At 34.8% G+C, this 144179-nt stretch overlaps 9 protein-coding genes across 16 annotated transcripts; 4 read left to right on the top strand and 5 right to left on the bottom strand.

Annotated features, from left to right (window-relative positions):
- Nucleotides 1–23727: 23727 nt before the first annotated feature.
- Nucleotides 23728–26004, top strand: LOC121255940 (ribosomal RNA-processing protein 14-like). The gene is made up of 2 exons (XM_041156512.1): nt 23728–23862; nt 24630–26004. Exon 2 carries the CDS (start codon nt 24630–24632, stop codon nt 25683–25685), a length of 1056 nt encoding a protein of 351 aa, XP_041012446.1. The 5' UTR covers nt 23728–23862; the 3' UTR covers nt 25686–26004.
- A 1580-nt stretch (nt 26005–27584) lies between these two features.
- LOC121255948 (membrane protein PM19L) lies at nt 27585–28897 on the bottom strand. The gene is made up of 4 exons (XM_041156520.1): nt 28628–28897; nt 28421–28581; nt 28165–28342; nt 27585–28064 (listed from the first exon to the last, which is right to left on the bottom strand). The coding sequence occupies exons 2-4, from the start codon at nt 28548–28550 to the stop codon at nt 27827–27829; spliced, it is 546 nt and encodes a 181-aa protein (XP_041012454.1). The 5' UTR covers nt 28551–28581; nt 28628–28897; the 3' UTR covers nt 27585–27826.
- A 25083-nt stretch (nt 28898–53980) lies between these two features.
- Nucleotides 53981–61836, top strand: LOC121255797 (histone-lysine N-methyltransferase family member SUVH9-like). Its single transcript, XM_041156324.1, is given in 3 exon segments — nt 53981–55941; nt 55944–56297; nt 61183–61836. Coding segments are annotated over 2 exon segments (2031 nt in total). The 5' UTR covers nt 53981–54194; the 3' UTR covers nt 56228–56297; nt 61183–61836.
- An 812-nt stretch (nt 61837–62648) lies between these two features.
- LOC121236594 lies at nt 62649–66489 on the bottom strand. Its single transcript, XM_041133040.1, has 4 exons — nt 66080–66489; nt 65161–65231; nt 64548–64683; nt 62649–62897 (listed from the first exon to the last, which is right to left on the bottom strand). Exons 1-4 carry the CDS (start codon nt 66426–66428, stop codon nt 62812–62814), a joined length of 642 nt encoding a protein of 213 aa, XP_040988974.1. The 5' UTR covers nt 66429–66489; the 3' UTR covers nt 62649–62811.
- Nucleotides 66490–68133: 1644 nt separating this feature from the next.
- On the top strand, nt 68134–74434 carry LOC121256138 (glutamyl-tRNA(Gln) amidotransferase subunit B, chloroplastic/mitochondrial). 3 transcript variants are annotated; one of them, XM_041156806.1, is made up of 10 exons: nt 68134–68274; nt 68647–69315; nt 69705–69918; nt 70907–71047; nt 71167–71370; nt 71997–72194; nt 72756–72824; nt 73690–73806; nt 73891–73982; nt 74053–74434. In XM_041156806.1, exons 2-9 carry the CDS (start codon nt 68681–68683, stop codon nt 73969–73971), a joined length of 1659 nt encoding a protein of 552 aa, XP_041012740.1. In that variant the 5' UTR covers nt 68134–68274; nt 68647–68680; the 3' UTR covers nt 73972–73982; nt 74053–74434. The 3 variants fall into 3 exon arrangements, with proteins under 3 accessions (XP_041012740.1, XP_041012746.1, XP_041012732.1); XM_041156812.1 differs by having other exon boundaries at nt 74243–74434; XM_041156798.1 differs by lacking the exon at nt 74053–74434 and having other exon boundaries at nt 73891–74017.
- Nucleotides 74435–74541: 107 nt separating this feature from the next.
- On the top strand, nt 74542–76739 carry LOC121256163. The gene is made up of 2 exons (XM_041156836.1): nt 74542–75569; nt 76318–76739. The coding sequence occupies exons 1-2, from the start codon at nt 75145–75147 to the stop codon at nt 76481–76483; spliced, it is 591 nt and encodes a 196-aa protein (XP_041012770.1). The 5' UTR covers nt 74542–75144; the 3' UTR covers nt 76484–76739.
- On the bottom strand, nt 76702–79265 carry LOC121256155. The gene is made up of 7 exons (XM_041156825.1): nt 78829–79265; nt 78340–78409; nt 78063–78118; nt 77845–77920; nt 77716–77752; nt 77187–77301; nt 76702–77096 (listed from the first exon to the last, which is right to left on the bottom strand). The coding sequence occupies exons 1-7, from the start codon at nt 79113–79115 to the stop codon at nt 76856–76858; spliced, it is 882 nt and encodes a 293-aa protein (XP_041012759.1). The 5' UTR covers nt 79116–79265; the 3' UTR covers nt 76702–76855.
- A 7121-nt stretch (nt 79266–86386) lies between these two features.
- On the bottom strand, nt 86387–118253 carry LOC121252208 (DNA mismatch repair protein MSH1, mitochondrial). Of its 5 annotated transcripts, XM_041151856.1 has the most exons (23): nt 117884–118253; nt 117117–117261; nt 116896–116993; nt 115383–115458; nt 115106–115225; nt 114053–114100; nt 113516–113580; nt 111882–111967; nt 110369–110533; nt 109719–109828; nt 109521–109626; nt 109348–109423; nt 107191–107249; nt 95291–95358; nt 93560–93733; nt 92362–92568; nt 91116–91372; nt 90854–90997; nt 90246–90303; nt 89045–89087; nt 88788–88960; nt 87175–87900; nt 86387–86893 (listed from the first exon to the last, which is right to left on the bottom strand). In XM_041151856.1, exons 1-23 carry the CDS (start codon nt 118000–118002, stop codon nt 86666–86668), a joined length of 3351 nt encoding a protein of 1116 aa, XP_041007790.1. In that variant the 5' UTR covers nt 118003–118253; the 3' UTR covers nt 86387–86665. The 5 variants fall into 5 exon arrangements, with proteins under 5 accessions (XP_041007790.1, XP_041007712.1, XP_041007877.1 ...); XM_041151778.1 differs by having other exon boundaries at nt 88788–89087; XM_041151943.1 differs by adding an exon at nt 116253–116325 and having other exon boundaries at nt 88788–89087; nt 116896–118253.
- A 3204-nt stretch (nt 118254–121457) lies between these two features.
- On the bottom strand, nt 121458–123275 carry LOC121257010. Of its 2 annotated transcripts, none has more exons than XM_041158230.1 (3): nt 122738–123275; nt 122506–122559; nt 121458–121771 (listed from the first exon to the last, which is right to left on the bottom strand). In XM_041158230.1, exons 1-3 carry the CDS (start codon nt 123221–123223, stop codon nt 121667–121669), a joined length of 645 nt encoding a protein of 214 aa, XP_041014164.1. In that variant the 5' UTR covers nt 123224–123275; the 3' UTR covers nt 121458–121666. The 2 variants fall into 2 exon arrangements, with proteins under 2 accessions (XP_041014164.1, XP_041014945.1); XM_041159011.1 differs by having other exon boundaries at nt 122515–122559; nt 122738–123274.
- Nucleotides 123276–144179: the final 20904 nt, after the last annotated feature.

Consider the following 144179-nt stretch of genomic DNA (forward strand, 5'->3'; position numbering starts at 1 on the left):
ACACACACACAGACACATATATACACTTTATAAACTTTATTGATCTGCTTATTCATTAACTGTCTAAAAACATCAAAATAATTTGAAACATAACAATAATATTATTGTAAACTACGAGATTAATGCATGCATGCAGTAAGAGCAGGTAGCGTCAAAATCATTTGGGAAATTCTCACACTACATTAATGTACGTAGAATCATTAGTACGCTCATGAGCATGCACGCATGCACAAAACTAGCTTACCTTACCTAATATGAGATTCTGATGGTATATAAAGGCCGTACGCACTACAAAAGATCTGAATTTTTGTCTCAAAAAATTCCAATTTTGTCCCAAAATAGTTTTAAAGATGAAAAATTTATTTTGTCTCTAAAAGTCCGTCTCAAAAGGTCTTTAGAGACAAAATTCAATTTTTGTCTCAAAAAATCACTTTTAGAGACGAAATTTGATGGAACCAGTCAAAACTGTTTGAACGAGAGTATTTTTTAGACGAACCAATTTCGTCTTAAAAAATTGTTCGAATAGAATATTTTTCAGTTCGAACCGACCCATCCAGTCGAACAACTAACCAAATTTGATCATATTCGAACGAATGGAGTGTTCGAACCAATAAATTTTGTTCGAATGACTTTTGTTCGAATATAAATTATGTCCTTTCAAACAGACATTTTATTTTGTGAAATTCTGACGGTGTTTTCAAAATTAATGTTGTTCGAAAAAATATTTTATTGTTCGAACGTCCATACTGTATTTCTTGTTTGGCATTCGAATTGGCTATTTTTTGTTCGAATGTGTCTGTTTTTTATTCGAATGGATTTATAAATGGTAATTTACTGCTTGAATGGTATTAATCAAACAGAACAAAATTTAATTAATTAAAAATATCATACTAGTATTACACAAATTGTAATTCAAACATTAATTGTTCAAATATTTTGAAATATAATAATAGAAAAGATAATGAAAGAAAAAATAAATTTTAAGATTGTGGTGGTGGTATAGAGTTTTGGGACATAATTGACTACAAATATTCAAGCACAATTTTTTGTACCTCTGTCCCCAGTCTCCTTTGCATGTTCTCTTCTAATCTCGCCTCAAGATCCGTTGCTTGATTTAATTGGGTCAGCAACTATTTTTCCTTAGACCTCAATTATTTTATCTCAAGTGTTGCAACTTCCTCCAATTCCTTAGTCTTGTCGTTATTTGATTTGGCTCGAGAATAGGATGGTGATGTTGAGGATGGCTTCACGTAACGTTCTAAACCCCTCAAATATCCAGAACGTGATCTAAGAACTTGAGAAAGGATCTGAGCATTATTGACAGATGATGCATCAAATAGATCCGCAGTAGTTCCCTTAAGAGATATCATCTTCTCATACAAAAATAAAAAATTAAAGCTAGTATAAATAACAAAAATATTATGTAACAATGGAATTAAAAAAACTTAAACTTACATAATTTGTCTCTGCTTCAGGACTGACCCAAACATCATCACGATTTTTATGTGATTTAGCATACAATTGGGTTAGATCATAGTCAGTAGAACTTTCTTCTTTCTGCAAAAGGAAAATCTATATTAAAACTTAAATAAAAAAGGTGTATTATATGTTAATATTTAACGAGGACTAAAATAAATTACAATTTTATTAGACAAACGATGAAAAGGTTGAGAATCTGCATGATGGTGTATTGTTAAATTTGATCTATTTGATTTGTTCACAGTACTCTGTTGCTAAAAAAAATTAGTCTATATGTTTAATACATCTGTCATATATTATTAAGAAAAGACAGCAGCGAAATTACCTAATAAGTAGGATCTTCGAACATATCACAAACCTTATCCTATTCGTTTGGTGGCATTGATTGGAATGGGTTTTGGCGCGCCTCTGTTGTAGTACTGAACTTCTTATAGTGTGCATGACATTGACCTTTGTACCTTTAGAATGCATTCGACATCAGTTCCTCAACCGTTAATCGATCCTCTCATCGGCTAAAATTAAGCACAAACTCATCATTTCAAAAATTATAAACAATTAATATAAATACAAAATAACTTGAAAGTAACATGTTATATATTTAGTTGCTTGAGATGTAGCTTATTACCGAGCAACGCTTTTTGATGTGGTCTTTCACATCTTAGAAAATTTTAAACCAATAGGATGGAGCAATTGGTGCATACGTGTGAGCAAACGTACCAGCATAAGAAGCAAGCCACGCTGCCGAATCGCCAGAGCAACCGGTGTGATCATCAGGAGTATCAACTTTAATTTTATTCACTTTCCTTATTTTTTCTATGCAAATACCTCTCGTAGTGCCTTTAATACGGATCATTCATACACTTCCAATATGATAAGTTATATGGCATTAATATGATAGACCAAGTACTATGAGAAGTGCTCATGTTGCCAAATGGATTAAAACCATCCGTTGCTAAACCAAGACGTACATTGCGAGGTTCTTCGGCAAACCATAGATACTCGACGTCAAATTTCTTCCATTGAAAGGAATCTGCAAGATGCAAGAGGAAGTTTTCATTTTAGACTCTTTTTGTGTGGTGCCAAGACATATATTTCACAGTCAACCGGGACGTAAATAATCTTTGAAGTCTAGGAATCAACAAAAAATATCGTAACACTTTTTGGGGTACATTACGTTTATCGGATGTCCATCTTAACTCATGACACACTGGGCATGAGTCAAATTCTGCATATTGCTGTCAGTAGAGAACACAATCATTTTTATAAACGTGGATGATATTATAATCAAATCCTAGCCATCGCTTTAATTGCTTCGCTTCATTTAAGTATTAATAATTGCTATGTTATATTATATTTTAAGTTTCCATTTTAATTTAAGTGCAAAATATTTTGTAATAATTCTTAAGTATTTTATATTTTAAGTATAATTTTTATATATCTTATTAGTTTTTTAAGTAAAATCTTGTAACTAAAATCTTATTGGTTTGTTCAAACCTGATTCTGTTTGAATAAGATTCTGTTCAGATGTTATAGGTAATAAAATAAATATATTTACAAATAATATACTAAGCATATGAAATAAAAGTATTATAATACTATTATTAGTTTTATTTTTTTATACTTTTGTACTTTGTAATATTAGTATTATTATATATTACTATTAGTAATATAATTAGAAATATATTAGTATAATAACCGTTTGAACAAATATTTATCCTGTTCGAATGAGACACCACAGTCATTATATACTCAGTTCGAATACAATTAAACAAATCGCTCCAGTTCAAATCAGCAGCCGTCGAGAGCAACGATTTCACCCTTTAACTCCGCCGCGAAAACTGCCACTCAATCGCCGTAGCAACCCTACATTTGAACTTCTAAGAGGTATGGATCAAGTCTCCACATCTATTGTTTGGTTTTATGTTCGACTGGGTTGTGTTTGGGAGGGGGTATGGATTTCAAATATGAAATCTCTCATTTTGGTATATTCCGTAGAAATAACATCAAAATAATCTGTAAAAATGATTGAGCTTCACTCCTTAATCATTTCTATTGATTAAAACAAAGGATAACATCTAGATTGAGTTTTTTCGTTCAGGGCTGAGTCAACTCAGCTATGGCTATTTGGCATGTTCCCGTTCGAACGAACTCTAGCCTGTTCGAACTCTTAGTTGCCAAATAGATTTATTTTGGTTCGAACAAAATAAATTCATTCGAATGAACAAAAATTTCCGGTTTGAATGAATAGAACAGTCCATTTGAATATATTTTACTAGTTCGAACAGAATATGTTTTGTTCGAACTAATTATTTCAATTCAGTTCAATAAAGTATAATTTAAATATTATGGTTAATTATATTCTTACTTTTCTTGTGGTTAAACAATATACTAATGGCATCTAGCGGAAGAAAATATGTGAGAGATCAACCCGACCAAAGCAGTGGAGCAGCTCATGCTCAGGAGACGAGGCCTATACTTGTCGAGCATGAGATCATTTTGTCTGACTTTTCCTATTTTTTCATGGGAGGGACGGAGCATACAGTCCATCTTCACCGAGTGGGGATGGACAACAATATGTCAGCAGTGGGGGACTGTATATTCAGAGATGGCCGGTGAGTTTTACCGTGCCATGGGAGAGGAGAGTGCTGATGCTTTGTTCTACACCTTATCGGTCCGAGGAGTGAGTATTGCTTTCTCTCCCTGCATTATTGCTGAGTTCCTTGACATCCAGAGCATAGGCAGTGCATATCCTACAGGGACTACACAGAGACCAGCGGCTGCACCATCTAATTCCGACACACCGGTCGCATCCTCCACGCTAGCCTCAAATATAGAGTTGGATGCTAGTGAGGATGGTAGTGAGGATGATGATCTACCTCATGATATTCTCACAGATGATCAGGTGTGTCAGCTAGTGCGAGACCCATTCGGCTCCTCTATATGATGAGGGCAAGGTGATCCGACAGGCTGATTGTATAGCATTTTGCAAAATGCTTAATTTGATTGTTAGCTATAACATCGATCCGAAAAAACATAAGACTAATTTCGGGATTGATTGAGCCAGATTTTTGCTGTGGATAGCGCAGGGGACCCCTATGATCTGGCATTGTATTTTTGCCTCCGCATTTGATCGGAGTCACACAATTCTAGTGGAGGTAGTTTACTATTTGCATTGCTGATATTTAACCTCCTACTCCGATAGGGGGTTACAGTGTCTGTGACTGAGTGGAGGTAGTCATAGATGGGGCCCCTTAACAAGATCACATTCAACAAGAATAAGGGGCTCTTGCAGAAGACTGCACCAGAACAGCCTAGTGCCACGCTGACAGATCCAGTTTCTAGTACTATGCCATTATTGAGAGAGAGCCTCCTAGGGCTACTTTGGATCAGGAACGAGCTCTGTTTTTAGAGTTCGTTGAGTCCATCATGGAGAAGTTTATGGATCTGGAATGACGTATTAAAATGTTATAAGAGGAATGTTAAAAGAGGACGTTGATCTACTTAACAAACATATCGCTTTAGTTATTATTTTACATTTTCATGTTGTATTGAACATTATATATTTGAGATGTAATTAATGTATGATTTTTATTTTTCGCGTTTGCTATCTTATTTATTTTTTTCATTTTACTTGTCGTTCATGATAATATAAAAAATGATACTATCTTTAAAGTTATATTCATATAAATTTAACATAAAAGAAATCATTATAAAGTTTTGAAATTAATTACATAAAATTAATTTATGAATTTATAAATATTTTAACTCACCGCAAATCATAATATATAATATATACACATTTTTATATTTTGAAAATGATAACAAATTAATGGAAAAAATATTTATTGCTTTAATAGAAAAAATATATTCACAAATTAATGATGATAAGCAAACTAAAGGAAAAAATGTCCGTTCAAACAAATAAATTTAAGTTCGAACAGTTATTAACTTTCTGTAGGAAAAATAAATTAATTTTCCTCCAATATTATTATTCGAACAGATTAACGAACATATATTAATTCCATATTTAAATCTATTTTATTCTCTTCGAACGGTTTTCTTTTTTTGAGACGATTTTTTTCGTCAGAAAATATATTGTTCGAATTGATATTTATTTGTTCGAACAAATTCAGTAGTTTAGACATTTTTGGAGACGAAATATAAATTTTGTCTTTAAAAATGACTTTTAGGGACGATGTAGTGACGTGTTTCACACATGTACACAAAAGGCCGTCACATTAATAATTCCCGGCCCTCAGAAATATCATGTGGTACACATATAATGAAATGCTTATTTAATATATATAATAAAGCTATATGATCATCTCGATGATATATATAATTGCTTATGAAATTAGTTTGTTTTACCATATGATACACTAACTCTAAGTGTTGCATTAATTGCATTAATTGATGGAAGGGTGAGTCCTCTTTATGCATGAGTACTCCTTCTAAAATTCAAAAAATTATATTTGGGATCCCGCCCACGCATGCACCTTGTTTAGATTTTTTACACTAGAAAATGAATATAAATTAGTTTCAGCGTTAGCATTGGTTTATGTATATACATATGCAAAATCATCTCTTTTGTATAACCACTTTTTCATTCAAGTAAAATTTTCACATTGATTTATGTATATTTGAGATAAAATAATATTTTATTATTATTAATTTTTTGCTAAATTCAAATTTTTTTATATATATTTTGTAATTAGCATCCACTACATACATTTGACATTAATAATATAAATGCAATAATAAAAAATATAATTTTTTAATATATTATATTAAAAATATAATAAAATGAAAAAAATATATATAATATATTATAATAATAAAATAAATGTACAAGTGAAAGTTTGTTGTGTTGTTGAAGGAGGGAGAAAATGAAATGATTGTGAGAGAGAGAGTGGGAGGATAGAGAAATAATTATTAAAATATGTTTTGTGGAGTGAATAGTAGTTATCCAAATTTAGATAAGCACTGTTCATAACTAGCTAAATATTTGGATATACATAAGCCAATGTAGAAAATTTTAGGGCCATATTATGCAAATATGACTTTACATATACATATGCGTAGACCAATATGGATGCTCTTACTTAATGAGTTTCAACTCTTCGATCAACCTGATTTTATATATATGGTGGTGGGATAAATATATGGATAATTTTATATACAGTCTTGGAGTACTACTGTACAGTTCTTACGTATTCCATTTGAAAAAATTGGGATCTACTATTAAAAAAATAATAATATATTTTTTTTTCATATGAGTCTCAGATTTACTCATTTTTTTTTAAAGATAACATGAGGAGAGTACTGCACAAATACTCCAAGACTACAAATATCATTTATCTAAAAGTTTATCATGTTATAAATTTGATTTTTATCTGCATATATATTAACGTGGTACGTACAACACTCAATTGATTGATCATGTATACATGATGATTTAAAAAAAAAAAAAAAAGCAAAAAACAAAAAACAAAGTTACAAAAGGCATATATATTTCCATATAAGATGATCATGGCACTATGTTGCCAGAGCCGACGGACCTTTCGATCCTTTCAACATGAAGATTTAGGATATGTTTGGATGTTGAAGTGAGTTGAGTTGAGTTGAGTTGTGATGATAAAATATTGTTAGAATATTATTTTTAAATATTATTATTATTTTAGAATTTGAAAAAGTTGAATTGTTTATTATATTTTATGTTGGGATTTGAAAAAGTTGTAATGATAAGTCGAGATGAGTTGATGTGAGTTTGGTAACCAAACGCACTTACGTTTGGTTACCTAACTCCTCTCAACTCATCTCAACTCATCATTACAACTTTTTCAAATTCCAATACAAAATATAATAAACAATTTAACTTTTTCAAATTCTAAAATAATAATAATATTAAAAAATAATATTCTAATAATATTTTATCATCTCAACTCAACTCAACTCAACTCACTTCAACATCCAAACACAACCTTAAGTTAAGTGCTCCCGTTTTTTGGTTTCTAAAATCAAATACCTTTTAAGTTGGTAAAGACCCAACTTTAAAATGTCATGTGTATAGTTTGGCTCACCTAAAAAATGGACGAAATACATCCATCCCCACGTTAAAGTTAATCATATATATACTATATATATATATATATATATATATATATATTTACAATAAATCAAAAGGTAGGATTATTACTGAATTAGTACTACTACACGATAATGAGTGTAAAATTGTCACTTATTTTAAAAATTTTAACTAATAAAAATAAATAAATTTAATTATTTTATATCTTAACAATGAGAAACTGCTTAGAACATTTATTTATTTTTATAAAGTACACATGAACACGATCAGCATGCAGCAAAGTGATGAGATAATAAGATATTAATGCTGAAAGGTAGGTAAAGCCGGATTTGGATCAGTGATCTCGTTGTTGTATTGTAGAAAAAATTATACACCTTTTTGAACTGCAACTTTGACTTAAAAGTAGTCTGTTGACGTTGACCGTAGCTATCAAGGTCGGCTAAAAGTAAATTACTGCAAAATGTTCTCGATAATTAAAATAAATCAGAATTTGAATATAATTTTACTTTAGCCAATCACACGAACGATGGGTCAGCTTAATTTTCTTTGACCGTACCTGTCATTTATATCTAAATAAAATGGTCAATGGTGCTTACTATTGGGGACCTAATTTTGTTACAAATATCAATCGTTTTGCTTTCTGGCATATAACACGGATCGAAGAAATAGATCAAAGACCCAGCTGGCCGGAGTCATGCGCCATGTCATGACCTTTGCCAGCCATTCACGATGGTACTATATATGAAAAGAAAAATAATAATTACAGTTAAATACGTAAATATAATATAATCATTTTAAAAAAAATAAATAAATATAAGATTCATATAAAAAAAAAATTTAATAATAAATTATATTATTTTTCAAAATAACTACATAATATTTAATATTCTATAATTATATGTAATATTTTTCGTATGAAAAATATCCAATTAATATAAATTTAAATATTTAATTCAAATATTCAAATATGCATCAGCACTAACCACGAACTCCCCAGCTAGCTGCATGTATGGGTCAGCTTTGCCCCTTTGCACAGCCTACCCTATAATTAAGGTTTTAGGCACCTCCACCTATATATATTATATGAAAAAATTTAATTGTAAACGATTCTGCACATTAATATGCGTATTTATTCAATATAATTGGTTAAAAAGTAGATTTTATTGAAAATAATACTAATTTAAATTTAGAATATGAAGATAACAATATTAGTACGCAGATTGATACGCAAACTTGCTTGTATCTAGTAAAACTCATATTATATACACACCACGTACGTACTCTCCTTTTATTGTCTGGTTTTTCCTTCGTTCTATGTTATAATCATGCAATATTTTCGTTTATTTTTGAACATAGTCAAAATATATATTATTGATTGTATAATATAAAAAAAATGTAAATTTATTTTTTATAATTATAGTGAATATAATTACGATAAATAATAAATTATTTTATTTAAATAGTCCTAGCTCAAAATAATTATATGATCATCGAAGTCATGATCATTCATCAGTCTGCAGATATATAGAGTAGTAGCAGTACCGTACGTCTACATCAAAAACTTGAGAAACAAAGTGGTAGCCGAACATGTTGTCTGTCTTTTGAAATGATCTTTCAAATTTTCAATACTTTTGGCTGTAGTGCACTACCGACCAATTATCCACCGAATCGTTTAACTTCAGCAACGTATGATATCGATACGTAAAAGTATGTACTAAAGATAGCATATTTAAATGTTTTTTTTTTTAATTTATGATCCTAATCTCTCTCTCTTGCTTGCTTGGCACTGCGCGCAATATGGATGATCACTGTCAATACCCTTCTGATCATGATCTTTTCATTGACCGCGCGCTATCTATCTGTCGATTTGAGGGTGAATATCATGCCGTCCAGAGCAAACTTTTTGACTTAGAATCATGATTAAGGATTGTGCCCCAATTCTGGTCAAGGATTCGACTCTTGTTAATTAGTTTATCCCGATCTCATCTCTTTAACACGCTTGCAAAACGACTGGGTAGGCACACATTTCCATCATCCTCTTTAATTTTTTTTCTGGCAGATCTCACATTTGCCAATTTCATGATTGATTCATGCAATCGCCGTATACAGAAAAATAATAGTTGAAATGTATAAATATTGTACAATCGTTTTGAAAAAGAATAGAGTCTATTATTAATTTTCTAATTAGAAAGCTTAGTGTTACTTTCTGATTTTCATCACTCATTTGAATGGCATGCACCCTGATCTTTTTCAGGTTCTGTAATGGTCCTTATAATAAGGGCTTACGACTTACCTAGCATTTACATTTTTGTATATATTTCAGACATGTCATGTCTTCCGCAAACTAGGGTGTCAAATTGTTCAGTTGGTCACATCTCATAACTTTCAAAGACAATCATTTAAACATTAATTATTCATTTAGCTTTGTCATTTCGTCGAAATTCATTGAGTGGGGGCGGCCTGGAAATGTTTTTGTTTCCAAGAACCTAAGAACCCACTTTAATTAGTGTCCTAAGTCCAACCCCAAAGGATCAGATAGTCATAAATTAATCTCAACTCAAGTACTCCAAACTCAATGCATGTCTAAAGGACTACTTTCTTATGTTGGCCGGCCAAGGCTTATTTGCTTATACCTTATCCATATAAGGTGAGACAGATTGATGGTGATTTCCTATATATATATATATATATATATATATATGCCAGAGAATAGACTAAAACCATCCATACCTAGTACTTCATGTTAATGCGCAGGCGTGGGTTCACACATCATGACCGGAATTGTATATTTCTTCTTATTAGGAACTTCTTTTTCAAAACCATGCATCAACTCGTTCATCAACTTCAGGCTAAAACCTTATAAATTATATATACACATGAAGTATTGAGCAATAAGTTGCAAGTATTATGATAGATGATCCAAAAGCCCATGCTTGGAATTCCTATCTGATCAGGGTCATGATGAACTTAAAAAGGGCAGGCTGGGCAGCTATCGCACAATATATATATATATATATATATATATATATATATATATATATATATATATATGCCAGAGAATAGACTAAAACCATCCATACCTAGTACTTCATGTTAATGCGCAGGCGTGGGTTCACACATCATGACCGGAATTGTATATTTCTTCTTATTAGGAACTTCTTTTTCAAAACCATGCATCAACTCGTTCATCAACTTCAAGCTAAAACCTTATAAATTATATATACACATGAAGTATTGAGCAATAAGTTGCAAGTATTATGATAGATGATCCAAAAGCCCATGCTTGGAATTCCTATCTGATCAGGGTCATGATGAACTTAAAAAGGGCAGGCTGGGCAGCTATCGCACAGGGGAGAATGAAAATTAAGAAACAAAGGTCAAATGATCAAAGCATGCATGCGGAGCAAAGTAGAAATTACAAGCAGATCGATCATCTAGCTAGCATGAATGCGAATGGTTATTTGTCTAAAAGTGCACGTGGGCACATAGGAATCATGACAGTAGCGCGCACGACACGCATGCAATATGTGCTAGCTGTGGCGCAGGAGTACCGGGCCGAGTCAATCTTCGGTGATCTGCATGTGCATGTTTTACTTTCAGTACTCGTTTATTTTTACAGTTCATTTTAATTGATTTTATTTAATTATTATAATTTTATCAAAATTTTACACAAAATAAAATAAATAATTCAACTTTTTCAAATCTGAAAATAAAAATAATATTAAAAAAATATATTTTAACAATTTTTTATTTAATTTTTTAACTTTAATCTTAATTTATCTCATTTCATCTTATTTCATATGGAAAAATAAACGAGATCTCAGTGTGTGTGTATGTGTGTGTGTGTGTGTGTGTGTATATATATATATATATATATATATATATATAGCAGTGGTTTAACGTGCAAAGTATGTTTGCCACATTTGCCTAGTTGGAAGAAAAAACAAAATTCTTAAAAATAATGTGTCCAAATAGCAAATAAAATGTGAATCAATAAGATTGAAAGAGTATATAAGATTGATTAGTAAATAGTCTAATGCATAGGAACATAAAATCTAATATAAGCAAAGCATCTATGAATTCCATCTCTCTATTTTAACAAGAAGAGTTTGTTCCAACTGTAGTATCTCCAAACATTTCCTTTGGGCGGATCATCTTTACGTGAAAGATCAATCACGATCATGTGTTAAAGCTTTGCATGGAAGTTTCAGCTCTACAAATTAACCATATTTGACGATAGAGATCAATGCATGCATGTCATGTTACCTCCAACCATGCAGAAGATGTAGTGAGCTCGTACGAAGCAAATCTACCATTCTTGTGTCTGCATTTTCAAGAATAAGAAAATATACTCAAATTAATTAAATTCTTTAATATTTTAGATTAAAAAAATAATGGATTTTGAACTGTATCAGATGGCATGCTTGAAAACAAGAGTGCTGCCTGCAAATTAATGATTTTTAATGTCTCATGATAACTGTAATATTTATATTTACAGTGAAGTACATAATCATATAATTTAGACAATTAATAAGGAAATATTTGAATTTTACTGCTAAGTTATAATTTTTTAAGCTAATGTTATTTTTGGAAGATGAATGTTTGTTTCAAGATAATTACCTATCTTCTCATGTACATTCTTATACAATCCAGCCATTGTCTGGAGTTGAGAAAGGCCATCCACCCTTTGAATGCCACAGTAATTAAGATCTTCAGAGCTCTCTATCTTAACCTTCATATATATATGGGAACCCAGATGAAGTTTGAAATTAATTAACCTTCATATATATCCACCCTTTCTCAACATCGTTGTCATAAAGATGGCAAGAGAAGATACTTTTCAAAATTTGATCGCATGAACAAAAAAATTATCTCACGATTAATAAAAACTCAACTACACTACTTGATGACCTAGGGAGCACTGAAAAAATATAGTCTTTTATTCTTATGTTGCTCTCACATTCTTAATCTAGCACATACTACAAATCAAGTTTGTCACCATAAAATAAACCATCATCATCTTTTTCTAATTGATGTACAGAAGACTTAGAAGGTATAGGGGATTTTAGATGATCACAAAAAGCAAGCCACTCTTGAATTAATGAGCCTCCAAAAAAATTCATTTGTAGAGTAACTTGTCTCATTTTATCTCTTTTTCCCCATTTTCAATCATAAGTTGTATATCAATTGATCCAGGAATGAAGTAAGAATTTTGCAACAAAAACCTCTAAAATAGAAATATTTTATTTATTTAAAATTTGAGGCCATTCATCAAAGGTAGAGGAATCAAAATGAAAAATTTCCCTGCAGAAAAAGAAAGTTCATTCATTCTCAAAATCTTGATTCTCTCTTCTTAAGTTCTATGAAGAAATTATAAGCCAAACAATCTTGAAATATATATTAAACAGGTTCGTGAAAGTTGGGTCACAGTAAAAACAAGAACTCAATTGTATCAGGTAGTGTCAATTTTTACAACCTCTTCTACTATGTCCTACCTTTCTCCAATACCCCTTGAATTCCATGATGGGCTTTATACACTTTATAACACTTTTTTATATATAAGGTTTGTTCCTAACATATGAACCATACACTTGTACCTATAAAAAAAACAAATATATGAACCATAAAACCAATAGTTTTGTGACCTTCTAATAAGAGAAGTATATCAGAGACAAAATATATTGATCTCCCCTACCCCTCCTATAGACTATATTTCTACTCTTACAAAAAAAAAAAAAAAAAAAATTATCTTTCTTCCAATGTGCTTAAACCATTCTCACAAAACTCAAGCACAAGATTTAAACTAAATTTGCACTTCAGAATTGTTTGGCCAACAATCAACTATTCAGGGCAGGGCATTCGCTTAAGTAATAGGCAGACATTGCAATGTGATTATGAGACTTGAGTAGTTCTAATTGGTATTAAAAAAACTCTAGAAGAATGTACAAGTGAGGAAGGAAAAAAAATAGAAATAGTTGCACTCTAGCAGGATTTCAGTGCTTCTCTATCCTACAATTCATGAAAATCAAGATTGCTATGAATGATGTTTGCCACCCAATAGTCGACTAGAGTTGCATAAAACTAAAATAGCATCATTGCCACCACAATAAATACTACCACCACACTTGAAGAACTTATAACCAAGACTTTAACAGCTAATCATTGCACAATGTACAAGTACCATTGTTGGTGGCATGGGCAACGGCGAAGCTGGACTTAATGCTGGTGGCGTGGGTAGCGGCTGAGAGATTGGAGAAAAGGAGAAACAGAGAGATAGATAGATAGAGAGAGAGAGAGAGAGAGAGAGAGAGAGAGATAAGTGTTGGGGTGTATGTGGAGACTGGTTTTGGAGCTGAAAAAGTGTTTGCTGAAAGTTGGCTCGAGCCAAGTTCGCTCGACGTCGCTCGACAGACCGCTCGAGCAAAGGCAAGTCAGAGAAGTTCGCTCGAGTCACGCTCGACACTCCGCTCGAGCCAATGTTCATTTGGCTGTTCGCTCGAGTCGCGCGGACACTCCGCTCAAGCGAAGTACGCAGATTTTGCCAGATTAGATTTCCAGCGCCACTCACTATATATTCATCATATTAGACTTATGTTGGATGGTCTCAAGCATATTCAGAGAGAAAACAATTGTCTAGTGAGTGCATATTGTGTGAGAGAGCAAAAAGCCCTAGAGAGTGTGAGTTGAGATTGAGTGATTGTAATCTCTTCTGGTTAATAAGATTTCTGCAGCTCCTGTGGACGTAGGCAATTTGTCGAACCACGTATATTGTGTGTTGCGTTCTTGATTGTATTGCTTTTACTTTATTTGTCATCGTTGGTGTGTGTGCTTGTATAGTATTTCACAACAAGAAGGGTGTTGAGGGCTAGAGCTCACGGTGGAGCTCGCTGTGTGGGTGACGTCGGCACTGTCTGTGGTGGTTCGAGGAGGAACTGGAGGTTGGATCTACCTTAGACGACAGTAGGCAACTCGATGGACCTTCCTTACTATGACTGCATGGTGGCTACGAGAGGGCAACAAGAAACGTAGGAGAGATCAAGAGAATGCTTTTGTTGCTTGAAGGATGGCTGTTGTCCAGCCTGCTACGCGACTGTTGATGGCGGCAGTAGATATGAGGCAGAGAGAGAAAAAAGACAAGAGGGTCTTAATCGAGAGAGAGAGAGAGGATTTATGTGTGGTCTAAAATTCTTGAAAATCAGAGGTACAAAAACGTAATAAATAACTAATAAGGCCAAGCAAGATAGGGGCGTAAAAAAAAATGGGAAAAAAATGTCAAACACGAATTACTATTCATTCTTGTTCATCTCAATGGCCACTTTTAACATATAAGGATACATATATACATATATATACATATATACATATATATATATATAGAAGTATTATTTGACTGACTAGCTAGCTAAGAGTGCTAAATTCTAATTTCACCGATTAATTCAATTGCTCTTAAGAGCATCTTTATTGGAATAACAATCTAAAGAATTACATATATCGTACTTGTTAGAATGCACAGCGAAAAAAAAAAAATTCCTCAAGCTCAGCTTAAAGAATTGCTCCACAAGTTTTTCCAGATTGATAAACTCCAAGCGTTTCCTCTTAGTGGCGAAAGTGTACTTCGTAGTATGGAACTAGAGTAACACTTACAAATCTACAGCCTAAGTATTTTATCAAAAGAGAACAAAAAGAGAGAGTCTTTTTTCTATTTTTTTTTAGATAGGTGTTTCAAAACACAATTGAGGAGGACTATATATAGTCCTCCTATGCACGGCTGGCCTTAAAGGCCAGCCTTCAATAGTCTTGTGTAACGCATGGCTTTAAGCCATGCGTTACACAAGATACGTTACAAGTAACGTTACAAGTAACGCATGGAGGGGTCAGCCCCACGTGGGCGCCCCTCCAACTAATATCTCCCACTCGCACACAGTGGGCATGACCCCAGGTCAGCATCTCTCTAATGTTCTCAATCTTGTTCATACAAATAAATAGGCCGTGCGACCACCAAGCACATTTGTAGAAAGGAGGGAGTACATACACCAAATCTCTCCCAGAGAAGACCAGCATAGTAACATCCCTAAAGTGTCTGGTCATGTCCTAGACTTATTCGATCGCATCAAGATCAAGCATTTTCGAACCCTCTTGAGTTTAAAAAAAAACTCAGAACAATGCTTGACTACCTCCAACTATTTCAATGTGTTCACAACCTTTAGCCGCTACCAAGATGTAGCGTCATTTGTATGACGTCAGCAAACACTATCGAAGATACGATATCGAATAGTCTTCCCTTTACACTCATATCACTCAATTTTGGTCGAACTGCTTTCCCAACAATGCCTCTTTAGACCGTATCAATCATGGCCATAGACAGCATGTCAAAGTAGCAAACATCACAACCTCCATCTCGTGACATAGTCAAAAGTAAAGGACATTTTTTAAGAAATGAGACTCACACAGTGAGAAAGAGGGAAATATTTTACTCACTTACTCATATGGTCGTATAAGCACATATAGTATGAAACACATGCTACGGTGGATTTCTCTTTCTCAAAGAGCATATGTCTATATCAACACCGTACAGATCTTAGTCTAGCCGCTCCTTAAGCGTCTAACCCGAATTCCTCTTGAGTTGCACGTCTCCAAGGCGTCAAAGAGGAACTCGCATCTGGCTTACTACAGGTTACATGGATGGTGGGGTAACCCATGCATAGTCCTATCAATGGACCTCATCTTAGCTCCCACTAAGGCGACATAACTTTGTGTCAACCAACTTATCCCTTTGGACAAGTACCTAGGGACACAATGTCTCATCTCTACTCGCTACTTAAGCGCTAGAGGCGATCGCTCGTGTGAGTGAGCCGATCTAAGCCTGTTGACATATCTTGTGTATGCGTATTAAAAACAATACGATAAAGACAAGAACTGAATCATATTGTATTAATATCCCAAAGGAAATGTTACATCTTTATGTCATTTGGAACACAAATTACATTTATAGTCTACGCAGTCCTAGATTCCTAACATGAGCCTCGAAGACATCTCTTGCTATAGGCTTCGTTAAGGGATCAGCAATCATGCGACTCGTAGAAAGATGTTTCAGAACCACTTCCTTTTGCGCTATCATGTCTCTGATGTAGTGATATCTGATATCTATGTGTTTGGTTCTTCCATGATACTTTGAGTCCTTAGCATATGCGAGAGCTGCCATGCTGTCGCAGAATATTGTCACCGGATCTGAAGTATCCGTGCCAATGTCTAAATGCTTGAGGAACCTCCGTAACCAAACAGCTTCTTGAACTGCTGCAGAACAAGCTATGTATTCTGCCTCCATGGTGGATAAAGCTATACAGGGTTGTTTCTTGCTGCTCCACGTAATGGCGCCTTGGTTGAGCAGAAAGACATACCCAGTGGTTGATTTGCGCTCATCAAGGTCGCTGCCCCAATCGGCATCACTGTAACCTCTTAGCTGCAAATCTGAACCCTGATAGCACAGCACATAGTCCGCAGTTCCCTTGAGATATCGCATAATCCTTTTGACCGCTTTCCAGTGAGCTAGTCCGGGGTTTGATTGGAATCGACTCACTAAGCCAACTGCATAGCATATGTCAGGTCGAGTACACATCATTGCGTACATCAGACTACCCACAGCATTAGCATAAGGGACACGAGCCATCTTTTCCTTTTCTTTTTGAGTCTTAGGACACATCACTTTAGACAAGTTATCGCTCCTTGCAACAGGGGTGTCAATGGGTTTACATCCATTCATTAGGAAGCGCTCGAGGACTTTCTTTATGTAAGTCTGTTGAGACAAACACAAAAGTCTCTTTGAGCGATCTCTGTAGATCTTAACTCCCAAAATGTATTCTGCTTCACCCATATCCTTCATCTCAAAATTGAAGGATAACCACTCTTTTGTGGCGACTATCAACCCTTTATTATTTCCAGCTAGTAGTATGTCGTCAACATATAATGACAACATAATGAAACTCTTCTTAGACCTTTTGACATAAACACAATGATCCTCTGTGATCATCGTAAACCCATTCGAGAGAATGGCTCGATGGAATCTGAGGTACCATTGTCTAGATGATTGCTTTAGGCCATATATAGATCGTTTGAGCTTGCACACTTTGCGCTCTTGACCTTTGACCACAAAACCAGTTGGTTGATCCATATAGATCTCATCATCTAGTTCTCCATTGAGAAATGCTGTCTTAACGTCCATCTGGTAGAGTTCCAAATCCATGTTTGCTACTATAGCTAGAATCAGGCGAATTGAGGCAAACCTCACTACTGGTGAAAAAGTCTCCTCATAGTCTATACCTTCCTGTTGGGTATATCCTTTCGCCACTAAGCGAGCTTTGTACTTATCTATTGATCCATCCGACTTGCGTTTGACCTTAAGAACCCATTTGTTCCCAATAGTCTTACGTCCTATTGGTAGATCAACCAGATCCCAGACCTGGTTAATCTTCATAGACTCAATCTCATCATTAAGAGCTTTCATCCACTCATCTTTTGTAGAAGATGAGAGAGCCTCATAAATTGTCCTAGGCTCGTCATCATCATGCAGAGCTACCATAAAAGCTTCCCCTTCAATCTCAAAACGACGACGGGGAATACTTTCGCGTGTGCTTCTACGCGGCTGAGGTTGTTGTGATTGATTGACAAGTGATGTGCTCCCACTCGGATTCAAATAATTTGTAGGAGCTTGAAGAATTTCTTCCTCATTCTCAACTAAATTCCTTGGAGCACTTTCTTCTTGTTCTACAATCTCATGAAGTTCTAAACTCCTATCAACCTCACCTCTACTTGGAAACTCATCTTCAATGAAATCCACATCTCGTGACTCAATCTCAGTCACACTTCCATCAGATTGTTCACCTATTAATACATACCCTTTAGAGTGTTCTGAGTACCTTATAAAGATACACTTCTTCCCTCTAGGGCCTAACTTCCCATACTTATGAGAAAGATTGTGAACAAAACCCGTTGAACCCCATGGCCGCAAGTTACTCAAATTGGGTTTCTCGCCGGTCCATAGTTCATATGGGGTGGAAGTTACTGATTTGGAGGGCACTCGGTTAAGAATGTAGGCAGCAGTCAAAAGTGCATCCCCCCAAAAAGAAATTGGTAGGTTTGCTTGCGCCATCATTGACCTAACCATCTCAAGCAGTGTTCGATTTCTCCTTTCCGCCACGCCATTTTGCTAGGGCATATTCGGCATCGTCAACTGTCTTTTGATTCCTTTTTCATCACAGAGCCTTTTGAATTGCTCAGAAAGATATTCTCGTCCTCGGTCAGTTCTTAGAGCTTTTAAACTCTTGTCTAACTGATTCTCAACCATTCTTAGATATCGCCTAAAGCATTCTAATGCTTCAGACTTATGGGAGATTAAGTAGACATGACCGTAACGTGAAAAATCATCTATGAATGTGATGAAGTAGACACCTCCGTGTCTTGCCCTCACACTCATTGGACCACAGATGTCTGAGTGGACTAATTGCAGTGGAAAAGATGCCCTTGTGGCTTTTCCAAACGGTTTTCTTTTAGCTTTTCCCATTAGACAATGTTCACATGTGGGTAAGATGACCTTAGCGAGATTGTCTATAAGGCCTTCTCTAGCTAACCTAGTCATTCTATCTTGCCCTATATGGCCAAGCCTAGCATGCCATTTATATGAATCCAAATTATCAGATGTAGAAAGAAAAGCAATTGACTCATTTATATTTGAATAATCTAAATTCAATATCATAAAACCGTCTTGTAGAAAAGCATTGCCATAAAACACATGGCCCAAATAAAAGGAAACATAATTGTTTTCAAATACAATACGAAAACCAAGTCTTAATAGAGTGACTATAGAAAGTAAGTTTCGTCGGATCTCGGGAGCGTATAGCACATTGTGAAGGAAAAGAGTGCGGCCACCCCGCAAGTCTAGCTTGTAGGTACCAAGTCCCAGTACCTCAACGCTAGCTCCATTCCCCACCTTGATATCACGACTCCTAGCTGGAATCCGGCGATACTCAACAAATCCAACTCTATCTCGCGCTATGTGTTCGGTCGCTCCTGAATCAACAGTCCACACAGGATAGGAGTGAGCAACCATCACATGGCTAGTTACAAAAACAATGCGAGAAAAGTCAGAGTGTACCTTCTTCAGCTCAGTGCAGTCACGAGCGAAGTGGCCATTCTTTCCACAGTTGAAGCACTCTAATTTCGACTTGTTCTTCCCGCGCTTGCCCCTCTTGCTGCGCTGAGAAGTTCCTGACACCTTCTTAATTTGTCCAGCAGCTACTCCATTCTTAGACTTCTTGCGCTTAGGCCTTGATGCCTTACGCGAACCAGAATCAGCCACATAGGCCGTGTGATTGGGCTTGGCAGCCTCTAGGCGCTCAGCCTCCAATTCCAAGTGACGCGAGACATCATCAAAGTCTTTGATATTCTCGTTATGCGTCAGGTTCTGGCTCATATTCTCCCAAGAATTCGGCAGTGATCTTATCACTGCCTGGACTTGCTGTTCATCAGTCAGGTTGTTTCCTGCCGACTTAAGTTCGCGGATCATGGTTGACATAGCCCTAAGATGCTGCTTCATCGTGTGGTCAGAGCGCATCTTATAGGAGTCAAACCTCATGGTTAACCCACGCAACCTAGTGGCTGAAGTTCCACCAAACTTCAACTTCAAAGCCTCCCACATGCTTTGGGCAGTGTCATAGACCTCGAACTCACACATTAGATCATTGTGCATGCTGCTTAACATTATTATGCGCGCGCACCGACTTTTCTTAGCCCATTGAGTATAGGCTAGTTGATCTATTTTGTGTTGTTCCGAGGTCCCTTCCCCGGGCTCAGTAAGGGAGTGAGATAAGGCCTCCAATACCTCTTGCTCATCTAAAACATATTGGATTTTGCGATGCCAAATGTCGTAGTTCTCCCCATCCAATTTCTCCCCTTTGTTTAAATCGGCAACTATACTCTTGGATGCCATTTCACTACAATACGCAAAGAAAGGATATTACACACACACCTAAGAAATCTGCCGCGTCCATCCAAGTTAAAAAAAAAATAATTTAGACATGTCGCAAGATCGAAAAATCGCTAGGCTTCAGAATCATCTCTTGCGCCACAATATCCAATTATTAAATTTTCAACTTAATTTCCGCGCAAATTCAAAAAAAATATGGGAGAATTAATCATAATTCTCAACCATACTCCCACTATCTTAAGTAGTCATCTAGTCCTAGTCACATGTAAAGACATAACCTACTAAAATCGCAGTAACCTTTTGGGCCAGTCTACAAGGACAGCTACTTCAACCACAGTAACCTGTTGGGCCAGTCTACAAAGATGGTTCATATAAGACCATTACAGTCCATTTTTCTTGTTCCATCAGTGCATTTACAGTTCTTACTGGGGTCACTGTGGTCTTTTGGCTATACAGTGCATTTACAGTTCTTACTGGGGTCACTGTAATTTTTTTCAGTCTATCATCTACACTGACATTTCTAACTAAGACTACTTAGTGGGAATTTTTCTATTTTTTATCAATAAAGACTAATGTATAAACATTCAAGCCTAACATTCATAGATGATAAAAAATAATCACATATCCACATGTTCAATTCACATATACATGTTATCACATTTAATATAACAAATTAAATAAAAGATCACATGTAATATAACATAATGGAAAAAAAAAATAGCATGAATATAACTATATATTCACATGTGATCACATTTAATCTAAAAACAATTAAATAAAAAATCACATTTAATATAACAATATATCTTAGAGCAAATTTCATCCCCTCATTTTTATTTTCTGTTTTTTAAAAAAAATGGGCTTGAACAAAGGTGGGTTTTAAAAAAAAAATGCCCAGTAAAAAATGTTGGGCCAAGCCCAGCCCATATTTAAAAAGAAGGAAAAAAAAAAGAGAGTGGGCCGGGCCATGAGGCCCAAGCCCATGGAAATCAGATGACCTAATGGTCATCTTCTTCCCCCCTTCGGCTACTGTTCACGTGAACAGTAGCCGTTCGAAGCAGCACCCTGGAGCCTCCCACGCAGCACCGCAGGCGGCGGAAGTGATCGGTCCAAGCAGCAGGGTGCTGCCGACCACCTCGCTGGTGCGCGCTGCGCCTCCGTGGTGCGGGCAGCACCTCTCTGGTGCGCGCAGCACCGCGGGGTGCGCGCAGCACCTCGCTGGTTTGCGCTGCACCGCGCTGGTGCTCGCAGCACCGCGCTGGTGCTCGCTGCACCGCGCTGGTGCTCGGAGCACCGCGCAGGTGCGCGCAGCACCGCGCTGGTGCTCGCAGCATCGTGCTGGTGCGCGCAGCACCGCAATGGTGCGCGCTGCACCACTGTGGTGCGAGCAGCGCCTGGCGGTGGTGCGCGCAGCACCACTGCGCGCAGCACCGCAATGGTGCGCGCTGCACCACTGTGGTGCGAGCAGCGCCTGGCGGGGGTGCGCGCAGCACCACTGCGTTGGTGCTCGCAGCACCACCTGCTGCGCGTTTTTTTTTTTTTTTTTTTTTAACAGAAAAAAAAGAGGATAAAAAAAACACCATACAAATCTCAAGCATATGCGAGAAAAAAAAAACTGGAAGCAATTCATAAAATGGCTCTGATACCAATGTTAGAATGCACAGCAAAAAAAAAAAAATACCTCAAGCTCAGCTTAAAGAATTGCTCCACAAGTTTTTCCAGATTGATAAACTCCAAGCGTTTCCTCTTAGTGGCGAAAGTGTACTTCGTAGTATGGAACTAGAGTAACACTTACAAATCCACAGCCTAAGTATTTTATCAAAAGAGAACAAAAAGAGAGAGAGTCTTTTTTCTATTTTTTTTTTTATAGGTGTTTCAAAACACAATTGAGGAGGACTATATATAGTCCTATATAGTCCTCCTATGCACGGCTGGCCTTAAAGGCCAGCCTTCAATAGTCTTGTGTAACGCATGGCTTTAAGCCATGCGTTACACAAGATACGTTACAAGTAACGTTACAAGTAACGCATGGAGGGGTCAGCCCCACGTGGGCGCCCCTCCAACTAATAGTACTTTTCACCACCTTTAAGCTGCATGCATGATTTTAAGTACTACTAATTAATTTGCTTCACTTGATCATTTTAATATATAATATCAGAACTAAGACCTAATAACCACGACTGGCTGCTTTGTCATGGACTTCTAATCAAGAACCCCACTTTCCATGATCTTCAAGAATATATGTCATGCAGCTAATTTGTGATTCAAATGTACAAGCTGGGTGTAAGTTATAGTAGTACTACTTCAACACGGAAATCGCAAATGATCCATAGTACGACGTTAATCCACCACACATATAAATGGTAGTACTGTATGTAGTGTAATATTCAAGGGACAAAGGCCTGGCCGCCTGATCTCATAATTAAAGTATATTTTTTTCTTTGTTGTATATATATTTTTTAAGCAATATTATTAATTCATGATCAACGATTTTCATGTAGCCTTCTTATCTCCTATTCTATTTTAAGTTTATTTTCTGCGCCTTAATTCCTTATAATTTGTCTCATTTGTCAATTAACATGCCTAGATCAGGTCACATATATAATTTCTTTATCCAGCAACAATTGCTTATTTCTTTATATTATATATATACACACTACTACTACTACTTACATGTAATCACCACAAGAAAAATATTTATTTACAACCAATTATTTCTAGCAAAATGACTATTTTCAACTAAAATGAGCGTGTAATAAATTCTACATCCTCAGATATTGGTAACCCTTCCATGGCATATAATCTACTATTACGTTTTATCCTAAACCAAGTTCGCCACCAACTATAACAGTATCGTTTGCTAAAATTTTTTTAAAAGATATATCTGAAAGGGATTTTATATATAAATTTTGGTTCTTAAAAAGGGGATTATATATAACATAATTTTAAGTAATTAATGCGTTCATATGACTGAATATTTACGTGCGTACCTATATTTAAAATGAATTTTGTACTTATTAAAAAAGAAAAGGAAAATGTGAAAAAGGTTTAGGAGATGGTTGGGCTTTAATTCTTGTGGCCCAAAGAGAAAAGATCAAAGGCCATTAGATACTACATTGAAGAGGGCCCAACGGGCTTTAGTGTGCAACCCAATTTAACGACCCGCCAGTACCAACACCATCGTACTTCCAAAGGTTTTTCATTTTTATTCCAAACCTCCAACGACATCTATCGGCCGCGCCTCTCTTCCCTGAGCCCCCAACCCAGAGGTCAACGTATTCGGCTCTTTTCCCTTCTGTTGAACCGATAGGTACCGAAGGTATGTTTTCTTTCTTTCTTTTTCCTGAAGATAATTGCTTTCCCAGAAATTTTTTTGGTTTTTGGGGTTTATGATTTGCGATTTTCTCTCTTGGGAAAACTTCGAAACAAACATCAACTTATACTTTCAGATTCTACCCCCGAACCAAAATGGTTGCTTTCAAATTGTAAGCGAGAAAATTTAACGATATTGTTTCGATTTGTTTGGTAGTTGAGAAACATAAATCCTTATGCTGCCTCTTTTTCTATTTTCCTTTTTCTTTAAATATGTTTTTTGTTAGAAAATATAACAGGATATGTGGTACGTTTCAATTTGACATTCTACTTCATTTTCCTCCAGTTTCTTAAAACCCAAACTCAGTGTTTTCTTTTTATGGGTAACTAACCAAAGGGAGTGTTAGGGTTTATGTTGTTTGTTTAATTTGTAGCCATTTCTAAACATCATGCTCGTTTAGGGGAAAAATGCAAAATTTCACTGATGTCTTTCTTTCAAAGAAAACTAAATGGAAATGTACGCTGGTACCTGAAAAAACTCAAGTATTTTCTAGGGGATAAACTTTGCTGCGCAAAGAGCATCTTGTCTGCAATTTAGCATTCTTAACTGAATGAGGTCATTAAGCTTACGATCTTCTGTGGTTTTCCTTCTCGATAACATAAATAAAGGAAATGTATGTAATGGAAAATTCGAACAAATACATAGATTGACAATATGCAATAGTTGATTCTCTCTCTCTCATTGGTTCTTGCTTCATTTTCATCACCTTGCAGATGAAGAAAAAAAGGCAAAAGCCTATAACTGATTTTAAACCTGATACCGATTTGAAGTCTATCATTCATCATCATTCTCTGTTCTTTGACAAGTTAGTTGAGTTAATCCCCGCAAAATTCTATCTGCCCAATGATGATAAGGATAAGCCATGGTTTCAGGGCCTCAGCAAGGCCGAAAAAGCTTTGGCAAAGAAGGAATCAAGGGAGAACATTAAAAAAGCTCGAAGAGATCGTTTGGATCCAGAAAAGTCTTCTGCAACAACCCTTGATTTGCTAAAGCAAAGTTTGGAGAAAGAACAATTGAATGATAGTGATGATGAGGAAATAGAAATCAAGCCTATTCTTTCTGGCATTGAAGGTGAAGATAATAATCGGCAGGTGACATTAGAGGAACTTCGGCAACGGCTGCATCTAAAAATTGAACAGACTAGAGCAAATAGGAATTCCGAAGATTCCAACAGAGCAAAGAAAAGGAATGAGAGAGAATACAGAAATGGAATTCAGCAGAAGAAACGCAAGAGGGACTCTGTTTATGACGAAAAGAAACCAACAACTAGTAGTTCTGCAGATCAAATTGGTAAGGATATAGCAGAGGCTTCAAAGGAACTTGCATTTACTCATGTCAAACTTGGGGATGAGGAAGAGCTTGGCAAGAAGAAGAAGAGGAAACTTTCAAAGATGAAGGAGCTTGAAAGGGCAAAGAAATTTAAAGAAGCGAGGGAAGATCCTGAAAAAGGTCTGGTTATCTCGAAGAAGCATTCGTGGAAAGCGGCAACGAGTAGAGCAGCTGGGATTAAAGTTCATGATGATCCAAGTCTGTTGAAAAGGAGTATACAAAAGGAGAAGAAGAGGCATCAGAAGAATGCTGAGAAATGGTCGGAGAGGCTGCAGACCACACGGAAGATGAAAGCAGAGAAACAGCAAAAGAGGTCAGAAAATATAGCACAGAAGATTCACGAGAAGAAAATGCGTCGAATTGCAAAGAGAGAGAAAAAGCTAATGCGTCCTGGATTTGAAGGTCGAAAGGAAGGTTTTATAAATGAAGGTTCACGTTAAGGTTCTTCCTCCTGAAGTTTATAAATTTCTGCCTCTTTTAGTGCCTTTTTTGCTTTACTCTTAAATCAATTGCCCTAAACAGGTTATCAAAATTCAGGGAAAATCTTATTTCGGGGATTCTACTACATAGAACCCCCTGCCTCCCTCCTCTCTTCCTATTCCCCTGTTTAACTACTACTACTACTACTACTTCTACTAGATCAGTACTGTTGAAGAGTCCATTTTTACATGTTTGTGGCTGATGTTAAATGGTGTTTTTTAGCACGAAGGAAGTGTTATTGTTTGAATATCATCTTCTGTATGTTATTTGAGGTTTCAATGCTTCTAACTAATGAAATTAATCTTTGATGCTTCACCATACCAAGCTCAATATCTTAGAGCAATCAAACAGAATGTTAGTACAATTTTAAACTATTGGAATTGTTGGATTGGCATTGCCGTATCAGCTGAAGTTATGTTGAATCTTCGTATGTTCCGCTAGCCTTGTGTTTTCCTCGTTAATTCACAATGCCAGAGTGAGAAATACTTGTGGCCGGAAGTTTGCTTTTACTCAGCTTCAATAGGCTAATTATATTTACAAGGATAGAATCAATGCCATATTTGGTACTGCTACACATACCATTCTCAAATTTTTGTTGTCGATGGACCTCTAAAAAGTTGGGTTGTTAGTTGTGGATGTATAAAGAATGCTTCCTTTTCTAGTTCTTCTGTAATGCAGTACCCAAGCCAAGTTGGTGGCAAAATTGCTCTTGCATGCAGAGCAAGTGCCCATTGCTGATGGTTAAGATAGAACTACGCAGGTAACACAAAAACATATACTTAAGTGCCACCAATCTCACCTACTATTGTGTCAATTGGAGGTTTGCTGGATAAAACAGCAAGTAACAATAAACATATAACAAAATCCTATGTTAAACTGAGCTATTATCGGATAGTGGGTATGGGTCTGGGATGATGACAACAATGTCGAAAGTGAGTAGGAATCTCCACAATATCAAATTTGGAAGTGCTTCATATATTTAGTTATGTTTATAGAGTTTAATTTGCTTGCCGGTGGTTGATAAAGCTTTTGATGGTTGTGAAGAGCTTGACGTGTCTATTCGATACTTCTTTCCCTTGTGCACTTCTATCACGTGTCTACCCAATTACAGTGCTAAAAGACCCATTAAACTTGTAAAGACGTAACAATTGAACTCAAATACGAGTACGATTCTCTTGATCTTTGTAACTTCTATATGTCGTAGTACACGTACTATTCATTTTCCGAAGTATTAAATATTGTCGGCCATTATCGGTGGGCATTTGAAGCATCAAAATGGATTTCCTTCCTTCTTGTCGGGCAACCCCGAGGCTAAACCTCGCGTACACTCGGCCAAACTGCATGCTATATCTATGGTTCGAGCGAAAATGATAAAAATATAATCATTTTCTAACTTTTAAAAAAATAAATTTTTTATAAATTTTTCTCAAGTAAATTGTAAAACTGCTTTTAACCACTTTAAAGTATTAACATATGATCCTATCAAATCAAATCATAAAGTGTAAAAGACTAAAATCTCTTCTAAAATTCGATTGGAGCCCAGGAGTCGAAAAGAAAATGACGAAGTTACTAGCTGTATTCAATGGCCAAGAGAAAATTATCAAGATCATAAGCGTAGTTAAGAGCCAAAAGCGTTTCGGGTTTATTTATTAATGCATTGATCTCGTGTATGCCGTAAGCAAATCGAGCGGAATCTTTTTTTCCCCATTTTCCTAAATCCGTGCGCGATTGTCGATCGACGTTTCATCTAGGCTTGCTCCCTCCCCCACAAAAAATGATGGGTTTATAGAGCAACCAGTAAATATTGCTGTTGTAGCAATAAACATAATACATTATATATACCAAAACGAACCAGTAAATAGGCCAAAGTCATCAACACTACATGTACACATGATGCAGGAAACTCGTACATATATGAGATCATGACATTTAAATAGAAGTAGACATCGATCGGATCCTCCCAGCCACAACCAAATAAGAAACTTATGTGCGTACGCAGCCACAAACTGGACTAAATTGCAGGAAAAAAAGATGAAATCAACAGAAGAAACCATATGCATGCATGAGTACTACTAGTAGTACTGTCATGTATATACGTGATTTAAACCCTAGAACCAGCAACCCCGACACCCTTAGGCGTCGGGTCAGCGGTACCGGCTGCCGGCCCCATGCCATAATCTCTGTCGCGGTAACCGGGACCGTACTTGCTGCTGAACACCCCAGCATGAAGTAACAAAACGTACAACAACTGGGTGAACGTTAGAATAATTATGAATGCCTCTACTACCTTCAGTCTCCACCCTCTGTACCCTCCTATGTCTATCTCCTTGCACGCAAGCCTACAAGGTCATGTAGAAGCATTTGTCGGGTGTGAGTTTATTTCACCAACGCACACGTATACATAAATACGAGAATCCGAGGAGGATGTTGAGAACTTACCCAAAAGCTAGTGCAGTAATTGCCCATGCCACTATTGATGTTGATGCTGCAGAGGCTAGACTGTCATTCCTCCAAGCTCTGATGTGGTTGCCACCAAGAAACTTTGAAACCACGCCAAGGACACCAGCCAATAAGGCGAAGGTCAAGAAGTAACTTGTCGCAGGATTGCCCCCTAAACCTGTAAATATTTTGTCAAAAAATTTGTTTTAACTCAATTGAAGATAGTCAAAAGCAGAGAGAGAGAGAGAGAGCTTACTGGGATGGTTCATTTGGCCATTGATATACTTGTTAATACACCAACTAGCAAAACCCACCACAAGAAGGTACATGATCAAGTTTATAAACAGCAAAGGAGCTGCTATGTTCCTCCCCACCGTCTGAGCCATTCTTCTTCAATTCCTCTCCCCCAAAATAACAGACCCACAATTTCAAACAACAGGCTCTCTAACTAAAAGAAAGCGCACACACTTCTTTTAAGTTCCCTTCAATTTTCCTGCTCTGTGGTAAGCGCTAGAATGCCTGCGAGTACTGAAGAGTTATATAGAAGAGCAAAGGTAAGCAGTCCACTAGGATACGTGTAAACTAGACAGGTTTTGCATGTGTGCTTTTGGTTACAGGTGGTGGGACACTTGTCAAGCTTGTTCTTATCTATATCGTAAAGTATTTAATTTTATTCATCTCTGTACGTACGTCCTGGATTCTCCAATCTTCAATGATCTAACGGTGCCTTATCCAGAGAATCATGTCTAGCACACTATCCATCTACACGCTCCACATGCACTCTCCACAACCCCTCGGGGCCCACTGCTCTATAAAGACAAGAGTACAGCTAGAGCCACCGCTGGTGACTCCGTTGGCTGTAGCATGTATTTTTTTATGTATTTTTTTTAATTATTTTTTATAGAAATTTTTTTTAATATTTTTAAATATTTAAAAAAATAAAAATAAATTTAAAATATTATTAAAAAATATTTTCTAAATTATAAAGTAAAAAAAATTAAAAAATATTTCCTTAATATTTTACTTAGTGATTAAGGAAGTATTTTTTAATAATATTATGAGTTTTTTATTTTTTTAAAATATTTAAAATTGTTAAAATAATCTATATAAAAAAAAAACTAAAAAAACACATAAAAAAATACACACTATTGCAAGCGGTAGCCCTAGCGAGAGTTGGGAGTGGGACGCTAAGCATTTTCATAAAGACAATGCAAAATTTTTGTATCTGCTTGTGTTGGAGATCTTAATTATCTTTAATGAGCTGCATTTTGGCACTCTTCGCTTTTGTTCATCATGTAAAATTGTGGTAATATCACTACAAAAAAATAGCATTTGTGATATTTTTTTGCGATGAAAAGTACTATTTACAATAAAAATAGACTCATTTTAACTAGAAATAATCATTTCACTAAAAATAATTTTTCGTAAATAAACAATTTTCTTATAGTGTGTGAATGTATGATCATCTAGTTATCAGATTTCATGACATTTTGATCATATATATATATACTAGTAAGGGCAAACACGTGCATTGCATGTGTGCTCAATTGAAAAAATATGAAAAATCTTTTCAATTCACAATAAACAATAGAATGATAATTTAAATTCATGCAATTTCTTAATTTTAAATATCAATGGATAAAGTTTCAACTATATTTTAATATTTTATTTTTGATCATAAAAAACATCACATATGTTATGTGCAAAATATTGATAACCATAACATAGAAATTTTATTATAAATGGACAAATTTATGTCTATATTTCCAGAATTTTTTTCTTGTTTACAATACATATTATACACATGATTTACATAATATTTATAACTATAATACAACGACTTACAAAGATCACACGTTATCTGGAAAATATTCATAACTATAACATAAAAATTTTTACAAACATATTTATAACTACACATAAGTACTTTGTATCTATATATTACAATGATTTAAACTTTTGGAAAGAAGTTTTAAAACAGTCAATCTCTTCTTTCAGGCACATTAGAGTGCAGATTTGTCTTGTTATTTTCCTATAAAAAAAAAAGAAATAATAAAATAATTGAGGATGACATATCAAATAGATGTAGGAAGAAATGCAAGAAGTTGATAATTTGTAATTTACCTGAAGTTCCGAACGAAATTCCGACGTCTTCTTAGAACTGAATCCCTCTTCATATAGATAATTAACCTGTAGAAGAATTTTTTTTAGTATTTATTGGTAAAAAGGGAAAAAATGAAGGAAATGTTTTTTAATAAAAGATAGTTATGAATAAACCTGATCGCTCAATATTGGGATAGATGCAATTATGTTGTCAGAACATAAATCTCTTTGACGAAGCATTGAAGTTTCAGAAGAATTAACATTTGAAGACGAATCAATCTCTCTTATACAAATGACTTCATTGTCTTTTGAACAAAAAGAGAGAGTATGCTGAGATTGTATTTGCGTTTGAATTTTATTATTTCGAATTTTTTTCAACTCGGCATATCTCTTTCTTCTTTTTTGGCGGACCACTTCTTTTTTCTCCTCTGACTGGGCAGCATACCAACTTTTTCTTACTTGATTTTTTGCATGTTCTTCAAAGTTTATTTATAGAAGTAGTTCAATAAAAATGAAAATAAATGGTGTTAATATTGTTTAAATGTATTTTTGCATTTAACAATATCGTCTTATCAATCGACATAAAGTTGTAGAAGGTTCTAAATCCTACGCCAATCTCAAAATGTAATCTAGAAAACATTTGACAACATATCAAAGATATGAGTACATATTTATATATAAAGCAGAGAAATAAAAATTTCTATTTTTTAAAACATTAATCTATATTTAAAATATAAAAAAATACCATCCAATCACAAGATATGTCTAATATTCAAATCAAATAAACTAATATAATAATAAACTATTTACAATTAAAAATCTAAAGAGACATACAACAAATATTGAGTAATTTTAATTAATAATCACAATTTCATATATTTGTAAAATGTCTAACACAAATCATTAAACGAAAATGATTAATAAAATAAAGATACAATATATATTTAAAAAAAAAATAAAATGTTGTACATCATTATTTTGCTCTTTTTTATAAAAAAAAGTTAAACATAATTTTTATAAAAATGTCATAGTGTATGGAGGAAAAATACAAAAAAAACCACAAGAATGCAACCACTATCCCTTCCTAAGCTAAATTGCATATGATGTTGTTTTCTAAGAACAAACCCTAGGTTTTTCCCCCTCCCCTATAAATTCATCTCCACGGACTCACAACCCCTTTCCAGACCGTTCTTTGTTCTACCTCTCGTTTTGCCTGCACGGGACTGCACTATCGTTGCTCCTCTCTTTTGTTCTTGCCTGTCGCTACCTTTCTCTCTTATTTCGATGTATTTCTTCTTTTTTCTCCTCCGATTGAGCATCATACCAATATTATTTTGTAACGTTTTTTTTATATTCTTCAGAATTTAATTTTAAAGAATGTTAGATAGAAATTAATGAGGAAAGTTTTAATAAAAATTGAATTCTTTTTAAATAAAATCAGCCTACCAGTTGGCATTTTTACAACGAGATAGGAATGTTGTAGCAATTTCAGAAACTAACAAGAAATGAATAACAATCTGTTAAACGTGCAGACATACAAGTACACATGAAAGATTCTAAAAAATAAATAATAGTACAATTATTTATATTTAAAACATAAATAAATATCATCCAATCAATAAAATATGCTTAATATCAAAATCAAATTAATTATTATAATATTGAACTATTTACAATTAAAAATCTTAACAGATACAACAAATAATGAGCAATTCTAATTAATAATCACAATTCCATATATTTGCAAAATGCCTCATACAAATAAATGCATTAAATATTATAAAATATAGACAATAACATCTATTTGTATGAACAATAATAAAAAGTACTTCGAGATCGGGGTAAATAAAAGATTAGTGAAAATAGAGCCAATCAACAAACAAGAAGACAAGCATAAAGTCACAAAACCAAAATGTCTGTTGTAAAGAAATATATTATATAAGATGATGTAATCATTTTAATAATATAATGTTGTTTGTTAAATAAAGCTACACTAACATATTAGAATATAATCTGTTAATATTTTTTTATTCGAATTCTATGAAGAACTATATAAACAAAAATAACTATATAATACGAATAAAATTTGTGAGATTGCAAATAAAAGTTGTGTAATATTCTAAATTTTTTTGTTTATTTATATTTTTTTTTCTATACTTTTCAACTTGACCCTTGTTCATATGTGAGAAGAACACTGAGGAGTAAAAAGGGCACCGTTTGAAGGGACAGGAAACCCTAAATCCACCCGGCACTATAAATAGCACGCTACAACCGCAGTGCCCCATTTCCCTTGCTTCCAGAGCTTTCTTCGCTCTATTCCTCTCCCTCTCCGTCTCTCTCTCTTCGACTCTTCTCATTTCTTCCTTCCCATCTACACCGTCTCTCTTCTTCCACATTGTTCTCAACAACAAAGCACAAATTTCTCTACGTATTCTATTTCTGCGCACATTTCTTTCAAAGTTCGCGAATATGAGATTTTTCAGATTTGTAGAAAAATTTCTACTTGCATCTGACATGTAATAGTTTGGTATTTCTTGTTTCTTTAATCTGTTTCTGTTACCTTTTATTTAGATTTTTACTTTCTTCGGTTGATGTACATTTCTCTTTCTATTGTTCTTATTTTCGTAAAGATCCGAACAAACCTTCATACACTTGAAGAGACCATGTTCAGATTTGCAGGTTTTTTTTTTTGGCTTCTGGATTGATATTTATTTCTTGTTTCTGAAATTGTCTGAAAATATCTCTCTGATGAACTTGTGTATTTATTTTTTAGATCTATTGTTTGAATTTATTTTTATTTATCTTTAAAAACTTTAGAGATCTGGACTTTCTAGTCTAGATCTGCGAAGTTTTGGCTTAGATTTGTTAGTCTACACACTTAGTTTCACTTATTTTTCACATTTCTTATTGTTATTGTTTTTATTTCGTCTGTGTTTTGTTTTTACCCATCTAAAGAATTGCAGACAGTTTAGTATAAATCTTCAAATTTTTTTTATTCAAATGTGATGTACTACTATATATATTTTTTAATGTTTTCTTTATTTTTTAGGTCTATTTTTTTTTCCATTACATCAATGAAATTTTAGTTTAGATTTTTTTTTTTTTACTTATCTTTATAAACTCTGTTATATCTGGACATTTTATTCTGGGTTTGAAGAATTTTGTTTGGCATCTGTATATAAATTTTGATTCTTTTCTATTTTATTTGTTCTGCAAAGTCATAATTTTTATAATCTGTTTTGAACCTGGACATGTCTTGACATAATTTTGTCTCATATCCCTTGATTTATTTCTTACTGCATGTGTATGTACTATTTCATGGAAGCGTAGGAAAATTCATACTTTTTCTGTAGATGTACTTTTTTCTTTGTAATTGGTTTTATTTTGTCTGAAGAGGATGTGTTCTAATCTGCAATATTCATTTTTCTATAAATCTGAACAGATCTTCACATGTTTGACTTCGTTTTGGTTGGATTCTCTTATTTTGTGAATCTATACATTAATAAATGGATTTTGGTTTCCGTTGGTTCTTTTTCATTAGAACAGATACTCATATATTTATTTTTTGTTTCTGTTTGATCTTTGTTTTGTTTGTTTTTCCTCTATTGTGAATCTGTACATAAATGAATATATGTTCGATTCAGTTTTTGATTTTTTCCCTACACATCTTTGCACATCTTCACATGTCAGATGTATTCTTAGGTAAGAGCATCTTTCTTGGTCATACTTTTTTCTTTTTATTTGTCTGCACAACTTCAAATACTATGCGCATCTATTTATTTAGATTTATTTCTATTATGTTACCAATTTACTTTGTGTAATATTGATTGTTTGTCAAATGGACACATTTATTTCTATTTAGTTCTCTACACAACTGCAAATACTATGCGCATCTATTTATTTTTTTAATTTTATTTTTTGACACTCTAAATTTTCCCTGGCATGTATGTGAATGTATTATTTGATACATGCATAGAAATTATTGGAGGCAAGAAATTTGGAAATATCAAATCCATAATGTTTAACATTTCTATTAACAGAAGCATATTTAACTGAGCATAAAAACAAACACAAGCATACCTAATTTATCCCGAGAAACTCACAAATGAAAGAGTGGAGTCGATAGAATTTAGGACTCGGAAGGCAGCAGTTAGATTTGTGATTTTATCAGATTGCAAACAGTAAAAAATATAAAACATAGCAATTGCTTTTATACTGAAGTACAGGTGGTGGAAGCGGTGTAAAAAAAGTAAGTATATTATCTAAGTACATTATCTGATAACAGTTGTCTAAGCGGAGGAAAATTTTAAGATTAAAAAATTGAAAAGTTTAATCGGTAAACAACAACAAAAAAGAAGGGAAAAAAAATTTCAGAAACGGTAAAGAAATGTAAAGAAACCGACAATATGATAAATATGAAGGAAAGAGGAGCGGTCGAAGCGGTGTTCCTAAAAGAGTAATCTTGAATCTAATAAAGTTGCAGACAAAAGAAAGGTAATAGAAAACGGTCGAACAAAAATTGTTGAAAAAATATCGGTTGAAGTGGTAGATAAGAGGAAAAAAAAAAGATAAAATCGTAATGGAATCAGAGACATAATCGAGAAATAGCTACCGAACGTACACATCGATGGGAATTTAATAACGACAACAGGGATAAAAATGGAAATGAAATATACAGACGACAACAAGATAAAACTGTGAAAATGACAAAAGAAGATAGCAAAAGTCGGAAAACAAATACAAAACTAAGGTCAAAAATGGAAAAAAAAAATTGATGAAAATCGTCGACATTGGTGCTTGTTATATATAAGTAATAAGATATAAAAATTCAAATCATTTAGTTCTTATATTGTTATTTTCTCCTCCATTTAACTTGTTTATATATGTTATTAATTTCTTCCCTATTAATTTCTCTATGATTTTCATTTCGCGTACGTATAAATTGCTTTGAAAAAATATATATTATGTTGATCATAGGGATTCTGAGTTTTGCGTTAGTTTTTTCTGTAGTTAGTATTTGATATTGCTTGGGAGTTATTGCCTGCAGCTCTCGTTCTAGAATATTGGTCTGTGCCGTTCAATGGACCATAACATGAGACAAAGCTAGCTAGCTAGTACTGCAAGTTTTTATCCTTGGAATGATTTGTCCGCACAAAGGAGCTAGCATTCTGTAGCCAACTAACGTTTTCCTTCTTTAACAGGAACTTACGAATTGATCAAAACATGAGTTGTGATCTATCTCTTGTCCAAAAAGGGAAAAAAAAAACAAAGAAAGAAAGAAAGAAAACAATTATGGGCAATGGTTTTGGGTTGAGTCTGTTATATATATTGAATCTTCTGATACACAAACAAATCTCTTTTTATTTTTAGCCCCGGTTTAGGTTAAAAATTTATCTCAATTCATTTCATCATTATAATTTTTTTAAATTTCTATACAAAATATAATAAACATTCAATTTTTTTAAATTCTAAAATAATAATAATATTAAAAAATAATATTTTAACGATATTTTATTCAACTCATCTCTAAATCTAAACGGAACATGGGCTCGTTTGTTTTCAGAAATGAAATGAGATTAAAGTTAAAAAGTTGAATAAAATATTATTAGAATATATTTTTTAATATTATTTTTGTTTTGAGATTTGAAAAAGTTAAATTATTTATTTTATTTTGTATTGTAAGTTGGAAAATTTGTAATGATGAGATGAGATGAGATAAAATATTTACTATAATTTTCTTTCTTTTTTTCCTCCGCAGCTACTATATTATACATATATTAGTTTTCAATACATTAATTATTCAAAAGATTGGTAAGTACTGTTGTGGCCATCATGCATGTTAAAACAATTAATGCATTCATGCATAGTAACTCCATCTATTGTATATGTGAATATGGACGTGCCGAGTGCGTACGAAACCGATGGAGGGGAAGCCCCGCGCCGCCGGCGAAGCAAGGGATGATCGAGGAATATATAATTGGCAGCGGCTGGCCACAGCTAGCTAGAGAGGTAAAAATGATCGCGAGCAAAGTTTTGGGCTGTCCAGACAAGCGTTTAACGTTCGTACGTGTTGAATACTTTGCCAGTTGGATTAATTAGAGCCGCTTCTATCATGAATGACATTAACTTTGGTTTTGTTTCTAATTTTAAAGTCGTCGATCCTAAGGCCAATTAGCAGTGCAGCCCCCATCATGTGGTGCGTTGGGCACCCATGCATGCATGGGATAGGAGGCTGCCTTCCAGTTCCATGGTCTGGCAAATTGCATAGAATTCAGACAAAGCAGCAGATCGTGGGGCTGGTATGTGGTGTTGCTACAGTGATCATGCCACCACTGACTGCAATCTAGTACGGTTGTGGCCTCTCTTGTGACAGGCAGGTGGCGTTTAGCAAGCTCATGTACACCTCATGGCTCATGTATTGCTGCATTTTTATGAGTTTTACCGGTTGAAGCACAAATGCTTGTTAAAAATAAATAAATTTATAATATGATAAATCACGTCAAAGCACATTAATTTGTGAGATTAATTTTGTATAATCTTTTTATAATTAAAGTATTTCTTGTTTAGAAAATGTTTTGTCCACTGACAAAGAATACCAATTGTGTTATTTTTTTTAGTTTTTTTTTTAAATACGCACACATATACATTAAAAAATAAAATAAAATAAAATATACACATCTCGGTACCCTTTGTCCATGGGGGAGTAGCAATCCCCTTCTCCTATATATATATAAAAGTAATACTATACAACATACTCTCATTTCACTATAACAGATGTCTTTTTTTGCGTCTAAACTTTTTGCAGCGATCATGTTTATCATCGCTAACAATGTTTTTTCAACATTTGCGAGGCGTTCTCCGCATCGAAGGAATATCCATCTCAAAAAGAATATTTTTTGCGGCGATTGAATTGTCACCGCAAAAGACATCTTCGGGAAAAGCCATTTCGAACATCTATTACATTGTTACAGCAACACTCTTGTGTCGCTAATACCAATAGAGATTTTATTAAAGGTTGCTGCTACAGTGGGTTAACACAAAAAGTGATATCTCCCTTTTAGTATAATCTCTGCCATTTCGATACTTGATCTCTGCTCACCCACGCATATTTGGTCACCACTACTTGTTGCCAACATATTTGGCCACTATCGTGCCGGAATTTATTGTTCGATTAGCCATTGATCAGTCCCTTTGCTCTTCGTGTCTTTCTTGCGACCTCTCTCTCTCTCTCTCTGTATGTCTATCTCTCTGTCCCGTACATTCTCTAATATGTCCGTTTAGCTTAGACACCGCCGTCCTCGATAAGTTTCTTTCCCCCCATCTTGATTGTTTTCTTCTTCTCCATGTGTTTCCTCGGTCGTGAAATTTTATAGTAATTATCTTTATTGCAAAGGGTCCTTTTGGAATAAAATTCCCAGGGCTATATGAAATACGACTAGAGTTTGGGAATTGGGCACAATTATCTCTACAATTGAATCAATTTTGCTTCATAACATCTTTATTGTATTGCATCAATCAACGTATCATTGTCTTATATTGTGCACAAACTTTGAAGTAGCTGGCTGCATTCACTGGTGATAATATGAAATATATGTTCACATGTAGTTGAAGCTACAACAATCACTAATGTGTGTTGTGTGAACTATATTTTCAATGTTTTATTTGAATTGTAATTCAAATAGCGTGTAAAGCTGGTGTATGTGTGAACTTCATTGTTGATTGAAGATGCATTCAACCAAAATGAAGTCACACATCAACTAAACATCCAGATTTTGGTTGAATTACACACATCTGGTTCAAGTTTCACTTTTGGTTGAATGTGTGAAATTCACTCTTCAATGTAAAGTTTCAACCAATTATTTTCAGTTCACACAACCACCAGATCTTCATAATCCGAACCTCGTGTGTGGACTGCACTTTTTAAGCTGTGTCAAGCTCTCTTTAATTTTAAGTGAAGTTCATAACTGGTTGTGAACTTCATTTTAAATGTTGGGGCTTATCTAGCTAAGGGGCACAAATTGTCGACTGATTGGGTGTGAAGCCCCAATTGTAGGTGCTATTCTTGCTGATATTAAGTGTTTATTTACAGGATTTGAAGTTGTTAAATTCCGTTTGGAGAAACAACTTTAATATTGATGTTTATCAATAAATGTATTCGAAGAATTCAAATTTTAGGTGATATTAGATGTTTATCAATAAATGAGAAATTCATAGAACTCTCTGATCCTTGTGTATTCTTTAATATTCATGGATCCAACCCAAAGAACAAGTTCGTGGGCCCATAAATTACTTTTGCGGTGCGTGATATTTTAATGGGCCTCCAATTAAGGTTTGCCAACTTATGCACTTATGTCTTCTATGATTGTGGTCTATTCAAATGGGTGGAGGCTCCCATTTGAGTAGACCACAATCAATCTAATTAACTTGAAATTTCGTTATGTTCTACAGTGCTAAAGTCAACCGCAAGGAATCATATCATTTTCAATTTTCCATCTAACTTACATGATCTGGACAGAGAAGATTCTACAACATATAATTCTAATTCTTATTTTTAAATTTAAGGACACATTCCTTCCTCCTTAACCCAACAAAAGTAAAGACAAGTTTTTCATTTTTAATTACTTCTTTGCCTTCCTTCAACCGGCAAGGGGATTGCTAAAATATCGAAGAGAGTTGAACTTACACCTCACAAGTTGATAAATCATCACCTACTCTTTCAAACCCTAAAACCGTCCATCCAAAAATAGTATTTATATGAATATTGGAATATGGGCAGGTGGCTTATTATTAGGTGTTTATCTACAGGATTTCAACCAATACTATTTCGTTTGATGGACAATGTTTGCATTTAGTTTCAGCTTTTAAGGCTCCAATATAGGGTATAACATTATTTTACTTATCCCATATTCCCATATTCAACCGAAACATTCGTATTTCTCCTGATAATGTTGCATTCATTTTAATTAGATGGACAAAAGTTTGATGCATTTAACCGATAGGTTTAGGTCTGAGGAATATGGCCAAAGGGTTAGGTAATTCCTCAGAATGGCGAGAGCTCATGCAGGTGGCAACAACAGGGTGAGGTGTCAATGTCGTACATGTTCTAATAATTTATTCCAACCTATAAGTGAGGTTGAACGTCATTTATATATTATTGGTATCGATCCAACTTACACTGAGTGGATATTTCATGGGGAGCAAGAATCTATGAACTTCCGAGATTATGAGAAAGATCCTGATGACAGTGATGATCATGGTTACATTGATGACATAGATGCCAAACTATGATGTTGGGGCTACAGACAGGGAGGGCCTGCTATATTTATGCAATATGAACTAACTCCCATGCGTTAATGAAAAAGACAAAGGGGATTGTGCTATATGCATAATGTCGATGTTAAACTGTTTATTTTTGTTTGCTATATTGCTTTCACCAGTTATTTGTATGGACGATATTAAGTTCTGGTCCAATACTTGATTAAATGGCAGGAATTAATCCAGTGCTATTTATTAGTAATTGAGATTTTAAACGTGAGTTGTGTACACATCCCCATATTCCCATATTCTAGATTTACCAAATTGGTTTGGTGGGATCCGTGTACCTATAAAATAAATTGTGCTAGTTTTACCAAGACTAGTATAAGAACAGATACCCCAAAAATATTCTCTATAATTTTGCGCTTCATGCAAAATATGGTAAAAAAAATATTAACAACGTTGTTAATATAATAAACGATGTTGCTAATTATTGTTTTGTGTCTAAATTTATTTGCTATGAGCCTAATATCATCGGAAAGGGCCACCAAAATGTTGGCTCTCAAATTAAGTCTTTTGTGGCAGTTGTTAAATGCGGCGATTATTATTTTGCTTTTTGTGGCGACATACAATGACACTTCTGCAATGACACTAGGTAGCCGCTAATAATTCCTTGATGATCAGCAAATAATAGATGACATACTTTTGTGGCCCCAATTTGCAATTTGCGACGATAAAAATTTCCTCGCTTAATGATATATTTGTACCTAAACAAAACACAATTACGGCAACGAAAATTGCGCTGCTAATAATTAATTTTTTGTGGCAAAATAATGACACAATTGCAATGTAAAAATAGTGTTGTAATTAGTTTTATTAAACCATTTGGTTTTGTATATGCGGCATACACTTCCATTATTTGCGGCATACACTTTCCTATGTCCATTTCACCGTAAAATAATTTATGAGACCTGTATTTTGTAGCCATGATGCGGCGATAGACTTTGGACATAAATATGAAAATACGGCGATGGATGGTAGTTTTTGTGGCAACAATATAAGCTGTAAAAGGGGATAATGTGTCACATCTTACATAGTGGGATGAAAGTATGATGGTAATGTCACTACAACAAATTTGCCTATTTTCCATAAGTTCTTTTCCAAGACATAAGCTGGTGGAAAATACTTACCTGATATTACATGCAACGTCCGTGGGAAAAAAAAAAAAATCAACCTTTTGCCACAAAATAATATTCAACGACCAAAAAGTCGTCAATAAAACTAACTTTTTGTGGCGACTACGTGTTGCCGTAAATAAGTCTGTCCTATAAGACACTTAAATCATATTATTAGCAAGAATATACTAACTTTTTGCAGCTTGTCACTGCAAATAAGTATTCCGTATAAAACACAGAAAAAAAATTATTTTTAATCTCCACCCTTGGATTAGAGTTAGAATGTAGGGCTAGGATCACTTGGATAAAATCCTAATTCCTTCCCTTATTTCCTCTCTCCCCCCTCCCTCCAGGCGCCATCAACTCCCCAAGCTGAAAACTCCTCAATGCCCCTCCCTGCAAAACTAGCTAGCGCTACTGTCACTGGCAGCCTCTCTGGCCACCTCGAGCACACCGTCGCTGGCCAACCATCCCCATCATCTCCCTCAGCCCCTCACTACCTCAACGTTGCCATCTCTCTCTCACACACACAACCGCCACCACCACGTGACGCCACGACCACCCCCTCTCATCCCTCTTGATTTCACTCTCCCTCTCTCGGATCTCTCTGCCTTCCATTCTCTTCTTCGTCTCTCTCTCTAAACTTGGGCTCTACTGCTATCATTCTCCACTGCAGCATAACATCATGGTCGCGAACAATTTCTACGCATTCGTCTCTCACTTTCCTCTACGCCGATCAACCCCAACGCCTCCCTCAACCCTTTGTTTGTCTTCCTCTCTCGGTAGCTATCTGTGTGCCGTTACAAGTTGACAGTTCCACCACAATCTCCTCTCCCTCACTGTGAACCTTCTGAGACCTAATCGAGGCTCCCAACGCCAACAATCCAACTCCTTTTTGCCTAAACTGAAACCCCAATTTTTGGTATATTTTCTATCCCTTACATTTAAAACTGTCGTGTTTGTGAAGATGTAGTTGTGATGTAGATTGAAATATGGTTGTGATTTGTGTATCTAAGAAATTATTGTGAATGTGTTGTGTTGTGAACCTTGGATTTGAATGGTGTGTTTGTGATGTGACTATGTGTAGTATGAAGTGATGGGGATACTACGTTTAGGTAGTGAGAATACCTTAGAAGTGTCGAGATGTTTGTTAATAGTTATGAATAGAGATTGGAGTGAGTTTGTGGGTCCCATTGAGAGTATTTTGAGTTGTTTGGATGTATGAAGTATATTGAGTTGTTGACTTTTAGATAGGTAGTTGAAAAAGGTGTGGGTCCCATAAATATTATAGTGATTTTATTTTTAGTAATAAATATTATAGTGATTTTATAATAGTGATAAATATTATAGTGATTTTATTTTATTTTTATATATAATAGTGATAAATATTTTAATAATTTTATTTTTAATTTATATATAATAGTGATAAATATTATAATACTTTTATTTATATATATATATATAATAGTGATAACAACTCGCAACTGCGCTATTTCATATTTTTATTCACTTCGAAACTTATTTAATTAAAGCATTTCAAAATTGTAATAAAAATTAGAATTAGTTCATACAGGCAAAAATCGAAAACATACAAAATATAAGAAATTCCAAAACTTGTTCCACACGTACAAAAAAAAACAAAAAATACAATACAATAAAATGTAAGCAAGTATCAATGGGCCTCCCTATGTGCCCACATATTTATTGCGATAAAGTCCTTGGTTCCAGCCATGGCTTATGCTGAGGCAGATGACATGTCAGGCATATGCAACAGATGTTCCGGATTATCCTTAACAGTCTGTCCTTCATAAAGATTTGGATTGTTAAATTTACGACATATCTTATCATTTGGTGTAATAGATCGAATAATGTTATGCATGACACAACATGCAATGATAATATACCGTTGTCGTGTCACCCTGTATGGGTTCATTGATTTCAAAATTCGAAACCCTTTTTTTAGCACACTGAATGTACGCTCAATCACCGTGTTCTCGGCCCCGTGATGAAGGAGCTGCTGGAAAACCCTTTGGGTTGTTTTGATCGAAGGGTAATGCAGGAAGAGCAAGTGCGGGAAGTGCCTTTGACCATGGCTGCCATATAAAGAAATTTGGGGAAAATGTAACTCACAGGTTCACACTCAAGTTGTGCTCATCCTTTGTTTGGGAATCTCCTGTAGCTTGGAAATCCTGTCTGAGATTGGACGTGGCCCTCAGGAGGGAATATCAACTCACTTCAGTGCCGAAATCGAGAGAGAGGGAGAGACGGTTTCACAGTGGAGATGCTTGAAGATAGAGAGAGGGGTTCAACAGAGGGAGTACGATCGCTAGACAGAGGGGTTCAACAGAGGGAGGTACAATCGCTAGACAGAGGGGTTCAGCTTTCACTGTCGATGGACTCCTCGATTGCACACTGGACTCTTCACTGGTTTGACTATGATGGGGGAAAGTAACGGAGAGAAAAAGGGGAAGGGACTGGGGGAAGTTGTTGATTGGCACAAGTATGATTGCTGGAGCTTCAACTTTCATAGGAGTGATTTGAATTGCTTGGAGTGTGATGGGTGAAAGAAAGAAAGAAAGAGAAAAGGAAGAAGAGAGGTATCGGGGAGGGTAGCCGAGAGGAAGGAGAGAGAGAAAAGGTTGGTGGGAGAAATAATTCTTGTCCGTGCATAAATAGTATGAGATACCCTCAGTCTGACAGAAGTCTGGAATGAAGATGGCTTCATTGCGTTTGGCATGTCAAGTCTTCTCATCCGTACGAAAATATTTGAAAAGTGTTGGGAAAGTGTTCGTTACCCAAACACAGCCTAAGTGTGAAGTTTGTGGTGTGATTGTGATTGTGATTGTGAAGTGGTGGGATTACTATGAACGATACCCTATGGAGTAGTTATGATATGGTTTTGCAGTTTGAAGCTATGGGCATTGTTGCGCAGTTTGTGAAGTAATCGGATGCCATGTACGAAGTGATGGATTAAATGTATAGTTGTGTTGTGGTTGTATGTCCTTTGAAGTATGAGGATGTGTTGGATATTCTATGTGGAGTTTAATTGGACTTTGTATTGAATATGTATGTGTAGTTGAATGATATGGTGTTTGATTTCAAGGATTAAAAAAGTTTGTAATTGGACAAATTTTGTATTTTTAATGTGTTTGTTTCATGTGACAAATGTACATATTAATTTTTTCGCCACAAATAAATTTCCATAATATGGATGCTAAAGGACCAATGGGACCAGTTTTCAGCACTTTTGTTTATGAGGAAGAATCTAGAAATTATGAGTCGTAAGGTTCTTGGAACTTCTTGATGTTTTAGGTTTAGCAATTTATCTTAAGCCCTTATAGAAAAGAAAGTTCTGTCGTGGAGGTGGTTTGATGTCTGGTTTAAGTGATTGTGTGTTTATGTAAACAGCAATCCTAGAGCATCAGTATTTATGTCCTGTCTTGGATTTGATCTAGCTCAGTTGGAGGCTACTTATATTTTTAATTTAAGAATCCCTTATGTGGCTGCATGTATACCCAACCACGATCTTTGGCTGCCAATTAGGTTCAGAGGGTCTTATTGAAGTCTTTTCACAAATAGGTCATGGAGTTTGGAGTCTCTTCAATGATCTAATATAGTGGGGATGATAACTGATGTCTCTTTTTTTTTTTTTACACTGATAAGTAAAAGGAATTGTATTATAAGTGGTTTTTATTTTCTTGTTTCTTGCTCTTTGGGAAAAAAGGTTGGGCTATCCATATTTAGCATCTGATCTTATTCTTTGACAGTCGTGTTCTATTGACTTGTATGCGCGCGCGCACAGAGAGAGAGAGAGGGCCTTTAATAATTCGTTTTTGTTGGTCTTGTAATGAGATATGTTGTCTTTACAATACTAACTTCTTGTTTTGAATTTAAAATGAATGATTCGTCAATTATTCTTTTTTGTTTTTATATATTTTCTTACCTTATATTAGACAATTTTTTATGATTATTTTTACAGTACCTCTAATGGTAATTGGTCCTATTCTTACAGGCAATGATGAATGTAAACGTGCTTTTGCGGCAAGCTTAGTAGTTTATTGCCGAAGAATTTGTCGTGGGAATAGCCTGGTATTTTCCATGACTTGAAACTTTCGTGGAATAAAATATTTTTTGTGGTGACTTATATTCCACGAGCCTTCCACGAATAAAATTGGTGGGAATAAAGTTTTTTCCACAAAATAATATTTTTTTGCCACCAAAATCATTTATGGAAAGATACGATGTTTCTTGTAATGTTATATGATGTATAAAATTTTCATATATATATATATATATATATATATATATACACTAGTAAGGGCATGCCCAGTTGAAAAAATATAAAATAAAATAAAACTAATAGTAAATAATAAATGAGAAAGTAAGGAAAAAAATTCAAACAAATTTAAAGTAAAAAGTTAAAGTGAACCTAATAAAAAGTTAACAGAAGTAATAGATTCAACTTATTTAGCTAGATTACGTTTGTATGTTAAGATAAGTTGAATTGAATTGTGAATAATAATATTTTATGAGTCCGATTGAGATATGTTTACTTTTTTTGGGTTGAGATGAGCTTAACTTTTTAAATTAAAATATATAAAGTAGGTTGAAATAAATTTAACTTTTTTTATAAGAAACTAAAAAAGTAGTAGATCTATCAATAATTAATTTGAAATGAGCTAAGAAATATCTATCTTCCAAACACAGTGAGATAACAACAAAATGAATGTATAAAATAGAAATATTTTATGCAAAACAAAATAACAGTAAGAGAAATATATGATCCAAAACATCTTGATTAAATATACGTAGATTTCTATCAATGTGAAAGAAATGGATTTGCTTCAGACTTTTTTTTTAACCGAAACAAATACAAAATTGATCTTAATTTTTTTGAAAAGAATTTTATGAATAGTTAGTATGAATTTGAGCTTATATGTGAGATTTTTTTTTTTTTTTTTTACATGGGTTTCTTCCTAAAGTCATGTGAAGACCAAAAGCCCAGTGTCCCCATGATTAAAACCACCAAATCTTAAGTTTCTTCCTCTTTTTTTCTCTCTCTCTTCCTTAATTACTCTTCAGCGCTAACACCCTCCATACAATTCCTTGCTTCTCTCTCTCTCTCTTCCTTCCTTCTCTTTGTTCCGTTCGGCTGCCACAAACAACAACTATCACCCTCCACAATTTCATGTTTATGTGTATATTTGCCCTTTCTGTTTTTTAACTCCTATGAATGAATTTTTTTAGATCTGTAGATATTTTTTTGAAGATTGTTTTTTAGTTTGGTTTAGTTTAATGTTTATCTGTATATTCTGAGATCTACTCTTTTTCTCTCCAATCCTCTAGAATATCACATTGAGAACAAGTCTCATCATTCATTATCATTTCATTTGTATCATAACATATCATGTCATAACATATCATGTCATATCTTATCATAACATATCATGGCAAAACATATCATATTTTGTGGAGGTCTAATTTGATGATCCGATTCAACAAAAATTCGTTGCGATTTTCTTGTTTTTAGATCCAAACATATTTTACAGAGTGGAATATTATAGATTTAAGAAAATATTATAGATTTGCTTTTGTTTGATTCATTTCATACATGTGTATTCATCCCATTTTTTCAATCAAAGATAAGCCAAAGTATTAAGGTGTGTTTGGTAAGTGAGGTACTCTCACTACTATTATTTATTTTATTATTACTTTTTATTTATTTTTTTATTATTTATTACTTTTCACTTATTTTTTAATATTTTATTATTATTTTTTTATTACTATTTACAAATATTTTTAATACTTTTCAAATTTTTTTACTATCTAAATGTAGCCTTAGTCAACTCGTAAAAATGAAAACATGTTGAATTGAGAGGTGAAACCAAGAGAAATACTACCCTTGCTGATGTCGAGATTCACAAGGGAAAAGTTGAATGCAATCGTCACCTAAGAGGTTTCGTGAGAAAGTGGGGAGGGAAATTTTTCTGGGGAAGCGAGCAAAGTAATTACAAAATTGACAAATTTAATAAAAGTACTGTAAATAAACAGTAATGACAATCGGAAACGGATGTAAATACCAAAAAAATTACAATTCCGTGATGTGTTGGGGAAAAAGTGGAAATGAATTACTGAACGAATAAATACTGTTCAGAGCATTCAGCTTCCCACCATCTGAACCCTATCTACAATCCTAATCGTTCTCTCTGTCAATGAGCCCGTTTCAACTCCATGGTCAATTTCCATCCAAAGCAGAGTATACATGGTAAGGTAAAAGAATGTCCACTATGTGTTGATGGTAATACCTCGTTTGGTTACACAATTTCGATCAAATGAGATTATATATTTTATTAAAAGTTGAATAAAAAATTCTTATAATATTATTTTTTAATATTATCTTTATTTTAAAATTTAAAAATATCAAATTTTTTATTATATTTTATATAGAAGTTTAAAAAAATTATAATAATTATATAAAATGAGATGAAATAATTTAATATTGCATAACCAAACCAACCCTAAATGATCGATTCTCATCCAATGAGAGTTCATTAAAGCTATTATATGTGTCCATTTTTCTCAAATTTCCAATAACATTTCCAATAAAGTCTGTTGTTCCAACTCTATGGAGTAATGAGATCTCAAATTATATTTGGTTAGTAAAATTATTTCAGATGACCTTACTATTTATAATTTATTTATTTATTTATTATTATTATTTTTCATTGCTATTTATAAAACAGCTCAATCAACATCACAGTGGGTACGAGATGAATCCGTCTTTTGAGGTCATGAAATCATTGATTTGCACAAATTCTACATGTGAATCCGTACTATTTTAGAAACACGTGAATGCACTATTTGATACAAAATAGGCTGCAAGCACTAGATTATGTTTAAACATAATTACAAAATCGAAGTTTGGCTTCTTATATAATATATATATATATATATATTATATATATAGTGTGACGAAGAATATATATATATATATATATATGTCGTATAAGATATGCATTTTCTTAGAAAATAAATGAGAGTCTTATAATATTTATAAATTATATTATTGTAAGATCTAAATATTGGGCAGAGAGAGTCTCTTCCACATCGGCACCAAAAACATCGATTTCAACCCTTTTAATTCAAAATTCTGGTTTTTTTTTTGAACACGTGAAACCAAGAGAAAGATGGACCCCTCATATTGGACATGCCAACTTGGTTTGCACCTAAAGTTAAGAACTAGTGGACAACGATAGAATAGAAGAGTTAATATTAGTTTTTCTTTTTATGGAGATATGGAGATTCGATCCCCAATTATCTCTTTACGAGAAGAGACAAGTATCGTCTAGCCAAAAATAAATCTATTTATCGATTTCTTAATTACTCTTTTTTTATCTCAATAATTAAAGAAAAATTATATTCAACATTCCTGCATCACACACTATACATAATTTTTTTTTTTTTTTTTTTGTCTCGTGAATGATGAGTATAAGAATTTTTTTAATTTAACAATAATAAAATAATATATATAATCATATGTGGTGTGTAGTGTAAAGATTATGAGTATAAGAGTTCATAACAAAAATGAATATAGAATTATGGTTTACTTTCTATGTTGCGACAAACAATTAACGCTTTATTTGTTTTCACAGATGAGATGAAATGAGTTGAAATTAAAGTTAAAAGTTGAATAAAATATTGTTATAATATATTTTTTTAATATTATTTTTATTTTGAGACTTGAAAAAGTTAAATCGTTTTATTTTATTTGTATTGAAATTTAAAAAAATTGTAATGATTAAATGAAATGAGATGAGATAAATTGATAGAAGTTGTGAAAACAAATGAGTTAAGAGATTTGGTAGCATAATCGAATGGAAGTAGACTTTTAGAATTGGAGTATGATGTTAGATTTTAATAAGTGTAGTGCTACATATACTTATAGCTTTACTTACATTTTTACTTACAAAACTCATTTTATTAGTTTTCTTTCGAATTTCAAATTTCATAATTTTCAGCATATCAATAACTGACATGTGAAGAAGTAAGTTTTTTTTTATAAGTTTTTGTATATTTAGCATTTTCCTTTTTGTAATATTATCATTTGAAATTCAAGTTGGTTTGAATTAATTTAATCCAAACACGAAACAATCATAGTCCTTATTAAAGTTGAATTTCAAGCCCTAATGATGATTTTTAGATCCTCTAGAACTTGTTAGAAAACTCAATGGAATCAGGTAATTCCCTGAAGATTTTAGGAAAGTCGAAAAGGTAGAATCTCAAAATTTCATACACAATCTTCTAGAGTTGATTAAAATCTTTGTTTTTGTTCTAATATCTTTTGAACCCCTTTGAAGGCATGGATGATCTATATTCTATTCTATTATTCTATTTATTTAACGACCATCTTACAACTTTTAGATTGATATAATTAAGAAATATTAAATTCTGCCACGTAGTTAATATATAATACAGTAACGACATCGTTTAACTCTAGATTGAAGAAGCAGATAAGGGGAAAAATCCATCGTTCCTATTTTTTATCCTTATAAAATGCGGTGCCGTTCGCCATTGGCAAAGATGGAGCATTGAAGATAGCTCAAGGGGATTGGCTCATTGACCAAAAATAGAATATATTAAGAAAAGAATAACAGTTCCTCTTCCGAACAGCCCATCTGTATTGAGTAGAATAACACCCTCCAATGATAATTAGACATGTAGGAATGTGGTAAAAATACATACTATAAAAGCAAACACTAGATCAAAATCCATAACAAATGAATTTGAGCCTCCTGCGAATGTACCCCTTCCCCTCCCTTGCGAACGTACCCCTCCCCCTCTGAAACCCCTTCCCTAGATCACAGTTTCATGAACGAAGGCAACCGTGAGAAACCGGGATACTAAAGATAGAAGCTTTCAACCTCAAATCCGTGATATTTGCTAGCCATTACAACACATGCCTTTATTTTTTGTATGTGGACGTTCAACATTATTTTTTTGACATTAAAGGACTGATTCAACAACCTTTTCATTTTATTCTCTACCATCCATAAGTAATTATTAGAAAATTGGATTAATTATATTTTATCCTCTCGAACTTTTACTCAATTTATAATGTACTTTCGAAACTAATAATTACATCAAAATAGATCCACTTACTTTCAAAACTTACTAATCCCTTATTCTGTCTACTGGCAGCGTCAAATTTAATGAAAAGTCACTGCAAAATAAGCGGATTGAGTAAGTTTTGAAAGTAAGTGGGTTCACTTTGATGCAATTATTAATTTCGGATACACATTATGAATTGAGTGAAACTTCGAATGGACAAAGTGTAATTAATCCTAGAATCGGAAATATTTCTTCGAAATTCACGTAGAATCTCGTTCACAAATCGAAATCCAAATGCGAGTTCGACATTCCTAGGTGGAGTGGACGTGAACCAGTTGCCATCTATGGCGGACTGTGAGGATGAAAATGGGATTTCTTCATCGAACAACATGATATCGAGCATCAGCGGAAAGAGGAGCAAGAGATCGGAGCCAAACATAGAAGAAAACGAGGCTGAGAGGGCTCTTGCTCTTGTGAGAGCGACGAGGAAGATGGAGGCGGCAGCTTCACGTCAAGAAAGAAACTCAAGATGTCAAAGGAGTAGTCTTTGGTGCTAGAGGAGACCTTCAAAGAGTACAATACTCTGAATCCAGTAAATGTCCAGTACGCTTTGAGTGCTGCCTCAAAAAATCCTATAACCTTTTTTTTTTTTTTAATGAATAGTGTAAACTTTTTTTTTTCAAATATTTTTCTCTAGGGGTCGAGCTTCGTCTGTGGTTGTTGGGGGGTTGAAATCCGTCCTACACTTAGCTCGGGGGGTCGAGTTGCCATCAGGGATAAGAATGGGGTTGATATCTCAGCTTGGATTGGGATGGAGTAGAGGACGAAGTTTGTGATGGAAGGCACAAGAAGACTCTGATGAGTTGTTGATCAGGTGTAGGCAAATGCACAATATGTAAAATAGAAGACTTAGTGGATGGCTGTTAATTAACTAAGAACTGCTAGACCAGCTTGAAGGTTTTCTCAAAGAATAAGAGTGTGATTATTTTGGAATGAAATAAGATCCAATCTTGTTCCGTATAAATTATATAATGTTTTAATTATTCTAAAATATAATTAATAAAAATACTTTTATTAAAAGTGGTACATACACTATGCAGGTGTCGCGCAATTTTTTTTTTAAAAATGAGATTTATTATTAAATTTTTTTTCATGAGCATTGTTTTTATTTATTTTTTAAAAATAATTGTATTTATCCAATATTTTTATTTAATTAATTGATTAAAAAAGCTAATAGTGTTTAACATTAAAAAAGTGTGTACTCGTTTTTTATGTTCATCCACACTTTCCTCCCACGATTTCGAAATTCACACTGCGTTGCATCTCTCGCCGTGTCAAGTTATTAATATTCTCAGTGTTGTGCCGTCGTCAAATAAAATACTTGATTAGATTCAGACCTAATTATAGATTATTTACTTGATAGTCGGAAGATTTATCTTAAAATAATTATAAAACACTATAGATAGACCATGACTTTACAAAATACTAATCATCTTCAAACTCTTGTAATTGTATTATAAATACGAAGTGCTATAATTACAAACAAATTACATAAAAATTAATTTATAAATTGATATTATTTTATATGATACGTTATATTTATTTTATAAAAATTTATAATTTAACACATCATATCAAATCACGTTAATTTATAAATTTATTTTTATATGATTTATTTATGACTAAAATATTTTTCATTATACAAACACGATCAAGATATTATGAAAGTATATTTTAATAACATATTTGGATTCGAAAAATGTTTCATCTCATCATTATAATTTTTCTAAACTTCTATATAAAATATAATAAACAATTCAATTTTTTTAAAATTTTAAAATAATAATAATATTAAAAAATAATATTTTAATAATATTTTTTTTAACTTTTATATTTTATCTAAAATTATCTCTTCCCAAATCCAAATCCGTCTTAAATGCTACGATATTCTAGTTTTTTGTAACGGTGGAGAGTTTGAAATTTCAACGGATGTTTTATACCGTCAATTCATTTGATTATTGGTATTTCATGCTGTTTTTTTTTTGGCAGCCATCACAGCGATCACATTACTTTATGAAAAATGACAGTCATGGTTTTAACTTCTCATATATTTTATTTTAATTTTTTAATTTAATTATTAAAAAAAAGCTATTAATATATTGATATATTTTTTAAAAATATTTTAAAAAATACAATTTGTATAGCAATAAATGCTAGGCGTAGTGGGAGGTATAATATTAAGAAAATAGAAAAAAATAAAGAAAGAAAAAGTGGGAATCGAAGAAAAGTGTGGAGGTCGACATGAATCACGGAAAAATAGAAATTATGGTAAGTGACAAAATGGGGATGCGTTTATGAATGAGAGATAAAAGGGAAATACCATCAAGCATGGATGGTGTTATTTATATTTTACTATTAAAAGTTATATTATTAAAATTGTGAATAATATTATATATAATCGTAGATTATGTAAGCGTTATACAATTATTTTAAAAAATAATATAATCTATTATTAAAAAATTATTTTTTTTCAAATAAACTTTATATTTATTTATTTATTCTAAAAAAATTATACGACACTTACGCACTCAATAATTACAAATATTACCATAAACACTTTTACAACATTTTTTTTATCCTAATTTCCGATGTAGCCTACATGCCATCCACCAATATTTTTCCCAAGAGCTTCGAAACCTAATATCTATAGCATATTTTCGTGTGGTACATAGGTCATCCACATTAGTGTTAGTGCGCGTGGCTGTCACACACTATTATCTCGCATCTGCGAAATATTCAATATTCTTCTTAAAGTAACGATAGTGTTACCGCCTTTACAATATTTTAATAAAATGATATTGTTTTAAATTTTAAACACATCAATTCATAATCAAAGTTAAAACAAATATTTAAAAAATATTATTTTATTAAAAAATATAGAAAAATTGGAAAGAAATAATAAGGCTTTTCTCCTTAGCCTCTTCCACACGAATCCAAGTAGTACATTAAAAAATATGAGGAGTTTTGTTTTTCTATTCATAGGTGTTTGGAAGTCGATTTATATCACCTTCTCTTGGATCTCTCCGCTTTATGGGAACGAATCAATACTTTCTTTTGTTGGGAGTGACTTTTGTCGACTTACCTTTATACGAAAATGAAAAGGAGGCAATATTTTGTACACTGAGTTTAATGAGATGCGTTAAAATAAAATTAAATAAAATATTATTTTTTAATATTATTATTTTAAAATTTAAAAAAATTAAATTATTTTTTATATAAGAATTTAAAAAAATTATAATGATAAAATTAATTGAGATCGGCCTCTTTTGTATAGTGAATTGATATGAAATTTAAATAAAATATTATTTTTTAATATTATTATTATTTTAAAAATTAAATTATTTATTATATTTTATATAAAAATTAAAAAAAATTATACTGATAAAATGATATTATGTCCAAACCGTACCTAATGCAATTGCTTATTCCGACAGCTACTTTTATGATTGTCATCGGACCATAAACGAAAATAAAAATTATAATTTTGTTTTAAAAAAAACATTTTAGTAAAACATATTATTTTGCTCATTCGGACAGCTACTTTTATGATTGTCATCGGACCATAATCGAAAATAAAAATTATAATTTTGTTTTAAAAAAAACACTTTAGTAAAACATATTATTTTGCTTATATAAAAATTATAATTTTGTTTTAAAAAAACATTTTAGTAAAAAATATTATTAAATAAATATTATAATTATAAAAAAATTTTATAAAAATAAATTCATAAAATAACATAATTTTATATATTAAATTATATTGATTTATATATTTAATTTTATAAAACTTTGAATAAAACATTTTTACAACTTACGTAAAAGTAGTCCTAAAATATTAAAAAGGTTTTGTTAAACTGTTTTGAGATATTATTTAGATTCTGTTTAAATTTTAAATTGAATTGAGTTGAGATGATAAAATATTATTAAAATATTATTTTTTAATATTATTATTATTTTAAGATTTAAAAATATTGAATTATTTATTATATTTTATATTATAATTTAAAAAAATTATAATAATGAATTGAAATAATTTGGAATGAATTTATACGTTAATATTTTTTTTTTTTTATATTTCCTGTAGTAATTACTTTCTTTTGTCCCTGTGGATTTATTTCAATGTGAAAAGGAGATGAATCTTGTCTAAATCGGAAAATCCACTCGCCGTTTCCCACTTTCAAAAATTTCAATGTCTTTCACCTCTCCCTCTATCTCTCCGTCTCCGAAATCCGCCATGAAAGCACCTCTAGAGCCAACCCCAAAACCCTAGCGAAATAGCCCCACCTAACACTGCATGTACTAACCTTCAACTCTCTCTATCTATCCGAAATGGGCTCTCTTGTTCCCTTCCTAGACCTCAACCTGCTCCCAGACCCACCCACCGCGAGCGCCACCAAGACTGCTCTGGTAACCCCCAAAATCGAGCCCAAGCTCGAACCCTCAGATGAGCCGCTCGAGACTCACCAACCGACGCAACAACAATCACTACTACAACAACAGACTCCTCAAGAACCGTTCTCTTCCAGCACTACCCCCAACATCCTTTCCAAGTCCCAGCATACCCCTGTCACCTCCCAGCCCTCGTGCATTTCTTCCGAGGAAGGCAACGTCTACTCTGAGTTCTGCCGAATTTCCGAGCTCTTCCACTCCGCCTTCGCCAAGAGGTTGCAGCGTCACGGCGACGTCGACGTTTTGGATCCCGATTCTCGTGCAATCGTCCCGGTCCCTCAGGAAGACAACAACAACCAGGTCTCAACCCTCGTCGTTTCTCGGAGGCGGCCCCCCCACCAGCGCTCCGCGGAGCTCGTCCGCGTCACCGATCTTGGCATCGAGGACCAGCGCTACTTCCGGGACGTCGTCCGGCGGACCCGAATGATATTCGACTCTCTCCGCGTCTTATCTATGACGGAGTACGAGAAGCGCCGACTGGGCGAGCCCGGCCTCAGCCGCCGGGTACGTGGAGATCTACGCGCCGCGTCCGTCTTGCGCGACCGCGGTATGTGGCTCAACCGCGACAAGCGTATCGTCGGCTCGATACCGGGGATATACATCGGCGACTTGTTTTTCTTCCGAATGGAATTGTGCGTAGTCGGCTTGCATGGTCAAGCCCAAGCCGGAATCGATTACGTCCCCGCCAGCCAGAGCTCGAACGGCGAGCCAATAGCAACCAGCATAATCGTATCCGGTGGGTACGAGGACGATGAGGACGCGGGGGATGTGATAATCTATACGGGTCAAGGCGGGCAGGATAAGTTCTCGAGGCAATGCGTGCATCAAAAGCTAGAAGGTGGGAATTTAGCATTGGAGAGAAGCATGCATTACGGGATCGAAGTGAGGGTTATCAGAGGAATTAAGTACGAGGGCGGCCTTACGAGTAAGGTTTATGTTTACGATGGCTTGTATAGGATTCTTGATTGTTGGTTTGATGTGGGAAAGTCCGGTTTTGGGGTTTACAAATATAAGCTGTTGAGAATAGACGGGCAGGCTGAGATGGGTAGCTCCATTTTGAGGTTTGCTGAGAGTCTCAGGACTAGGCCGTTGGTGGCGAGGCCCGCTGGTTATCTTAGCCTTGATGTCTCGGCGAAGAAGGAGAAAGTGCCGGTTTTGCTCTTCAATGACATTGATTCTGATCAGGAACCTATTTATTATGAATATCTTGTGAGGACGGTGTTCCCACCTTATGCATTCAATCGGACGGGGAATGGTACCGGATGTGAATGCGTTTCGAGTTGTACCGACGATTGCTTTTGTGCTACCAAGAATGGAGGAGAGTTTGCTTACGATCATAATGGGATTCTTTTGAGAGGGAAGCCCGTTATTTTTGAATGTGGTCCCTTTTGTAGGTGCCCTCCTACTTGCCGCAACCGTGTTACTCAAAATGGATTGAGATATAGGTTCGAAGTGTTTAGGTCGAGGGAGACGGGTTGGGGAGTTAGGTCCTTGGATTTGATACAAGCTGGCGCTTTTATATGTGAATATGCCGGGGTTGTCCTGACAAGGGATCAAGCTCAGATTTTGTCGATGAATGGTGATACATTGATTTACCCAAATCGTTTTTCGAGTAGATGGGCAGAATGGGGGATTTATCTCAGATATTTACTGATTATGTGCGTCCGTCATTTCCCTCAATTCCTCCATTGGATTTTGCAATGGATGTATCTAGAATGAGAAATGTTGCTTGTTATATGAGCCATAGTGAAACTCCGAATGTGTTGGTGCAGTTTGTGCTATATGATCACAATAGCTTGATGTTCCCTCACCTAATGCTGTTCGCAATGGAGAACATCCCTCCTTTGAGGGAGCTCAGCCTTGATTATGGTGTGGCTGATGAATGGACAGGGAAACTATCCATCTGTAACTGAATAATTTTGAAGAATTGATGCATTTTTTAATGTGATGCAGTGCTGGGTCTGGGGGACACGATGCACTGAGGTATTCACCAACTTCCTGTTAGAAGTTGCATTTTCTATCTAGCGTGAATTCATATTAGCATGTGCTGTTTTCCTCCTTATAGTTTATAATTATATGTGGCCAATGTCTTTACTCTGCTTTTTTCTAGCTCTAGTTGTAGTTGCTTTGGTGTTATTTATTGTGCAGCAGCTCACCATAGTCATCATATGGTCAGGCATATTTCAGTGGGTGGAATCTTTAGATTTTTGTGAGATGGAGTTAACTTGTCTTATTAGCATACTGTTTCTGGTCATTCAAATTTATATCATGGCATGGTTTATCCGCTGTGTACTTCTATTTTGTTATTTCTGTTGGACTTGTGGTCAGAACCTGTTAAAGATATGTGTCATACCATTTTCTCCTGCAGTATATTAACTTTTAATTGGGTTTAACTGAATATAATAATTTCCATCAAGCATTCCTGCTTGCTATTTTAGAGTTTTCTCTTCCGAAGTGTGTTATGTTGATATTAGTTCTCCCCTTATTCGTTTGTGCTTTGCAGTGTAGATCAATATTTTGATTTATACAGAAAATTGCTCCCCAGTCAGGTACTGTAGTTGTGCTGCTTGTAATCATTGCTGACTTTTTTATATATATCTGATGAGCTGTAGCTTAAATGATACTTCTTTTGTAGGAGCTTCTGGTTGTTGAGGTTGTGAGTGGGTGTGTGTTTGGATGTATGTGTGACTTACCTAACAAACACACACACCCAACCACCCCCACACCCATATGGTGGGTGCATGTCAAATCGTCAATGCAAATATAATGCTTTAGGATTTACGCATACTGGATTTGTTATCTGGATTAGTGCTTGAATTTTATTTATATCCAGTTCTCTTCTATAGTCTCCTTTTGGAGTTGTAGATTTGTGCTTGGTGTAGTGGGTTGGTAACTAGCTAAGGTAGGATTCCTATGTTCAAGACTGAGAAAATTGCGATGCTTAAGATTATGCTCTCAATGGTTGATAATAAGCATCATTATCTTCATAGGAGCACTTATGTATACTTCCTGTGTACAAGGGCTATACCTTTTTCATTCATATATATAATATCTATCTTTTTACTGATAAAAAAAAAAAAAAAAATCTTCATAGTGCACTATAGTTCTTGAGATAGTGATGTGAAGACGAAGAAAAATAATAAGCAAGACACGAGCCTCACAATTTAGGCATAGAATGGAACTAAAAGTTGAAGAATGGAGCTTTCTGGAATAGCACATATATTTTTTTGATCAGTAGAATAGCACATATATTCCATTTCTGCTTATGTGTGTTTTTACCCAAAGTCCATGACTTCACAATTTTTTCCCGTTAGGTTAAAGGCAAAACCACTTGTGAGTTTGGCTCATAAAAGTCTAGCTTCTTGTAGCTGCTACTTAAAGCACTGAAGCACAAGGTCTGAATTATTTAGTGCTTCAGACCTTGTTTCATTGTGTATTTTTTTTCCTGATAAGTAACTTTATTTCATTGTTTTAATGCTACTTTTGGCTCAAAACACATGCTAGCTTGGGATAAGGTTCTCTTTTTTTAATCAGTAAATACGAGCTTTATTAAAAATAGGCATAGCCAAGTACACGGAATAGGATAAGGTATATTCATATCTCGGTTTTGCATTCTTCTGAGTCAGGTGCTTTTTCTGCTCTTTCTGATCTTAATGTGGTTACTGCTTGAATTCCTCGGAATGGTATTTGTCTTTACTTGCTTATTTTTCTATGTAAGGATACAGGGAAAGCGCTAACTGGGCCTACCTATTCCTTCTATCCACTTCTATTTCTTAACTAGGCATTCTCTCTTGTATACCTCCCATGTACTTAGGCTGTCAATTTTTTCTTATCAATAAAGTTTTCGATTACCTATCTTAAAAAAGGAAAGCCCTAACCACGTATGCGCTACACCCCCAAAAAGATTAGTCAAATATGAAAGCTTCACTAGAACCACTTATAAAGCCTGTTTCACCTAGTAGTATGCCAATGTGGGACTTAGCATCCATGATTACCTATATAACTTACCATATATTGGCTGTCCATATTCCCAATGTTGGATTAGGGTGTTACAAACTCTCCCTTAAATTCCTAATGTCCTCGTCAGGGTCATGTTATGCAGTGCTCCAGTATTGCATGTTTGGCCTTACAACTTGGCTCGAATGCCATATGAAACGATACGGGAAAAGCATACCATGTCTTTATTGTAACCCAAAAAAGACTAGTCAAAATTATAATCGTAGCATCTTTAAATCTTTATAAAGGGCAAGAACTCTCCCAAGCAATGTAAGATCCCATTCACCATCAATTGTACTTTATCTGAAGTATTATATAGCCATTGGATGGGTGAGAAGGTCAAAATTGTACCTATTTACCTCTGATTATATTACACATTAAAAGCAAACTCAATTTTGCTCAGTCAACTGAAAATGTACCTGTAAAATTGATGCTATGGTAGTTCTTTTCTCATGTTCAAACCCACTCTGGCTTATCTGAAGATTACTTGTGGTCTTAAGCACAGAAATCTGACTCCAAGGCATTAACCATGTGGTTGGGTTACAAATTTGTGGGATTTATGGCTCTCCTTTGATAAAGTTCCAATTGCAAAACCAATAAAAAAAATTCCAACTGCAAATGTGATGATTGTGGAGTTTGATTTTCCATTTACACCAGAAATAAACCCAAGATTCTTGTCAACTTTAAAATATACCATGCCAAATCCTATAATTTTCTATTTAGGAGGATAGGTGATTTTTTTTGTTTTGGTGTTTTTTTTTGGGGGGGGGGGGGGGGGGTACATTATTTATGTTGTTAACATCTAGAAAGATTACTCGAGATTTGTATTTAAAGGTTATAAATACATTTTGTATAGGAAGTTCATCAACCTTCATTCACAAGACGATTGAACTCCTAGGATTACTTGCTTCCCTGCTTAATTCCAATTTAGTGATTTCTAGATTCTGGGGATGATTTCATCTAGCCCGTATATCCAAAATGTAAAATGCTATTTCTTTAGCGGAATGGTTATGGATTTTTAATCATCGTATGCTAAAGATGTGCCTTATTTGTGCATGCCTGACATACTTTATAGCGGCTGTTCAAACATTTCAATTATCCAGTTGGCTCGATTGTTTTTTCCACTTTCATGTACTTTCTGAGTAGTAAATTTATACACTCCCTTCATTCCCCATGAGCATTATACTTGCCAATTTTACTCAACTCACAATGTTGTCCTATATAAAAAGAATTAAAAAATACAATTTTTTACTGTCCCTTTTTCTTTTTCTCCTTCCCTCACCTCAAAATGCAAGTTCAATAAGTTTTCTTGATACCAATAATAAAAAGTTTACTTTTGGAGATAAGGAAACTTGAGCTGTCGAGGCCTTAAATGCTTCATCAAATGGGTGTTCTTTAAAAAGACACTTTCTTTAATCGGTAAAACAATGCAATTTAAATAGATACTTGTTATGGGACTGAGGAACGGATTCTCTGATTTTGTTTGTTGGTTTGCAATACACACACAATACCCAGAAGCACATCTGTATCAAAGCTACCAGGATATTAGCAAACCTCATCCTCTTCTCTTCTGCCGTTGGTATGGATCTCTGTGAATAAACACATCCTGATTTAGGGCACTTTTGTTGCCTGCAATTTTCTTATAATCTTGTTCAGTACATAGCAGCTCCGTCCGTGTTGAAATAAGTACATATTTCAATATTTATAAGCAAATGATATTCTTAAGTGAGATAGGTTAAGCTGTTTGTTTACTTAAGGAATCGGTGCTTTAGTTTGTTTGATAACCTCATTTTTGGAGTTCAGAGGTCATATTACTTCATGGAAATATGTCCCTACTCATGCAACATTATGTAAATTTTATCAGCGTCTTTGGTGGCATAATTTGTGGATTCAATTTGATGCTTGAGTTGCAACTTCAATGCCATTGTGTAATGCTGGGAAATTGTCATGGGTTTTTCCTTTTTCCCAGCAATTTTACCTGTCTTCATTGATATTTTTTTGGCTCTTATCACCTTTCAGTGGAAAGTGCCCGAGGGCTTTTAGCTTGGCTGGAGAAACACATTTATTTTCTGTAACGTTACATTTTTTTTTGTAGCGTCATTTACAGCCCATTTGGTCGGTGCAGTTTTGGGAGGAGTGGAATGAAAAGCAAGGGAGAAACCCACTATTCTCTTGTTTGGGAGTTCTTTTAAAGGAAAAGAAAGTTCCATTCCACTCCCTTGCATTGCTTTTGTCCCAAATTGGGAGGAAGAAAGATTCTCTGTATTAAATGAGTGAAATTGTTGTCCTCTAACTAATGAAAGGTCATAAACATTTAAATAAAGGAAAGAGAAATATCCCTATTTGTTCCATTCTATGCTGTTCTTTTTTAATTCATCGTTCTATTACATTATCGACTCCCAAGTACTCTAAAGTGGCTAAGCTGGTTAATTGCATTAAAATGTGAGTAGTAGCCTGAAATTTCTGCAATTGAAAGGGTCAATATTTTGTCTCTTGGAAAGAGAAACAAGGACTGGACTGGCAGTGTGTTGTAGTCATTGATTATTGCATGTTTTATATCATCTGGTTGCCAGTCACATTATTGTTAGTGATGACAATTTCCGTATTGTAAATGATCACTGGAACTTCGGACATGTTCCAGTGGAGCTGTGATGCACACCACAATAATTATTGAAACTTGGACGATTTGTCTTTCACTCTTGAAAAGAGTTATTTTGGAGTATGTTCCATTTATTTCATTCTGACTTGTTATATGCATGGTCCCTTAATTTCACTTGATGCTTATTTATCTAAGAAATTGTTGCAAGCTTGAGGCACTTCTAGTGAATTAGCTATTGAAGATGTGCCAACTTATTGTGTTAATCCTATGCAGATGAGGGTGGACCTTCCGTTACAAATTGTCACCTGGCTTTCTAAATTTCTGGTCATCTTTTTCCCTCAAAATAGATGCTGCTAGTGTGATTTCTTGATCAGAGTATCATAAAAGCTTTGACGGGATATCTCATATGTGACTGTTTTCTTGGACTGACTACGCAATACTGGCTGTCCCCAGCCGGTGAGGAACTTTGACAGCTGGAGATTTTGTAAGCCACAGAAACCTGCTGCCAGGCCGACATTGACATTTTAAGAAATTGCTGTAATCCCTTTTCTGGACTTTGGGGGAAAAGTCTTTCTGCAAGCTATTTCCACGAGGCTGGTTGCAATGTAAGTTTTATGCTTGACTGTATGAACCTTTTTGTACTTTTAGCTTGTACATATGACTCTGCAAAATTGGCTTGTATAGAAATTGTATCGTGCATGTGCAGATGGAGGCGGCTTTTCCTTCTCTTATTATTACTATTATTTCATTTGTACATCTTAGTGGATGAATCAGGTAGGTTTTATAGTTATCCGGAGGGAAGAGTTCAATAGAGTATGTAATAGCCATCCATGATTCAATTGCCTTTCTTTCTTCCGGAGAAAACTGCTGCCTTTGATGTATATCTGTGGTTGGGATGCAATTGATTGATTTCCCATGTTTCCTTTATCAAGGCATTTTCTTTAAGTGATACAGAACTGAGCATTTGATGGCCCATTTATAGTTCCCATTTTTGTTGGATTCTCGTACTTCAGATTTAGTTGAACGATGTTTCTGTTCATCACAAATCACAAATTCGTTTAGATCTTGTAATGTGGCTGGTGAAATAAAGGACCAGTTTGCCAGACAAGAACCTTGCAATGGCCATTAGCTTCTTTAGTAAAACATGTTGCTACTATGTCACTCAACTTGACTCATCTCATCTCAACATCAACATAGCCTCAGAATGGTAGCTTGTGCTAACTGCAAGACCCTCTTTCCTTCGTTTCTACCTCCCTGTCTCGGTATAAAAGCCATGAACTTCAGTAGGAAAGCGATGAGATCAAAAGGGGGACATATAATGTACGTACATCATCTTTCTAATGTGCTTTTCTTTTTCATTTTAAAAAAGGCAAGAATTCCCAAAGCACGCCAAATTCTCTGTGCCTACCCCCGATTAATTGGATTTTACTATGTCTCCGTGCTTCAGAAGTATTTAATACTTAGACTAAGCAAATACGATTAAAAATAGGATGAACTCAAGAAGGGGGAGAAAGCAGAGATTGAACAAAAACATTAAAGCCTCGTTAGATGTTGAGATGAGATAAAAAATTTATAACTAATAGCAAAATAGTTTATAAATAATAGTGAAATGATTTGTTTGGAAGTTTAGAAAAGTTATAGTGATTATTAGGTAATGATTAGATAAAAAAATTGAATATTTAAAATTAAAAAATATTTGCGTTTGTAGTGTTAAGATATTGAGATAAGATGAAATCATCTTGCAATCCAAACTGGAAGTTCATATCCATCATCTATCCGTCAGCAATTAAAACAACAATAGTACATCTATCAGCGATATATACAAGTAAAAGAGAAGTTCGTATAACTTGGTATGAAGTTTCACAAGTGTTTCAATACTTTCCAAGAGTAAAAACAATTGCATCAGGCTTGAGAGGTGGCAGATCCATTTTTTCCTAGTTCCCGCTGTCTTGCACGTTCCATCTTCCGTTTACGCCATTCCTCCAAAGCTAAGGAACATCATAAATATTCTTAAACTCATGTTCATCACATTACCAATGTTGTAATTACAACCCAAGACGAAAATATGGAAGACCAGAGAGAATTGATAAAACATAAATATGGTGATAAAAGCTTTGACTTCATGTTTAATTGGATTCCTGGATTTTGTGCGAGACTTGCGAATCTTAGATTATGTGAGAAACAGAAATGGCCAATGATTTAATAGAAAATGGCACACATCTTGACCAATACCAAACCACAAAGAGAACAGCTTTCTTTTAGGGAAAATGATAGGGTTACTACTCTCCTACTACCTATTTACTACTCTTTTTGTATTTAATTGTTTTTTAAATTTTTTATTTTACGTAATGATTAAGGAAGTAACTATTAGTAAAATTATATATTTTTTTAATTTTTTTCTTAATGATTAAAGATATTAAAAAAATACTTAAAAGAAAATGATAAAAAAAAAAAAAAAAATTCAAATAGATATAAGTAGTAATAGGGTAGTAATCTTATCACTACCCTTCTCTTAGTTACATCCCACGGCAAAGACCACATTTGGTCAAACATAATATCAGAACACCCAAACTATTTTTTTTATAAGTAAAATATTATATTAATAAGAATAGGCATAGGCCCAAGTACATAGAGAGTATACAAGAGGTAACACCTAGTTAGGAGGAGAATACCTAAACTAATTGAGAATCTCATAGAACTTTCTTTCTAGAGATGTATGTACAAGCAACTTAACTATAAAAATGCCGCACTTATTAAAATAAGACCTGAAAATGTTTTACATTGATAACTTGAGGAAATGTGGTATTATCATTTTGGATTGATGCTATTTGTGTAAGAAAAATGGGAAAACTGTAGACCATCTTTCATTACATTGTGAGGTGGCCAGGTTTTTGTGGGATCATATCTTCAACTGGACTGGTGTGACCTGGGTAATGCCTATAAGGGTAAGGGATAGTTTCAGGTGTTGGAGTGATCTTTGGGGTACGTTCATATAGCTGTGGTGTAGAAAATGATTCTCATTGTATTATGCCTTTAGATGGAGCGACATGGTAGGCATTTCAAAGATCGGGAGCGTTCCTTGTATCTTTATGTAGTTCTAACTTTCTAGTAGTTGTTAGGTGTTTTCCATGTATACTTCCTGTGTACTTGGGCTATTCCTATTGCGATTGCAATAAAATTATACTTTTGCTTGTTAAAAAAAAATAATAACTTTTCCCAGATAAGACGAGTGCAATGCTCTACTTGCTAGATATGCCAGCCAAAAACTATAAAAGTGATCCAAAATTCTAAACTCAAAGTCCAAATGTAAGTAATTCAATGACAATAGTGGAGCACAACTGCATGCCAGACTTAAACCGTGAGCTGCAAGATTGTACCAGAAAAGTCACAATTTAACAACAGCTCACAACAGAAAGAAATTAGATGACTGCAAACATGAAAAACAGCTGAATCAAGCAACATGACAGGTTTTCCTCTTTGCTTAAGGACAAACAATTTGGATAAAACATAAATAACACTACACATCATCCATAACAAAATAAGTTTATATTTGAATGATACTAGGAAATCTGTGCTTGTTTTTTAATTGACAATTCAAAGGTGGAGAGAGAGAGAGAGAGAGAGAGAGAGAGGGAGACCTTTCAAGCTGCCAGCATCATTTAGGGAACGAAAATCCTTTAACCTTTTAGAAAGATCAACTGCAGCAGTTTGCTTTGTATCTTTCTGTTGGACCATCTCTGGCTTTGCATATGCTTCTTGCTCAATTTCCATCACCTATAAATGGGGAAAGATTTAACTCAATGTAAATGTACTCGCAATTCAATTATTTTGTTAGATGACATGGATCTCGCCAAGGGAGTGTCCTTCGAAGTCCAAAGTTTGGACACACAACTCCACCCACGAGAACTGTATATCAGGTAATCCAGAAGAACTCTAGTGGGGAATTAAACCTAGGATGTTTGAGTCTTCAACTCATCCCAAGCATATCCTTTGATCAGTAGGTTGCACTGCAGTTATTCTAATTATTCATTTGATAATGGAAGAAGAAGGGGAACATTGGAAACAAATTACTACATCCAGTCCAAACTTTGAAGCAACAACTTCCGTTCTGCCACCCCATAGCCCCAAAAAAAAAGATCCCAAACGAAAAAGAAAACCAAGAGCGATAAACTTCTAAAATGTGGGAATTGTTTAACTTACAGCAGGAAAAGCCATAATAATGAATGCATCCAAATTATAAGCCATACTTACTCTTTTGATCAGTTCCAATGGTTGCATAGCAAGGCGGATCTCTTCAGATTCTTTGATATATTGGCTTTGCTCTGCATTTGAAAATTTTACACAATGTATCTGAGTCAATTAGCAACTTTAAAGCTCATCAAGACATCTAGGATTTGCAGGCCAAACAGAGAAAAGATCCAACTAACATCAAACATTAATCTTAGGAAAACACAAATGGGTTATCCAATTACACATAATAACCATTGGTGCATCTTTCCTTTATCGTTTTAATATAAGCGAGTCGAGAGCACTGCATACAAAACCCCACAGAAGAACATAGTCACGCTTGAAGCGAGATATTAATAGAAAGTTAATCAGACTATAAAATCCCATGGCGTTGTAATAGAATGGTCTCCAAGTTCAAGGAACCTCAGAATGTAGCGAGGACTGCAAGTCATTTCTCTGCAAGTCATTTCTCTCAAACACAAAACGCTATTCTTCTTCTTCTTCTACGGCCATCGTACGAATATCGGCCACAACGCCCTATTCTTAATTTCTTACACCTATGAATATCGGCCGTCCTTCCCCTATAGCTTTTCAAAGCTTAATATTATACTCGCTTAAAATCAGGGCTACATAGGAGCTCTAGAATACGCTTATTATCGCAGCAGACCCGCAAAATTTATCAAAACCCATCGAATTTAAGATTAAATTCTAATAAACCCAAGCTAAACAAAATATGGGTCGCCCAGTTAATCAACAGAATGAAAGATCAAAATGTCAAGAATCCATTTCTGCTAAATTTGACAAGAACTCCTTAATTCTTCCTTAATCCGATAAACCAAAAACGCATTTACCCAATAGAAAAAGAGGAAAAAAAAACATTTTATAAAGAAATTCCTAGCAGTATAAAAATAAAAATTTGAGAGAGAGAGAGAGAGAGAGAGACCAGAAGTGAATTGAGATGTAGAGATTCTGTAGCGGGAAGAAGCCGAAGAGAAGAAGTTCTGAAGCAAGAGAAGAGCAGCGACGACGTTCAAGAAGCAGACCACAATGGTTGCGTTCCTGAAGGAGAATCTCACTCTCCATGACTGCAGTACCTCCATGTTTCTCCTCTTCTTCCTTCTTTTTCTTCTCGAGCTAAAATAGCGACAGAATTCCAACAAGGAGTTGCCTCTCTCCCAACAAAGACTCCAACTTTGGTTGGATCTTGCCTCGTGGGGTCCTCCGTCTCTAGTGGGCGGTACACCTACGTTTAAGCCATCCCAATAGCAACAATTTGCGGTACCGATAAACATTTGTGAGTGGCATTATATACACAAGTCAGTCGGTTTGACTTCAAGTTTATCTCCTCTCTTCTTGATTTTCTGATCTGTCGCAAAGTAGAAAGACATTACTTTGGACCACAATCTCGTTTACCATTTTCTCTTAAATGAATTGATTTAATATTTATTATAAATTTCGTAATATTTGGCAGTTGAAATAACCCATATGCCATATGAATAATGATACTACACCTTTTCAATTTGTTTTGTTTATGTATTTAATTTTTTTAATAATTAAAAAAATATTATTAATATGAGAAAATCTTCAAACCAGTAAAGTGTTTTTTTCTTTTTTACACCTTTCAATGAAATTTGGACACGTAAGAGACTTACAAGAATTACGATGGGTGTGACTTTTCCCTCCTCTCCCTTTCCCTTTCCCCATTCTCTATTCTTTCTTCTCCCCCGTCTTCCGAAACCCGTTTCCAACCACAACTGGATCTTTCCTCTAGCCATCTCTCAGGTCCCATTCCACCTAATCCCTCTAACCTTTCTTTCTTAGAAATTTTGCTTCTTTTCTATAACTAGCTCACTGGCCCAATCCCAACTCCCGATTCCCTCCTCATTTGTCAAATAACAATCTGTCTGGTTATGAAAGATTGAAGGATTTCATATATTTCATTTTCCTTACCAAATGTTGGATATACAGTGTGCTATTTAAAGGAAAACAATACCCAATGGTGCTCAAGCATTGTATCGAGCAGATTGTGTGCGCTGGCATATCTAGCCTAGCTGTGAGTCGATGACAACAGAATTGCAATTCCTCAATACAAAGAATAATTTCACAACAAAATTACATAGTTGTTATAGAAGATTCTGCCGAGTGAAGGTGCGGAGGACCTTTGCGTGGTACTGAGTTGGGACCACTTTCAATTGTGCTCTTTTGTGGAGCTGAGGTGGAGCCATTTTCAGTTATCATGCTTTTAGGTTCGATACCAAGAAATATAAGTTCCAACACAACAAATCTGGAGCTCTTGATACTAGCAAAGACTCAAATTTTAGTGTGTGTGTGAGAGAGAGAGAGAGAGAGAGAGAGAGGAAGCTTGAGGCTGCTTGACAAGGGGTGGGGGGAGGAGAGAGAGAGGGGGGAGAGGAGAACAGAGATTGGGGCGGGGGAGGAGACAAAATTATGAAGATTCCATACATGTAATTGTATTGTTAATTTTGTTAGAATCCCTACGTGTCTTTTTATCAGTGGTTGGTGTAAAATACTGAAAGGCCCCTTCCGGCTCTAACGCCTCTTTATTAATATATTTTTTATTTTTTTAAAATGTTTAAACATGTTTAAAAATGTTTGAAATAAAAAATAAAGAAAAAATAATAATTTGCATCAGACACAAAAGAGTGGGCAATGCAGGCGACAGAGTAGCACTACTCAATCTATATACTATATATTTCATGCTAAATGGGTACTATTTATAATTTTATTTTAATTGGAAAGAATATTTATTCGGATAACAGGAAATAATAAGTTAACCTTGGGCTAGTAGGGCCTAGGCTACAACCGAATTGACCAATTAGGAATGGGTGCGTGTCTATTGGTATTGGGCCGAGTATGCTTGTTTGCTTTGTGGGCCATGGGCAAGAAAACTGGGCTGCTTATCAGTTATGTTTTGATTGCGGGCTGAGTGTAAGGCTTCTTCTGTCACCTACCTGCACGATTTCGGGTCGGTTTCGTAGCTCTTGGGGTTAGGCGCTAGGATCGGGTCTCGCATTACAATACCTGGTCGTCCTGTACTCACTTCTGTTGATAACTTGCGCACGGATGACTGTTGGTGGGCTGTTCGGCTCTTTGGGTCTCTCTCTGCTGCTCGTCCAGGTCAGAAATAGTTCTCGCCATTCTCCTCTTTCAATTTTTTTTTTTGGTTTCTTCAGACTCTGCACTGTACTTAATACGTGGACTCTTCTTCTTCTTTTTTTTGTTAACCTTCTTTACATTGAAAGCCTTTTCATTTCTGCGAAATATTTTCAGCATACCTCAGAGTTGTCATTTTTCGTAATCTTAACTGATTTTCAATTTTCGAGCGTGAAGATATCATCTGGGTGTTCATCGGTTTTAGTTCTTCTAAGTGACTTTGGTTCTGATTTTAATTTTGGTGTGACCCCCCCCCCCCCCCCCCCCCCCCCCCCCCCCGGGCCGCGGCGGGAATATCCTTTTTGCTTATCATTGCCTTTTTAATGCTTTTTGCAGATACATCCTTGGTAGTGTTTGATACTGTGGTTGAATGAGTACCATGATGGCTTCCGCTTTTTTAAGAAGCATTCAAAACCACCCGTTGATGTTATACCCAACTGCATTGTTTATAAGAAAGAAGGGTGTTTTATATTGCACTATGAAAAGCACAGAATCCCAAACAGCCACCCAAGAAAAGCAAAATCCCCGAATCAAAGTTCCACCACGCACCCAGACCATAACAACCAATAACGTCTCAAAAGATTATGAAGCAGTCATTGGTATAGAAACCCATGTGCAGCTCAACACTCTCACCAAAGCCTTCTGCAGTTGTCCTTACAATTATGGGTCTCCTCCAAACACCAGTGTCTGCCCCATTTGCATGGGTCTTCCTGGTGCTTTGCCAGTTTTGAACTCAAAGGTCATTGAGTACGCCGTGAAAGTGGGTCTTGCACTCAATTGCAAGTTGTCTTTCAACTCAAAATTTGATAGGAAACAGTACTTTTACCCTGATCTTCCAAAGGGCTACCAAATATCACAGTTTGATGTTCCTATTGCAACTGGTGGTTATCTAGATTTGGATCTTCCGGTGGAGTTTGGTGGTGGGCACCGGAAATTTGGCATTACAAGGGTTCACATGGAAGAAGATGCAGGAAAACTACTTCATTCGGAAAGTGGAAGTTACTCACAGGAAATTACTGCCACCCCTTTGCCTATAAACTGTACCACTTTTTACTAGGTTTTAAACTGCATTCTCTTTTTCTTTCCAATAATATATCTGTTTCACGATTTCATCTATTTCTAGCATTGCTGTTCTCATGGTTTAATCAGGTTCACATCTTAGTGATATGATTTATGGGTTAAATTGATTATATAAGCACAAGTATTCTACAATATATTGCCTTACAATTGACCAGCCGAAGAAGAATCAGATAGTATGCATTTCAAATTTTTTTTTATTTTTTATTTTTATTTTTTTATATTACAGAATAGCTCTTTTCCATAGGTTGAGAAGAGAACTGTTGTTGGCAAAGGTAGTTTATCTTATAAGTCTTGTTGATATTGTTGATTTTATTGCAGGTTGATTTAAATAGAGCAGGGGTGCCCTTACTTGAGATTGTTTCTGAACCTGATATGAGAACTGGTATTGAAGCTGCGGAATATGCAGCAGAACTACAGAGGTTAGTTCGGTATTTGGGAGTTAGTAATGGTAATATGCAAGAAGGTTCACTTCGTTGTGATGTCAATGTATCAATTCGACCAATTGGGCAGTCACAGTTTGGGACAAAGGTAGTTTACTTCTTTCTTCTAACTTGTATCGTTTCCCTAGCAACTAGGAAACTGAAAATGTTTATAAAACCTGTAAAATGTTCTGCTGCATGCAATAAGCTTATTTTTCCAACTTGCATTCTTAAAATATTTGGAGATTGTTATTTTAATGCTTGGAAATTATCACATTATCATGTTATCTTGGAAAAAGACAAATAAAATTATGTTTTACAAAAGATTTGAGGAAAATATCATCAACAGGGAAATCTGAAGAGGAAATAGTGTTATTTCCTTGCTTGTTTTTGTTTGTCATAAATGAAACAAAGCTCCCTTGTCAAACTACTATGAAACTTATCTAGAGAAGGTATTTTTGTAACTGATGCTAGTTTTCTCCTGAAAGGCGGTTCTGATACTTAGACCAAGTTTAGGCAGCGTTGATTGAAGTGTACATATGTGAACGAGTAATTGAGTAAAGAGAAGCAGGTATTATGATGGAATCTCGATGTTTTTTACTGTAAAGTAAGATCAGCCGACCCCAATCTCGCATCAATTTGGAAGGTTTATTGTTTCTTTTGGAGAGAGAGAGAGAGAGAGAGAGTTAAAGTTTAAAGCACCATTGGTCCAGATGGCATATCCATCCACATAGTTAATGTGTTGATGGGTGGAGGGTTAGGTCATGGGCTCAACCCCATGGAACCTGTGGGTGCATGAGTTATGTTTCCTAGTCAGAAGAAAAAAAGGGAGTTTTTAACTGATTATTGAGAAATAAATGTCCAATACATACTTAGAAAATATTCATTTCGTATAATATCCACACTTTCGCAACATGGGCACCTATGTTGGTTTGACCTCTGGTTAAAGCACGTCTTAAATGAGTAATTTTTACCTGACACTGCTTTAGAAGATGGATATTTTAAAGGATTGATTACAGCAAAATGCAATGACTCTTCTCTGTTTAGTGTGCATTATCATTGGTAGCACCGTATCTGATTACATTTTGGATCTGCAGGTTGAGATAAAAAATTTGAACTCGTTCTCGTCAGTGAGTAGGGCCATTGATTTTGAAATTTCAAGGCAGGTGCAGCTTCATAGCCAAGGGAAGGGTGATCAAATTATACAGGAAACTCGTCTTTGGGAAGAAGGCGCGCAGGTTGTTGTTACATGTTGCTTTTATTTGAGTCATCTAATGTAACAAGCAATAGAGATATGATTAACTTGGTCATTTTGTGTCTCCTTATATGTTCCATTAACCTTCGCTATAATGTTTAGAAAACAGTTACAATGAGGAAAAAAGAAGGGCTTGCTGATTATCGATATTTCCCAGAACCAGACCTTCCTGGAGTTATCCTCACTAAAGAATACGTTGATGCTATTTGTGATTCATTGCCAGAAGCTCCAGAAATGAAGCGTCGGAGGTATGAGAAGATGGGCCTAAGCATGCAGGATGTTCTTTTCCTTGCAAATGACATTAATGTGAGTCCTCTTCATTATTTAGAAAGTTTTTACTGACCAGGTATTCCCCATTGGCATTTTAAAGTTTGTGCTGTACATATTTGGGAATTGAAGGAAAAGGCCAATCAAAAGAGTAAAGAAGAGGTAGAAAAGAATAGAGTAGAAAATTTAACATCAAATTCATATTGCATACTTAGAGTTAATGAAATAGTTAAACAAATAAAAAAATAAATCTGGGTTAAGCTGCAGATATCTGACATATTCATTCAATGTTAAAGTGTGCCCAAGGCCTTACAACTCTACTTTTATTTTGATAAAAAAAATTAAGATGAAAAGCAATAGAAAAGTTGTGCGTGCATGCGCATGCTTGTGATCTCTTAATTCTGGAATTGAATCCTGTATATTTGTTCTGCCAAGGATTTGGTACATGCCTCTTGAGCATCACAGTTTTAGGTGTGGCAAAGGTCAATTAAGCCTCAAATGCAGTCCCTTGGTGCATTTTCCTTAGTCCTACTTCAAAAGCAAACACGAAGGCACAGTCCCACATGCCTGTACAACCATGTTTCTGTTGCTTAATAGTATCATTTGATATATATCATGCTAGAACGTTCTAAGATATGGCTCTTTTGCTTAAATGAATGCCGTAGGTTGCACAATTTTTTGATGCAACTATTGCAAAGGGAGCTGATGTGAAGCTGGCTACCAATTGGATAATGGGTGATATTGCTGCCTACATGAAAAATGAAAAGTTGACCATAAATGAGATTAAGTTAGTCCCCCAGGAGCTAGCCGAATTGATAGCTTCCATAAAAGGTGGGACCATTAGTGGAAAGATTGGGAAAGAGGTAAGAGTCTGCTTCTGGTAGTAATGCTTAATACTACCAATTCCAAATTCATTTTAATCTTTAGATCTTTTGTGCTTATCATATCTTTAGTGTATATATTTCTGATTCACCTGTTTGTCAATATACTGTATTTTTTCTTAATTTTATTTTTATTTTTTTGTCTTGTCAATTACTGAGGATTTTATGTGTTATCATTTGTGGCAATCTCAATCAGTGTAAGTGATGTCCTTCGCTTTATTTTTCTACCCCTCCCCTCCCTATTACCTGCTAACATGATAGGATCATAAGAGGCTCTATAAAAAATAAGCAGGTAAAATATAATCCAAAACTAGTTTGTATTAATCTTCTAATAGCATGTGGCATGGGGATTTAACTAACAAATTGCAAGGCTACAAGGCGGCAAGGTCTTAAGATATCTGCACACTATGCAGGATCAGAATTAAAGCGGTCAACAAGTGCATAGGGACCTTATGATAGTTTTTCTGTGGTCCTATTCTTCTTTGGACATATTTAACCATTCCTTTTTTGTTAAATCCTCTACCTGTAAATTGTGATTTGCAGATATTGTTTGAGCTACTAGCCAAAGGTGGAACTGTCAAGGGACTAATAAAAGAAAAGGATTTGGTTCAGGTAAAGATACTTTAGTTAGGAGTTTATGTAAATATAATTATTTTCAAATATTAGAAAATAAATGGTGCTCTCTATTCTTGTTTTTTACGTACAAAATCTCCTTTCCTTACCTTGGACGTAAAATGCTTTTATGAGATGCATATGTTTGAGAAGACCTATGATTTGGCTGCTCAAATGTGAGGGATACATGGTCTTGGGACTGATATGAGAGTGTGCCAGACACAACGACTTTTAGTTATAGTCGATGCCATTGTACCTAAGGATCTTTATAAACAGATCTTATTAAATTAGGAATTGTCTATTCTGTTCTTATATTAAGTTGATCCTCTTAGAGATCATGAGAGAAATTAGGTCATTTATAGTAGCTTCAAGTTGATTATATTTAAGGATTTTATACACTGCATTGATGGAAGAAGACATCTTATTAACATAATAGCCAATGCTTAAATTTTTCTTGGCTTGCTATGTGACCAAGATTAAGCAAATGAAGTGGGTAACTACTTTAGGTGAAAGATATTTTCCAATGTCACTAAGATTGCAACCCAAAGTTTGGGCAAGTTGAACCTTGTGTTTTGTTTTGTTTGTTTGTTTTTGCACATCCACAAACTATTTTTCAAACATAATAATGTCAAGATTTAGCTTGAGAAGCAATGCACCCGATATATGGGTGACCATATGATGTTGAAAAGGCTGAATGAGTTATTCTCTAATCCAAGCCCGTGCTTCACAAGCATCTGGGACATCTAGCACCCTTAAAAGTGGGAGAAGTTTCATTAACTGGTGTCCTATGAAAGAGAGAGTTTACTCTTTATTGTCTAGTAGAAATTAAGGTCAAGGGGGGGTCTCATGGATTGGAAAATGACAGATAGTAGATCCTGTGGAGATCGAGAAAATGGTAAAAAAAGTACTTGCAGAGAACCCCCAACAGCTGGAGCAATATCGTGGGGGCAAAACTAAGCTACAAGGTTATTTTGCTGGCCAGGTAAAAGTTTTGTGGGGGTTTTAATATGAAGCTTTGTTATCTCTACCATACTTATTATAGCAAGAGATTCTGAATATCATGCAGGTAATGAAAGTGTCAAAAGGTAAAGCGAATCCTGGGCTTCTAAACAAGATACTTTTGGAGAAATTAAACGCCAAAAGCTGATCGTTTTGTTGGTGAGTATCTGCGAATAGATCCTGTTTTTCACACACAAAAAAAATGAGCATTTTACTAATCTTGGCATAGCTCTCCTCCAAACTGGGTTGGGGCCAAAATGGTGATGACAACAATAAGCTGGCGAGTAATATATATATTGTTGCCTACTGATGGTCGAAGCATATCGTCTGACTCTCTGAACTCATAATACTTCCCGGCAACATGCAGTTTAATTTAGCTGTCCCGCACCAACATTTTTATTTTATTTTTATACATTTGGGGGAAGGAGGTTTCGAACTCCAGACCTCCATTTTGAAGGCTGGGGATTATGCCAATCACGGCGGAAAAGAGTCTTCTGTTACTTCACTTCCTCACTTGTATATTTCACTTCACCAACTTTCTTTAGTGGGATAGCCTAGCCCTTTTCTTTTTGCAACATGCAATTTATATAATAATATGCAGATTTATATAATTATATATAAAATAATTATGGGTGATCTCTCATAAGACATTGATTGACACGTGTCATTACCTGCAAGTGTGGTGTCCTTCCTTACAGAGTGCATTTACGCGAGTCCGAAAACAAAAAACAACTGACTGGAACTAAATTTTTGTAAACTAATCAACAGATGATGAGATGGACGAGGATTTCCGTTTTTGTTTTGTTTAAATACTCGAGAAAACAAAAACAACAAATGTGAAGTGACGACTCAAAACCTTTAACTAAACTGTTTTTGAGCTTTGCTGGTATTGACGGGATCTAAGGGGTTGTTGGGGGCTTCCAAAAACAAACATCCCGACCACCCCAAATTTAGCTTTGAATCAAAGTTAAAAGATCTGTCAATAGTTGTTGTCCTGCGTAAGGATAAACATTAAAAACATCGAAATGACCATCTCGTATTTTTAAAATTCTTCGTAAAGGCATCTTTGCAAATTAATAAATAAATTTCTTCGTAAAGGAAGCTAGGGTTGTCTTTTGAGTTTTTTCCTGCTCCGACTTTTTATAAACCAAGTCAGTTGACACCAACATCACCATTATTATTAATGGAAAACAAAATTTCTTTGATTGTTTTTCTACGCTCCACCCCAAAGTTGTGTTTTTGATAGCGGTGGATACTAGGTTAGATTTATAGTGGTGACAGTGATTGTCGTTGCTAATAATACCGAAGGCGGTAGGCTGCCATGCAAGGTGGAAGGACTCCTCCAACAAGGAAGGTAATGGTAATAGCAGAGCCAACCCGAGAGTCAACGATCGCATTACAATACACTCTATCACATGCAATATTTGAGCAAGATGAATTGATTCTCCTCCATGTTGGGAAGTACCCAAGCTCGCGGCCAAACGCATTCTCTACATTCATGAGGAGGCCTAAGGTAGGCTCCTCTTCTGCCATTTCATGCTCAGATGTAGGTGGAGGGAACGTGGATTTTCTCGAAGAAATGAAGCATGCATGCAAGATTGCTCAGCCGAAGCTTCTTGTAAGTGTAAAGAGGGTGGAAATAGAGGGCAAAGATAAGGCGAGGGTTATTCTCTTTCAAAGCAAGATGCTCAACATCGATCTCATATTTGTAGGGCAGCGTCGGAGTCTCTCTTCGTCAATTTTAGGGTGAGTTTTTCACATGAACATCTTAGATGAAAACAACATTATTAGAAATATTTCAATATCTTCCCTCCATAAAATAAAAGAAAAATAATCATGAAAATTTGCCATGAATCATCTAAAAGTTAAAGGAAGTCATGTTTATAGATGGTTTCAGAAAATAACAATAGAGCAATTCTATTTTTTTTTAATATATTAAATTCATAAATACTTGAATTACACAAAAGTAATTTCACAAACTGATACGACGATATGGTTTTTTGATTGTAAAGTTACTTTTATTATAAAGCAGATTTGAAAGATCACATGAAACCACTTCAATTTGAAATTTTGTCATCTCCAACCGCACTAATCAATGTGTTAAAATGATTTTCATTTGGTGTAATTGTAGATGGCAAGATCTTAGATGAAGAGCAATATTCTCATAATACCAATAGCATTCATGCATGCATTATTTACCGATCAGTCACTCAGAGATAAAAGGAAAACCGAACAGGTGAGCAATGCCAATTTAGAAAAGAACATGAGCAACCAGAACTTGTTCCCTTAAAAGCCGAGTATGTAGGAAATCATGGATGTCTTTGCTTGCCCATAGAATTGAATTGAATTGGTAACAGCCAGTTATTAAAAGTTGTTTCTCGTTATAATTAACTTCTTTTACGCGTTTATTGATTCTTAAAATACTGGACTTTAGTTTATTTATTTATTTATTATTAACTGTTCCCCCCGTGGTTTTACTGTGTACCAACAACAGATGTAGGCGGCCTGGAGGGTCTATGAGAGCAGCAAAAGTGGTAGACACGGCAGAGTATTTGATTGAGAATAGCAACTGCACCTGTGTTGGGGTTCAGAAAAAGGGCCAAAATGAAGGCTATCTTCTCAATACAAAAACCCACAAGAATTTTTGGCTCTTGGCATAAGGCACTCAAAAGCTCTATCTCCGAGAGTCGCTCATCAGTGTGGTGTTCGAAAATTGGTTGAATGCCAGATCAAGGGTTGCTTTACAATTATTAAGACATCTTTGTATCTCTTAGCTAAAGGTGAACCGTATGTACGATTTTCTTCACACCTACTGCACAGACAGAGATTGTAAATAAATTTGTACATGGCTGGCCTTTGGAAACCAACTATACGAAACTGAGAGTGAAGCATTCACTTTGAGATTAATTAAACAAAGCCAATGGGAAAGCAGACTGCTATGTAGAAGGGGCATATATAAATATTGCCTTATATAAGGCCTAAGGGCCAAATATAAGGGCACAAGGAAGACGGAAAGCCATTAAAATTAAATTTTACAGTTCATCATGCATATGTTGTTCTAAAGGAATATCCACCTCATGAACTGCATTTTCATGGACCTGGGGAAGATTTATGCCATCTGCATCAGCTCTTTGTCCTATCTTTGCTTGTCCCACCATACCAGCCTTTATGGCAGCAGTAACCTTTCTCTGCAACTTGAGTATCCCAATGCGCTTTGAGACAACATAAAGAACAGCACATGAGAACAAGAAAACTCCAACTGCAAGTATCAGCCTGTGCACATAAAGAAACTTGCATAAGTTTGTGCAAATAGAGATACTTAGTCATTGGGAAATGGAAAGAAAAGAAAAAATCCATCTTTACCTGTCCATGACATCTTGACGTTGCATTGTGGAGAGTAAATTTCGAGTTCGCATGAACAATGAGCGGTGCCCTTTGTATTCACTTTCAGCCTTCTTTAACACTCCCGTTGATTCCTCTATATATCCGAACCATATTTGCCAAAAAAAAAAAAAACGAATTCATGTCTGAAGCCTTGTACAATCATCCTATCACATATTGTATTTAAGTTAATAGCAAGTGAATAAGTATTTCACCACAGCTTCAACTGGACCACTTCCACTGGAAGATTCTACCTTATTTTCTTTTTCGTCACTTTGATCAATGATTTAAAGTAGATTCAAGAATTTTGACCAAGTCATGCAGTCGTATCAAAACAGTTACGTGATTTTTTAATCCCTTGAGTATGTCATTATTTTTATCCACCTTCAAAACAGAAAAAAAATATCCAGACTCTACGTAAAATTCAAGATATAATTCTCGTCAAATTTCATACTTTCATCATGATTAAACAAGGATAATTTGCATAAGATGTTGGAATAAGAGAACCCACCGAAAGTTGCAAGTGTGCTTGTATTTCTTTCCACCTCCTATAAGCACATGGTGATACAATAAATAAATCAATTATACATTCCAGGAAAAACCATTACAAAAGAAAACAAGAGGAAAAAGAGCTACTAACCTGAACCATCAATTGGCGAGTACGGCGAAGGCTATCGGTGATGCTTTCTGCAGCAGAAGTCATTCCAGCTTTTGTCCTAAAAAGACGGTCATAAGTCATACAGTATGTTAACAAACCCATGTCAAGAATATGGCTGTTTTTATCCAAGCTCATAAAATGTCCAGAACTACAATCACTGCATTGAATATATGAACTAATCTAGAAAGCATCATACATACTGTAAGTTGCGTCTGCGAATTGTGGACTCCCCTCCACCACCCAAAAGAAGTTCTCTCTGCAACAACACAACCATATAAAAAAATTAGACCTGAATCAAAGCCTCTCTCACAAGCACTCAGAATGTAACTAATCACTAGCTTTCCACATAGTGAGTTTGTTAGCAACGGATATTAGAAAACTATATCAGGTGATCGCTGCCAGAGAAAAGATGGCTTAATGCAGATATATGTAAATGACTAACATTTTACGACAGTAATTTAACATGGAGCTGATTACCTCTTCCTGAGCAGCCTTCCTTATATTAGCCTTTGCTTGCAAATTGGCATTCCTCAGACTCAATCGCAAACTGGCAACCAAGACAATAAACAAAGATTTTTTTTTTTTTTATTTATATAAGTCAAGACAATAAACAGAGATTACCAAACTACTTACTAAGAGAAATAAAAAGCCCTTATAGGAAATCAATAAACGAGAGCTTGGTTGGTTGCTCAGAAATTAAGGCAAATATTAAAACACATCTCCCAGGACTGCGCAAAGTCGACAAATCAATGCCACCATTTTCAGTCTGTTGGTTTGAAATTTCAGTTCTTTTCAGGCAATTCAAGTTTAAAAAAAAAAACAACAGGAAGAAGAAGAAAATTAAAGAAAAGAATTATGACACTATCCTATTCCTCCCTCTGCTCCCTTTTTTTTTTTTTTTTTTTATCAACCAAACGGAGAGTAAAATTTGTTCACCGGGGGAGAGAGGGAGAGAGGACTTGTTACTTGTGGGATTGGTTCTTCCAAGACTGAAGCAGCGCGGTGGCAGATTGGACTTGGTCATCGGTGGGCAACTGTGGCGCAAGAAGATCGAGCTTGAAGTGGAGCGAGGAGAGGAAAGCCAAGCCGTCCTGAGCGAGCCCGTTCAATCTCGGAAGGGAATTCGAATTGGGATTCCTCTCCTCCCTAGAAATCCCGTACAATTGTATCGCCTTTATATGCTCTTGCGTCCGACTATACGCTTCGTCCCACTCCTTCTTCGCCATTTCTACGGCCTCCACCACCTTGTCCATCCAGATCTCACCCTATTCAAGAAAATGTAGGATAATAAAATGAGTCGTGACAGAGCTAATTTTCTGATAGAGAGAAGACGAGCAAAGGAATGCTTTCTTCTCCAAAATGAGTTGTGGGGATGAAGTCAGGAAGACGGGCGTTTTCTCTCGAACGCAACGAAACGCGCGGCTTTAAGAAATGGGAATTTTTTATTTTTTTCATAAGTAAAAGAATGAAATAGGCATATCCATTTACTATCCAAGTTTATTTCAAGTTTATTTTATTTTTTTATCATTTTCTTTTAAGTATTTTTTTAACATCTTTAATCACTAAGAAAGAATTAAAAAAATATATAACTTTACTAATACTTACTTTATTAATCAGTAAGTAAAATAAAAATAAATAAATAATCAATTATAAAAAGAGTAGTAGATGAGTAGTAGTAGGATAGTAACTCTATCATTATTCTACATAAAAACTCCTAATTACATTCTAAGAACGATAAATTAAAGACAATAAATTTTGGACATTATCCCCATGTAATACAATAGTGGAAAACCAACATATTAGATTGTGTAGAAAAGAATTCTTCAGCTCGGTCGTAGTGCGTTCCTTATCTTCAAAGTACCGCACATTCATTTCCGTCCAAATGCACTACATAATATACACCGAAATCATCTAACACCCTGCTGCCACTTGATGGCAACCTTGCATCTTTGACCAACAACCCAACAAATCCACCACTCTCATAGGCATAACCCAAGCAACATTTACCCTTAAAAAGATCTCATCTCACAACATCCTTATTACCTCACAGTGCAATAAGAGATGGTCCACAGATTCTTCATTCTTCTTGCACATGTAGCACCAATCTAACACTACACATCTCTCTTCCTCATGTTGTCTGTGGTCAATATCTTCCCAAGAGCAGCACTCCAAACAAAAATAGAAGGCACACGAGACTTCTAAATATTCTTCCAAAGGAACGGCGTAATATCAAGTTGTGTTGTCAGGATGCTATAATACTCCCTAAATGTACATAACTTATAGTTATTAGATCTCCATTTTAAGCTATCTCGTTGTGCCAAAGGAATTTCCGTGAAATATAGTAAGCTGAAAAATTCTGAAACAATAGGTAATTCTCAATCATGTAAATCCATGTTGAAAAAAATATTCCACTGATGTACACCATGAGAAAAGAAACGCACGTCCGCCATTGAAGCCTCCCTATTCACTGCAATACGATATAAGGTCGGAAAAACCCTTTCCAAAGCATGGTCTCCACACCACACGTCATTCCAAAATCTAATTCGAATGCCCTCACCAACTACAAAGCGAATGTGATTTGCAAAACATGGTCATCCCTTCTTTATATACTTCCATAAACCCACACCATACCCCCCTCTCACTTCCTTAGAGCATCAACCACCCCAAGCGACACCATATTTAGCGTCAATAATATCCTTCCACAAAGATCCCCCTCCAAATGATATCTCCAAAGTCATTTTCCCAATAACGCTTTATTAAAAGTTCTCAGGTTACACACACTCAAACCCCCATTCACAACTGAGGCAAATACAGTCTTTCATCTAACCAAATAGAATTTCTTCTCCTCCCCCATACCCCCCCTTAAGAATGCCCTAAAGAGTTTCTTTATTCTGTTAGTCACCCCTACAGGCATAGGAAATAAAGATAAAAAATAAGTTGGGAGATTAGTGAGAGTATCTTGATAAGAGTGAGGTGACCCCCTCTTGATAAATACATCTGTTTCCAGCTAGCCAACATTTTCTCTATCTTCTCCACTACCCCATCTCATTTAGCTCTATTCTTAAAGGTTGCTCCCAGCGGAAGGCCTAGATATTTCATTGGAAAAGAGGACACCTTACAATCCAGAAGGCTTGCTAAGCTGAGGATATTAGAAACCACACCCACATGAATCATCTCAAACTTGCCCAAATTCACCTTAAACCCTGACACAACTTCAAAGCAAAGTAACAATGCTCATAGAGTTTGGATCTGGCTTCTATTTGCTTCACAGAAAACCAACCTATCATCTGCAAAAAGGAGATGTGAAATGATAATAGGGCCACCAAAACTGTTGCCCACATGAAAGCCCGATAAGAAACCTCCCCCAACTACAGCCTGCACCATCCTACTTAAGGTCTCCATAACTATAACAAAAAGAAGAGGAGATAAAGGATCTTCCTGCTGCAATCCTCACGAACTATAAAAAAAACCAGTAGGTGCGCCATTAACCAAAACTGAAAACCGGGCTGTTGAAATACAATGACGCAACCATGCAATCCACCTATCCCCAAAACCACATCTCTCAAGCACGTATAAAAGAAATTCTCAATTCACACGATCATATGCCTTCTCCATGTCAAGCTTGCAGAGAACACCTGAACCTCCCTCCCGTATTCTATAATCCAAGCACTCATTTACAATAAGTATTGAATCGATAATTTTTCTTCCACGAATAAATGTGTTCTGGGACTTGGAAATAATATGTTCCAACATCGGGCTAAGTCGGTTAGCAAGGACCTTCGAGATAATCTTATATACACTACTAACTAAACTTATAAGCCGAAAGTCTTCAATAATCAAGACCCCGTATTTCTTGGGGATGAGAGCAATAAATGTCGCATTAAGTGATTTTTCAAACTTTTGAAAAGAGTGAAATTCACTGAACACCTGCATAACATCACCTTTCACAATGTCCCAACAAGTTTGAAAGAAACCCATTGAAAAACCATCTGGCCCCGACACTTTATCCTTTGCCATGCCAGATATGACCTCGTAAATCTCTTCTTCAACAAAATGTCTCTCCAAAACACTCACACTCTGTGAGTCAATTGCTTCAAAATGCAAGGCATCAAGCTTCGGCCTCCAAGGAACTGATTCTGTGAGAAGGATCTCATAGTACTATACTATATGATTTTCTAGCTCGGGAGGAGAAGATTGCACCTAAGTCCCCGATTGCAATGACTCAATAGCATTATTATGCCGATGTGAATTAGCCACTCTGTGAAAGAACTTCGTACACCTATCACCTTCTTTCAACTAAAGTGCCCTAGATTTTTGACGGCATGAAGTCTCTTATGACAACAAAACCCTCTCCAAGTTTGTCATAACCATGCCTTTCCTCAATAACACCTCCTCCGAGTTTTCACATAATTACTATTTATCCTCTATGTCTTGCAATTCCTCCAACAGTGTAGTCTTCTAATTGTCAATGTGACCAAAGATCTCCAAATTCCACTTCTTCAAGTCTTATTTCAGTGCTTTCAACTTGCCTGCAAGAACGTAACTTGGAGTACCAACAAATTGATAACAAGACCACCAAACACGCACCATATCTACAAACCCATCCACTGTTAGCCACATGTTTTCAAACTTGAAATACCAACGCCCCCTGTGCATAACCCCACAATCCAAAAGGATAGAAAAATGAACTGAACTGACTCGAGCTAGTCGTTTCTGTCTTACTTCCGAATATTTAGCTTCCCACAAAGGAGATACAAAGAATCTATCCAATCTCGACCAAACCTGCCCATTTGACCAAGTGTACTCGCCCCATACTAGAGGGAGGTCCATGAGGTTCAGATCAAAGATAAACTCATTAAATTCTTCCATGGCGATAGAATGTCGATAGTGCCTGATCACTCACTAGGAAAGCGAATAGCGTTAAAATCACCCCCATGCACCACGACACCTCCCATAAGGCGTACAGAGCCACCAACTCCCCCCACAACCTTCTCCTATCCCTATCCACGTTAGGACCATAGGAGCCTGCAAATGCTCATTCCCATCCATCAACCACATTTTTTAAAATTGTCGCAACCGAGAACTCTCCAATACACTCCTCAATTAACTCAACCACTCTTTTATCCTACATAAGTAACACTCCACCTGAGGCTCCCAAAGAGGCCAAATAAGTCCAACCCACATACGAGTACCCCCATAAATTTTGCACAATTTTCCTATCAATAAGTGACAGCTTTGTTTCTTGAAGACACACCACATCACCCTTCTACATCCACAATATTGATTTAATACGAAGGTGTTTATTGCGATCATTAAGCCCCCGTACATTCCATGATAAAATCTTAGGCATCATGATAAAACTGTATTGCCCCTCCCTTTTGTTCTATCCCTTCCACCACTCCATTATTTCACATCATAATTAATGGAACAAGTTAACTTTTTAAGTTCTCTATCCCACGTAGAGGCTGACTTCGAATGGCTAGCCTCAAGTGCTACGAGTAAAGCCTTAAATTGTTCTTCAAAACCTCCAAATCAATGACAGCTTGAATCTCTTATACTTTCTTGAAAACCCACTTTGACAAACAACTCCCATAATTAGCGCTGGGAGGAAGTGTACACAACGAAGTTAGAAAGTCCCCCTCCTTACCAATACTGGCAGGAGTAAAGACAACTAATTCCGAGCCACACATTGAATCTGGTTCCTCATTCACAGGAGCAAAAAAATTTAATTCTTCAACCTCATCTCCACACTTATTCTCCTCAAAAGAGACCATTTCCAGTGAAAAAGAATCTGTCGAACACCCCAATACCGAGAGATTCAACTCCAACACATCTGACTGCATTGGAAACACCATTGAACCTTCGTCCACCACACACAATTGAGATTGTGCCTTCTCCCAAGACAACCCACAAGTCGGTGACGGGAAACTCAAAAATCCCTCCTCTGCTGGCAATACTACATGCACAGGAGCAACCTCAGAAGCAACATGCGCCCCTTCGACCACCACACACGACTCAGGCTATCCAATCTCCAACCCCAAAACAAGTGGCAATAACTGGAAATCCACTCTAGAAATCTTCACTGCAGTCGGCTCCAGCACAATCTCTCCCTCCTCAATTTCTTCCCGTCGGCGTGACACTACCAGCTCATCAGGATGGTTGACGGAGACCAACGGTTTTTTCTATGCCGGTGGGAGTCGACTGAGACCGGCGATTTTTTCTATGCCGGTGCGGGTGCCGACGACCTATTTATCTGCTGCACAGGAACCCGATTCGATTCCTGACCTGAAATCTCGGGATACACCCGAGATGTAGCCCTCCAAGTCTTCTTTGGGCCTGCAGCCTGGCCCATCCCAGGGCCCATCTCACCAAACGAAATAGGCCTGCATTTACGGCCCATTACACGGTCCACATCACTTTTCAACACTGCCTTGCTCTTGACGCAGTGTTTCAAGTAACTAATTTCTTCTAAAATAGCTCCCACTTGTTCCTCCAAACCGACAAGTACCTTTAGAATTATTTCCTCATTTGACCCCAATAGCCCGCTCCCTTCTCCCTCATGCCTCTGCACGGGCATGTTTGGCAGCACGTCTCGAGACAATATGTTCTTCACTTGGAGCACCTCGTTGTACGACCTTGCACCTCCTACCATCGACGATGGACCACTACCGATTCCTTTAGTCAGCTTAGAGTAACCTGCCTGAGCCTCATGATTGACTCTGTTTCTCATGCTTGGAACAGAGGGTGAATGGAGCTCCATTAAAGCATTTCCGAAGTTCCTCCACCCCTCCCCCTTCCTCCCTTCCTGCACAACTATCAAACATCTCCTCTTATCATGACCAAACTCCGAGAGAATGATAAAATTGCTGTTTCGGTTATGCCCCTTCCGCACCATTAACACCGTGTCTCCTTTTCTACGAATTCTCAGAAACTCATATGCACCCCTTGACACTGCACATTCCTTCACTGTAGAGCCCAACCAACCCAAGGCTTCATGATCTAAGGATATATATTTCACTAAACGGTGACTACTTTCTATGATATTCCACCATCTATCATTCACCTTCCTAAACTCGAATAGCTTCTGATCAATAAGAACCTCATTGCACAGCCCCATCTTATCCAACCCACTACGAGAAACCAAAGTTGCCGTGATACGCTAGTCTCTGTATTCAAGTGTGCGACTTGTAATATACATATCATGAGAAAATTTAAGATTAATTATGATTAAATTATCCTAAACAATCCTTATGATTCGCAATATTTAATATTAATCTAAACTCCGAATACAAAACGGTAAAAAAGTAAATAAATATTAACAAATAAATAAAAATGTTTAATATGTTAAAAATAATAATAATAATTATTGAAATGAATTAAAGTCAAATTATAATATCTTTTCATTATAAAATAAGCTCAAATCATATCAATTTATATGTTTTTCTTTTGCAAGTTTCTTTATAATTTAATAGAGAAATTGACCTATATGCTCTAACGGCATCATAGTAGTTGCTTGCAATTGCCACCGCGCCTAATCCACCATGAAAACAAAGGTATCCCTTAGGGTTAAATTGAACTAATCTGTTCGATAGCTCGCTCGGTTAAACTCGAATTAAACTTAACTCGTAAAAAAAAAAAAAAAAACTTTGCCCGTGACAGCAAATAACCGCTCAATTAATAAATGACACATACCCAACTAAAATATTGGTTAATAATATAAGCATAACAACTTTATAATTAAATATATAATATATAACCTAATTACTTATGCATATATATTGAATGTACTTCTTAGCTGTTTTATAATTTGTATAATAGTTTACCGGTAAGATTTAATAATTTCATATACTGATTTGTGGGAATCGTATATGAATTGTTGATATATACTATCATATTATTTATATATATTGGTAATGTATGTAGGCATATAATATATGATTATTATGGATAAATATAAATTAGTTACATATTAATTATTTAAAATTTTTTACAATTTTCTAATTCAACAAAAGAAATGCTACTTATTCATGAAAAATTCTACTTATCAACCCCTTCACCACACATCAAGTGATTTGGCATTTTTACATTTTTATTTAAACACATCAAGTAGCATTTCTCTTCAAGAAAGAGTCTACTTGTTAGTTGTAAAAATTTCATTAAATTTAGATTTTTTATTTATCTAATTTCTTAATTACTAAATTTTATTAAAAAACTAAAAAATAAACGACTCCGGCTCGACTCGGCTCAAGTTAAAAGCTTGAGTTAAAAAACTAAGCTTACCGAACCAAAGTCGAACAAATATTAGATAAAAATTTCAAGCTCGAGCTGAGCTCGGCAATCCAAAGACCTGCTCGACCCATCTCAATTACAGCCCTAGTCTCCGTCTTGGATAATGCAATGCACAACCCTAAGATTTATCAAAATTAAAACTGGGGTCAGCATGCTTGGCTACATTTTACCCATTGTCCGGGCTGATCCAAGTTTGAAATTTTGGCTACAAACTTTTGAAGTTCCAAAAAGAATTGAACAAGGAAATGGAGAAATTATATACATGTGGCATTACACGCAGTAAGATTACATGCCAAATAACAGAAAATCTCAGCCCTTTACTGCAATTGAGGGCATTGAACTGCAAGTGGAGCAACAGACATCAAAAAGGCAAAATTGCTGCAGCCACTGCCGGATCAATTTCACATCCTCTTGCTGTCTTTGAATTGCATACACTAACATGGCATGGCCAAGTGCCAACTACATCTGACTGACTAGCTATGGGTTACACAACATGTGATCAAGGGCTGCCACATTATGAACATACGGGCACGCTTTCTATGGAGATCGATGTGCCAAAATTTCTGTGCTTACCATCGGCCACATTGGTTAGTTGGAACCCTTGATTAGGAAGCTGGTTGATGAGAAGAGTTTCCAGTTGGCAAGCCAGACTCTTCCCTGGGACTATGAAATAAAGGAAAGATGCATTCTGCATTGCTTCCTTTGAACGATGAGCACGGACTCGGCCCTCAAGATCATCCGTCTACAGCATTAGTTTTAGGAAAAGTCAATATAGCATTGCTGGTGACAGTCGTGACATAGCACCATGTGCAGCAAATAAAAAACAATAAAAACAGATATCAAATTCATATATCGGCTAAAACTAAAATAGCCCTCATGTAAGACAAGTTGTAGTTTTGTGTGATTAATCCTCTTTAAAGAAGCTTCGGGATAACTTTCTGAATGTGACCCATACTTTTTTTTACAGGAATGAATATGACTCATACTTGACAATAAAAACAAAGAATGTCGAAAGAAAAGTACCTCTCCAACATATATTTTCTTATCCGGTCTAAGCATCACATAGACACTGGAAACACCTATTGTTGATGGAGGCGGCCGTTCCCTAGCACTGATTAGGACACAATGTACCTCTGCAAGATCTGATACGTTTTTCTTCTTGTAGAACTCATTAAGCTTCTCCTGACATATTACCCTGATGGCATTCTCAACTTCTTTTTGTAAAACTTGCATTGGGTTTGCTAACTCTGCACTATTATAGGTAGCTACTTCAAGAGTCCCACTTGATTGAAAATGGAATTCATCAGAACCATTGGCACTCGTGCTAGAACATAAGTCTGGTTTTGTACCATTTTGTTCCGAAAGAACTTTTGCATAAACTGAAAGGTACAGGCCTTCCGCTCTTTGGATGATTGTTTCAGGAATTCCTTCCTTCTTAGCTGTTTCAAACGCAAGGCTTTCTCTACATATCCCTTCTATCAACTTCCAAGTTGGTTTTGTTTTCCCATCAACATATACTGTTCCCATTGCTTTGTAAACAGTGTTCTTGGTAATGAGTGGCAAAGTAAATATTCCATGCAAGTGAGTGGATACAATACCAAGGCAGCCAATTTTATCTAGAGTTTCAACGATGCTACCGGCAATACAAGTCCCCTTTGCTGTTTCTGTTCCTCGGCAAATTTCATCTATAAGCACCAGGCTTCTTTTAGTTGTTCCAGCAATAATGGACTGAATTTCTGACATTTCTACCTGAGATATTAAAAGCAAATATGATGAATAGGTTATTGAGAGTGCTTATGTTATTATGACTAAAAAATGACCTAAGGTTTGAAAGCTAGACTGAAAGTTCATGAAATTATACAAACCAAAAAGAATTATACCATATGAGAGGTTTAGGGAACAAGCATGTCTCTAATCATAGAACTCCATAAAATGAGGTATGAAATTGAAGCTCACAACAAAATGCTTTCCGGGCAAAAAAAAAAAAAGGCATCTGATTTTAAACGACTCTCATGCCAAAGAGCTATGGACCAACAACATGAATGTGTACGTTAACCACCAGGGATTTCTAAATATCAAAGGATGATAGGAACTGATGTTCCATCATACCTCAAACAGAAGTAGTTTAAAACAATTAGCAACTGTTGGGCTGGAGCATATTGATGGTTCATGTATTACTTTCAAAATTTTCATAACAGATCCTTTCAAACAGTCCATTTCGTATTTATGTCTTAATAAACAGTTCAAGGACATCTTAGAGGGTATGTTTGATCCTTCAAAATAACAAATCACGAAGCTCTTCAGTGTTGATTTTAAGGGAAAGTTCAAAACTCCTTGTTATCCTTATGCTTTGAGATTGTATCTTAGACCTCCCATCTTATAATGAGTTCGCACCTGATTCCTGAGCATATCCAGCTTGATTCTTCATTTAAAGAGAGAATACAAGGGATACAACTAACCAGCAAAAAGAAAAAAAAAAAAAAAATCAAGAAAATGCTGGAAGCTAAAGATAAGAAAACAAATATGTGCAGCCATCCAGTTAAGGGTTCTAAATCTAATGACTAAAACAAGACTCCATTGCCCAACATCGTATCTATGAGTACCTAATATATAGAAAGAAATAAGTAGTGTCTAACCTGAAATGAACTTTTACCATCGGCAGGACTATCATAAGATTTCATGTGAAGCATGATCGAGTCAAATTGAGGAATCAAGGCCGAATGTGCAGGCACCATAAATCCACATATTCCAAGTAATGCAGCAGCACAAATTGATCGAAGCAAACTTGATTTACCACCCCCATTTGGTCCTGTCAAAAGAAACAATGATTGCATATCAACTGTATTATGTACAGCACTGCCTTCTGCTACATTAAACCAATAGGGAGATAGACCGATTATTTTCATCCCATATGCTCCATTTAATTGCTTCACATCCTGCATTCAACACATCGACAAGTGAGACACCACTAGTAAGAATGAAATGATGATGGTTTAAATGATATTACTTGACAGATGTAGTAATTCTAGCACAAAAGATTCTGAAGTAACCCGGACAATTGAACAATATGTCAAAACATGTAAACCAATGAAGCAGAGGTTATTAAACTTGCAGCACATTATTTTTTTTACGAGGAGTATTTTTTTTATAAGTATCTAAAACAAAGCAACATTTAAAATAGCCAATAAGTTTCAAGTATGAAAATAACAAATAAGTAAAGCATATATTCCAATCTTCCTCTAGCTCAAACATCTTCTCAGCATAAGTCAGCTCATGATTTTCCTTACAAATAGCGTCAATGTAGTAGAACATACAGTGAAACTCTCTCCTTTAAGTTCTAGCTTAGTTGATACTAACAGCTCTATCTTTGTGAATACATTGTAATTTCACTAGATATGAAAAATGAATTATCAGAAGATACCATGATATCATTCAATGCAGGATCTAGATAGGACAAGGAACCATTTCCTTTAAAGATAAACAAACAGAATAAATAAATAACCTACAATATTACGGCAAGCAGGCAAGACAGCAGTTTCACAACTCTAGCATACATCAGTCATGTTGTGCAAAAACTAAGACCTCGTTTGTTTTCGCAGAAGAGATGAGATGAGTTGAGATTAAAATTAAAAGTCGAATAAAATATTGTTGGAATATACTTTTTTAATATTATTTTTGTTTTGGGATTTGAAAAAGTTGAATTGTTTATTTTATTGTGTGAGAATTTGGGAAAGTTGTAATGATTAGATGAGTTGAGAGCAGTTGTGAAAACAAGGCAGGCCTAAAGGTGCAACTGCATATTTAGGCCTTGTTTGGTTACACAGATGAGATGGGATGAAAGTTGAATAAAATATTATTAGAATATAATTTTTTAATGTTATTTTTGTTTTGGGATTTAAAAAAGTTGAATTATTTATTATATTTTATATGGGAATTTGGGACAGTTGTAATAATTAGATGAGATGAGATGGTTTATATAACCAAATGCGAGACCTTACTATCAATCAGCACAAAGAAATGGCAAATAGGATTACTATCACTAAATGGGATGATAGAATATTCAGCTAACAATATGTTTATTTGTTGAATACAACCTTGAGCCTATTGCACCCTGCCAGAATGGGGAAAACCCATTTCCTTCTTCTCCCTTCACTGCAAAATATCAATCAATCAAAGTTAAAATATAGTCAGCAATATTAACAAAATACCGGTGTTAATTAAAAACAAGATATTACATCAAGAGCTATATATTTCACAACAAAATGGTATCAGGACTCAAAAGACCAATAAATGCAAATTTATACAACTCAATTTTTTGATAAGTAAATTTATACCACTTAATTAAATCCTAAGTATAGAAACAAGAGGTGATATTACATAATGCTTTTCAGTGTTCTATTGATGCCTGCACAGTTCACAGGATGAGTGAACCATTTAGATGGTTCTCATATTATGTAAAAGTTAAACTGATTTCGAGCCAACTCTATTCAAACCTTGTAGAAAAGCAAGGGTACCTAACAACATACATATGTCCGCACCCTAATTCTTGTAACTCATCAGAGCATAAAGTCTACAGTCAAAAAAAAAAAAGAGAGAGGCAAAAGCTCTCTTGTTACAGATATGATGTAATAGACGAGATGAATCACTGTTACTGATATGCATCTATTGTTGCAAAAGCTTGTTAAAGATAGGCGAACCCAACCTCACATGAGCAAATAATGCCTTTGCAATCACAAGCAACATGGAAGCAAAGACAAGGATATTGATTTTAGATTGTAATTCAGAAGAAAGTCCCCTCAATAATTCCAAGACCTTTACTTTTGCCTTGGCACCTGCCTCATGGTACCTGAAACAAAAAGAGAGAGATGTTATCAGTCGTAAATCATATAATTAATAGCACTAGCAAGTATTCTAATGTGAGGATCAGCATAACAACTGCCATGGCTTTATGTGGATAACAGCACCTAGTTAAAGCATCCTCCACCTTCATTGTGGTAAACCATTCCTCTCCAACCTTTCGACCTCTTGAATCTGAAGCAGGTTTAAGCCTTTTAATTTGTTCTTCACCAGGAGTCCCGGCCCATACTGATGGTGCAAAACGTTTGCCCTTGAACCAAACAGCTTCATGTTCTCGAGCATATAAAATTTCTCCCTTTGGACCTCCAAGTGGGGCTGTAGTTGCCTTTATTCTAAAAATTATAGGAAGGAAATCTTCAGTAACCTGCGAATAATTGCCCACATATAAAACCGTAGACATTTAACACATACAGTTAGAAATGCATAAATGTTACTTAAAAGGTTCAACAAAGGGGCTCATAAGAATATTGACACAGAACTTCCAAATGTGCAGGCTATGATGAGAAAATGATGTTTTCAATTTATTTCTTTTCTAATAATTAAGGTAATATCATTCAAAGCACAGTGGGGCGCAACCCTAGTATGCAGGAGGTATATCATAGGAAATACCCAAGCAAGACATATATAAAAGGAAACACCCAGTTAGTGGGGATAAAGAAAATGAACATAATTCCATAAATGTATTCTATTGATTTTAAAACACAGGTGGCACCTGCAAACAGCATGCATAGTGTAGCAATTGTGACTTTGGATGAGAACTTGCTAGGCAGCTAATCAAACTTGTCATGGCTTTGTAAGAAGATGTGCAACCTGGACAACTAGATATGCAAATTTGGCATAGATCTGTAAGTATGCGAGCAATTTATGTAGAACTTGTACAATTTATGAGTATCTAATCTGAATGGATGGCCATATCTGGAAGCTGTATCCATAGTTCCAATGTGTCGGATACTGATACTAACATGGATATGACATTTCCTAAACCTACATTGAAAAACAAAAATCCTTTTTTTTTTATACTTAGCAATATAGTGGGTGAGGAATATATATGAAACTTCTTTCTGAGTACAACCATAACAAAAATATAAGGATAAATGTAAGGAGTTATGACATAAATTCGACCCTTTTAATTTTGACTTCATCTCATTTGGGTCATGTAGATTAAAAATGTACGCAATATTAATTTACAATAGCTACACCCTCCAAGATAAAATAAAAACAAACAAAAGAATACATGGGCCATTAAGAAAATGCAACATCAAGATCAATGATTTTCTAGAAATTACGGACTTTCACAGTAAAACAAAAAGGTATCCAATAATGACAAGCATATTTTGAGTCCTCAAGACCTACTGCTAAAGATAAGGCATCAGCTGCCCTCTGCACATCGGTAAATTCCTCTTCTATATGTCTCCTCTTCACACGACCTTTCCAAGAAGACTCCATATCCTCAAAAAAGTCACTGGGAATGACGGAAGAGGAACTCATTTTTTGATCACTTTCGCCATCCAGAGAGATCATTTCACCAATTCTATATGAAGCCCCTTCACACTCAGAAACCTGGAAGAGAACAAGGCCAATTGAGATTATAGGTCATGAAGTAGGCAGGAAAAAAAAAAAAAAAAAAAACATGTTGATAGCTTCATTTTTTATTGTGCCTAATAGTCAAGCCTCCACAAACTGCAATCTAATAATCCATTAGATTGCTAAATCAAGTTTTTTTTATAAGTAGATCGCTAAATCAAAGTTAAACTGCTTATGAAATTAGCGCATGTAATATAGAATTAAAAATATTACAGGCTTCAAAAGTTATATCTTATGTTGAAATGACCAACTAGAACAATGACAATGACCAATATCAGACAAAATTTGAGACCAAAAGCTATAATAAACATACAATACAAAATCCTGGTGGAAACAGGGAGGCTTCACATTTTTAAAGTAAGGTTACAGTTAGGCTGGGCTCAGGTTTGCATAAGCTCAGCCACGACGAAAGTTTCTGGTTCCAGCTCAGCAGTGTGAAGTGAGTTACTACAGAACTCTGAGCTGCTTTAGTTTTGAGTCACGGCCAGCCTGAGATTGTATTACTGTAGGAATCAATAACGATTAATGTGCAAAACAGCCTGATCATAACTCAAATCAACTGTAAAGCCCTAAATCATGACTCAAAACCAATTGTAAAGCCCTAGTTCGAAGCCTTCAATGATATGAGCAACCACTTGAAAGAAGAATAACAATATACTAAACTAAAAAGCAAAAGTTGAGTCTTAAAAAATGTAGCTTGAATAATGGCTCCACACTCATGGCAGTGACACCGAGTATTTTTTTTTTTTTCACTATAGCATTCTTACAACAGTTCACAAGATAACAAAGCAACAACGCAATGATTCATTGATTAGAAGTGACGTGCAATTTGTCAATTTTGAGGTTCCTTGATCATTCATCAATGCTACCGCATTTTCATACCATATGAATTACCATATCATTGTTTTTTGCCTAATAGAATTAATTTGTACGAAAATAATCCAAACAGCCAAATGCCACTACTTACCAATGTCTCAAAGTCAATTTTTAACCCAGTTGCCACCCATGTCGGATCCATCAACAATTTCAGAATTTCATTGAGCTCAGAATTTTTGTACATGTTCAATATTTCATCAAGTACATTTTTAATTCTACAAAACTCAATATGATTGGCCTCCCTTTGTTCAAGTAGCTTTACAAGCTGCACAGCATACAGAGACACAGACAAACCACAAATCAGACATTTCAAACATAAAATTACACTGTACATTCACATACACACATAGGCACATTGTGCAAAAAAAATGCTAGAGAGTAGCGAGAGAACAATTGATGATTATACATTTAATTGGAAATTATTAAGTAGATATGAGAGTAGGCAAGAAGGTTGCAACAAAAAGAGAGTAGAAAATGAATTTTCACAAAAGGTCTAACGAAAACAAAATAGGTTTCTTTCAAAATTAGCGGCTTACAATTACCTCACATCAGACTGCAGTTCATGATAAGGAACCACAGGCAAAAGAAATCAATACTATATTCCCTATCAAAATATTAAAAAGGTACCAAGTACCAATACTTTCCTGGAACTAACACCACCTATTGCATCTAGCATTTAATTCTCCTTTTTAAATGAAAAGAGAATTCAATGCTAGAGTTTTTTTCTTTGAACAGTAAATAAAGATTTTACTGATGAGGAATAAGCATAGCCCAAGTACATGGGTCATAGACAAGAGCACCACCTAGACATGATTGACTAAGGATACAAGGAATTCGTGAATACTCAAGCCATTGGAATCTATTACAATCAACCAATGGAGTAAAGTGTTATAAATGAAAACTCTAAACTCATCCATTGACTACTCGCGATCTTCAAAGCTTCTTGTGTTCCTCTCCCTCCAAAGACACCACCATAGACAAATGGGGACCATCTTCCAAATTGCTGAGATTTGCGGATTGCCACACAAACCTCTCCAATTTGGTAGGAAGTCAACTACCCTTCTCGGCATCACCCACGCAAGACCCAATATAGCAAAGAATTCATTCCATAAACTCAGAGCAACCTCTCTAATGCTAGAATTTTGATTCTCATACTTACAGAAAAAAGGGTTTAATTCCCTTAGTAAGTTACTCAACTTGTCAATATGGTCAACCAAGGTATTAGAACTGTTGGAGCAAGGAATGACATTGACTGGTAAAGAAGGTTATCAGGTCTACGCTTTTGGAGAGGTTTAACATAATCTAAATATCCACCTTGTGTTGCTGAACAACTGAAACTTGAAATGGCAATAGCATGCCACATTGTTATCCATTGTTATTTCTTTTACCAAAGGGTGTCTTTTCTTTTTTATTCTTTTCAAAATAAAACCAGAGATGAAGAAGATCTTTGAAAACAGATGATGGTGGCGAATACACCAGCAACTGTTTTTGGATAAGTAAATTATAAAGTTGGAGTTCGGGCATTTTACAAACTGTTTTATCCTAATTTAGACATTCCTTTCATCATTGTAACCAAAATTGTAGGTATCAATGAAACTATTTCATCATAACCTTAGTTCCTTTAGTTCTTGTCTGCAATGTGAAACCTGAAGTCTTTCTTTCCAGTTATTGCCTAATCTTTGAAGTGTACACATAAGGAATGCAATCATCCACTAGATGATAAAACATATGGTTGTGCTTTCTAGTAATATTAACAAGCACAATGAGCACAAATTTAGTTGCAATAACATGAAACCAATTCATAAAGCAATTGGAAGACAACCTTTGCAGATGAAACACAGGTAAACTCAGGAATCGAGCATGTTACGTTGCTCATAAGTTTGCAAGTTTCTGTCCAAACAAATACAACTTAGAGAGTATTCAAGCAAAGTATAAATAACAGTACTATGTGGGGAATAAAATTAAGTGATTGCATGTCAAGTAAAGCTCAAACAAAAGTTTATTATAAAAGAAAAACAAGGAAATTTCAGAGTGATATTTCAAACAACCATACTTGTATGCAGAACCCCACATGAAGTTTATCCAACACTAGTTGTTTCTCCTCTAGCGTCTCTTTTCACGTTGAAACAGCTTCTGTGACTTGCTGTTATTACTTGTTAGGGGAATAAAGAATCCAGTAAATAGCAAACTAGATTCTGGAACATGTCAACCCAAGTGTGCCAATGAAAGAATTTAAGCCATGCCTATTACTATTGACTTGTCGTTAATGAGCTTTGCTACTCATCATCCTCACACACCACACACCACACTTATTTTTATTTATTTATTCTTCTTAGGCCTCGTTTGGAACATGGACTCATCTCAACTCATGTGAGTTGAGTTCAAATTTAAGTCTAGCCCAACATCCGAACACAACTCACAAATCATTAAACATTACTCAACTCAATACCTCTTTACACATGGGATCCACAACCTTTTTCAACTCAATACCTCTTTACACGCAGGACCCACAATCTTTTTCAACTTCCCATAAATATATTTAAACTCATTTTAACATCCAAACATATTTAAACTCATCTTAGGTGGGCCCCACAAAACTCACTCTACCATCTCAACTCACTACTATTTATAAAGAATTCAACTCATCTCAACTCAGCTTAACATTCAAATGAGACCTTAAACTAATTGAATTATTTTATTCATCATCTATACACCACACATTTGGTAAGTGAGAAAAAAAATAAAAATAAAAATAAAAGTGTGGTATATGATGTGTGGAGATGATGAGTAGAATTTTTCGCCATTAATAATCCAGTAAGCCATTAATATGAGAATGTGGATTCTGACTATCATCATCACCTATTTGTTTCAACAGAAGGGCACTGTCCCTAAGCTATAAATGAAACTTCATAGAACTTGCAAAATTGAATTTGTAGGTTTAAGATGTCAATAAAAATGAATTTTAATCTCTGAAAAATTGCTTATTGTTTTGTAATCATTTTAATTTAAACCAGACCAAACCATTCCCCTCTTCACATCGGTTATCTGAAAATAAAATCTTTTCTGGCATCAGAATCATTAATATCTTACTTGGACACAATTCCTGGAAGTGAATAATTTAATTAAAGTCTCTTCACCACTTGGGTATGGTTCAAGAGTTAAAAGGGTTTGAGTGGGGTTTGGATAGATCTTAGGTTCCAAACGTCAAATATTACCGAGACTGAAGGAGATCCTGAGATTAGGCCTGTGCAAAAACCCGCTTGACCCGATCCGTCCGTTTGACCCGACCCGACCCGACCCGCACCGAGCAAGCGGTTTTAATTGTGTCTCGGGTTCGACCCGTACAACCCGCCTATTAAAACGCGAAACCCTAGCCATCCACATCTCATTTCCCCTCTTCTCTTTGCATCGCCTCTGTTCCCCCCCTCCCCTTTTCTCTTCGTCACGAAGCTATCATCCACAACCCGAGAATCTAAAATGATTTACTTGGAGCGACGGACGACGCATGGCGAAAGCTACAAGTTTTACTAGGAGAGAATCAATGGATCGTTTTGTTTGCTTCATTCGGTCTGCATCGACTTCTCTTATCTTCTCCTTCCGATGTTCAAGTTTTGGTATTTTCGTCTCTGCTTTTCCTTTATTTTTTACCTCGTTTCCTTTCTCTGCTTTCATGGGCGATGGGCCTTGCTGGTTATGGCATTCAGTGGCTTGTGATTACCAGTATCATCACCTTGCCTTACGTTTCGAATAAGATGATGATACGTTGATGGGTCTTCCTGCTTTGTTACACATGTAATCTGAACATTTTGTCTTGATGCCATTTAACAAGGATAAAGCTTGTTTCTTTTTTCCTTTTCAATAATTGTATGATGTGGGAATTTCCGATTGATACCGCGTCTCTGTGCAAAAACCCGATATTTTCAAAGTACCCGATTTTGGGAATAAGCTTTCCTTTGACACTAGTGGAAAGCAAATACGTGTGCTTGTTTGCCTCGGAGATGCCGATACTTAGAGGCGAGTCAGTACACACCCAAAGTTCAAATCAAATGCCAAATTAAATTTAAAAAAAAAAAAAGGGGTCGAACCCGACTAGAAACTGTCAATATGTGGATCGGGTCGCGTCGGTTCAAAAACATGGACGGGTTGCTCGGGTTGCAGGCCTACCTGAGATTATCAATCATGGAAAGAATTTATCCTAATCTACAATGCAGTATGTGTAATACCCCGACTCCAAAAGTGTGATTATTATTATTATTATTATTATTACTACTACTACTATTTTATTGTTATCTTTATTGTTATTATTTTATTAGATATGTTTTGAGGTAGTAATTTGTTTTGAATAGGATTTCTCAACTATACGTCTCTTTTATTTTTGTTTAGTCTCCTAGATTGGAATAGGTTCCTAGTTTGAAACTAACTCCCAACTCCAAACTCAATCCAATCTCCTTATGATCCACGATACCCTTCTCCTTGCCTTTAAAACCCACCCCGAGACCTCCAGAAATAAACATTAGAAACCTTATACACATAGCCACCGTAGCAGCTTCCACAAACCAAGAAAACCACTCTCACATCCAACCGAGACACCTACCTCACCGGAAACCACCACTAAGCACGCCAACAGTGAGCCTTCCCTCCTCCACTACGTGCGTGACCCATAAGTCCTCTACGTCTTTGCTTTCCTCCCCACCAAGAATAAAACAGCCCCTGCATTCTTCCCAGCCACTGTAAACCACATCAGGGAATGTCACACAACCTCCTGGCGGCCACAGAGATCGCCGACCAGCCCAACCCCGTCGAGCCCACTCCTTTCCGGTAAGCCACTGCCGACAGCCACCCTCCCCTCCCTTTATTTCTGTCGATCTTGACAGCTTCCCTCTCTAAGCTCTCTCTCTCTCTCTCTCTCTCTCTCTCTCTCTCTTGGTGTCGCACCACCATAGGGACCCGCCAGTTGCGTCGCCGGTCACTCCCAGCCACCCAAAGCCACCGTCGCACTCAGCCCTCTCTCGGTGAGCATTGCACAGCCTCCTCTCCCATAAGCCTGTTTTCTCTCTTTATTTCTTTGTTTCAGATTTCCCAAAATACCCTTTCTACTTGGCTGAGTTTTATTGGGGCTGGGCTTAGTTGTAACTTGACTGGTTTTTAAATCTGGTGGGCTTGATTTATTTCAGAAACTATAGTACTAGGATAAGTGGGTTGATTTCATGCGGGCTTGAGGTTTAAGTTGGGCTGATTGTGTTTACAGAAATTGTTTTAGTAATATTAAGTGGGTTGTTTTCTCTAATTGGGGCTGGGCTGATAATTAAGTAGGCCAAGTTCTTAATTGAATAATTATGAGCCTGTAGACACAAATTTTATAAAAGGTATTTAAAGGATTTTAAAGCATATTATGGAGTTTATTATTTTAGTTAAAATTCCATTATACGTATTTAATTACGTAGAGTATTACGACACATTTTGCTAGGAAATTAGTAACATCTAGTACCTCCTATAGGTAATGCGTTACAAGTTGGAAATCAGGAAGCAGCGCTAAGAGGTAAATAGTATGATCATATAAATGCATGCGTACTGTGAATATTATTGTTATGTATGAAAATATGATGTGCTTATGATGGTTATCTAAGCTACACTAAGAGACAAGTCAAGGTTAGAATCCTTTCACGATCTTTAATGAAATATGAGATTATGGTTGAATGAATGAATTTATTATTTGATTGATTGATTGAATGTTACTAAAATCATATGAAAGCCATGAGATGTTCATGTAGTAATTCAAGTCAAGTATGCCATGTAATAGAATAGCCAGATTATGCAAGCCAAGTTCATGTTCATGTAATACTTAGATTATGAATGCCATGTTCATGTAGTACTTAGATCATGTATGCCATGGAATTTCATAAAATGTTCAGATCATGATATGCTATGTCATGTTATGTCATACCATGTACAAGAATATGCCATGTTATGTCATGTCGTGCTACGCTATACCATGTACAAGAATATGTCATGTTATGCTATGTCATGTACAAGAATATATTATGTTATGTCATGTCGTGTTATGCTATACCATGTACAAAAATATGCCATATTATGCTATGTCATGTACAAGAATGTGTCATGTTATACTATGCCATGCACAAAAATATGCCATGTTAGAAATGTTCATGAAGCCTAATAAATTCTCATGCATTAAGAAAGATAAGAAGTTTTACGGTGCCACAGACCCAAGCGTGGTTAACCACAAGTTAGGTGAAACACGGACCCAAGCTTGTTTCACTCCATGTTATGCAAGTTAGGTGAAACACGGACCCAAGCGTGTCTCACTCCATGTTATGCAAGTTAAGAGAAACACGGACTCAAGCGTGTCTCACTCCATGTTAAGACAAGATAAACAAGATATTATGCATTCACGTTACATGTTTGCCATGATCATATATACTTCCGCTCATGTTAATGATGAATACATATGCTATAAGAATATGTGACGATATATGTATATAAAGTCTTTCAGAAAGTCATGTTAAGTGTATGATTGTAAATCTATGAAACTGTATGTTGTGAAGAGTTTTCAGAAATTAAGTCAATGCTAGGCCAAATTATATTTTACGGTATGATGTACTACTTATTGAGGATTTGACTCATTTTTGTTTGTCTTCCTGTTTTCTTCTATGTTTAATTCTCACAGATGGAGATTATGATGATGCAGAGTTAGATGGCCAGGAGTAGATTTAGTACAAAGAATTAGGAAGGAATAAGTGATATTTACACAAGAATTAGATCTCTTTTACGTCATTCATAAGATTAGTTTATGTTCTTTTACTTTATGTTTAGTTTCCGAGACATTTATGTTCAAATCAGTTTTAACATTTTAATGTTTTTCAATAAATGAGGTATTTCAGGATATGAATCTCTTTACCGGGCATTATGTTATGAATGTTAGTAACATCTCTATCCTACGGGAACGGGGTGTTACAGTATCTTATATGCTCAATTATAGCTTTTAACTCTAAAAATAAACATAAACAGAAGCAAACGAAACAAAACCTGATAATATTATCACCATATCATGGAGAGAATGTAACATACAGGTCCTAAATTAGGGCTTAGAATGATTTTTTTTTTTTTATAATTATTATTATTATTATTATTTATTATTATCTGTTTTGAGGAAGTGATTGTATTTGGTTCGGTTTCTTCCACTGCCTACACCCGTATATCCCTTTGTTTGTTTTCCCAAGTTTGAATAGCTTCCTAATTGGAAACCAATTCACACGTCAAAAACCCTAGTATAAATCCTCTCTTCCCCACAACAGTCCCTCTATCGAACAGAATTCTCACGGCCAGAAACCTTCCCACCCACATGAAACCAAAATTCTTTTTCTACACAGCAGAATTATTCCCTCGGAAAAGCCACTTAGCCTTTCCCACAGCAACCAAGCACCTACCTCGTCGGAAATAGCACAGAGCACGCCAACAGTAAGCCCTCTTCTTTTCCCCCGCCATTTTCCCTCTCCCTCTCTATCGGCAATGACTCATTGGCCTATATATTTCTTTCTACCACCATCAACCACTGTAGAGGACGTCAGAGCACCACTCGGACTGCCCAAACATTGCCGACCCAGCCACCTAAACTCAGACACACATCCCTCCTCCCTCGATAAGCCACGTCGACCACTCCCTCTCTGCCTTGCTGATTCTCAGTGTGAAGTACCAAACTAATTTCTCCTCTCCCTATGTTGCACCACCATGTTCAGAGGGAGACTCCAGTTGCGCCGCTGTGACTCCCAGCCAGCCACCTAGACCCACCGTCACAGTTGGTTCTCCTCTCTCTCAGTGAGGCATCGCACGATCCTCCTCTCACCTTCTCTTCTTTCATTTCTTTTGTTTCAGCCTTTCCCAAAAAGCCCATGCATTATTATAGGTTTTACACAAATGCCCTTAAAACCATTATTTTGTAGGCTTTCGTAAATCCTCTTGAAGAAACTTTTTTGACTAATAACGTTTTTACCCTACAGTGTCTGACAGATTTTATGTTAGAATAAATCTACTCCTAGGCCAGTCCGTTTTACCAACACCACACGACGTGACGTGGCAAACCCGGTCTAGTCACCACATCACGGTTTTACACCCCTTCCCTTCATATCCCGTTCTCACGCAGATCCCTTTTTTCTCCCTCAATTCCCCTCAGATCTCAACTCCTCCCGTCTCTCATCTCAGACTCACTTCCCTCCCATCTCTCATCTCACTTCCCTCCCGTCTCTCACTCTCTGTCTCTCCTCAAATCTCAACTCCTACCATCTCCAATCTCAGACTCACTGGTTTAGTTATAAACTCTGAGCTACCAAAGTTCCTTTTGACCAAGTACCACAAGTTGTGTTGCAGTCAAAAAGTGTTTCTTCATGACCATCTCCTTGAGGGTCTTAACTGTAAATTAGCTACTGGAATAATTTCTGAGACTATTAACATTTTCAATGCCTTTAGAGCCTCCAAGATTTGCACGTCACAAGATAATTTTTCCACTTGGGAAAAACTTTGTAGGCCTTTGAGGTGTTTGGCATGTATGTGGGTTTCCTGCTTGCACAGCTAGAGCAGCTTATGAATATTTCACTTAAATAAAAGAGTTATAAAGAAGCTACAGTTGAACGAGCTCATGCAGAAGAGGAGATAAAAGCTCGGGAGACAAAGCTTCTGGAAGCAAAAGAGAAAATGAATAGCCTTTCTACCGAGATTGAGAATCTAGATGTAACTGCCGACAAGCTTGAACTTTTGTTTGTAGAAGTGGCTAATGCCCCTTGGTAATGAGGAACGTTTGTGTTGTTGATTAATAGTCTTCTGTAGACTATAGTATATTCCAATTGTCAAAGGGGCGAAGGCGGGCACAAAGAAGAGGACGAGTGTAAAACCTGGGTGTGAGCTTGTTCAATCAGTCAACTTTGTCAGCAGCGTCAGATGGTGGTCGGAAGGACAAAGGCGAGCACAACGCGGGGGAGGGGAAAAAAATTCGAAATGAATACTGGGATATAGATAAGGGTAAAATGTGCGATTTACTTAAAGGAAAAAAAAAAACAAAAGCCATGTCACCACCAGTGTGTGGTGTTGGAGAAAGGGTAGATGAGTAGAAGTACTCTTTATGTTTTAAACCTGTTCGGTACGTGGGCTGATCTCTCATGTGGGCTTGATGTTTAAATTGGGCTGGTTGTATTTTACAGAAACTGTTTTAGTGACTTTAATTGGACTGATTTTCCTTAATTGGGCTGAGCTAGAATTTATGTTAGGCCAAAGTTTACTTGAATAAATATGAGCCCATAGACTTACTTTTATCAGAAAATATTTAAGGTCTTTAGTATATATTACTAAGTATTAAATTATGATTAAACCTATTTTTTTTATAAGTTTAAATTATGATTAAACCTATTTTGCTAATTGAGTTTCAGCAGCTTGCCTAACAAATTTGTATTAAGCCTAAATTACGCTACTTAGCATATTTGAAAGATTTGATATTATGATTTTAGTAATTATATGATATTAGTAATTATTGAATTCAGTATATTGCTGAATATTTCAGTTCATGATGTGTTAAATTGGGTAGAACGCTACAACACATTTCTAGAAATTTAGTAACATCTAGTACCTCGTATAGGTAACAAGTTACAGAGTAGGATTCAATAAGCAGCGCTAAAACAGTAAGTAGCATGATCATAATTTTGTGTGTGCTGTAGATATTCTGATTTTGCATGAAAAATATGATGTTACCTACGCTACGCTACGAGCCAATTCAAGGTTAGCCCCTTTTCACGAACCTCAATGAATTACAATGATATGCTTGTGAATAAGACTATGGATGTTATGCTGATATGGATTGTTGTTGGATGGATGAGATGTTATGAAAATCACATGTATGCCATGTAATGTTTAGATCATGTTATGCCATGCCTATGCTATGCTATGTTACGTAAGACTCGTGTTAATATATCATGTTTAATGTTATACTATGCCATGTAAATTCACGAAGTCAAACATGTTCTCATGGATTATGAAAGTTAGTAAGAAAACACATGAATACCAAGCAAACTTTAAGATTGGCCTTATGTTATGGGTGGATGTGTAGCCACAGACTCAAGCGTGGTCCACCACACGAAAGATATGATGTTTTGAGGTGACACGGACCCAAGCGTGTTTCACCATAGATTATGATATGAGGTGTCACGAACTCAAGTGTGGTTTACCATATGGTAACGAACCCAAGTATGTTTCACTATATATTATGATACGTTAGACGGTGCCACAGACCCAAGCATGGTTTACCATATGCTATGTGATAATAAGGACCCAAGCGTTTTCACTACATGTTATGATACGTCGGACAGTGTCACAGACCCAAACGTGGTTTACCCTATGTTATAATATGTCATATAAGGTCAACGACAAATGGACCAATGCACACATGTTATGATTTTCACTAAGTGAAAGACAAGATGAATAAGATATGTCCGAATGATAGGAAATGCATGGACTCAATCTTTCATGCATCCACGTTACATGTATTGCCATGATTATGTTTGATTCTACTTATGTTTTTTTTTTATAAGTAAAAATATTATATATATATATATATATATCAATAGGAATAACCAAGTACATTGGACGTATACAAGAAAAACACCTAGCCCATACAAGAAAGCCCATAATGACCCAAAAGCCCATAAAAACCTACCCAAAATACACCAAACCCAAATTGGAAAACTATCATTACAACTCCCCGACCCCATCCCCTAGATTCCTTAAAACTAATCCTCAACCCGAACATCACAAAGCCCTCCCTTTACCCTTCCCTCGACTTGAGCTACCTCCCTTAGCATCGTAGTTAATTGCCCATGAAAGATTCTTCAACTCTCTGCTTTTCTCAAACTTAGATTTGGTTTCAAGCGCGTGGCTCGCCTCGATTGCAGTAAGTAGTGTTTTAAATTGGTCTTCATATTCTCCTTGTTCTCGATATGAAAGTCCCAGGGTTTGTAGAAACCCGTTATCTTTATTCAGAATCCAATCCGATGTTGAACCCGCTACATCGTTGATCGGAAGAAGAGAAACCAGGAGAACGACATTATCCCCAGCCACAATACTCGACTGCACTCCCGACTCTAAACCTTCCCCCACACGAGGCACCAACGACAATTCTAAACCTTCCCCCACACGAGGCCCAACGACAATTCTAAACCTTCCCCCACACGAGGCACCAACGACAATTCTAAACATTCCCCCACACGAGGCACCAATGACAAATCCTTCCCGCCAAATGGTTGCTAGACATTTATATGGTTGTTGTCCCCTCCATCTGTTACCATTGCAGATTCCTCCCCTCCATCAACATTGTGTGTATGTGCTCCACCCCTCGACGATCCTTGCCGTGCTACTTCCTCAATAGGGGAAGTATGCCTTCTATTGCCCCGTTTGCATCTTCTAAAAAAGGCTCAACTGTATCTTCAAAAATACTCGAGACCTTGGAGGGACCCCCGTCTTCAACTACAAATGAACTCCAGACAAAAGAACCAACTTCATCTGCAACTGGTGCCTGAGACCCTATAGCTCCCTTAGAAGGCATAGTGACACTGCCATGAACAAAAATGCCAGTGTCCAATGACCCTATCGTTGACACACCATTTGCTTGCACACTTTCCGGCACACTTGGTAGCATACTTGTACCCACGACTAGGTCCAACCCCTTATCCACTTTAATCAGTAGATCTCTTACATAATCCATAACTCCCTTCAATTGGGATTTGACATCCCACAAGACTCCCTCCAACTCTCCCAATGTCACCTGAGGTCTTTTGTCTCCTACAAGTGCATTGCCCTTTCTTTCTACCGCTGAGATGATCTCAGCCTGACTACCCGCCAGTGACCTCAACACTGCTGCGTACGAAGCACCTTTGATTAAGGCAGGCCTTCCCACTGTTTTTCCATCAACAAACTCCCAACTTCTAGTAGTGGCTTTGGATTCAGGGACACTTAGAATGGATTGCAGAAAGCCTTTCCATCCAATGCCATTTGCACCCTCTGGAATCACTAATAAACATTTCTTCCTTCCATTTCGGAATTCAGAGAGCTGCAGAAAACTGCCCCTTGCATTAACATGATGTTGAATGCTAAAAACTCCATTACCCATCCTTAGCTCTCTGAAGAAACCTTCATGGCAGTTAAGTTCTAAACAATCCTCAATCCCCTTAGCCACCCACGAAGTTGTCGTCCCCCCTAGACACATGAACTTAGCTATCATTTTGCTACGTTCAAAAATACGAAAAATATTTCCTCCCTCTTTCGTAAGAACGAAAGTTTTTTATTCAACTTTCAACCACCTCTCTCCTTCCAACTGGGACGAAACCGCATCGTGCTTCGTCATCATTGTCAAAACCCACTGCAAATCTGTTACCACTGCTCCCTATTGTTCCCACTACATCCTCTAAAGGTAAAAAAAAACACAGATCTGAAGGAGGCCCTAAGTTAACGGATTTTTTGCAAAAAATCCCTGAGTTAATAAAGAAAACTACCAGTCGTTGAAGGATGACCGATGTCGGAGGCCAACAAAATGGTCACCGGAGTCCGTCAAAGCAGTCTCTATTGGTGACTAGTGGAAAGGCTCAAATCACAATTTGTTGGAGGAGGTAACGGAAGAGTAGCAGAAAAATCCCAGTCGTCGGAGAAGGACCGATGTTGGAGACCCCACAACGGAGTTGTCTAGGTCAGGGTCAATCGATTAGATCTGTGATGGAATCAAAGAGCACAGCGGCCGACGTCGTCAAAGAATAACTCAGAAAGAGTTCGCCAGCAAGGAACCAAAGCCGACGGCCCTCAGCCAAGATGTCGGGGCCCGTCGGCCTCGTCTGTGACGGCGGTGTCCCTCTCCGATCGATGGTGGGTGGGGGTGGCAGCGGGAAGGGCTCTTCTCTTAAAGTATTAGCCTTATATTATACCTAAGAACAGAGACATGATTTATAATTTTATTCCACTTATGTTATTAATGAATGATATATATACGTTATGTGAATGTGTGACGATATATGTAAGTTTTCAAAATTAAGACTAATGTTAAACTAAGGTGCCGTTTGGATAGTGAGTTGAAATTAAAGTTTAATAAAATATTGTTAGAATATTATTTTTTAATATTATTATTGTTTTGGGATTTGAAAAGTTGAATTGTTTACTATATTTTGTGTGAAAATTTAAAAAAGTTGTAATGATAAGATGAGATGAAACACATATTGTATCCAAATAGGGCCTAAGTTAAGTTTACAGTATGATGTGCTATTACTGAGTCTTCGAATCATTTGTTTGTTTCTCTATTTTTATGTTTTAATGTCCCAGATGATAATTTCGTAGATACATAGCAAGAGTGCCAGGAGTAGAATAAATTTCCGGAGACTTAAGTGTATTATTTAGACATTTAAGCAATGTTGGTATCACATAGAACTAGCTTATGTCATTTCTTTTATTTCTCAACGTTTATGTTAAGAAAGACTCATGCTAGATGAGTTTTATGATCCAATAGATGAGGTATTTAATGAGACTGAATCTCTTTACCGAGTGTTATGTTATGAATGTACGTAAAATTCCTGACCTACAGGAAGGGAGTGTTACAGAGAACAACAAAGAACTAAGACAGTGTTACTTTAACTTATATTAAGTCACAGGTTTCACATCATATAAATGTACATCACAACTCACCTTGAATTGCAGATGCAATCTCATAAGCAGGAGGATTAAGAAGAAGATCTCTAATATACCTGCAAAACGAACAGATTAATAGAACTAAGAACAAAGAGTCAACTCCACCAGGATGCAGAATGCAGGAAACAAAGCTAGAAGCGCAATTTTACTGTCATATGAACATGTGAATATCAACTATGGAAAGTTGGAAGTGGGGGTAAGTTTTACTGACCAAGAAATGTTACCATAACAGAAACTCAAGGCCAAAATAAAAATAAAGCAATCGATAACTCAGCAATTGCACTAAGAAGATAAGCATATAGATGTTAGCATTTAAACGCACAGGGGAACAACATTTATAAAGCCCTTCTTACAATGTCAAGAGCTCTCCTTAAGAGTGGATATCACAATAAGTCACTTAAAAATCATTCCCAAAAAAAGAGAGTAAGCACTTAAGGGAAAAATTTGTAATCAATGCGTCCATAAATCAAGTAATCTAATAAATAACTCTCCTTAGTATCTCCCCACATTAAGGACTTCTTTCTCCCCAGTAGACCAATATTTAAAAAGAAAAAAAATTATAAAACATGCTTCAATTAAACCATATGATTGAACAACAAAACCATTCGCTGATACAGTGATACTGACAATTAGGCTAGCCCAATAGAAAATTGTTTTTTTCTTTTGGTTGGTAGATTGGAAGAGGTAAAGCTTGTTGACCTACCTATAAATATGTCCAAATGCAGCTAGGTCAATAGGATGCTCAATCCCTCACAAGGATGGCTCTTTGCTGCTCTCAAATAACTCTAAAATAAGCACAAAGGAGCAGCTTACCAATCTGGCCAAACTAATACTGAAATTTCTGCTTGAGCTAAAAAGCACCTCAAATAGTGACTCATAGATAACACTCGGAGCGCCCACAAATAAGTTCAATTCCAAGCACAAAATATCCATAGCACTTCTTAAAACTTCCCAACCCACAACTAAAAAAAAAAAAAAAACATCCCAATCAACCATAGTAATAAATATGTTTTTTAAACACTTTTTTTTTTATTGGCACCGAGTGTCTAGGAACAGCGTCCCGACTAATCCCGAAGGTGCACAGGCCCTCGGCAAGGATTTTCCCACAAGTCCACCTCGGGTAATTCAATGGGAAAATCTCCTAATCTGATGGCCCCTAGAGAATGTTTGCACCCAAGGAGATTTGAACCTTAGACCTGGGAGGAGCATACCCCCAAGCCCAATGCCTTCACCACTTGAGCCAAACCCCTAATGTTTTTTAAATACTAAGCAAATTGGTCAAAGACTCAATACAACTCAATCAACTACTAAGTAAAGATTAGATCCCATATAACTATGAAGCAACATATGAAGCACAGCTCTAAATTATAACCACAAATTTGGCCAGAAGAAGCTATGCAAAGGAAATTGGGTTTGGAAGCATCTTATCCTATGGAATGTTGAGATCCAAATTATCTCAAAATTCTGAAGTTGACGAAATCAACTGCATGGTTCAATAATGTAAGAATTTTTACTCATCAAAATTAAAATTACCGAATCTCATCAACAAGATCACAGTCAAATTAGATCCAATGTCAATTTACTGTTACATATATGGGGCTCTTGAGTTTTAGTAAAACTTGATTATCTCCAAAACCCATTCATTTGCCGTAAAGTGGTATATCAAGATTTTGCCCCCTATTACCTCTTTCAATTTTACTAAAAGTAGCTGCAAGAGGGGAAAGAGATTACAACTACCACTACTCTAATATTTTTTTATGAAAAGGAACCCTGGAGCCTGTGCAAATGCAACATTTCTTTTGCTCGGTCAAATCTCTGACACGTGTGTCACGTGTCCATCTCACACGGATTAGGTAAATCATCAGCTTTTTACCAATGGGATGTGGCTCCGACAAATTGTTTACACCCAAGGGTTTGAACCTTGGACCTGGGAGGAGCATACACCTAAGACTAAGGCCCTTACCACTTGAGCCAACCCCAAGGGGTTAACTGTCCCTACTCTAATATTACTTGCAAAAAATCATATAACGAGCCAAAACAATTTCATTAATGCAAAGGATTGAGAAAAGAATTAACATATCCCAATAATTAGATGATATTTTGATAAAATCAAAAGATTAATACAAACTGTAAACATTGCAAGTTCTGACTCACAGTACAGGTAGCCCACTGCAATTAGATGGAAGCAGCACCTTCAACAGACATGGTATTCCATCAGTTGGTATGGCGCCTGGAAGATGCAACACAAGAACAAAGATGATTTGATAAGACTTTACTTCGGGAGAAAAAAGAACTAAAATTTGAGAGCCATCTGGAAGTAAACTAACCAATTTGTGTTGCTGTTCCTAGGGTTAAAGGCTGTGGCCTATTTTCTGAAGACACAGTGACATTCCTAAATGTAACCTCAACATCAAGACCATAAAGCTCCTTTACCTACAAATATAAGATAAAATAAATATTAATTATTATCAAACAATACGAGTAAATAAAAAGACCAATAAGAACAAAATTAATCGCAAATGAACCTTAAGCAAAAGGTCATTGACAGGATTTCCCTCAAACCATTCAAATTGTCTCGCACTACATTCTCCCCACAATAGGCCTCCCTCACCAAATTCTCCCCAACGGCAAGTGCCTGTCATCAATGGAAATGTAGAAAAGATAAATGTACCCTGTGCATTCTCCCCTTTGTCAGGCAAATAAATTCCCTTGTGAAAACATTTTTCTGGGAAAGCAAAAACAGCCTTAGCCTGCACCTCATAAGCGTGTCTTTTGTTTTTGTTTTTAAAATCATTTATCAAATCATTAACATAACTAATGGGAGAAGTGGCCAATGAGAATGCTTCTGTTATTATTCTTAATCATTTGTTACACAATATGTAGCCATTCAATAATCAGTTAAAAGGCTTATGCCGCATTCCTTAAACGCCATCCCATCTTCTCACTATTCTTCTGCCCTGCTTTGTGCATTCACACTTTCACCTCATTAAAAACAGAATATTTATAATCTCCTAAAGTTAAACTTCGGTAACCCACTGCAAATAATGAGATTAAAATGATGAGAAAATATACATCAGGCAATATTGTGGTTGTTCAAATTTTTTGAAGAAAAAGGAAAACACTAGGGTGGTTTAATGAGTGAAAAAGAGAATGGAGTAAAAAGGATAACAAAAACCTGAAGAATTGTTTCGCAAAGATGTATGCAGAAATAAATGGTGGCATCGACAAGTACGAAGTTTGGTAACTATGGCCTCTTCAGTCAAACCATCTTCAGAGGAATATGTCTTCATGGTCTCTAGGACTAAATTTATGCAATAACCACTTGCAGAACGGGATATTCCTGCCATCACAATATATACTGCATTAGTACAAATAAGTCAATCAAAGCAGTCAAACTAGAGTAGTATTAATGGAGAAAACTAAAGTCTTTAAGCATGGAGCAATTGAATAAAAATCACAATAAACCAGTAGTCAGAATACTTTGCATATTGGTGTGGACTACAGATAATTCTTCTCCAATATTCATGAATGGCCAATTTCAATGAAAATAAAGGTTGTTCAACAGACCAATTTTGATCATTGAGAGGGACAACATAAAAGAGAAATGACTCCCACTCGGGCATATTGAGGCTGTCAGATTGAAAAGAAAAGGGAAAAAGACAAAAACAAAACCAAGGTTGGCAGAAACAAACCAAGTTGCAGAGAAACGAAAAATGGGGCAGAGAAACGAAAATGGGACAGAAATGAAATTGGACTCAAATACAAAATCGTTTTCTTTTTTTGATAGATAAGATAAATTTTAAATTAAAATGAATGAAATAGGATTTGCTGCACACAGGGAGTATATAAACAAAAACACCTAGTTACAATCTAAGAACCAGAAAATAAAATTAAAAAGTAAAACCAAAATAAAACAAAATAAATAACCAAAAAATATGAACACTAGTTCAATTGAGTACAATAGCAGAAAACCAAAGAAATAGTGTGCACAAAAAGATTACGAAGTTCATCCAAAGTACACTCCTATCTTCAAAGCTCCTACCATTCATTTCAAGTCATATACACACATAAGACATAAGGGAATCATTCCACAACCCGCAGCCACCTGAGGACTACCTTGGAGACCATTCCAACAAGCTAAGAGATCCACCATCATCCTAGGCATCACCCATGCAATTCCAATCCTACTGAATATCTCATCCCATAGCACCCTTGCCGCCTCACATTGCAATAATAAATGATCCACAGATTCACCATTCCTTTTACACGTAGCAGCAATCCATAACAATAAGTCCACAATTTCTCAAATAGTCCATAGTCAAGATTTTCCCAAAAGAGGCAGTCCATAGTCAAGATTTTCTCCAGCTATAATTCAACTCGGTACTGTTTGATAGATTATGTATTTAATTAAAGATGTATTTATGAATGCATGTAAACACACACACACGCACACACACACGTAGAAAGAGGAATGTTGTTAATAAAATAAAACTGCTGCATAAGACAACAGCATTTGGGACCAAATAACTGAGGACACTAGAAACATACTTTACTTAATGCAATAAAACAATTAGATACCTGAAAAACAACATTTAATAATTTAACACATAATTGGTTTTTGTACAAGTACTTTAATGCATAACATCTAATGAAACAATCACCACATATAAAGGTGCAATAGTTCATACCAACTACAGGCATTGGTTCTGGGAAGTCAAGATCATGATCGACTCCTACAAGTCCAAATACATATGGACTACCTGGATGTGCATGCCTGAATACTCCAAAATAACAAGTTAGAGCAAGACCTGCATGTCAAAACTTGTGAAAATAAAGATATCCAGCAAATAAACTGGTAAGATAATACACAAGCTTCAATTTCGAAGCCCCCAATATCAGGAGATTTCTTTGAATGATGTGAATAAATGCACAACAGCCATGCAATTTACATATATATATATATATAATTTGCATTTGCAGTACATAAATTCTCAGAAGGAAAGGTGACTAATGAAAAATTGTGGTCTTTCATTTATGCCTACTGTTACTTTTTCTTTTAATCTAAGACAAAGTGGGAGTAGTGCAATTTTTCAAGGAACAAATGGAGCCTATTACGTAGGCAAGTATTGGAAAAAGAAAGGAAAAGGGACCAAGTGAAATGAATCATTTTTATTTTTATTTTTTCATTCAAATCCACTGTACTATATGCACAATATAAAATAATCCCACAACATGTAGATGGTACTAACCCAATCAGCTAAAATTATTGCTGTGTAAGGAATTTTACAGTTTGATCATTCCCATCTAAGTTGTTCTTTGTTGATAGGTAATGTGTCCTCATGGCAGTGATCAGAAGTCTGTTTTTCAGTTTTTGTAAACATCCAGACACTGCAGTAAGGCAAAAAATAACCCCCCAAGAAAAACTAAAAAAGCAAAAAGGTACATGAATCTCATAATATCCTCCGATGGCACATATGTCCAATGACATGGCACACCTGGCCCATCAGAAAAACATAAAAAATGAACTGCACAAATCATGTCGTTTTATGAAGTATTTTTTTTATAGGTAAAATTAAAATTTTATTGATATAAAAGTCGTTTTATGAAGTATTAAGGACATGGAATTTAGAAAGTTCTATATGAGTTCAATATTTGTCTTACCAATTGAAAACAAATTTCATCAAGAGAGCAACGCAACAATCCCCAATAAGAATATTTCCATTCTAGCTTAGGAGACACATGCTCCAAATTAGATGGCAATATGAGAAATGATTATCTGCATTACTTAATTATCCTATTCTTTGTTTGCTGATCAAGTCATTTGTTTCTATCAAGTTTTGATATTCTATTTTGTAGCTTCTTGCCAAATTTACCTTGTTGTCCTCCATTTGGAAGAATAAGATAAAAGATAATAGGGTCTCGTGCTCGACTAGAAATCCATAAATAGGTATTGTGATTTGTGGGTGTGTGGGAGGAAGAAGGGGTTGGGTAACTTATAATACACCACAAAGGAAAATATGGAACACATGAAAGCAATACCTCATTCCTATTATCTCACTCTATGGTAGCTTAGGATTAATAATTAGCATTGGTAGTGTAATTAGTTCCAATTAACACAGTTTAATCTTATTATCCTATTGATAGTAAATTACAATGAGACTAACCATCCATAATATTGAATTATATTTGCAGATTAAATCAACCTTTGGCGGGATCAATCAATCACTTCAGCATGAGTGCCAACAACACCAAAAGCCCATATAAGGATATGATATGGAATATCAGAGGTTAAGTATAGATCGAGTTGTTAGAAAATACTTGCCCCGATATAAAACGACTTTTACGAGTACGAGCTTGTGTTGGACCCTGAACTTCCTCCACTATGCACTACAAACACCAAGATGTGGCCATTCAAAAAACTAATCAAACATTAATATATATATATATATATATATATATGCTTGAATATATAGGAAAGACAGAAAGAAGACACCATTTGTTTAGTGGAAGAGAAAAACCACCATTTGTCTTGACCAATAAAAACTGGAAAATATGTTCAGCATGAAAGTACAAAGGACACCTGATCTACCAAAAATCACTTGAAAATAGTTACCAAATATATAAATAAAAGAAACTATCTTTTTAAGACCAATAGTCCAGAGTGAATTGTGAATAACTGAATGTGTTAATGGTCGAAAAATAATTTAAATTCCCCTTCTCTTGTGAATATGTGGACAGGGTCAAGTCCCAAAACTTCTGACCGTAAAGAAAATTTTATTTTGAAGACTAAAATACTTTTTAGATCAGTATTTAAATGCCCATACCAGGATGATAAGGCAATCAAAATTGCTACACTCACCACTGAATACCCATTTCGTGTCAGATCATCCAGAGTCTGCCGAAGGTTCTGAAATAAAGCATTTAATTAGATGTGGCAGTTACTAACAGAAACAGGTGTAGAACAATCAGAACATATGAGCATGTCAATAATAATAAAAAGGTAAGAAATAACAGAAATGGCTCCACAGGTATTTGAAACTAATCTGGTGGTTGCAGAATATGATGTCACTTGAATCTTTATAAATGCATCAGGGATTACATAAGAAAGGTACTCTTTGACTACTACCGGCAAATTTTAAGAAAATATCAGTTTCTACTTTTCCGTGTCTAAATATTTCTGGCCTACTTTTTCTGGGAAGAAGTTTTAAGATGAAATGAGAAGGCTTAAAAAATAAGCTTCTTTACAGATACCAAGCTATATTCTCTCATGTTTATAGAAAAGAAACTTGCATGCTTATTATTTGCAAGTATAGAGCATCTCTAAAAAGAAAGAAAAATTGGCAAACAACTTTCCGAGATGATTTATTGATAATGTCACTAATGAATTCTGTGGATCGTTCAATGCCAAATTATTTTTTTGTAATTTCTATCTGATTCCCACAAAATATAATGCATTGTACCCAAAATTCTAGTTATGTCTCTGAGGGGTTGTACCAAAGGCTTGGAATTTTTTTTTTTGATGAGTGTACCAAAGGCTTGGAATTCATTCCTTCATAGTTTTTTTTTTTTTTTTCCCTTTTTTCAAGTAGCCACAGATAAAAGACCAAAGTAAAACCTACCACAAGTCATTAATTTTGAAGTAATCGCATGTAATTGAACACCATTTGTATTCAACACCCCTGAAATTGGCTAAACAATAACCAAGTGGAAAAGCAACCCATTGAACATCACATTGCTGAGAATGAGAAAGCACCAAGCAACTAATCAACCAAACAAAAAGAGATAAACACAAAAAATAATTCTGTTGACTAAGATGTAGCAACAAAGAAGACTAATATCTTGCACCCTTAATGGAGAACAGTAATTGACATAACAAAGCCAAGTAAATAATGCTGGAAATAAAATATAATACCATCACAGGGCAACCAGCTCTTGGAATACTATCTGAACGCAGGCCACCAAAAGGATTTAAGCCTGCAAATTCAACAAGAAAACAAGCATCTATTCCAATGGCTTCATAGAAGTCCCCCACCTGAAAACACAATCGATCAGAGATAAGGATATGTAAAAGTGCAAAGCCAAATTTTCAGTGAGACAACTGCATATAATAGACCACGAAATAAGTAAACAAAAAACTGCTACAATTGGAATAACTTCAAACGGGGTGAGGGAAAAGAAAAACAGCATACTCTGCAGAGCAAAACTTCACGTGGAAACCTTGACTTGAACTGCAACATCTCCCAGTTCAGCGTTCCTTCTTTTAGACTACATTGAACCCAATTATAATTGTTAGTTTTATTTATAAGGATACCATCTCTTATATGCTCTTGAGAGAGGGACTTCACAGTTTTGGTGATCATGAAAACATCATAAAAGGCATAGTAATACAGCTCAGAAAAGTGATATTAGGAATGCTCATAATTTTTTTTTTTTGGATTGGCACCAGGTGTCTAGGAACAGCGTCCCGATTAATCCCTAGGGTGCACAGGCCCTCAGCAAGGAGTTTCCCGCAAGTGCGCCTCGGGTAATTCAAGAGAAAAATCCCACAGTCCGATGACCCTAGAGATTGTTTGCACCCAAGAGGATTTGAACCTTAGACCTAGAGGGAGCATACCCCCAAGCCCAAGGCCTTTACCACATGTTTTAATGTTAGGAATGCTCATTATATATAATTTGAACAACACTCTTCCTGTCCTACCTGGAAAGGCAGCCAAACAAATTATAAAATTCGAGCTTCCCAATGGTAACAGATATTCTGCTAATATAGTAATATGTGTGAAAAGTAACAAACAAAACCAGTTCCCTACAAGCACACAACGCCCAGTACACCAATGTAAATGCTAACTAAGAAATTTATGTATCACCACCCATTAATATATATATATATATATATATATATATATACGGGTCCATTTGAAGGAAATAAATAGAACTTGTTTTAATAGTGCAAAATTGCAAGTAGGAGACAACTGATGAAACCAAAAGTATAAAGGCTCAATTCCAGCATTAAAAGATGAAGCTTTGATGGTAATGCAAAGGTTGCAAGAACATGGACCCACATTCTCATAACCAATGATCAAGATCTGCTTTGTAAATTCTTCAAAGGTACACATTCAGATTACATTGAGATCCCTAGTGCAAAACAAATTACTGATATTTTTAAGGTTTGGCATTCCTTTAATCCACTTGGCTTAGAATGGCAAGAGAAATTAATAATCGAACTGCAGATCAAGTCAGTCAAACTCATTAATCAGCCCAGTTTTTAATCAAAAACCACAAACCTACCTCTTTTCAAATTCAATTTCACAAACAGGAGCCTAAAATAGCACATCACTGACCCACCCACTATCCAACTATAATGCTGTCGCTGATCATTCCAATCATCAAAATTGTAAGGGACCAACGCTCCCAATTAGGCTACCTCATTTCTACCTCTAATCTCATCTATTTATGTGATATAAGAATGCACTAGACAATAAAATTTAGAATGCTTAAGAATTATCATGCCAACTAACAAAGCAGCGAAAAGAAAAAAAACCTCTCTCTCTCTCTCTCTCTCTCTCTCTCTCTCTCTGTATATATATATATATATATATTAGTTCTCTCTATATTGTTCTTTCTTTATTATTTCCTTTTAGCTTTCTTAAATCACTAGCACGTATGCAACACGTCAATAAGCAATTCAAGAACATGAGAGCTCACCTCCCATTTTTCAAATTAACATCCAAGCCTAGCAAATTGGAATAGGTGAGCCTCTTTACTAGCTGAACAGTTGAAGGCTTCCTGCACATCTCCAACCTCTACAACAAGGAAACCAGATCACACAAGTTCTTACTTGAAGTTCTCAAAAATTTCATATTCCACACATATCAAAGGAGCAGGGCTTATCAAGCAACTTAATAAAAAAGTATGAATCAGCAAACCTCCTTCCACCAAAGTAAATGAGAAAGATCCTTATCATTGAGTGCACCATTTGATGCTTTGGACTTTTTGGTGGTTTTTGAGCTTGCCCGCAAAACTTTGTGATTTTTGAAACAACAAATCTGCTCCAATCGCCTGCTTCGGTAACTTTAAAAACAAATCTCATGATTTAGACATTAAACTAAACCAAAAAAAAAAAAAAAAAGAGGAAATTCAAAAGGAAATACAATACATCGCTTCAGTTTTTTTTCCACAAAAACACTCTTAGTTACACATGAGTATTTAATTTCCCAATGGTCTTGGATATTTCAGCTGAAAGTATAACACATATTGTCATAACAATGGCAAGCACGGTAATGTAGTTAATTGAATATATTAAATGCCCCCCACCTTTTTGTCTTTGGTCTTTGATTCGTGCATAAATGGGCTATTTCCGTTGTCATAAAGCGATTCTTGGTGATACATATAACAGAACTAAAACACTAGCAAGAAGTATTTTGAAACAAATTACCATTTTAAAGCGCTTGGCACACATGAAATACACAAAGACCAAAACCCCCATTTATTATGCACATCTATTACATCAACCAAAAATATTTTCCAAGGGATGCATGAGAGTTAACATTATCCTCAACCACATGAAACTAAACATACTCTCTCCCCAAGCTTGCCATAAATAATTCCTCGAGGAAAAAAATGAAGAACGCAGAAGAGACTATCACGCATTAAAATAAACACAGAGAGAGAAGGGGGGAGAGGGAGATGTTACGGAAGCGTCAGAGAAGGTCTGAATGCGCCGAAACTACGAGCAGGAGAACGACGCAAGAGAGCGAGAGAACACCATCGAGGAAACGAAACGACGACGTTTCTAGTGGCAAGCCGGTACATTGTGCAGAGAGCACCGCTTCGATGATTTTTTTGTTTTATTACTTTTTTTCAGTTTCTTTCTTTCTCCCGGGAAATCTTAACCAGAATATCGACTTTTGTTTGGGAATTGTCTTTGAGAACTGGGGATTAGGGATTTTCTTCTCTTTGTGCGTAAGCACTGGGCTGTGCTTCCCGCCACAAAGGTGCAAAGAAGGATTTAGTTTAGCTTGGCAAACTTGGAAATATATTTCCACAATCACGGTTTGTGGTCGAACATTGAGAGTGAAAGGTCGAGACAAATGATTCTCTCTCCTCACCTTAAAAGACCAAACATTAATGAAGAGGAGTTTTTTACTATTTACAGTTCGATGTCCCGAGCATTTCTCCCGATAGTTTTTTTTTTTTTTTTTTTTTTGTTAAAAAAAAGATTTAAAAATGTAAAAAAAAATGTATAATTTTTTTTTTTTTTAAAAAGCAGCTTTGCCTTTGAGAATCCCTCGGTGGGAAGTCTCGGTGGCTGCAGTGCCACCCTTGGATCTCGTTTATTTTTAAAAAAAAATTCAACTCATTTTATTTTATTATATTTAGTTATTATAATTTTTTTAAATTTTTACATAAAATAAAATAAATAATTTAATTTTTTTAAATCTCAAAATAAAAATAATATTAAAAAAATATATTCTAACAATATATTATTTAATTTTTAATATTCATCTCAATTCATCTCATTTTATCTACAAAAACAAATTAGACGATCATTTCACTTCATATATTAAGATTGAAAAGTTATTCTCAAAACATTAGTATTGGATTATGTAAATGCAAATACAAAATTTACATGATATGATATGATTTTATATTTGGTTATTCCACTCAAAACTTATTTTAATATCGGATTATCGATCTATTAGTCAAAATAATAATAAAATATTATAAATTTAATAATATTTTTTTCAATTTTTTTCTAAATTAAGAGCTATATGAAAATACATTAATACAAATGCAAAACAATATTTCTAAAGTGCAGTAAATACATTCTAAATATTTAATACAATACTATTGAAAAAATACATTTATCTATTACATTTTCACTTAAAAAAATCATCCATTAATTTTCCTTCTGTTTCTGGCTCAAATCCTAGCCCTGGGAGCACTAAAACAAAGCACAAATCCCCCTACAAAAAAAAAAAAAAAAAATCCTAAATCTCAAAGATTGAACCCAGCAATAATAGGCAAAAATAAACTTTGAAACAAAATAAATGGCGTGGAAGAAAAGCAAAATAACGAAATAAGAAATGAAGAAATTGTGCAGGAAAAAAAATAAAGGAAATAGCAAGTACTTGAAAATAGTTTTTAATCAATTTGGTCTAGTTATAGTAATCACCAAATATAACCACCAATTCCAAATTACTATAGTTAAAAGTCATGTCCTTTTAAAATTGCATAATACAATGTAGACTATCTTTGGGGTATATTGGCCAAACTCCTCATTGAATTTTCATTTGCATAATCCAATAAGGATACTCTTATCGTGCTTTGCACCAATCGTCAATATGAAGTTTTTTTTTTATTTAAATATATACATATTGATGTGTAAATATATATTTAAATAAAATGATAAAACAATAAATCACATGTTGGTGTATGGTGTGAAAATGATAATAGCATTTCTCATTAAAATTTAGAGAAATGCGTTAGCCACCAAGATTCCATATATAAAAGTAAATTCATAAATTTGGTACGTTAGATTATAAAATTATTTTTATTATAAAGTAGATCTAATGTATCTTATAAAACTATATCAATTTTTTATTTTATTTTTGTGAAGTCTTTTGTGATTATGACACTTGTCAACTTCACTCCTAATTTATCTTCTCAATTATTTTTTTTCCTTTTTTAGTCAATATTAAATGATAAGGGAATAATTAATTACATATCATGTAGCTTGATCCAAACCCATAAAATTAAAACCCTTTGGCAAACGTACATTATGCGCACCAATAATGTTCTAATTTTAAGAACTTTCTGTTATTTTGTTTGGTGACAATTACGTGTGATATTGTTATTGGAATTAAAGCAAAGTTTATAAACTATTTAAGTTAGGGGTTGTTTTCCAAGAATTATTCTTTCTAGTTTCAACCTTAAATTTGGAAAAAAAAAAAAAATCGTTTCAAATCTTATAGGAGATTTAGATAATAAGTTGAGATAAAAATTGAATAAAATATTATTAGAATATTAATTTTTAATATTAATTTTATTTTAAAATTTTAAAAAATTAAATTATTTATTATATTTTATATAATAATTTAAAAAAATTATAATAATTAGATAAAATGAAATAACGTACTGTCTCAATTCAAACAACGTGCTCTCTCAATTCAAACGTCGTCTCTTAATGGATGGTCGCCCACCCTGTGCCTCGATATATGTGAGAGTGGTGGATGATTATTTCGAAAGTCTTTTAGTATGTTTCTATAACGGGATGAGATTTAGAAGTTGGTAAATAATATTGAAATGGTTCATAAATAATAATTAAATTATTTAAATTAAGATTTTTTATTGAATTTTGAGAAATGAAAGATAAAATATTATTAAAATATAAGTTTTTAATATGAAAAAATTATATTATTTTTTACATTTTATAAAATTTTGAAAATTTTATAATGATTACATGAAAAAATTAAATATTTAAAATTAAAAATGTCTACGTTTGAGTTATGCATATGTCTATGCAGAAAATTAGAAGAAATTTTGAGATAGTCTCACTTCTCAAACAAGCCTTCAGGCAAAATTATTTTCTCAATTTTAAGGTAATTTTAAAATTGCGTTTCAATCAAATTTATAAGTTGAAAAAAATGTTATTTTTAAAATTTATATATATTCTTGTACTTACCCAAAAATAATATTAAAGCAATGAGATAAATATATATTTCATAAGAATATTTATTTCATTCATTCCGTGATTTAAAAATGAATGTATCACGACGGAATTTCTCGAAGCATTTATCTTCCCAGAATCCCAACAAGGTCTATCAAAGTTTTCTTTTGCCAAAAGCAGGAGAAATAACTCGTTTAGCAGTTGTTTCACCATGATTCGGCCATCAGTTATATAAATATATATATATATGAATAATGTTATATATAATCGTAGAATGTATTAGTGCTACATAATTTTAATAAATATATTATTATAATTTTAAAAAAATTTAAAAATAAAATTAACTAGACTTGTAATACAATCTCTAAATGAAGTCTATACGTAATATTGCTCTTTTAAAAAAAAACAGAATACATGACTATTAAAAAATTAATTTTTTATTATTTATATTTTATATTTACTTAATTTTTTTAAAAGAATTGTGTGACGCTTGCATGCGTATTTCATTACTGCAAATATCATATATATATATATATATAACTTATTATTTAGATGTTCCATTCCGCTGGCCGTTGCCAAATTAAGCACACATGAGGAATACGTACAAAGGGAATATTAATTAAGAAGCACATAAATTATTAATTGCATGTCCCAGTAGTATTAATTATTACATATATATATATATATATATATATATATATCTTGGCCATGACCATTATTATTTATTGAAACACAACTGGCCATCTGCATTGCTGCATGTCCTAGCTAGCTAGCTTCTTGTAGATCTATACCTCGTACGTACTCGCATCACATGATGCTACAAGTATTAGCATGAGTACTACCATTACGAGATTTATCCATAGCAAGCCCCATCTCAAATGCGTGAAATGCTGCCATCGATCCATTGTCACCCTGCTCATCATGATCAAACAATAATTATACAATTAACCCTAGCTTTACTAATAAATTCCGCATGGACGCTGATATATATTCAATATATATATATATATATATATATATATATATATATATATGTGTGTGTGTAAAAAGAATATTTCATGATAATTCCTTATAAACTTGATCCTCTGGAATTTCAATATAAATTTGTACGATTAATTCATGTACGTCTTGATCGACCATGATTGGTGAAGGTTGGCGCATGCATGCATGCATGGAGATCATTGTCATCTTTGGTACTGTTGAAGGAAATGCAAGTCTGCAAGACGAAGTACATACGTAGTCTCTTTTTATTATTAAATACTAGGCCAGTTTTATGTATGAGTAGTGATATATTCACAACATATTGTATAATATATTATACAATAATATTATAAAATGAGAGTATTTTTATAAAATAATGTTATTTTTATAAGAAATTTTATAAAAATATCTCTAATTTAAAATATAGTTGTTTAAAATGTTATAAAAAATATTGTACGTAAATCATTTTCTTTTACGTATATATCAATCCTAGTATAATGTTTGAGTATTGATGCTTATATATAATAAATTCACTAGTGAATTAAATCTTTCTTTCATGATCAACAAACAACTAATTATATATTAATAAAACAGAATAATAATATTATATATATATATATATATATATATATATTTAAAAGATCAGAAAGAGGAGAAGATCGCACTTTTCGTACCATAGTAGGTGGATAATTCATGTATGCTGGTCGTGGAGCGACTGCCTGCATATATAAAAAGATCACACGATTACTTTCCGGTTGCTTTGAGAAGCCTAGTTAATTCCGAGGTAAAAGTTATAACAAGAAAGTAATGATTAATCATGTTTGGAGTATCGATTTGTAAGCTGCTAGCGGGCAGGAAAATGTTTTGATATTATTAATCATGTTGTTGATTGATTACCTGAATCAAGTTTATAGAACCAGAAGGAAGACCTCTCTTGGAGCGAAGAAGAACATGGTTATCCAAGAAGAAGCCATGCTGGTGACTGAACCTCTTCCGTTTATAGCAGGTAGGGCAGAGATCATAAGTCTTGGACCCACTTTCAAAGCATGCAACGCAGGTGAAATACAGTCCGACAAGGCAAGATTGACACGCTTGGCACCAGACGCCGCCCCGGGTCTTGACGGCGTAGTATAAAGTGAGGACCTCCCAGAAATCCAAGCTGCCATCGCCGTTGCGGTCCAGGTCCATGAAGAAGTTGGGGCGTATCCATGTGTAGGATTTCTGGAGGAAGTTGATATACTCCGTAAAGCTGACTTGGCCATCGCCGTCTGTGTCCAGTGAGAGGTAGAAGTTCCATGCCAGTCTTTGAAGCTCTATCGGAGCATTGGAATAATAAGCCATCGCAGCTTCGTGTAATTCTTCCATTGTTGCGCGCTGTCCCATCTAGCTGGGGCCTTGGGCCTATCTCTGAGCTGCCTTGCATGCCCAGCTATTACGGCTTTATATAGTACTCATGCCTAGCTAATAAAAACTACTTCAAATTTATTACATGCACTTTATAATCTTGTTGAGTAACAACTTATAAAAGCTTAAGCTCTTGTTTGTATTCAGAAATCAAATGAAATGATTTATAAATAATAATACGATTGTTGAGTTGAGATGAAATGATATGATTTTTAAAAATTTTATGTGTTTAAATTAAAAAAATAAGATAATATGGTTTTAACTTTTTAAAGATTTGATAGATATGAATCTCACCAATTATTACATATATGGTATTTGTACTGATTTTTTTTATTTATAAATGATAATAGTAATTTATAAATTACCTACTCAAATATAATTTTTTATAAGATGTTTCATAATAATATTATAAGATGACAATATTTTTATTAAAATATATTAATTTAATAAAATTGAAAATTTGTTTTTTTTTTTTTTTTTTGCCTAGAAAATAATTAAATAATTATTTATATATTTATAATTATCAAAATATTGTGCTTAAAATCATTTTCCATTTTCAAGTACTGATGGTCACTTTGCCAACTTTTCCACTTATTTTATGCAAACACAGTATGTATGCACATTCTGAATTGAAAACTACTCATTTTTTTTGGAAAGATTCTTTCCTATAATGTTCTCAACAACTCGGCATAGAGCAAAGAAAATGTTGATGTATCTATTTTATGGACTGTCTCATATAAAATCACTTTATTTTATAATTTTATTATTATAAAAATTAAGTATGGACCAATCATTTAGTAAAATAAATTTCAGGCTAGACCTTCCAAAATTAGCGATGCTAATATGTTTTGAAATGTGGTACAAACTTTTCCGTGTATGTAAATAAGTTATAATTTATCGCGAGACTGATTAAAAATATATTTAAAAATATATTTTGTTTATAATTATTTTGTTTTATTTATAAATATATTTGCTAATTAATAAATTACCAACCCAAAAGAAAATACAATATTTATTTATAATTTTCGTAGCAAATTATGGATGCTATAAAAAAATATAACATCAGAAATGAGGGAAAATTTTGCTATAATCAACTCGCAATTTCCTCTGGCCGTCGAAGGCGTGATTCGCACGGGAGGAGGAAATTTGAGGAGTTGCACCTTTGCAGAGGGATACGAGATGAGGTGCGCAGAAGGTTTGAATTCGGAGATATCTCATCTCATCTCTACTTATACGGTAAAACACTTCTCAATCCAAACGGTTGTTTTCAAATTACTGAGAAGTTTCACAATATTTTCACTAACCACAAGAGAGCTCGAAGACAAAAAAGGATGTCATCTTTCCGTATATTTTTCAGATTTTTTTGATTTTGCAGACCACAATATTCAGCAAGAGAGACGGATCTCTAACGTCTGGAAATTGACAGGGACCCTTCCCCTCATGCGTGTCAAGTTTCATGGAAGTTAAAAAAAAATAGAGTGGGGGAGAAAATAATTTATTTAATTAAAATTTAATTTGTTAAACTTTGGAGGCCGGGATGAGATTAAAGCCTCTAATTAATGTATTCTCGAGCAATATTATTTTTTTATCTCAGATTTTATTTTATATATATTTGCGGTCGCACTGATTCATGTAATGTATTTTAAAGTAATTATATCATTATAATAGATTAGCTATTGACGACCTGACATATGAATTAATTTTGTTTTTAGAAATAATGAATTTAAGACAATTATATTTGTTTTACTCTTAAGGCTCTAATAATGAAAATGTTTCATCCTATTTTATCGTTATAATTTTCTCAAATTTTTATATAAAATATAATAAATAATTTAAAATTTTTAAATTTTAAAATTTTAAAATAATAATAATAATAAAATAATATTTTTATTTAACTTTTGACTTTTATCTTAACTCATCTTAGAGCATTCTCATTGGATTAGTTAAAAACTAAATTCATTAAGTATTTAGCTATTAGAGAGTAAAATATGCTCACAATAGATTAGCTAAATTCTAAATATTTGAAATTTAGCTACAATGACTTTCAAAATTTTTTCCAAATTTAAAGGTTATTGTACATACCTCAAATACATATTTTATTAATTATTTCTCTCTCATTTTCTTTCTATCACATATTTTATCATAATTGGTATATTAATTTGAGCCAATAATATATTAATTTAATAAGAATATGATTATTAATTAATATATAATAGGTATAATAGTAAAATATGATAAAATAAAATAAATTAATAATTAAAAAATTAAATATTTTTAAAATTATTAGTTATTCATTACTATACGATGAATAAATGTATAATCTAATATGGAGATTTGATGTGAATAATTAAAATCAAATTAATCTTATATTATTTTATTATTATATAATAAAAAAATAATTATTTTAACATGAAGAGTCGGAATAGCTAAAAATTAAAATTTTCTTATATTTATCAAAAATATTTTTTAATTTTGATTAATCCAATGGAAATGCCCTTTATCTCAACTCACAGTACAAACTTTTAAATGAGACGTATGTGTTGGATGGATTACGGAATCTTAAAAAAGGAAATGACTTTTTCACGAAACGACGAGCGGACAACTCTCGGCCGACCTTTTTTAAAAATGAAAAAAGTTTTATGCCTTTTTCCTTTATTCGTTTCCAGCCATATATGGGACGTATTTCTCCAAAAACTCTAATATTTTTCTTTCTCATTATATTATCTCTCAGGGATATTATATTCTCAAAACGAAAGAGCCTGCTCAATAAGGCTTTTAAGAATCTGTTGGGGAAGATAATTATTTTTAAATATTTTCATACTATTTTATTATTATTTAAAAATTATTTTATTATTATTCACAATCTTAGATACTCTTAAGATCAAAATAGAGTCATATTCTTTGCAATCTTGTAAGGAAAATATTATTTTCACATAAGATTATACTGAAATCTTGTACCGAATTTCATTTTAATTTTTTTTACTTAAAAGGACTTGTTTTTAAATAAATTTGTATTTTTTTTGTATTTTTTAAAAATATTTAAAAAATGATTGAACAAAAGTAAAAAATAAAAATAAAAATTGCCTTTCGGTGAGGATTCTCTATAAGAATATTTTGTGGGCATAGCATCTTCTATTTTTTAATGAATAATGCTACATCTAGTTGTAGAGAGCGTAAACGTCATGCAGTCATTTTAAAAAAGAGTATGACTTATTATTAAAAAAATATAATTTTTTATGTAAATTTTATATTTATTTATTTATTTTTAAAATAATTATATGACGCTTATATAATACTTACAACTGCAACTATAATTTTTTTTTTTTAATAAGGTTGGTTTTTTTTATTGAGTTTCCGTCTTCATTTATTGGAATTGGGACCACTACAGGCCATAGCTTTTCAATAATCACCAATTAGGTCCCTATCTATCATAAAAAATATATATATATATATATATATATCTATATATATAATTTTTGTCTTTTGATAAGCGATTAGAAGAAAACAATTATGAGATTTTCCTTTTGAGATATTAAAGCTCGATCCTTATAAAAATTATACATATATTCTTTCAAATGTCAGCATAAAATATGTGGTCACGAGCAATATTTTTCTTTTATCATTAACATGACTGGGTGTCCAAGATTGGAACAACGTCCCGATTAATTTTAGAAGTGTACATAAGATCCTCGATGATGAATTTTCTACCATAAACCTCGGATAATTTAAGAACAAAATATCTCAATCCGATAATCGATAAAATTCATTTACACTCACATAAATTTAAACTTTAAGCTCTGTTTAGATATAGAAACGATTTCATTCATCTTATCATTACAATTTTCTTAAATTTTCATATAAAATATAATAAATAATTCAACTTTTTCAAATCTAAAAATAATAATAATATTAAAAAATAATATTTTAATAATATTTTATTCACTTTCAACTTTTATCTAAAATCGTATTATCTCATCACACTATCCAGATGGAACCTAAATCATGGAGATCAATAACTTTACCGCTTAGCATTAGCCATGAGACAAAGATATCTGAACTCTAATGGGAACGTAGTACATACATAAGGAGTGAGACTTTAAGTCCCATTTAGATTCAGAAAATGTTTCATTTCATCTCATCTCATCATTACAACTTTTTCAAATTCTTACACAAAATATAATAAACAATTCAACCTTTTCAAATCTCAATTCAACTTTTTCAAATCTCAAAACAATAATAATATTAAAAAATAAAATTATAACAATATTTTTTTCAACTTTGATATTCCATCTGGCTGATTTGGGAGTGAGATGAAATGATAATTTTGTAAATAATAGTAAGATAGTTTGTGAATAATAGTGAGATAGTTTGAGTTTAGTATTTTGTTTTGAGTTTTGGAAAATGAGAGAAAAAAGTTGAATAAAAAATATTATAAAATTAAAATATTGTAAGAATATAGTTTTATATTATTAGTTTTGTTTAGGGATTTGAAAAAATATAAATTATTTTTTATTTTTTATTTGAAACTTTAAAAAAGTTGTAATGATTAGTTTGAAAATTTTGTATTTGAATTATGTTTGGGAATAATATGAGATGAGATGAAATAAGATTATATGAGAATTTTATGTCTCATTTGAGACCCCAAACTTGCTCTAAACCATCTAATCTCTTAGTTCAAACTAACCCTTAGACTTTATGCCCTGTCTATACAACTAGGAATATGATGCCAGTAATTAATGAAATAATGTATTCATTTCATCTTGTTGATCCAAGACATTTCCCTTGAATTATTCATGTCATGCACCCTGGATTAGGAAGAAATTAGCTAATTAGAGCTGGTTTGGATTGAGGAGTGAGATGGTTTCATCTCTCACTCTGTATGGAGAAACCAATTCTTAACCAAACGGTCATTGCATGCTGATTTGAAAATAATTTTTGATGTCTTTGCAAGACAACAAAGTTTCAAATAATAGCTCTTCATAGGCTAGTGGAATAGGAGAAAAACATTCAACTTTTCTTTCAAATCAGTGACAACAAAAACACAGCTCATGCCTTCAGCTTTTCCAACAAATAAATATATTTATAAATAAAACAATATCATTACAAATACTGCAATCATTTGTGAGACCCACGTCTATCTCTTTTCCAACAACTTAAAATCATCTCATCTCACTTCCAATCCAAACACACAAAATTTTTAAAAATTATCTTAACTCATCTCAACTCACAAATTTCACTACTATTCACAAACCATCTCAATTCATCTCATCTCTCAATCTAGGCATAGCCTAAATCCATTTTATTCTCCTAAAATAAAAAAAAATAAAAACAAGGAAAAGTTGCAGTATCTAATCATTAGGAATATTCTGATCTCATAAAGTATTGTTCCAACTAAAATTACTAAAGGCTAGCCAGGGTGGTGGCCAGATTCTAATCCCATAAGTTGTAATTATAAGTTTTAAAATAAATCACTAGAGAATAATAATAAATCATACAATTAATTTCTTTTATAATTAATTGATACTATAGTTTCAATATTTCATTAAAAATATTTACTTTTTATTCACATGATTCTACGGATACATCTGAATATAAATAAAACTTTCGGTCAGTTTGTACTAGGTATATTCTTTCATTCATCTACTTGCATAGGGTGTATGGCTCCTTGCAGAGATGTTTTGTCACTAGTATAAGTTATTGAATCTGTCACGAACTCTTTGATAGCATTCAATCCTTATTAATTTCATAAATGCTTTGTCATATATACACACAAAAAGAAGTAAAAGCATATCCAATAATATGTGGGATATTTGACTTTGTACAATGTAGAAAGGAAAGCTTGATACAAAAAAAAAATAATAAATACGCAATATTTTTCATAACATATTTCACAATCATATTTTAAAATGAAGAGTATTATTGTAATATACCATATAAAAGTAACGTCATTTTATAAAAATATCCTTATTTTATATCATGTATTGTGAAAAGTATTGTGTGTGTATCATTACTCAGTCTTGTCGTGATGTTTGTTGGAGTAATCAATGTTGCCCTAACGTGTGGTGGAGTGATCTGAAGGAGATACGTTAACATGCCCACTCAAAGTCAACGGGAGATAGCAAACGTTCAGTTTGTCACACAAAACTTTGAATTTTGGAGAGACAAGAGGTTTTGTAAAGACGTCCACAGGTTGAAATCATCCAAAAATAAAGCGTACATCAAGCTGACAATTTGTTACTTGTTCACAAACAAAATGAAAATCTATAGTAACATGCTTGGTGCTCGCATGAAAAATAGAATTGTTAGATAAGTAAGTAGCGCCAATATTATCACCCCAATATTGGTGGTTGAGAAAGAAAGTCGCCAAGATCCTTGAGGAGACCTTTCAACCATATAAGCTCAATTGTAGAATTAGCTAAAGACTGATATTCGGCTTCTGTACTTAAACATGCAACAATGTGTTGTTTCTTAGAGCTCCAGGATATAAGATTGTTACCAAAATAAACATGATAACTATTGGTTGAACGATGATCATCTGAGCAACCAGCCCAATCAGAGTCAGAAAATGCTTGGAGGGCCGTGGAAGTATTCTTGCTGATGAGAAGGTCGTGAGAGTTAGTTGCCTTAAGATAGCGTAAAATATGTTTAACAGCAGACCAATAATTTATAGTTAGGCGATGTATGTACTAACAGACTCTGTTAGCTACAAAGGAAAGATTAGGCTATGTAAGTAACACGTACTGCAGGGCACCAACTGTACTTCTGTATAAATTGGGATATGAAAATGCATCACTATCAAACTGGGAGAGTTAAGAAGATGAGGACATCGGAGTAGCCACAGACTTTGCATCCTTCGTTTTTGTCTTTTGGAGGATATCTGAGATGTTGCAAGCTTGTGAGAGAAAAAGTCCATTAGACTAAAATTGTGCCTGTATGCCGAGAAAGAGGTGTAGATGTCCTAAATCTTTAATTGGAATAACAGATTGCATCCTTAAAACCAAAACATCAATGGCAGGTTGGGAAGAACCAGTCACAAGTATATTGTCAACATAAATGAGTATGAATATTTCAACATGTCCGATGCGAAGTATAAACAAAGAGGGATCAACTTTTGAACAGATGAAATCCGATTAAAGAAGACAACAGCTCAGGTGACATAACTATGCACACTAGGCTTGTTTGACCCCATAGAGAGTTTAATGTAACTTACAGATGTAATGAGGAAATTGTGGATGGACAAAACCTTGGGGTTGAGCCATGTACACTGATAAGTATATGAAAATGCATTTTAAATACCCTATTATTGGACTAAAATGCTAAAATATGAATAAAATTATACTAATTAATGTGTATTCTTAAATTGAGTTTCTATTTACTTTGGAATACTCCTAAACAGATTTTTATATTTAATTTCAGGGTCTATAAAAGAGCAAGTCATATCTCAGTCAAATTCAAAGGACTTTCAAGTGGGTAAGACGTTGAAAAAACCTATAAACTTTCAACGAGTGTAGGACTCTCCAAATAAGGATAATGATGAGGTTTGAGAGTAATTCGGATTAAGAGAAAAAGTCAGAGTCCAAAATGAGATAGGAGACAGCCTGTACATACTTTAGTATTTTAATCATAACTTTCTACTCACATATATGATTGATACGATTCTTAATGTGTTGGAAATCTATCTTAAAGGCTATAAATTTGTCTCTAATAAGGATTTCTAAATTTAAACTCTTGAAGTACATACGTAGTTGCCAAGATGAGTCCTAAAATTTAGGTGATTTTTTATGCGGGAATCATGAAGACATTAGGGTTTCTTTCCTACCCTATATAAGCATATTATTAACACGCAATTGGAGAGTTTTTAGCGGGAGACGGCTCAGTACTGAAGAACGAAATGACGAAATGAATTTCTATGGCCGCCGTTTACTTTATTGTTCTCTTGAGATTTTTGTTCTCCATTATATTTATGGATAACTAAATTTTCAAGTAAGTCTAGGGATGAACTTGCACATTAGATGATATTTTTAATATATGTATTTGATTTTTAATTATTAAAACTCTTTTATTTTATCATTTTCAATTCGTTGTTAATGTTTTCTTCTCCGAATAATCATAGAATTTATTTTGTTTATTGATTCAGTCATACTTTTTCTATTGAATGGATTAGCTCTTTGATTCTATTTGGATCAATTATTTATCTATATTGATTTAATTCTTTGCACAATATCGCTCCCTGAGTATATTGTCGTCGTTGGATTTTTTCAATGGTGATAATAATTTACGTATTTTAAAAAGTGATGAATGATTTTTTAAAGAATTACATTTAGTTTAATTTTGGTTTATAAATCTATACTTTTCGATTGAGAGTTTTGGGAATTGAGTTCTCAATTAAGTTATTTAATGAATTAAGAATAATTAAAATACAAGATTTGTACAAGGGATTCTCGATGCTTTACTGTTCGTAAAATTTGAGTACTTTTTTCGTTAATCACTTTACTTCACTTTAATTTGCATTTAAAATTAATTTTTATTATTCATTAATCATTTAATATTTTTCTTTAGTTTCTTTGTTCCTTCTACTTTTTTTTTAATTTGTCTCTTTGTGAAATCGATACCCTAAAGCTGTGCTACAACTACTGCGTTATTATTTGGGTGTAATCAAATTTTAGCTCCGTTGCCTGGGAGACGGTAGAATAATTGTTAGATAGTTTTTCTTTTCAGCAGTTTGTAAATGCGGTAACTTTGTTCCTTATTTTAGCTTGTTACATTATTTTTTTTTCTTTCTTTTTATAGTATTTTTATTTTTTTAGTGTTTTGTTACATTGCATACACAGATATAGAGATGCATTGGGTATATTTTCTTGTAGATTTGTGCTAGAGTTAGAATCAAATTTTTTAAATCCTTTATTTGACAATGCATATAGTCTCGAAGAAATGAGTGAACACAAAGATCAACCTACTAAAACTCTTCATGATTACCTCCACCCTACACGCACAGTCATACCATCATGGCTTGAAAAATAAAAATCCATATGTGTACATTAGGGAGTTTGAGAAAGTACTTGTGACTTTTCATAGTCAAAATGCAACTGATGACGCTGTGAGACTTAAGTTCTTTCATTTCTCTTTGAAGGATAGAGCTAAGAGTTGGCTATACTCGTTGAGACCATGATCTATTGGGTTATGGAATGAGATGACTCATGTCTTATTTAATAAATATTTTCTCCAACATAAGACCAACGTTTTAAAATCATAAATCTCCACCTTTGCACAAAAGGACAGTGAGATTTTGTATCAGTCTTAGGAAAGATTTAAGAAGTTATTGAGTATTTGTCCTCACCATGGGTATGAAAATTGGTGTTTAGTGAACTATTTTTATGAGGGATTTACACATAGAGAGCGCCAATTTGTAGAGATGATGTGTAATTGTGAGTTCTTACAGAAAGATCCTGATGAGGTCTTAGAATACCTCAATAAGTTTACTGAAAAAGCTCACACTTGGACTGGACCTAGTGCTACTGAGAGCACAAATAGATCACGACCTGCAAGAAACTCAAATAGTGGTGGAATTTATCATCTCAAAGAAGGGGATAACTTAAAAGGTAAGGTTGAGATGTTCGCTACGGAGTTAGATGTGTTAAAGATTAAAAGACTTAAAGTCAACACAAGTGGCTAATCATGCAGAATCTTTTGGACCATGTCTTGTGTGTGGCAGGGTAGATCACCTCGCCCAAGAGTGTCTCATATTGAGAGGGATATTTATGAGGAATAATGTAATGCCTTAGGTATGTATAAGAAGTCTTTTACACCTTTCTTTAATACTTATAATCCGGGATGGCGTAATCACCCTAATTTTAGCTTGAATTCTAAAAACTAGCCGCCTGCACAACCCATTAGATCATATCCTACACCATATCTTGCACCTTCATCTTCTAGGAGTCGTTTAAAAGATACTTTGCATGTTTTTATTGAGGCAACTGGTAAGACTAACCAAAAATTTGAACCTTTAATTACACAGGTTATTGAAGAAAATAAGGAGATAAAGAGCCAAGTGTCTAAATTGATGAGCTCCTTGAGTGTGAATGAGCGAGGTAAGTTCCATTCTCAAGCTTAGTTCGCACCTCATGGTCAACACATGGCGCAAGAGAATTTGAATGATGTGAAGGCCATTGTGACACGAAGTGGAAAGTCATTACATATCCCAACAACGAACAAATCAGAGGATTTGGAAAAAGTTCAAGATAGTAGTGATGCCGAGCTGCCCAAGGAACTTGAGGTGACAAAGAGTCTTGTTAAGGTATCCTTAAGCTTTAAAATCAAGCAAGCGAACTCTAGATCCTAATAATAAAATCCTAGAGAATCTAAGGCAGGTAAAAATAAGTCTTCTTCTTTTGCATATGATTAAACAAGTTCTTACTTATGCAAAAATTCTCAAGGATTTGTGTACAGTTAAGATGAAGCAACATGTGAAGAATACAATGTTCCTGACAGAGTAAGTTAGTGCTCTAATTGAGCAGCGGATTCCTTCCAAGTACAAGGATCCCGGTTGTCCAATCATTGCATGCAGTATTGAGAAATCATGAGTTTGGGTAACTTTTGCTAGATTTAGGAGCTAGCATGAATCTAATGCCATATTCTATTTATTTGCAGCTGGGGTTGGGAGAAATCAAACCAACCACTATGGTATTGCAATTGGTTGACCGTCCAGTCAAAGTACCCTGGGGTGTGGTAGATGATGTTCTAATTCAAATTAACAAATTTTATTATCCTGTTGATTTCTTAATCCTTGACACTAGCTCTATTGTTGATACTACTTCTAAAATTCTTTTGATTTTAGGTAGGCTGTTCTTACCACTACTAATACTCTTATTAATTGCAGGAATGAGCTCATGAAGCTATCTTTTAGAAACATGACTCTCAAGGTGAATATCTTCCATATTGTAAATAGCCAGAAGCTGACGACGAGAGCCACCAAATATACATGATTGACTCACTCATGGATAAGGGAGTTTCTACAGCTCATGATTTTGATTCGCTTGAGTATTTTCTTGTTAATTTTAAGTTTGATTCTATCAGTGATCCATCTGATGTAGTTGATATTTGCGCTATTTTTTACAAAACTTAGGATTATGGCATTCGGGCATGGCAACCGAAGTTTGAGAAATTGCTTGAGAAAAGTTAAAAACAAATTCCTTCAAGTATGGAAGCACCCAAAGTTGAATTAAAACCTCTACCTAAGGGTTTAAAGCATGCTTTTCTTGGTCCAGGTGATACTTTTCCTATTATGATCATCTAAATTGTCTGAGTCTTAAGGTGAGAAATTAATTTGGACCCTAAGTGAGCATAAGTCAACCTTAGGTTGGAGCATTGCTGATATAAAAGGTGTTAGTCCCTTGGTCTGTTCTCATAAAATTAATTTGGATGAAGGAACTAGTCCTTGTAGAGAGCCTCAGGGTAGGTTTAATCTCACTATGAAAGAAGTGAAGAATGAAGTGTTGAAACTATTAGATGCAAGAGTTATATATCATATTGCTGATAGTAAATGGGCAAGTCCTACACAAGTTGTTCTTAAAATGTTAGGTGTTACTGTGGTGAAGAATGACCTGGGAGAGTTAATCCATACAAAACTTGTGACTGTGTGGCAGATGTGCATTGATTACATAAAATTGAATACTGCCACCTGGAAAGACCATTTTCCTCTCCCTTTTATTGATCAAATTCTTGAGCATGTGGCTGATCATCATTTCTATTGTTTCTTGGATGGTTATTCGGGTTATTATCAAATTGAAATTGTATTAGAAGATCAGGATAAAATCATTTTCACTTGTCCTTTTGGTACTTATACTTTTTGTGGAATGCCATTTGGATTATGTAATGTACCGGCTACTTTTCAACATTGCATTATGAACATTTTTAGTGACATGGTTGAAAATTGTATGGAAGTTTTTATGGATGACTTGATTGTTGTTGGATCTTTTTTTGATGCATGCTTATTGAATTTAGAGAGAGTGTTTACTCCTTGTGAGGAGAAAGAATTGGTTTTGAATTGAAAAAAAATGCCACTTTATGGTACCTTCAGGTATTGTCTTAGGGCATATTATTTCTTCTAGGAGATAGAGATTGATCAATCTAAAATTAAATTAATCTCTAAGTTACCTATACCTAGGACAATAAAAGATGCGAGATCATTTCTTAGTCATGCGGGCTTTTATAAGAGGTTCATATAGAATTTTTCCACCATATATAGATCATTATGTGACTTCCTAGCTAAAAATACTCCATTTGAGTTGACACAAGCTTGTCAAGAAGCATTTAAAATGCTAATTGGCAAGCTTACCTCAGCACCTATAATGTAGCCACCTTATTAGACTTTACCTTTTGAGATCATGTGTGATGCTAGTGACTTTGCTGTAGGTGTTGTTCTTAGACATCGAAGGGAATGAAAGCCTTTTGTCATTTACTATGCTAGTAGAACTCTAAATAGTGCTCAGATGAATTACTCCACCATTGAAAAAGAGTTGCTAGCTATAGTGTTTGCTTTGGATAAGTTTCGTGCTTATTTGATTGTTTCTCCTATTATTATTTTCACAGATCATGCAGCCCTTAAGTACCTTCTTACAAAGAAGGATGCTAAGGCGCAACTAATACGATGAATTTTACTTTTACAGAAATTTGACATCATCGTCAAAGACAAGAAATGAGTGGAGAACGTAGTGACTGACCATCTCTCGAGGCTCACATTTGAGGACACCTCTGGCCACTTGCCAATCAGGGATAATTTTCCTGATGAGCATTTACTTTCTATTACTTCTCTACCATGGTTTGCTCATATTGTGAATTATTTAGCTGCATGTTAGATACCGGTGGATTGGAGTGCTCAGGACAAGAGGAAATTCATGACTGGGGTACGTAATTTCTATTGCGATGGCCCTTTTCTTTTCAAATATTGTCTCAAATTTTAAGGCGTTGCATTCCTTATGGGGAGATTGCTAGCGTTTTGAAATTTTGTCACCCCTAGAATTGTGGGGTTCACTTTTCAATAAAGAAAACTGCTGTAAAAATTATGCAATGTGGATTTTATTGGCTCTCATTGTTTAAGAATGCAAACATCTATTGTTGGTAATATGAAAAGTGTTAAAAGTTAGGAGTTATGTCCCGACGTAATATTATGCCATTAAACCCAATTTTAGTGATTGAAATTTTTTATTGTTGATGCATTGATTTTATGAGATAATTTCCTCAATCTTATGGATATCAATATATTATTGTGGTAATAGATTATGTGTCAAAATGGGTAGAGGCAGTAGCTTGCAGGAGCAATAATGATAGGACGGTAATTAAATTTCTCAAAGAGAATGTGTTATCTCAATTTAGTACACCACATGCCATCATTAGTGACCAGAGTACACATTTTTGCGACCGTGCTTTTTAGGCTTTCATAAAAAATATGGGGTGGTGTATAAGATTTCTACTGCTTACCACCCTCAGACAAGTAAACAGGTAGAACTTACAAACAGAAAAATTAAACAAATTTTAGAAAAAAGGTTAGCCCGGTTCGTAAAAATTGGTCTTTGAGACTAGTTGATGCACTTTGGGCCTACCGTACAGTTTTCAAAACTACCTTAGGCATGTTACCTTATAGGCTTGTTTTTTAAAAGCCTTGCCACTTACTTGTGAAGTTCGAGCATCGAGCTTATTGGGCCATCAAACATTTCAATTTTGATATTGAAGAAGCAGATAAATTTAGAAAATTTTAGTTGACTGAGTTAGAGGAGTTGAGAAATGATACTTATGAGAACTCTAGAATCTATAAAGCTAAAATGAAAGTGTTTCATGATAAAAACATTTTGAGAAAAACGTTTAAGCCTAATGATAGAGTGTTCTTATGTGATTCTAGACTCCATAAGTACCCATGAAAATTTCAATCTAGGTGGACAGGCCCTTTTGTTGTGAAGAATATTTTTGTAAATAGGGCTGTAGAAATAGAGGATCTTGAGGATGGTTGTATTTTTAAAATAAATAGTCAACGCTTTAAAGTATTAATTGATAGGCAAGTTTCAGAAGTGGAAGACATTCCACTTGTGGATCCGGTCTATCAACTTTGACCACATCACGCATGTATATTTTTCTTTATTTATTTTGTTTTGTTTTTATTTTCTCTTATTTTCTTTCTTTTCTTTTTTGGTTTGCTGTTGTTTATTTCTTTATGTTTGCAGGTTAGTTTCCTTTTGTCATTTTAGGTTACCATCTTTGGTGCTTAGCGTGCTACCCACGTCACTCATCAGGCGTATTCTATCATTTTTAGTTACTCTCAATTTAAATTTGATTCTTAAATATTGAGGATAATGTTTCATTTAAGTTGGGAGTGGTGATACAAATTTAGTATTTAAAATGCTTGCTTTGTTGGAACTCTGTGACATATTTTCATATGTTAATTATTTTTAATTTGCATCACACGTGCATCATTTTCGCACGTGTACTCATTCTCATAGCCATCTTTGTGAATTCACTAAACTCATCATAATCATTTTTTGCTGAATCATTCACAAAACCCTTAATGCACTTATCCAAGTTTTATGGTAAGATGATAATTTGACACATGTAGCTAGATTACTCTTTTGCTTAAGTATTCATGTGAGTTTTGGAGAGGATTGAGAGCCTACAAATGCAGTAAATTGCGATGATCGTTCATTGATCTGTTGAATTAGGCATTTTTTTTTAGAATATCATTACATGGTTTGTGGTAAGATGGTGGATATACTTGGGATATGACGAAGGTCAACTTAGGATCAACGTTTGAGCCTTTCTAGTTAACCCTTTCCATCATAGACCCATAATAGCCAACTTCGAGCAAATAAACACATGTAACTTTTTCTTTTCGTATGCCCACATCATCTAGGCCTCTCCACATTGGAGTATAGCTTATACACGGATTTTTCTATCGTTTTTACATCCAAGTGTATACTAGGTGTGGAATTTGCATTCTCTTTCTTTTGTGTTGGGTTCTTGAATAAAAAAAAAAAAAAAAGTCAAGGTTGGGTAGAAATGACAAAAATATCAAAGTGATGTGTGTTTGTTCATCAAATTGTTGAAAAAAAAGGAAAAACAAGAGAATAGGAAGAATAAGGAAAAATATTATTATTCAATGATATGAAAAGTTGGAGAGTACATCAAGTGAGAAGTGTGGTCTACTGAGATATATAATAAGATTCCCTTTGTATGTATTTAGAAGTTTTTGAATCTTTTTCATTCTTTCTTTCATATAGCCCCGAACTTAAGTCACATTATAACATTTTGTGTTGACCGTTCTGATCCTAAGTAAGGTTTTGGAAAGAGTGGTGGAAGTCTCATTTGTTAGTGTTCCTATCATAAGATCAACGTTTGCTTGTTGCTTGTACATAATTGCCTAATTCCCCATGAGAGTGTGTGTACACCCATTGTCAACTCCATAGAGAGAATCCTCACACGAAATATTTTTATACCCGTGAGTTATGGAGTTGAACCTTTCGCTTGATATGTTCTTGATGTTGCATGTGTTAGGGCTTCTGGTTAGATGTATATAGTTTGGAACATACACATACTCTGTGGAATGCTATAGGTGGATTGCTTGTGATAGGTTTATTGAATTCCTAAAATTGCTTTGATATGTAAATCTGGAAAGTGTGACTTGGTGGCCATTGTGTGTGACTTTCTTTGGTCTCTTTTATCTCTTTTGTATAAAAATTGTTAAGGACTAACAATAAGCAAGTTGGGGTGCGATGAGTGTATGAAAGTGCACTCTAAATATATTGGACTAAAATGCTAAAATATGAATAAAAATTATAGAAATTAATGTGTATGCTTGAATTGAGTTTCTATTTATTTTAGAATATTCCTAAATAGATTTCTATGTTTAATTTCAGGGTTTATAAAAGAGCAAATCAAATCTCAATCAAATTCAAAGGACTTTCAAGTGGGCAAGACGTTGGAAAAACCTATGAACTTTCAACGAGTGTAGGGCTCTTCAAATAAGAATAATAATGGGGTTTGAAAGTAACTTGGATTAAGAGAAAAAGTCGGAGTCCAAAATGTGCTAGGAGATAGCCTGAATATACTTTAATATTTTAATCGTAACTTTCCACTCACATATCGGATTGATGCAATTCTTAATGCGTTAGAAATCTATCATAAAGGGCTACAAATTTGTCTTTAATAAAGATTTCTAAATTCAAACTCCTGAAGTGTGTACGTGGTTGCCAATATGAGTCTTAAAATTTAGGTGATATTTTATGCGGGAATCATGAAGACATTAGGATTTCTTTCTTACCCTATATAAACATATCATTAGCACGAAATTTGAGAGTTTCTAGAGGGATACGACTTAGTACTGAAGAACGAAAAGACAAAATTAATTTTCATGGCCGCCGTTTGCTTTATTTTTCTCATGAGGTTTTTGTTGTCCATTATATTTATGGATAACTAAATTCTCAAGTATGGTTAGGGATGGACTTGCACATTAGATGATATTTTTAACTTATTTTTAATTTATGTTTTCAATTATTAAAACTCTTTTGTTTTATCATTCTCAATTCATTGTTGATGTTTTCTTCTTCGAATAATCATAAAATTTATTCTATTTATGGATTCAGTCATACTTTTTCTATTGAATGTATTAACTCTTTGACTATGTTTGGATCAATTATTTATCTATATTGATTTAATTTTTTACTGCAATATCGATCCCTGAGTATATTGTCGTCGTTGGATTTTCTCAATAGTGATAATAATTTATGTATTTTAAAAAATGGTGAATGATTTTTGAAAATGTTACGTTTGATTTATAAATCTATACATTCCAATTGAAAATTTTGGGAATTGAGTTTCTAATTGAGTTATTCAATAAATTAAGAATAATTAAAATACCGAATTTGTGTAAGGGATTCTCGACGCTTTACTGTTCGTCAAATTTGAGTAATTTTTCCGTTAGCCACTTAGCTTCACTTTAATTTCCATTTAAAATTAATATTTATTCTCCATTAATCATTTAATGTTTTTCTTTAATTTTTTTGTTCATTCTGCTATTCGTTTATTTTGTCTCTTTGCGAAATCGATACTTCAAAGCTGTGTTACAACCACCGCATTATTCTTAAGGCGTAATCATACACTGACTCATGAAGATCACCATGCAGGAATGCATTATAGACATTAAGTTATTGAACAGACCATCCACAAGTAACTGCCAGAGAAAGAACAATTCGGATTGTCCGTGGTTTGATAATAGGACTGCATGTTTCAGTGAAGTCAAGGCTGGGTTCTTAATGATATCTCTTTGCCACAAGTCGAGCCTTATAACGTTCAATGGTTTCATCCGCACGTTGTTTGAGCCGAAAGACCAATTTAGATCCAACAATGTTCATGGACGGAAGATGAGGCACAAGTGACCATGTTCGATTCTACAAGAGGGCGTTAAACTCTGTATTGATAGCTTGTTGCCATGCAGGGTCCTTGGTAGCTACTGTGAAGGAAGTGGATTCAGTGGTGGAGAGAGTTGCAATAGCAGCCATGGCATGAGAAGAGTATGGAATGGTGTTCTCTGTGTACTGTTGAGGCTTGGTGATATTAGCCCAAAGTCGAGTGCACATTGGGTGACGGGAAATGGGCAAAGGAGTCAACGTTTGTGGTGCAGACGTAGGAGGCATAGCGGGCTCATGAGGAAGTTGCTGATGCACTTGAGATTCTAGAGTTGCAGAGGTCAAGTCTTGATTTCGTGAGGAAGACGATGATGTGGTTGTAATGGATGGGTTGGGAGCATGGGCTGGAGCTGATGTAACGTGGACCTACAAAAAAGAAGGAAGTAAAGTTGTTTTTGGAGGATTGTGAGATCCAGTTGGTGGGCTAGACAGATCATCATGAAAAGGAAATTTGGCTTTATCAAATTTAATGTCTCTGGAGATAAAGATGTGTCCAGTAGGTTAATGCAAGCATTTGTAACCCTTGTGAGAAGAACTATAGCCCCAAAAAATACATAATTTGGACCGATAATCCATCTTATGTATATTATAGGGTCTCAAATTTGGCCAGCAAGCACAACCAAAAGTTTTGTAATCGGGCCTTGTATGGAAAATATATTCAATGTGTGATTGATTTTTAAGGATGGGAGAAGGGAAATTGTTTATGAGAAAACAAGCAGTTTGGAAAGCATCAACCTAATAAGATTTAGGAAAGCCTGCATGAGCTATGAGGGAAAGCCCAGTTTTGACCAAGTGTCAATATTTTCTTTATTTTGTTTGTGGGTGAGAGGACATGTTAGTCGATGTGAAATACCAACGAAATTGAGATAGGTGTTGAGACAACGGTATTCTACTCCCCAATCAGTTTAGAGCATTTTGATTTGGAACCCAAATTGTCGTTCAACAATAACTTGAAATTTATAGAAAACATGCTCAACATCATATTTTTGAACTAGAGGATAGAACCAAGTAAATTTGCTAAAGTCATCAACAAAAATTACATAATATTGAAAACCTTGAACTGAAGGAACCGGGGAAGGAACTTAAACATCTGAGAAAATTAAATAGAAGTCATAAATAGAAGGCGCCTTATTTGTAAATGCTGGAAGTTGATCGGAGAACAAGATGTGTTTGACCATACGAAGGGAAGGATGACCAAGTCTGTAATGCCAGATGTTAAGCGATGATTGTTCCCCAACAAAGGCAGTTTTTGAGGGTGGAGATGAACATTGTGAGAAATGGTAGAGACCATCCTTAATCGGCTCGTAAAGGAGGATGTTTCCCGCATTGAGATCCTTGACACAGAAAATATTTGAATGAAACTAAAAAAAGACATGATTATCCTGAGTGAATTTACTGACAAAAAGTAATTTTTTTTAATAGAGGGAACATGCAGAAGTTGCTTTAAAAATAGAGATTTAGAATGAGAGTTAAATTTACAGACACTAGTATGTAGGGTAGGCAAACCTACTCCATTGCCCACTCGAATTTGATTAGAACCAGTATACTCATCGGCACGAATGCTCAAATTATTAAGATCAGATGTAAGATGATGGGTAGCAACCGTGTCAGGATACCTAGCTTGCTCAGGAGGAGCCTGGGCAAATAGAAAAGCTTGATAATTATTTGATTGATATCCTTGTTATGCATGATCAAAGTGATGATAGCATTTTAAAGCAGTGTCCAGAACGGTGGCACATTTGACAAGTGGGTCGTGATCCATTGGAGGTGGAGAATTGACCTCGGTCACGCCCTTTTACGCTTGGGAAGAAATTTTGTTGAGAAAAATTGGGAGTGGAAGATCCTGATTGGTCTAGACCTTTGGTAGAGGGATGAGCATGAGTTTTTCTTTTTGACAATGTATTGACAAAAGCTATAGTGATATCAAGTGTGGTGTTTTGGTGTTCCAATCGGAGCTCATATGTCAAGAGATGACCATACACTTCTTAAAGTGACATATGATCAAGTTGAGTGGTAAGATATGTGATGGGTGAATCGTATTCAGGACTAAGACCCACAAGGATGTAACTGATTAGTTCAGAATCAGTTAAGGGCTGACCAATAGCTAAAAGGGTATCACCAAAGGTCTTCATTTTTTGAGAAAAATGAGCAATTGAGAGGCTGCCTTTTTTGGCAGATGCAAGATTGAGTCTAAGGTGCATGATTTTAGCATTAGATTGGATAGAGAATGATTGTTCCAAAGATTGCCACACTTCACGAGAGGTGTGGAGACGAACCACTTGAGCAATAACCTATTTTGAGAGAGAGGAGTTGATTGCAGAAAGCAGGAGTTGATTCTACTGATACCAGTGAATATATTATGGGTTTGGGATAGGGTCTGAGTTGGAGGTATCGAAAGAACTGAAAATGAGTGCAGAAGGTGACATTTTGGAACCATCAACAAAACTAAGGAGTTGTTGTCTTTTGAGATATGGGAGGAATTGAGCACGCCACAACAAGTAATTGTCAGGCGTGAGTTTGAGTGTAATGAGATGACTGATGTTGGTAATTGGAATGGTAGATGAAATCGGAGTGGTTGGCATGGTTTGAGTACTAGAAGAGGATGAAGAGGCCATCAAGAAAAAAAAAGGACGTTTGTTGTGTGGCTCTGTGATAAAAGAGTAGACTAATTAGAAAAAAATACCGATAGATAAAAGAATAATATATGAATATTAACATCTGAAAGATATTATCGTTAAAAAAGTAGATAAAAAATTAAATAAATGATTAATCTTTTTTAATGGTTTAATAAGTCAAAGAAGACACTCTAAAATTTGGCTATCCAATGGGTATGTTCTAAAAAGTGTCACAAGGATGCATATATTTATATATATATATATATATATTCTTTCTAAGAAAACTATATAAGTAATTAAAAATCCAAATTGCACGACCCAAAAGAAGATCTATGCTTACCATGCAATGAGCAAAAACAAAACAAAAAAAGTAAAAGAAGAAAAGAAAGAAGAATAGGAGAAGGAGAGGAAAAGAAAGATGGATAGAAATAAGAAGAAATGTGGGCACCCGTTAATAAGCAACCTAAACTACCTCCATTCTAATAGCAATGATATTCTAAGGTCTGTCACCACATTCTATTTATATTACATAATTTAGTTTGAAAGGATCAAATTTTAAAATTTATATTTTAAATTAATTATTGATTAATATGGATGAAAATATTCCAAATTCTTGTAGAAGTGCTACAGTCACATAGATATTTCATAAAAATAAACTCACAAACAAGTATAATTTTATGCAATATGTTAGGACTACTTTACAATAAAAGTAATTTTATAATTTGACGTATTATATCAAGTTATGTTAGTTTGTGGCTTTATTTTTGTGAAATTTCTATATCTAAAGAACTTTGCTTAATTTTAATTATTTTGATATAAATGCTGCTCAATTTTATTTGGGAAAATCAATTTTGCAATATAATACTTAAATTA

The sequence above is a fragment of the Juglans microcarpa x Juglans regia genome, chromosome 1D, assembly GCF_004785595.1.
Source record: "Juglans microcarpa x Juglans regia isolate MS1-56 chromosome 1D, Jm3101_v1.0, whole genome shotgun sequence".
NCBI classification, from domain to species: Eukaryota; Viridiplantae; Streptophyta; class Magnoliopsida; order Fagales; family Juglandaceae; genus Juglans; species Juglans microcarpa x Juglans regia.

Excerpts from the sequence above, each read along its gene's own strand:
- LOC121255940 (XM_041156512.1), top strand. The coding sequence starts at position 24,630 with ATGAAGAAAAAAAGGCAAAAGCCTATAACTGATTTTAAACCTGATACC.
- LOC121255948 (XM_041156520.1), bottom strand. The coding sequence starts at position 28,550 with ATGGCTCAGACGGTGGGGAGGAACATAGCAGCTCCTTTGCTGTTTATA. Across the intron at positions 28,343-28,420 it reads TGGCCAAATGAACCATCCCA|GTTTAGGGGGCAATCCTGCG; the intron begins GTAAGCTCTCTC and ends AAATATTTACAG. Across the intron at positions 28,065-28,164 it reads ATTACTGCACTAGCTTTTGG|GCTTGCGTGCAAGGAGATAG; the intron begins GTAAGTTCTCAA and ends ATGACCTTGTAG.
- LOC121236594 (XM_041133040.1), bottom strand. The coding sequence starts at position 66,428 with ATGTTTATCGGTACCGCAAATTGTTGCTATTGGGATGGCTTAAACGTA. Across the intron at positions 65,232-66,079 it reads TACATCTCAATTCACTTCTG|AGCAAAGCCAATATATCAAA; the intron begins GTCTCTCTCTCT and ends TTTCAAATGCAG. Across the intron at positions 62,898-64,547 it reads TGATGCTGGCAGCTTGAAAG|CTTTGGAGGAATGGCGTAAA; the intron begins GTCTCCCTCTCT and ends GATGTTCCTTAG.
- LOC121256138 (XM_041156806.1), top strand. The coding sequence starts at position 68,681 with ATGAGTACCATGATGGCTTCCGCTTTTTTAAGAAGCATTCAAAACCAC. Across the intron at positions 69,316-69,704 it reads TCGGAAAGTGGAAGTTACTC|GCAGGTTGATTTAAATAGAG; the intron begins ACAGGAAATTAC and ends GTTGATTTTATT. Across the intron at positions 73,807-73,890 it reads AAGGTTATTTTGCTGGCCAG|GTAATGAAAGTGTCAAAAGG; the intron begins GTAAAAGTTTTG and ends AATATCATGCAG.
- LOC121256163 (XM_041156836.1), top strand. The coding sequence starts at position 75,145 with ATGCAAGGTGGAAGGACTCCTCCAACAAGGAAGGTAATGGTAATAGCA. Across the intron at positions 75,570-76,317 it reads CTCTCTTCGTCAATTTTAGG|ATGTAGGCGGCCTGGAGGGT; the intron begins GTGAGTTTTTCA and ends TACCAACAACAG.
- LOC121256155 (XM_041156825.1), bottom strand. The coding sequence starts at position 79,115 with ATGGACAAGGTGGTGGAGGCCGTAGAAATGGCGAAGAAGGAGTGGGAC. Across the intron at positions 78,410-78,828 it reads TGGAAGAACCAATCCCACAA|TTTGCGATTGAGTCTGAGGA; the intron begins GTAACAAGTCCT and ends CTTGGTTGCCAG. Across the intron at positions 77,753-77,844 it reads CTCGCCAATTGATGGTTCAG|GAGGTGGAAAGAAATACAAG; the intron begins GTTAGTAGCTCT and ends ATGTGCTTATAG.
- LOC121252208 (XM_041151778.1), bottom strand. The coding sequence starts at position 118,002 with ATGTACCGGCTTGCCACTAGAAACGTCGTCGTTTCGTTTCCTCGATGG. Across the intron at positions 117,262-117,883 it reads AGACCTTCTCTGACGCTTCC|TTACCGAAGCAGGCGATTGG; the intron begins GTAACATCTCCC and ends TTGTTTTTAAAG. Across the intron at positions 90,998-91,115 it reads GTGGAGGATGCTTTAACTAG|GTACCATGAGGCAGGTGCCA; the intron begins GTGCTGTTATCC and ends TTTTTGTTTCAG.
- LOC121257010 (XM_041158230.1), bottom strand. The coding sequence starts at position 123,223 with ATGGGACAGCGCGCAACAATGGAAGAATTACACGAAGCTGCGATGGCT. Across the intron at positions 122,560-122,737 it reads GTTCTATAAACTTGATTCAG|GCAGTCGCTCCACGACCAGC; the intron begins GTAATCAATCAA and ends TTATATATGCAG. Across the intron at positions 121,772-122,505 it reads CACCTACTATGGTACGAAAA|GGTGACAATGGATCGATGGC; the intron begins GTGCGATCTTCT and ends CATGATGAGCAG.